Source organism: Nelumbo lutea, chromosome 6 (genome assembly GCF_056320005.1).
Source record: "Nelumbo lutea isolate HS-2025 chromosome 6, American lotus-T2T, whole genome shotgun sequence".
Lineage (NCBI taxonomy): Eukaryota > Viridiplantae > Streptophyta > Magnoliopsida > Proteales > Nelumbonaceae > Nelumbo > Nelumbo lutea.
Window position 1 is genome coordinate 31041911 of NC_142689.1, and position 144179 is coordinate 31186089.

The following is a 144179-nucleotide window of genomic DNA, read 5'->3' on the forward strand; positions in this document are numbered from 1 at the left end:
GCCACCAATTACCCTTGAAAGGCATAGGAAGATAGATGGAGCCATTGCCACCCTTAGAGGTGCAAGTTATCATATGCCTAACCTTAAGAATTGGGCCTAAAACTTGAGCTAAGGTCATGTTTGAACTATTCAGCCCAGGCATGGTATATTGTGCAACAATATCACAACCATCTAAAAACTTGGCAAAAAGTCATTGATGTTGCTCAAATTCATTAAATATTCCATAGTAATCTCTTCCTTGATGAGATCTTATTACCTTAACCTTTTTGTTAATTAATTAATAACTTCAAATTTGCAAATCCTGAAGAATTTTTTATGACTTTTGTTTTTACTTTTTGTGATTTTACCTTTAATGCACTTTACACATGTGCTAAAATATGTAGAATCCAACTCATTCAATATTCTTTCCTTTATCAATCTTTCAATTCTTTTTCTTAAGATTTGACCTAATTATTTATGACATAATATTAGCGAATTTTCATTAATCATGCAATGTTTTAAACCAACAACGTTGTATGATACATTGATAAGAGAGATGAGGAATATGCATTATCAAATTTTAATTTATATAATTGATCATATAAAGTTCTAATACCAACAACATGAAATTGAAAAATTAAACTAGAAACAACACTTTCAAAATTAAACTTAAAACCAAAGCCATCAAGTTTAGTAATTGATGAAAGGTTCCTCCTCATATTAGCTACGTACAAAAATAGCATATTCTAAATCTAAAACAAAAACCTATGTTTAATGTCAATTTATAGATATCAACTACTTCCGCTCAAGTTTTTACATCGTTTCCATCACCAAATCCTTTTATCCATTAGTTAATCTCTTGCTATTGAGAATCACATACATTGTATTTGATATATGTTGGGTTACACCAAGATTAGACTCAAAAACTATATGTACCTTTCTTATCCATGTTCTTTTTGAATTTCAAATAAACATTATTCGTATGATCTATTTTCTTGCAATAGAAATAATGTACTATAAAATTATTTCTTAAATTTTTTCATGTTTCTTTTCCCTTGCCATTGAAATATTTCTTTTTATTTGGTTCTTGATGTACTTATATTACACAATCCGTAAAAGCCATGCAATTATATTTTTGTATTGGTTAGAGGTGTTATCATCTAAAAGAGCGCTAACCAATCACCTATAGTTTCATAAACTATGTAAATGAAATTTGTGGCTTTTTATGGGACAACTAAGCAAGCCATCTAGTTATAAAACTTTATCTTAGGGCTTTGGGTCATCAGCAATATTTCCAAATTGATAAGGATTTACTATAACAATTCTATAGTTGTTTTATTCTCTAAGAATAACAAGAGTTTAGGTGCATTAAAGCAATGAGCATAAAGTTTATTGTTGTGAGAAAATTTTTAGGAACAACAGATTATTGTAGAGCATATTAACATTACAACTATGATAGTTGACTCAATGATCAAAGTTCTTAATGTAAAATCGTTTATGGAACAATAGAACATGTAACCATTCATTCAAAGCTTTAAACATTTTTTAATAAGCTTTGAATTAAAATGCTTGAAACATTTTTTTTTTTGTTTAATGACTTTGCAGAGAACAATTCTATAATGACAACCATTCATTCAAAGCCAAATTTGATCTGCCACCCTGAGAGGAAGGTATTCTTTAGGATGGCTATGAAAGGGAATGTTCCTAGCCCCATGCTCGTTATCCTTGTTGGTTTGAAAAGTTCAACCATTGAATAAAGAGAGATAGAAAAACAATGTTGAAGTGACCTCTTATAATCACAGGTTCAAGTTGTTATGGCTTTTTCAATATGTCTTGTTTCAAGTAAGTTTACTCTATTATTTTTCAAGTATAAGGTTGCAAAATCCTAATGCAATGGATATCATTTTTTTTTCTAAAATTTGATGAAATTATAAATTATAGTTTTTTTTATTAAAATTAGTTAAAACTATAAATTCACTCTTAATTTTTTAATGTTGAAAACATGCTTATCTTTTGTTGCTTTCACGTTGTGTTTCAACAGATATTTTGATTGAACAAATACTAACTCATCCTTTGTGTATTTATATTTTTGTTTTGACTTCAAACCATAATTTGTAAGAGGGTGTATAAAATATTTTGCCATATCATCCTACATACCAAATAATAAAGTAATTTTTAAAGGAAAAATCTGTGATGCCAAAAAGACATGATACAATAAGAGTTTTGACCAATCAAAATTCCTTGTGGATTTTGATGAATGTCCACCTGATTGGTTACCACTTTTATGATGCCGATTGATTGGTTACAAGTTTTCCAATATAATGTCTTTTTGGCATCATAGTAAAACTCTTTTTAAATCAAACTAAAATTTTCACTTTGTTTTGGAGAAAAATACATCCATAATGCAACTTTGCTTTTTTCTAATGTATTGTTTCTTAGAGAAAAATAAATAAAAAACATTTATGTTGGAGGAGACTCTGGAATACTGTAATTAATTATGTTAATATAAGGGCTCGCGCTATGCACACGTGCAAATAAAGGGTAAAGATATAAGTTATTGATATATCAAATTTACACCAAAACCAAGGCAAAAGTATATACTTTATATAGTATTAGTGTATGTGCACATGAGCATGTGCACAAATAAATGTAAATATATAAATTAACTAGTTATCAATGTGACTTTTTTGTCCTATACCAAAGCTAAAGCAAGTATCTAGGCTATAATAGTATAGATAGATATTTGGACTTTCGACTATGATACCACAATGACATTGTCTTGATAACTTAAAAAAATATACAATTATTAATTTATATTTAAAACAATAATTACTTGAAAGACAAAAACACCCATATCTATTGATTTTTATCATTATACACAAAAAATGTTTTTGACAAAAAATGATATTTCATTCTATTGAAGAGAAAAAGTTGGAAATTTCCCAATAGATTTTTCTATCATTGTCCATAACAATGTATGAATGTAATACTATCATCATCATCATCAAAGCCTTGCCTCATTGTCCGAACTATATTGCGATTGGCTACATGAATTATGTTTGGCTATTCCATTTTAAATTGCAATTAAACTTATGTGGTATGTTTACACCAATGAAATAAAGTAGGTGAAGTTGGAATTATCGTACTCAAGTGCATCATCATCTAAGCATTGCTTGAACCATATGGGATTGGTTACATGGATATTGTTTTATTTAGGCTCTATTCGTTTTTCATAAAGTTATTTACTTGGGTAAGTTAAGTATTATTTGAAATGGAAAATACTTGCCCGAAAAGTGAACTTACATGTGTTCGTTTGGTTCTTGGGTACATTATACAACGACTTTTTTATTCATAAAAAGTCATTGTTATAATAAACAAAATTATTTCAATATATATGAATATGAGAAAACGATTAAGGTAAACCACAATCTCATTGATAGATTTTCCATTCTCCATAATCCCAAAAAAAGAAAAAAAATAAAGAGGGCTATTTACACCAAGAAAATAAAGTAGGTGAATCTGAAATCATCCAACTATTTATAAAAAAAAGAAATAATCAAACTCTATGTACATATTGTGATAAAACTTTGGAGGTAACATATAAACCATCACAATGTGCCGAAATTTACTGATTTTTGTTTACCAAAAATAATTGGGTGAGAACAATTTGATCTATACCAAGAATTCTCAAATCGACCTAATCACAAGGCTCTTATGAACCTTTATTTGCATCAATTACAAGTAATATAACCACTTGACTGGTCTAGAGTCTTGACCGCGACCCAAAATTATTCTCAGCAATAACACACATGATACACCTCTAGAGTTTCAAAATCACAGGTCATCTACAGGACTAAATCCAAATTCCCTTTGAGAGGGCATGAGAATGAAAGTGTTGATTCTGTTGAATTGAATTGATGGGTTTTGGGCAGATGAAACCTAAAATGGACCATCAGCTCCCCAGCCTCTCTTCGTATAATTCCATTCCTGCTTGTGTTGCCAGCAATCTCCATAGGGAGAGCATTACAGAGAAGGGGGAGGGGACAGATAAATGCTTTCAGGGTTTGGCTTTGCTTCTCTCCTGACCGCTCTGACCTGAATTCTCTCTTCTCTCCTCCCTTTTCCTTGGCTTCGTCTGTCCTCTCCCTCCTCTTTATTATCAACCCCATAAAACCCCACGTCAGGATTCCTCAAACTACTCCTTGCTTCCCCACAAATGGCAGAAATTGTTTATTGCTTTAGCTCGAAAAGTTAGGGTTTTACGCAGACATCAACGAAGCTTGAGGTACCAGAGAAATCTGCTGTTGCAACTACCCGCCATTTATTTTCTTCCCACTTAAGAACATTAGAAGCTAAAAGACAAGTTTTTTTAATGGATTTCGAATAAATATATGACTGGTTTCGTTATTCTACGACGTATGGGTCCATACAAATTGTAAATTATTCTATCTCTGCAATTCAATTAGTTTTTTGAGGGTTAGGGTTTTGGATGTGCTGGTGGTTTCTTTTCTTTCTGGGTCAAATTGTTCTGGTAGGCTTGTGAATTCATAGTTTGTTTGGTTGAGAGATGAGTCGAAGAGTTAGGAGGAAAGGGGCGCAATCGAAGGACAAGGGGAAGGCAAATTTGCATAGTTACTCGGAAATCTGTCATGTGAGTTCCAGTTCAGATAAAGTGGAGGTTGATTGGACTAGCTTGCCTGATGATACCGTTGTTCAGTTGTTTTCTTGTCTGAATTTTCGAGACCGAGCAAGCTTGTCTTCGACTTGTCGAACATGGAGGGCTTTGGGTTCTTCTCCTTGTTTATGGAATTCCTTGGATCTTCGTGCTCACAAGTGTGATGCTGCCACTGCGGCTTCCCTTGCTCCTCGTTGTGCTAAGCTTCAGAAACTCCGGTTCCGAGGGGCAGAGTCTGCCAATGCGATAATGCATCTCCAGGCGAGGGGTCTTCGTGAAATCAGCGGTGATTTCTGCCGTGAGATTACTGACGCCACTCTCTCAGTGATGGCAGCAAAGCATGAGGCACTTGAGAGCGTCCAGCTTGGTCCAGATTTCTGTGATAGGATCAGTAGTGATGCTATAAAAGCAGTTGCTCTCTGTTGTCCCATGTTGAAGAGACTGCGGCTTTCAGGAGTTAGGGATATTGATGCAGACGCCATTAATGCGTTGGCAAGGCATTGTAGGCAGTTGGCGGAGATAGGTTTCGTGGATTGTGTAAGTGTCGATGAGTTAGCATTAGGGAATGTAGTGTCTGTTCGTTTCCTTTCTGTTGCGGGGATAAGAAACATAAAATGGAGCTCAGCTTCCCAAGTTTGGAATAAACTGCCTAATTTGACGGGGTTAGATGTTTCAAGAACCGATGTGAGCTCAAGTGCTGTTTCAAGATTGTTGTCATCATCTCAAAACTTGAAGGTCTTGTGTGCCCTCAACTGTCCACTTATTGAAGAAGAAGGTAATTATACAGCATGTAATCATAAAGGTAAGTTGTTGCTTACCCTTTTTAATGATATTTTCAAAGGAGTAGCTTCATTATTTGCTGATATCACAAACAAAGAAAGAACCCTGTTTTCGGATTGGAGGAATTTAAAAAATGGGGATAAAAGCTTGAATGAGATTATGCCATGGCTTGAATGGATTCTCTCACATGCGCTTCTACGTATTGCGGAGACCAACCCTCAGGGGTTGGATAGCTTCTGGCTAAGGCAAGGGGCTGCATTGTTGCTCCGTTTAATTCAGAGCTCACAAGAGGATGTTCAAGAAAGAGCGGCTACGGCACTTGCAAATTTTGTTGTAATTGACGATGAGAATGCTACTGTTGATTGTGGAAGGGCTGAGGCAGTCATGCAGGATGGTGGAATACGTTTGCTTTTAGACCTAGCAAGATCTTGTCGGGAGGGCCTTCAGTCTGAAGCAGCAAAGGTAATATTGCTGCCTGATTTTCAACCAGTTTTAACCTCAATTTTCTGCATGTAATCTTGAGAATATGTTTTAATTGTTTTGTACTGTTGGGAGATACAGGCCATAGCAAACTTGTCTGTGAATGCCAAAGTAGCAAAAGCTGTAGCAGAAGAGGGAGGAATCAATATACTAGCTGATTTGGCAAGATCCAGGAATAGGTTAGTTGCTGAAGAGGCTGCTGGTGGGCTTTGGAATCTGTCTGTGGGAGAAGAGCACAAGGTTGTCTGTGGTGCAGCTTATTTTGTCAATGTCCTTACCTTAAGTTTATATTTGTAATTTATCCGAGTTTCTTTTTAGGGTGCCATTGCTGAGGCAGGTGGTGTAAAAGCTTTAGTGGATCTCATTTTCAAATGGCCCTCTGGTGGGGATGGTGTTCTTGTATGTCCCTTGCATATGATCATTACTTACCAAAAAAGCTTGATGTTTTATATAGAGATGGTACTTTAGTGTTACGGTGTAAGTTGAATTCATGCTTTCTTTCATGATGCCAGGAGCGTGCTGCTGGTGCATTGGCAAATTTAGCAGCTGATGATAAATGTAGCATGGAGGTTGCACTGGCAGGTGGTGTCCATGCTCTGGTGATGCTTGCCCGATCATGCAAGTTTGAGGGAGTACAAGAGCAGGTAGAGCTAATATGATTATGTTTGAGAAGTTGATATTTCTTTATTTGCTATACTTTTGACTATTCATTAGTTCTTATATCCAAATGCTTTCATTTGCTTCCACTTGAGTAGTTGTTATTTATTGGCCTAAGATTTCTGGTATTGTCTCATTGATACTTGTTGCTTGCGTTATTGATACTTGTTTTATGCACACAGCACACCTGATATCTTACAATGTTTGATGGTGCCGTTCTTTGTTGACTTTATTTAAAAGTGCTTAGAGATAAGATAGGTTCTCTTTTCATGCTTGAGTAGGATCAGAAAAACTGTCCACTGTTTCCATATAATTTGTTACTCCAATGAAATGCTAGAAGTTCAAGAACAGGATCCAGTATCATACTATTGTTATATGTTAGTGTCATACATGTCATACTTATATTTGTTAATGGAAATGAACTGATCTTTTATTTATCATAAAAAAAGAGCTGGTTTTTCTCTGATGATCGTGCAGGCTGCTCGTGCCTTAGCTAATTTGGCTGCTCATGGAGATAGCAACAGTAATAATGCTGCAGTTGGACAAGAGGCAGGTGCTCTGGAAGCATTGGTACAGCTTACATGCTCTCACCATGAAGGTGTCAGGTAATTTATTTTGTTTATGGTATTAAAAACTCCCAGGCATATAATACTGCAAGCTATGCTTTGATATTGTGGCCAGTTATGTTAATCACTCCATCTGTGATTCTTGTTCCAGCATGATTGGTATGGCTATCTCCATCTTGGAGTAATTGGGATTACTCCAAGAACCTCAAGGTCCTCTTTTACTGATGCTCCTTTTCTAGTCTTGCTACTCATCCATCTCAGATTTTCTGAAAATTGAACCATGTGGTAAATCATAGAAGAGATTAAATCAGGTTGTAAACTACATTGCAAATCTCTTAAGTTTATTCCTGTTTTTTTTTTCCTGGAAATTTGTCAAACAAAAGTAAATACATGTACTACAAACTTAAATAGAATACTGATTTTACCCCATTTTGAGATTTTTGTAATCTTCTTTCTCCTAGCTGTTTGATTGGTACCCAAAAAAAACCATATGAAAATTAACTTGCCCTAGAGAAGTAAAACATTTAGGTTCTAGATTCAGTTTGGTTAGTGCATGCTTTCAATAAGGTTCTTGATCTGAGAATGAAAAACAGCAGTCTATGATTGAAAGTTGATCTAATTTATATCCAATTTATTGAATTAGGATTTTGCAAACAAGAGTAGAAGACCCTATCCAGGCTGGTGTGTAGAATCAGATTGGAACTCATCTCATGAGATAAAGCCAATGGTACAAACTTAAGCTTGAATGTCAAGATCTGACCACATTGAACTGGTTCAATGTGGTTATAGACATGACTTTTCATTTATAAGTCAATTTGGATCAAATCCCACAGTGGAGATAGACCGCAAGTCAATGAAAAATTTGACAACAGAGAGGGATGATATTTTTATGGAGAAAGTGAGGAGCATATGATCATGTTGGCGGGCAGGCTGGGAGTTTTTATCTTTCAAAAATAAAAAATGGGGATTGGGGATTTTTGAGTGATTGTTGCATAAAATGCTCTTTGGAGGAAGGCTGAGTAAGAGGATGATGGAGTGTTTTACTTTGATTAATTTCTCCATTCTTATTAATGGGTCATCCAAAGGATTCTTCAAGGATACTTGGGGGTTTAGACAAGGGGATCCTTTATTTCTAGCTCTTTTTATTTATTAGTAGAAGTTTTAAGCAGGTTGTTAAAAAGAGCTAATGAGCATGTGTGGGGGAGGGCTGAAGGGTTTTAAGGTAGGTTGATATTGGCAAGTAGAATCCTAGTTGCTGTTCGTGGATGATACAATTATTTTAGGAAAACTCCATGGACTGGATGACATTTAGAATCTTAAAATATTTCTGGTAACAGTGGAGATAGTTTCAGGCATAAAGGCCAACCTTTCAAGATGCTACTTAGCTGGATTACATATGGAAGAAAGAGAGGTATTAGACCGTGCAAACTCTTTAGGGTGTGAGGTGATGGAATGACCTCTCAAGTGTTTGGGACTGGCTCTTGTTACTTGGAAGCAGAGATATATTTTCTTTAGTGGTAGGATTACTTCAATCAAGTCCTCTTTTTGTTAATTTGCCCATATATTTTATTTCAGTTTTCAAAGTTCCTGTTAAAGTGGCAAATAAAATTGGAAATGTCATTAGTCTTTCTTTGGGACCTAGGAGTATCCAAGAAAGTGCATCAGCTAAATTGAAAAGGGGTTTGTAGAAGGAAATCTAATGGAGGATTGGGACTTGGTAGGATCAGAGACAAGAACACTGCTTTGTTAGGAAGGTGGATATGGAGGTTATCTATTAAACCTAATTCCCTTTGGCATTCGGTATCAAGAGTAAATGTGGCCTTCATCAAAATGGTTAGGATACAAGATCAACAAAGCCATATTTCAGTATCCATTGAAAGCTATCCCATTTTTCTGAAATACATCATGTATGACCCCAGTGCAGGCCAGCAACAAAGTTCTGGGAGGACCTTTAGTAGGGGAATGTTTTGTTTTATTCTCAATTACCATGGTTATACTCCATATCTAGCTCTAAGAACACTCTTAGATCAAAGGCGGTCTAATGTTTCTCAGAAGGTATTTCGGTTTTAAGAGGCGCTTTAAGGATTTTTAATGTGAAGAGATAGCTTCTACTTGACTCCGTAAAAGGGGTATTCCTGGTGACTGAGGTGATGGTCAGAGAATCTATCTCGACTTTAAATCACTGAGGACACCTTTCTTGCTCTTTCTTCTTCTAGGCCCTTGGCATCCCCCCTCCTCTACCCTTGATGCAAATAAGCCACTTTTGTTTGGTAATCAAAGCTTTAGAAAGCTTCCCTGCAGATTATAAATACTGATGAGATACTAAACTATCTTAATTGAAATGTATAAGTTTTATAAGATTCCTTTCTATCTACTTTATGCCATTTGGGAAAACTTGTTCTATAAAATTATTATATTGTAGAATTTCAGTGGTTTAGTATAGACTGAATGTGCTTTTACAGTTTTACTTGGTCTCCATGGACCCGGCAATAGTTTTCTGGTTTTCTCTGATTTGACACCATTGCATTTTCACACAAAACAGGCAGGAAGCTGCAGGTGCTTTGTGGAATTTATCATTTGATGACAGAAATCGTGAAGCAATTGCTGCAGCTGGTGGTGTTGAGGCCTTGGTATATCTCTGTGCCCTTCTCTGATCCACACTATATATTTTATACTATAAAGGCGTTGTAATTTCTTATGCATTCTTTATCTGCTTATTTTATATGTCATCTTCCTGAAACCTAGTAAACATCTTGCTTTAGTTGATCTTAGTGTTTGTCACATTTTCTGGCTTGTAAAACTTGACATTCCCTTCTGAAGAAAATTTGCAGTGGTAACTCAGCTAAAGATACACAATTCCTAGTGCAAGACAATTTTTAGCAACAGAATCAACATAACAACTCATTGGCCAATTGGTCGACCCAAGCGAAAATATTCAACATGGAAGCTGTGCAACTGGTTCTGGAAATATAATGAAAGTCTCTCTTGATATTTATCTCTTCTAATGATTGAATATAATGCACTCCTTGAATCTCCTTCAATGATGATTTTAGGAAGGACAGGGGACTTTGAGATCTTAAACCTTTGAGGGAAAGAATTTTGTCCTTGTTTTGACTGATCACCATAGCTTATCAGACTTGAAAAAGATAGTGATAATATTTTGCCTCCCCACCCTCAAAATGCTGCTAATGTCAGATGGGATCTGGTTCCCCTGAAAAAAAACCATCTGTATTAAATCCAAATTCCAAAATATATTGATAATATGTGCCTCTTCATCCCTCCGAATGCTGCCAATCCCTAACGGGCTTGGGTTGCCCTAACAAAACAACTGTAGTAAAAGTTTAACTAGGCTGAACTTTTAGGAAAGAAGACCAGGTGCTGACCAATGTTTCCTCTTCATGTAGAAGGGGGTACAACTTACTACCTTCTCTCACTTGTTAGGTCAACTGCTGTTAGCACTAAAACAGCCTAAAGGTAGACAAAGTGTTCCTTATAAATATTAGATGCAATGTTTATGCTTCTTTGTTGTAGCTTTTCTGGAAATTGTTGATGGAGAACTTGGTCAATACAGAACAGCCTGGCTCAGTCATGGTTCTATAATGACGATATATTTGGGACCTATAGTTATAGGCTATGGGGACTCTACAAGGGCTGAGTTGCTAGTGGGACTGAAGGTTTATGGTTTGTAAGACCACTGAATGTTAGAAACATTATGGTAAAAGGGGATTTTAGAGTGGTTGTTGGTTGGCTAAAGAACAAATTCAAGGTGTATGGCAATACTAAAACATTATGAAGGAGATGATAGCATTGGAAAGGGAAATGGGAACCAACTTTTGGGTTCATAGACCGACAAACTGTTTGTCTGATGTTATGGACAAACAAGGGTATTTAGGGTCCAGCTTCTTTGGAGGAATATCCTTAGAAATTGTTATCTAAAAATCAGCTGTACTGATTTTAGAAGATGTTTGAGAGACTCTGAAATGGGGGGCTTTTTAATCTATTGGAAAGCCTTAAAAATGCCTTTATCATGCCTGCAGGGTTCAACAAAGAATTTGGTGCCCTGATTCTAAAGGGTGTTTTTCTTGCTCCTACCTCAACCCCTTACAATGAGAGGGCAGTTTGGGATGGTCCCTTTCCCTAAGGTCAAGGCTTTCTGCTGGGTAGTTTCTCTTAAGAGTTAAGATTATAAATACTTGTGAGTTGCTTCCAAGAAGGAAGCCCTGGTGTTTATCCTCTCATGCATGTGTCCTTTTCTTAAAGATGTGGAAAAATATAAACCACCCTTTTCTGCATTTCTAATTTGCAATCAGCGTATAGAATCACGTTGTCACTCTGTTTGGAGCCTCATGAACAGTTATTTGGGAGCTCTTTCCTTCACGGTTGGTACCTTGTAAAACAAAGAAACAACAAATTATGTGGCAGAACTGGACCTAACAGAGATCACAATGGTGGGGATTGCTAATTGGATTTTGTCATGTGAGCTCTTCCATGGAACTATGGACAAATTAATTTGAGGTTGGCAGATTATAGCAGGATAGACTAAGGCAGCAAGGGATGGTGGAATGGGAGGCACCAAAGGTCAACAGGAAGAATATTGAATTTCAATTGTTGCAATTTGGGAAATTCAGGGACATCGGGTATAGGAGGGGTGGTCAGAGATGATAGAGAAAACATCATTTTTAGTTACTTGGGACTGACCGGAAGCGAAAGATCTTTGAGAGCAGAATTCATGGATTTTGTCACAAGGATTAAAATTTCTTTCTTAAGTTGGAGGGGCATCTGTGTAAATAGGAGATTGTTAAGTTGTGATTAATTGAATGAAATCTGACCCAGATGTACCTTGGGTGCTAAGATTTCTGTTAAAGGAACAAAGGCATGTGCCTGGTACACCATGTGCCTCAACCCAGATGTGCACCTGAGTTTAATTTTGTGCTTTTTTCCTAACCCTATTTTTTGCTTATATTGTTTTTTTATTCTTTAATACGATATATTTTTCAAATGATAAGAAATTACAGTTAAAATTAGAAAACAAACATTTTATGTATGGGTTAAGAATTTAAGGTTGTATCATGGACTTGTTTGGGTTTGCTGCAAGGGTTTTCATACAAAGCAGCTCATAGAATTAGGAATTTGAGATATTTAAAATCGCAATAGCTATTTAAAGTAATGCTATTGGAAAAGAAATGAACTAGATTGAAAGTTAATTTTACATGTTTGAAAATGTTTTATATGTCATATTTGATTTTATTTTTCACATTTTCACTTAGAATATTTTTTTTGATATCTTCTGAAGGGCTACATAATAGGGGTAGCCCATCCCCCAACCCATAACCCCCCCCCCCCCCTAGGCCCAGGTGCAGGTGAGATTTGATCCCAAGTCTCCGACTCCGCTATAACCAACAGGAGACCTTACCAACCAGCTGGTTGGCACCTTGCTGTTAAGTTTATGTATTTTAATTTGAGCCAATAAGCTTTTTAAAACATTTACCTTAAAGTTTAAGTTTGCATTTTTCTTAATTAATACTATTTTAATGTTTTTTAATTTTTTTTGCGTTTTGTTTTTTTGCAGTATTTGATTTTTTTTTTTTTTTTTTAAATCATGGGTTGTTAGGGTCTCAGGTGTTGATGGTTGTTCGAACCATAGTTGGAGAGTTTTTAGATCTGATGAAGTGGAGAGGTTTAAGTTTGAGACTTTGATGAAGGATGGAGGTGGTGATATTGATAGTGGATGCAAGAAGAGGGCTATGAGGTTTGAGGTGACCAAGATGGGTAATTGGTAGAAGAGTTGGAGGTTCAGTTGAGCGATTGAAGTGATTTGGTGAAGGAAATGCTTGCAAAGAAAATAAACTTTTTACATGTTTTGGTAAAGTGTTGTTTGAGAATGGGGTGAACAATGTTGGCGACGATGTCAACTACATTCTGTCAGAGGTAGGATCTCAATTAGGTTTGATGGTGGTGGGGGTAAAAATGAAGGGTTTTAGGGTGGCTTGATGAAGGAGGGTTCTGAAGTAGGTGGCGTGAAGGATAAGTTCAAAATAGGGTTGAAGAACTTGCATCGTTTGAGACTTCATGGAGTAGTAATGATGGGTTTCAAGATCTTATGGGAGGTGAGGGGGTAAGGAAGGTGGAGAATGGGTTGGCTTAGTTGTGGGTGACCAAGGTTGTTTTGGTAGAGAATGTGGGGAATATTTCTTTGGAGATAAATAAAAAAGAAAATTTATTCACATTGAAAGTAGCTTACAACTCTAGGTGGTGAGAAATCACCCCAAGATAAAATTATTATGATTCAGCCTACCCTTGAGTTCTATTAGTCTGATAACAACCAAGAAGAGAGAAGAAGAAAGAAGAAAGAAAGAGAGAGAGACAAGAAGAGAAAAGGAGAGAAGAAAAGTCTGGTTCAAATGAGAGAAAAATTACCTCTCCCATTCGGCCAGACATGTTTTATATTATTAACATAATGGAAAAGACACATGTGCCCTTACTTAAGTGAGGGACACTAGTTCTAATATAATAATACAGATCAACAACCTCAACATAAGCATAAAGACAGAAATACCCCTACATACTCAACACTAACATTCCCCCTCAAGCTGGTGAGTATATATCATATAATCCTAACTTGTTACATATGTAGTCCACTCTTCCCTGACTCAACCCTTTAATAAATAAGCCTGCCCACTAGTACCCTGTGTTAACATATGCATTGTCTATCACTCCATTTAGCACCTTCTTTCTCACAAAGTGAAAGTCAACCTCTATGTGCTTGGTTTTTTCATGAAACACCGGATTATAAGAAATATGAACTGCAGCCTGATTGTCACATTAGAGCTTGATTGGAGTGTTTACATTGTATCCCATCTCCTGTAGAAGGTTCCTCAACCACACTAATTCACAAGTAGTATGTGCCATAGTTCTATATTCTACCTCTGCACTGCTTCTTGCCATGACTGTCTGCTTCTTACTTTTCCATGTCACTAGATTACCCCCAAGAAAAGTGCAATAGCCTGTGGTAGACCTCCTACCAGACATAGAACCGGCCCAGTCAGCATCAATATATCCTTCTATTTCAAGTTTTCCACCACTTTTGTATATCAAACCACAACAAGGAGCCCCTTTTGAATACCTCACAATTCTTAGAACCGCATCCCAATGAGGAACCAGGGGTTTCTGCATGAACTGACTTACCACACTAATCGCAAATAAAATATCTAGCCGAGTAATGGTTAGGTAGTTCAGTTTACCTACAAGTCGCCGGTATCTGCCAGGGTCTTCAAACACTTCACCCATATCATTGCTCAGCTTAGTATTTGTTTCCATAGGTGTTTCAGCTGGTTTAGTACCTAACAAACCTATTTCCTCCAACAAATCAAGCACATATTTCCTTTGACACAATTTAATACCATGCTTAGACCTTGCTACTTCTATCCCCAAGAAATATTTCAATTTACCAAGGTCCTTTGTTTGAAAATGTTCCTGTAGAAAAGTCTTCAACCCGTCAATGTCCATTTTATCATTCCCGGTAATAATAATATCATCCACATACACCACCAATAGGGTTTTTCCTGCTTGAGAGTCACGACCGAAGACTGAATGATCAACTTGGCACTGTTTCATACCAAACTTCTTTACCACCTCACTAAACCTACCAAACCATGCTCGAGGAGACTGTTTAAGCCCATAAATAGTCTTGTTTAGTCTGCATACCTTACCATCCTCCCCCTGAGCAACAAACCCTGATGGTTGCTCCATATAGACCTCCTCGAGCAAATCACCATTCAAGAAAGCATTCTTGATATCAAGCTGATAGAGGGGCCAATCATACATAGCAGCAATTGAGATCACAACACGAACTGAACCTATCTTTGCAACTAGGGAGAAGGTCTCTGTGTAGTCAATACCATAGGTTTGGGAGTACCTTTTTGCAACCAATCTAGCTTTCAGGCGCTCTACACTACCATCAGGTAAATACTTAACAGTATAAACCCACTTACAACCGACAACTTGCTTCCCAGGAGGAAGAGTGGTGAGGTCCCAAGTATGATTATGAGTTAGAGTTGAGAGTTCTTCTTCCATTGCTCGACACCACCCTAGAGAGGCAAGGGCTTCCTGGACAACAACTGAGGATACCAAAGAGATAAACTAGCGATGGGAAGCGGAAAGGTGAGTGTGTGAAACATAATTAGAAATAGGATGAAGGGTACAAGTGCGTTTACCTTTTCACAAGGCAATGGGAAGATCAAGATCAGATACTGGGTTTGGGGTTGGTGTGGAGACAACTGCTGGATTTGTCGATGTTGATGAAGCTGGAGGAGTAGCAGACGGTACATGTGGGCAATGTTTATAAACTTGACGAATGGGTGGCCGTTCAATAGGTGGTGGCACTGGAGGCAAGGACTTGGTCACAGCTAGAACAAGGGGAACATAATCCACATCTGGAAGTGGAAGAGGAGGAGGTGATGAGGAGGAAGATAATCCATAACACTTATACCCTTTCTGGGTCCGGGAATAGCCAAGGAAGATGCACTTAATGGTCGTGCATCTAACTTGTCCTTCCCGGGGCCCAGATTATGGATGAAGAAGACACACCCAAAAACCCGAGGAGAAAGAGGAAATGGAGACAAGGTAGTGAATGGGGAATGACCATCAAGGATAGACATGGGTATCCGATTAATCAAGAAGCAAGAAGTTAGCACCACATCACTTCAAAAGGGTTTGGGAACATTCATGTGATGCATGAGGGATTGAGCTGTTTCCAAAAGATGACGATTCTTTCTCTTAGCCACCCCATTTTGTTGTGGGGTATAGGTATACGAGGTCTGATGTATAATGCCATATTGATCCAAGTATTCGTGAAATGATGAAGAGAAATATTCACGACCATTATTGGAACGAAAAATTTTAATGTGAACACCAAATTGGTTGCGAATCTCAGCATAAAATTTTTGGAAGATGGTAAACAATTCACTTCTTTCTTTCATTAAATAGAGCCACATCATCCTTGAATAATCATCAACAAAAATGACAAAATATCTATATCCATTGTATGACATCACTTTATAAGGACCCCAAACATTTGAATGAACCAAAGAAAAAGGACTCGGCACACGGTTATCAACCTTAGGACTAAAGGGAACACGATGATGTTTTCCCAACTGACACGACTCACAATCTAAAACAGAAAGTTGACTCAACGAAGGAACCAAAGGCTTCAAAACTTTCAGCGAAGGATGACCAAATCGATAGTGCCACTGGAGAGGAGAGAGAGATGACTGGATAGCTGTTGATGTTCTTCCACCACCATCAAGATAATACAATCCACCAACTTCATGCCCTCCACCAATCTTCACCATCGTCTTGAGATCCTGAAAAACACACGAAGAAGGGTAAAAAGTAATAGAGCAATTGAGTGACTTGGCCAACTTACTAACAAACATAAGGTTAAACGGAAATTTAGGGACATAGAAAACTGAGGATAAAGACAAGGGGGTCATGTTAACATTTCCAACACCACAAATGGAGGATGTGGCACCATTAGTAAGGGTAACAGATTGTGATGTTGAGCAATGAGAAAGTGAAGAAAACACACCTGGAGTTCCAGTCATGTGATCGGAGGCTCTAGAGTCAATAATCCAGGGATTGTGTGTGAATGCCAAACAAGCCGTACCTGAGTGTACAAAAGTACAAACCTCTCATACTCATCACGGGGAACACTCACCATCTCCTTCCCGGGAACATCTATGGATGTAGGAGGCATCTGATCAGCTGAACGGCTGAGTGCACAGAAAACAGAAATTTGGGCAGATCCGAGTTGCTTAGTTGTGCTCTGATACTATATTATGATTCGGCCTGCCCTTGAGTTTTGTTAGTCTGATATTAACCAAGAAGAGAGAAGAAAGAAGAAAGAAAGGGAGAGAGAAAAGAGGAGAAGAGGAGAGAAGAAAAATCTGGTTCGAATGAGAGAAAAAATTACCTCTCCCATTCGGCCAGACATGTTTTATATTACTAACATAATGGAAAAGACACATGTGTCTTTACTTAAGTGAGAGACACTAGTTCTAATATAATATTACAGATCAACAACCTCAACATAAGCATAAAGACAGAAATACCCCTACATACTCGACACTAACAAAAATACAAAAAAACACAAAACAACTAAGTTTAGAGGGTGAAAGGAATTAAAGGAGGAAGGTTTACAAGAAATGGAAATTATAGAAATAAAGTGTTGGGGGGGGGGTGAAGAGTTTGCAACGGAGGCGTTTAAAGTGTTGGAGAAGGGATGAGAGAAAGATAATCAGGTTCTTGAAGAGGAGGGTTTTAATTTTGGTGGAGGTGGCCCTAGAGAGAATGAGATCAGTTGGAGGCATTGTTGTATGTGGATAGAGAGGGTGGTGGTGCCATGGTGGGGTTGAGTTTAACACCTTTGAGAAAATGCAGTTTTGGAGTTGGAGAGGATTAAGTATAGTTGTAAAGATTTGAAGGACTTTTAAGAAGATTCCTAATGTAGTAAGATGCTTCAGAAGACACAAAAACCATTGAGCAATTCAGGTGTCTAATATTTTTGCCAGGTTGAAAGGTGGCTTATATGTCATTGGGCTCAATAAAAAGAAGAAAAAAATGTGAGAAAGATTTCAAGAGAAGTGGTGAGGCTCTTGCTCTAGCCTCTGAAGAAGCTGAGTAAGTGTAGTGTCAAGTGGTTTTGATGGAATCCAGAATTGTTCTATTGTGTGTGTGTGGTTGGTGTGTTTAGTCTTTCTCTTGGTTTGGTGAGTATGTGTTTTGGAGGGATTTGATTGGTTTGAACTGTGATGGGTTGGTGTTAGTGAAATTTGAGTGTAGAGCTATTCTTTCTTCTCTAGGGTGATTTCTTGTCACCTTTCTTGTAACCTTCTTTTTCTTTGAATAGCATTTTCTTTTTTTTTTTTTTTATTTTAGTCAAGAAAAAAAGGCTTGGATCTCACCCCCTCCCAATGTAATCAAGATGAATTTTGATGTATGCAGTCTTGGTGCTCTAGGAGAATTGTTGGTGGTGTTTTTAGGAACTATGGACACATCTTGGCAGTGTCCATACTCCATCAGGCATGACAACACTACAAGGGCCGAACTTTTGGCAGTTCAACATTGATTAATGCTAGCTAAAATCCTAAGTTCCAGAAATTTATTGGTGGAAGGTGATTCTCATGTGGTAATTTGATGGCTTGCAAAGAACAATGGGGCTCTTGACAACATATTATGAAATCCGAGATATTAGAAATATGGTCAGGGAGCTGGGAATTTCAAGTGTAAGATCAGCCAATAGTTTGGCTGATACACATGCAAGATAAGGAGTGGGTAGGAAAGGATGGGTTCCCTGAACTGGTGCATTCTTTGTAAACCAGATGGTAGATCTTGTTACCACTTACTAGTTACTAATATCCTATTCCTTTTCTGCAGATATTTGGGATTGGCTTTTCTCTGTTAGGGTGTAAGTGGAACCTGCTAATGGAGATTAAGTTGTTGTTTGATCCATCTACTTTTGTTTGGCCGAATAGAAGGGGAAAGATAATTTGGAGGTGCACTAGAGCAGCAGTGATTTGGACATTATGGAAAGAAAGAAATGCTAGAATCTTCCAAGAGAAGGAAAGAAGCAGGCAACAATACAAGGATTGTGTAATGACCTATACATTGGCTATTAACTTTGGATTTATTTTGCCAATTGTCCTTTGATGATATATGGAGAAATTGGTATTTGGTGGCTTCTAGTTCAGTGTGGAAGGATGGGATACACATGATATGGATACCTTCTCTTGAAGGTTTTTTGAAATTAAATTTTGATGGAAGTAGCCAAGGTAACCTAAGCCCTTCTGGAATTGGAGGGTTCATAAGAGATAAGGAAGTGTAGTGGCACTCTACTTAGGGCCGGTGGAAATTGGGGACTATTATAAGGGCTGAACTATATGCTGTTTTACAAGGTGCTCAGATTACAAAAGAGTTGAACCTGGAGAATTTGGTGGTTGATGGGGATTCAAAGGTGGTAGTGAGTTGGCTGAAGGAACTGGGTTCAGTAATATAGTGTTATAGGGATAAAATGAAGAAGTTCAAATGGTTAACATGAAATATGAATCTGTTCACACAATGGGTGGGAGAGAGGCCAATGCATTAGCTGATTGTTTAGCTAAGTAGGGGCTACATAGGGATCAGTTGTACTGGGCTCAGTTGTAATTGTTTGATGTAGTTTTCTTTTAGGGTGAGGCAGCACCTCGTGCCTCTCCCTGGGATGCTTGTAGTGCTGTTTATCTATATTGATTTCAATGAATTTTTACTTATAAAAAAAAACAAAAAAGAAAGGAAAGGAAGGGTGGTAGCTGGTGCTGGCGCAATGATAGGAGAGCTTTGGCTTTCTTGTACATCATTTTTCACATTATAACTAATGAATCCTTGTAAATCATAATTAGTAAATTCGACTGTTACTGATAAAAAAATTTACAGTTCCCACCAATAGGGGGTCTGGGGAGGGACAGATGTACGCAGCCTTACCCCTGTACATACAGAGAGGCTGTTTCCAAGATTTGAACCCTGGTCACCTAGGTTGCAATAGAGCAACCCAACCGCTGTGCCAAGGCCCACCCTCGAACCTGGTCAACGGGTAACATTATTATATTATTTTCTATCAATTGAATATTGACTTTCAATTTGGTTATTTAGGTTTCTCTTGCACAAACATGTTCAAATGCTTCCCAAGGTCTACAAGAAAGGGCTGCAGGTGCTCTGTGGGGATTGTCAGTATCAGAGGCTAATAGGTATGCAGAGGCATTGTTTATGTTTATGTTATTTTTTTTTTAATTTTTTATTTATTATAGATTTGTAACTGAAGAGCTGGTTTTCTGTCTGCATTGGGATTAAGTTGTTTTGGTTGAGGACATGCACCATTTCAAACTAGGCCCATGGTCCATGAAGTCCAGTCTTTTTACTGTTATCTTGCTTGAGCTTTGTGGTTCATCCACTCACTATGTTGGTTTGATGTTTGAGGCTCTGTGGCAATTTCACCTCATTCATGCAGCAGTAAAATTTCTTTTAGTTGTATTAAGTTGTTCCATCTGTTTTGAGCTCCAAATTGGTGCTTTGGCCTTTATTTTAATCTTCTTTGTTGTATCCAAAATGGTTAATGTTGACTACCCGATCCTTTTCTGTCATTCCACTCTATTTAAGGCCTAATCTTGAACCCTTTCTGTTGCAATTCTGGTCCTTGACCGAATTAAGCATCATGGTCACTAGCCTCCTAACTATTTGGGGTGCTAGATGCATCATATCCTTTGTCTGTGCATGTGTTTGTCCTTTCTCACCTTTTTTCGCCATGTCTTGCTTTTCTTGACCTTTCCCATTTAGCTTTCCACCTGCACTGGTATGCCCCAAGTTGGTGCTAATCACAGCCTTTGTTGTGCCTGAGCAGATCATATCAACTAATGCTCCTATTATTTGATCACTTCTTGGAGCCACTGTGCATTTGCTCAGAATCTGTCAGTAACATTGCATATTAGATATGTTTAATAATGCATCATTTCATGTGGTTGAGGTTGGCATATTTTGTTAGGGTGAGTTAGATTCTTATTGGGTTCTTTGATTGAGGGTTCTTAGGGACGTTTCTGGAGCTATTTTACCAGGTTGATGCTCTTAGTCTTCCTTTAATCCTTGTATATCATTAATAGAATCATGAACATTAGGTGCCATGGAGTTCAAAATATGTTATTCCTTCTCAGAGCTGTTAGGGTGTTGCAAGATTAAACATGTCACGTATAATTGCACAAATACATTCAAGGTAATGACATCTTCTTAATGAAATATGGTAATTTGAATCTTAAATTTCAGCCTTTTGCATCATTTTTGTTTAATTTTTTTGGTGTCAGACTCAATTGTATTGAGATGAAAGTACATACAGATTTGCAATCATTATACAGATGATAATTTTTGAGCAAAACAAAAACCTAGGGGGAATCACAAAATAGTCATCATGGCAAATAAGGAAGCTGTGAAGTGAACCAAATCATACAAACAATCAAAATGGGGCATTACAAAATGGAAAATCCAGAGCCTAGAGGCCCTAGGCAAAGTCATTTAGCCTATTCTAAATGGAAACTCTTGGTTATTAGAGCTTCCTTGGGGAGAAGTCAAGATGCAAGTAATTGCGACAAGTGAAGTTGGACTCAGGCTGAGAATCACAAGCAAATTTGCAAGAGCATGAGATCCAGTGGATGATCTATGTTATCCGTTACTGCATTGTTCTGGATTGTTGTTGAACACGGTATGTTCTAACGAAAGACAAGAGAGAACGGAATGTTGATTTTCTGCTAACTGAAGGCAGAAACTGGTAACAGAGTAGCACCATGGAATGGAGATTTGTGGTTGTTGGTTCAAAATCCTTTGAAATTAAACGAAGCCTCAATCAAAAAGATGATTTCGTATTAACGGAAAGGGGCAAGGGAGCTTGGGCACAGATAATCCTGTCCCGAGAGGACATTCTATGGACTAGAACCTACATCCAGGAAGCTCTGGAAATTGAACGAAGACTTTTAGCAGATCATAAGAGAGTGTTCAAGGGAAGAATCCTATGTTTACAACTTAAATCAAATACCTGGGGCAGATTCATCTGTCTGAGCAGATGGGAAAAATCAGACAAGGAAAGACACATTTGCATCCTAGAAGAACTAGCTTCTGGTGGATGGAGCTCTTTCATCCAATTTTTGGACTGGGCTTGTCCTAGAGTGAAACCCCGCCATGTTAATCTCACGCAAGAAGCCTTTCCTTCGCTCGAAATCAAAAGTAGAATCATAAAATCCTGAGGGTCTGCGTTTCTATCTATTGCACATCAGGGAAAGCCATTTGGAAACTAGAGATTGGCTTTTGTTTGTATGAAAACATGCGTTAAATTGGGATGAAGTTGAAGCTGGATTGTCTGCAAATTTGCATTCTGAGTCCCTGTTGAAACTGCGCCTTTTTGAACAAAATAAAGCAGTGGGCTTTGCTCCTTTGGAAGACCTGATTATTTCTTGGACCAAGCTCAAATCAATCTTTGTTTTTGGTGACTGGGTTCAAATTGAATGTTGGTGGCCAAAGATTAACGCAGTCCCTAATCAATTGACATTCAACGGATGACTCGAGTTAAGAGGGCTACCATTCCACCTCTGGACAAAGGAAAAATTTTCTCTGATAGGAGACACCTGTGGAGGTCTTGAAGAAATAGATCCCTGATCCTTGAATCTTTCTGAGTCAAGTTTTGCCAGAATCAAAGTGAAAAACCGTGGTATTAATGCCCTCCCTCGATCAATCCCAGTTTTGGATAGAAATGTATGGTTCTAGATCTCTGTGGAGGTGGAGAAGATGAACGAGTCACCTTCCGGTCTCTCTGAGCCAACTCGCTCAAATGACTCATCTCCACGTGGCACTTCCACCTTCGTTGTTAAGAGATCTGGTTGTAATAGAGGCATGCACAGGGAAGGCGGAAAGTCGGCGGTGGTTCCCCGTGCTTCTGCATGGGAGCACTCTTCCCTCCTCAAGTCAAAAGGCCTTGAGGAGCTCAAAAGACGCAAAGAAGATGGACAGCCGCAACCTCCTATTAAAAAGTTTCAAACTTCACCCAATTCCAATTTTGACCTTACACCCAGTCGGTTTGAAAACTTCGGCCGCTATTCTCAAACCAAAGGCCCACTAAAGTCTTCCAGCCCAACTAGCACCCCAAGCCCACCAGCAACCCCCACCTTCAGTCAGGCAGATCCCAAAACTCCTTCCAGCTCGGGCCAGCACCTTAGTAAAGTTTTCAAGGCTCCAACTCCGTCTGTGAGTTCTGGCCTGCCATCCGTCAGTGAAGAAGAAGATACAGAGGATGACCTCAACTCGTACGCTACTGAAGCAGATCCAGATCCTCGTGAGTTTGCTCTTGGACAAGTAAAAGACCTTTTCGCAGACAAAGAGAGTTGGGGTTGTGTGGAGATTCTCGAGCAGACCCAGTTGATCGATCTTGGCTGTGGAATGTCTTCAGAATCATACGCTCCTGTTCGCAGACAAGGGAGAGATTCATCAACCTCCATTCTTGATCAAAACCATAAATCACTCTCAGGGAGATCCCCCGCCCCTCATTCGGTTCTGTCTTCTCTTCATTCTCCTCTTTCTTGCCCTGTTTCTGCACCTCACTGTCTTTTCTCCCCTTCCACTTTTTCAGGTTCAAATGAGTTGCCATCCCACCCAATGCAGATTGTTCCAATTCAAACAGATGTTCCATTAAGCATTGGCAGGAAGGAGACAGATAATTTGGGAATTGAGAGAAGAGACAAAGAAGATGAAAAGGAGAGAATCTTTAAAAAAGAGGAGACTAAATCTGGAAAGGCTCAGGAGAAGAACAGAAAAAAGGTCCTAAAAAGGAGCTAAAAAGGCTTCAGTGGGGTCTAATGCGGGTCTAATGGATTGCATCTATAAGGGAAATAGGATGAATAAAGGGAACTCAGTTAAAGTGATTCAATGAAGATACTAAGTTGGAATGTCAGGGGTTTGGGAGGTCAGCTCAAAAGAAGCTTAGTGAAAGAAACATTGAAGAGAGAAAATCCAGACATAATTGCCCTTCAGGAATAAAAAAGAAGAAGTCATTGACAGAAAACTTATGAAAGTCATATGGGGAATAAGGGGTAGAAAATGGACTGCTGTACCAGCTGAGGGTTCCGCTGGAGGTATCATCCTAGCATGGAAGGAAGATGAAATTTCAGGCTTGGAGATTGACAGAGGTGAGTTCTCAATCTCGGTTCTGTTCACTAATACTAAAGATGAGTTCAACTGGATCCTCACTGGTGTCTATGGCCCTAACTCTCCCTCTGTTCGAGAGAGGTTTTGGGCTGAGCTGGAGTCCCTGCATTAGGAGGAGGACATACCATGGTGTTTAGTGGGTGATTTCAATGTCACCAGGTTCAGTTCGGAACATTCTAATGGTAGAATCCCAACCAGAAGGATGAGAATTTTCTCTATTTTTATTGACAGACACAATCTGTGCAGTCTCCCTCTTACCAATGGACTATTCACCTGGTCAAACATGCAAGAAAATGCCATAAGCTGTAGACTTGACAGATTTCTGCTATCTCAGGATTGGTTGGAGAGATTCCCAAACCTGTGTCAAGAACTTCGTCCAAGATGCACCTCAGACCACTGGCCCATATTGCTGAACACCAAAAGAATCATCAAAAGAAAGACCCCATTCAGATTGGAAAAATTCTGCCTACAACACAAAGACTTCAGTAAGAAGGTTTCAACATGGTGGGAAGACTGCAAAGTAGAGGGTTGGGCTGGGTTCAGACTTATTCAGAAATTAAAAGCTTTGAAGAAAAATCTTAAAGCTTGGGGGAGAGAAGAATTTAAAGCTGTTGAAGAAGAGAAAAAAAGAATTCTTTCAGAATTAGAGAACTTAGATAATAGAGAGCAAAATGGGACCCTTATGCCTTAAACAGAAATAAAAAAGCAGAATTAAGAAAGGAATGGGAACAACTAGATAGAAGGGAAGAGATCTGTTGGGGACAAAGATCAAGAGTGAGATGGTTGAAAGAAGGAGACAATAATTCCAGATTTTTTCACACCTATGCCTTGGGAAGAAGTAGGAAGAACTTTATTCCTAAGATCAATCTTAATCAGAGAGAAGTGGAGAATCTTGAGGAAATTTCTGAAGCTTTCCTCTCCTTTAAAAACCTCTACTCCAAGGATAGTGATAACCAGATTACGTTATATAATTGGGATGGCACTACCCTATCAACTGAAAAGAGGGATTGGTTGGAAAGAAGCTTTGAAGAGGAAGAAGTCAAGAAGACTATTTTCAGCATGGACGGAGACAGGGCTCCAGGGCCGGACGGCTTCCCTATTCTTTTCTTCCAAAAGTGTTGGGAAATTGTAAAGTCAGATCTCATGCAGTTTTTCAGGGATTTCCGTTCATCTGCCATTGTTAATAAGGGCCTTAACTCTACCTTTCTCTGTCTCATCCCTAAGAAAGGGGGAGTTTTGGAAGTAAAAGACTTTAGACCTATAAGTTTGGTTGGGAGCATATACAAAATTTTGGCGAAGGTTCTGGCCAACAGACTGAAAGAAGCCCTTGAAGATCTAATTTCCCCAAATCAGTTTGCTTTTGTATAAGGAAGACAAATTGTGGACAACATTCTTATTGCAAATGAGTGTATGGAAGACAGAAAATCCTCTGGGATCCCAGGGGCCCTTGTGAAACTTGATCTAGAGAAGGTGTACGACAAAGTGGTTTGGGACTGCATTCTTGATTGCTTAAGGCTAAGAGGTTTTGGGAGAAAATGGGTCAAGTGGATTAAAGGTTGTATTGGCACTCCTTGGTTTTGAATATTGATAAATGGTGAAGCGAAAGTTATTTCAAGGCTAGTAGGGGTCCAAGACAAGGTTGCCCTCTTTCCCCATTACTTTTCACCTTGGTAATGGATATATTTAACTCTCTTTGACAAGTCATTTATTCTCAACTTGGTGACAGGATTTGAAGTGGGTAGGGATAAAATTCACATCTCTCACTTATAGTTCGCCGACGACATAATCCTATTTTTGGATGCTTCCACAACCAACATCACAAACACTAAACGGGTAATCGAATGTTTCGAGATTCTCACAGGTTTGAGAGTTAACTTTTGCAAAAGTAGTATTGTTGCTATTAACTCAGTGGAAGTGGAACTTCTAGAAAATTTCAAATCCTTGTTGGGATGCAAAGAGGAGAATCTCTCCATTACCTACCTTGGGATGCCTCTTGGAGGGAATCCAAAATCCCTCAATTTCTGGAGACTAGTGATGGAGAAATGCGAGAAGAAACTATTGACTTGGAAAAAGTGTTATCTCTCAAAAGGGGGTAGGCTTACTCTCTTAAAGGCCTCCTTATCAAATCTGCCATTCTACTTTCTTTCTGTTTTCTAGATTCCGACTAAAGTCAGAAATCAGATTGAGAAGCTTCAAAGGAACTTTCTTTGGGAAGGTGGTGGAGATAAGAGAAACCGTTTAGTCAGCTGTAAACAAGTATGCAGACCTAAAGAGGAAGGCGGTTTGGGTATTGGACAGCTTAAAGAGAAAAATTCTTCTCTCCTAGGCAAATGGCCCAGGAGATTTCCGAAGGAACCCAATGCTCTTTGGACAGCTGTCATCTCAAGTAAATATGGACAAAATACTAACGGGTGGGATTGCAATCTCCATTTGAACAGGATAAAGGCCACAAATCCTTGGAAAGGTATATGTTCCATTTATACTTCTTTCTTTCCTTTTATAAGGTATAAAGTGGGAAATGGTTCCAAAATTAAATTCTGGAAAGATCTTTGGTGGGGGGAATCTACCCTGGAAACCTCTTTCCCTAGGCTGTTTAACCTTTCCCTTGACCAAGAAGCATCTATTTCTTCTTGCCCCCCAAACCAGACCGCCGAGAAATCTTTAATCCTCCACCTCAGAAGACCCCTAAGGGACTTGGAGATTTCTGATTTAATAGCCTTAATCCAAACCCTAAAAAATGCCTACATATCCCCCTCTCGTTCTGACACCCGAATATGGACCCTTCACCCAAATGGCGAATTCTCTTCTAAGTCTATATTCAGGGCTTTGACTGCTGATGATCAGCATTCCTCTTTTCCTTACAAGAAAATCTGGTGTAGCCACATCCCCTCAAGAATTTGCTTCTTTGTTTGGGACGCCTGTCTCCAGAAAGTTAATACTTGTGACCTCCTACAGAAAAAACTCTTGGGAAGATGCTCCATATCTCCTCATGTTTGTATTTTATGTCTCAGCAAGGGTGAATCTGCAGATCACATTCTTCTTCACTGCAGTTTCACTCAAAGGATATGGTCCCACTTCTTGAATATGGCAGGTTATAGCTGGGCTTTTCCAAAACACATCATGGACATCTTGAATCAATGGCAAGGAACAAGGCTAAGCAAAAGGGGTAAAGTCTTTTGGCAATCAGTGCTACATGCAGTGATGTGGGGTGTTTGGGATGAAAGAAACAACCACATCTTCGACAATAAAAGCAGAACCTTGGAGGAGTTGATCTCAGACGTTACCTCTCTTTGCATCGTTTGGACGGTGAATTCAGCTCTGTTCAAAGGACTTTCAATCAATGATCTTATCAGAGATATTCACCCCTTTCTGTTTCTCCCTCATCCCCAGCAAACATCCTTGAGGTACCCCATATCGATCAGTGAAAGAGTGATAACCCTTAATTTTGACGGTTGTGCCTTAGGTAATCCGGGCCTTGCAGGTATTGGTGGTACAGTTAGGGACAAAAGGAGCAATATTTGCTGGACTTTTAGTGGTCCAATCAGCTGGGCTGACTCCACAAAGGCTGAAATATTGGCTGCTCTCACCGGAATCAGGATAATAAAGAATTTGGGAATTCAGAATTTGATCAATGTAGGTGATTCAGCAAATACGATAAAATGGTTAAGAGACAAAGAGGGGGGGCCCTTGGAGACTGTATCATTATCTGACTGAAGCTTGGGATTCTTTGGATGGTTTGAAAGTTAATTTAGTTTGGATTCTTAGGGAACACAATCATACTCCAGATGGCCTAAATTTGGTGTGTATTTGGAGCATTTGTATAGCGACAAGCTTCCTCCTTTGTAACTTGTAGGGGTTCCCCCCTGCTTTGTATATCTCCCCTTTAAATTTTCTCAAAAAAATTAGAGCTTCCTTGGACTATCATTATTGGAATGTCCCATGCAGCAATGGTATGTTGTCACATGCACTAATGAAGGGTAAACAACAACAGAAATCTTGAGATAGTACAGATATGGGGTCCACCACATGAGGGCATGGTCAACCTGAATATTGATTAATTCTCTGAGAATCCATGTCTCTCAAAAATTGGTGGTATATACAGATATGGTAATTACATAGTAATTTATCCTGTTCAGAGCTGGCAGGTCTTGGGATTCAGTGAGACTGAGCTTCTGTCTTTATTGCTAGGTCTCTGGTAATCATTAGTGAAGAAAAGTTTACCTGCATATCATCTGTCATGGGTTTAGAGAGACTCATAATTGGGGATAATCCTAGATGTTAATTAATTGGGTGAAAACATGGTCTTGGGTGCATGGTGGCTCTGCTATCAGTTAAGAGAGGTATGGTCTTTGGCAGCCAGATTGAACCTCTTGTTCAATTGGTTACAGAAATCAGCCAATTAAACTGCTGACAGCCTATCCTTGCGAGCTGTAATGACTGAGTTATGTTGGATTTTCTTTCATAATCTAGACATTATTTATTTTTTCTTTTAACTTAGTATGTCATACATAGAGGACCTTATCTTTATGGGTTGAGGCCGTCTTTGGTACCTTTTGTGTTAGTCCTAGGGGCTTGTATGTGCTTATTTACACTTATTCTAAATGCTTTTTTTGGAAGATATTCTTAGTTGTTCAACTTATTATTTTCTATGATATTTGGCATGGTTAATCGTACTGTTTTACTCGTTAGGGAAGGGTTCATTTCCTATGTTCTGATGTTGTTCTTAGTGCATTTTTCCTTCTAATTAGCATTGCTATTGGACGAGAAGGAGGTGTTGCACCTCTTATAGCGCTGGCACGCTCAGATGCTGAAGTAAGTATTGAGCATTGATTGATAACCTACTTTCTATTTTACTTTTCTGTAAGGTTCCATTATTTGCAAGTAAGAGCAAAACGATTTGCACAGAACTGGAGTACAAGTCATTTTCCAGGAAATATACATTCTCTTTCAAGAAGTGTATTCACTTCCTACTTATTTACATGCAGCCAAACACATAGGATGTATTTTCCTAGTATGGTGGCTATCTTCTGGAAAATGACTTTATACTTCAACTTTATATTAATTATTTTCTGCTCATTTGTGTGTGAATAAACATAGTTTTAGAATCTCTTGACTTTCTGTATGGTAATGCCAATTGCAATGTGGATGTCAAGGATTTTTTCTTTTGTTTCATTTTTTCTGGAGTATGTGCATCATTGTTCTTTGAAATCCAAAGTCTATGTTCTGGCATGTGGCCATGTTTAATGATTTGCTCACATCAAGAGAAGCTGTGTTTCCTCTTTTTTAGCTTGAGATGAATGCTAATTATTTTATCACATGATTGGCAATGCAAAGGTAAATTTGTGGATTGGTCTAGTCTATATTGATTTTTTGGTTGTGCTAGAAGAGTTGGTTATATGTGTCAAGTTGTTTCTTAGCTCAATATGTAAATGGAGAGTTGGTTATATATGTTAAATTATTGTTTATCAATTTAATTTGTAAAATGCATAGTTGATTCTGGCAACAACTATTCTAGCAATCAATAACAGCTTTACAGTGACAGGGTGATCGGCAATCGCTGATGTAAGTAGGCAAGAAAACCTAATATGATGTAGGTCAGTCCAATTTAAAGTTCTTGATCTAACTTTCGTATTATAGCAGCTAGGATTTGATTAATGAATCACAAAGAAGTGAATATCAAAATAGGAGTAAGAGCAAACTAAGGATTTGAGCAAGGAAACTCTAACTGGAATTAGGGTGTAAGATTCAAGATAAGGGAGTTGAGGGATTTCACATCTACTCAAACAAGAATGATAGCCAGACCTTGAATAAGTTAGAGGGCATACCACCACAACTGTGCTATGCCTTAAATTGGAGCTGAAAGGTGCCAAAATTTACTTATGAAAAAAAGGTGCCAAAATTTCAATACGATGCTAAAATGACGTGACTTGTCTTCCATTATAATGTCGACCCATATCTTTCATTCTTTTGTAGGCTAATAATAAACTGGATGGCCTCCTCCTAGGAGGCTTTGTTGATTCTTGTGACTGCTGAAAACAGATTAGAAAGCACCTAGATTACTATTACAACTACGACTACCTGAGACTCTGATTACACTGAAAATTGATAAGGCAAAAATTAGAAGTACTCAAACAATTTTAGATTTCCATAAATGAAATCAAGTAAACTTGCACTGTTACTCATTATCATCATCATTGTCGTCGTTGTTGTCCTTGTCTTATCCCAACTATATGGGGTCTGCTACATGAATCCTGTTTCACCAATCCATTTTATTTAAGGCCATATCCTCTGTTAAATTATTAGTGCTTAAATCATTTCTTTCTACTTGTACCCATGTCCTTTTTGGTCTACCCCTAGCACTTCTAGCCCCTTCAACATGTAGTAAATCACTTCCAACTGGTGCTGTTGATGGTCTTCTATGCATGCGACTAAACCATCTTAGTCTACTGTCTCCCATTTTATCACCTATTGGGGCTACTCCTACGTTCCTACAGATGACTTTGTTTGTGATCCTATCCTTTCTAGTTTTTCTGCTCATCCATCTTAGCATTCATATTTCTGCCACATTTATTTTCTGGACATGTTGTTTCTTGACTGCCCAACACTCTGCTCCATACAACATAGCTGGCCTTGCAACTGTTTTTTATAAATTTCCTACTTGAACTGTTACTCTGAAATGCTAAAGAACAAAAAAGAAATATACTCTGTGAGTGCTGAGCATATTTTTTTATCCATCATAAGAGGGCCTTAAATATGTGGAAATACATTTTTTTCTCGTCTCTTCAGGAACTAACCCTTATGAGATTTTTTGATTGTGGCCATCTTTCTTTGGTGGCACCAAGGCCAAAATGTTTTGGAATGCATTCCTTTTGCTGTTTGTCAGGGGATTTAGAGAAAACGAAATAGATGGATTTTCATGACAAGGTGTGGGCAAAAACCTATTTGGGAGGATTTTTTTTTTGTGGAATTCTATGGATCTTATGGTTAATGATCTGTGGACACTTGTCTCTGTTATAGTACTTATTTGAGATTTTTTTTCCCTTTTTGATGTTCTCTGGACTTTGTAATCTCTTCTTGTATACGTATCCGAAGTTCCAAACAAAAAACACAAAGAAAAGAAAAAAAGGTTCAGCATAGTATTCAGGATTTAAATTCTGCTATAGCTACAAGCCCATGTGCTATTCTGATTTTGGTTATAACTCTTGGATGACATCCAAAAAAATGTGACATTATTTAAATGCGGTGTTTTTTACGTGGCAAGAAAAATCACTTAACAGAGTGAAGAAAATGACTATTGTAGTGGTTATGCATTGGGTTTTAATAATCCAGGAGATTGTAACAGAACAAGTTCCTCCTAGTTGAACCTCCAACTAACTTAACATTGATTAGTGTCCCTTAGATAACCAGGTCTGTCAGTTATCTGGGTCTAATGGGTACATTGGGCAGTATTGTCAATGTGGTGAGGTGATGACTTGTTGTTTTGGCTTCCCTAGTTGATGCAATAACTAGTCTAGGCCTAGGTGCTGACTGTTTTAACACAAAAAAGATAAAGGGCCATCCTGGGAAAGATAAAGGGCCATCCAGGGTCTTGGGAGGGTAGACTTGTTATGGACCTAGCCTTTGGCATTGTTTTTTGGGCTCTAAGTGGCTGCTCTCATACACAAATCTGTGTTCAGCCCCAGATTTTACCGTTGCACCAAGCAGTGGCCTGAAGGTGCTGACAACTCCAAAATAAAGATATGTTCTAAATTTAAGATATTGATGCAATCTTGTATACAAGTTAATATATATTGCAAACATGCAATAAATGAATGAGGGGGGTCAAGGTTGTATTGCAGTTATATATATTGCAAACATGCAATACAGGTTAATATATATTGCAATCTTGTATACAATTAATGGAAGGCTGGATAGCCAAGCTAGGTAACTTTTTGTAAAGCAGGGTGGGTGGTCAAGGTTAGAGGGAACAGGTTTTTAGGGTCCCTGAGTATAGCATCTTGCTGTATTTTTATTCATATTAATACATTTATACTTTACCTTCTCTCTCTCTCTCAAAAAAAAAAGATAGGTAACCATAGTCTTTATTTATTTATTTATTTTTAAAAGATTGCCACCTTGACTATTTGATGTGACCCCTTTGTGTCAATATTGTAAAGGGGGGTTTCAATATTTTAGCTCTAAGGTTCAAAATATTCCCTCCTTCATGAAAGATAGCATCAACTTATCTACTTGGCACCTTTGGACATGTTTGTTTCGTGTTCTCTCAGTATGTTATTTGGTTGTTTCATATAATAACTTTAATCTTGTTATCTACTTGTGCTTATGGTTTCAACATCACTTTGTGAATATCTTAGAGATTGGAAGTGAATAAAATAATTCATGGATTTTTGTTTATATGTTTCTTGTGTTCAGACACCTAAATAATTGCCATTGCTTTACTTTTGTTATCTAAAAGGTCTTCATGTTGCCAGACAGGAGGCCTTTTGGATATTATGTAAATTAAATTTTGGGTGTTCATTCTTTTACAGGATGTCCATGAGACTGCTGCAGGGGCATTGTGGAATCTTGCTTTCAATCCGGGTAATGCTCTACGTATAGTTGAGGAAGGGGGAGTTCCAGCCCTTGTTAACCTTTGTTCATCATCAGCATCAAAAATGGCACGCTTCATGGCAGCACTGGCATTGGCTTATATGTTTGATGGAAGGTACATGATCATCTTGGTTATCATGCAAAAAATATTGAAATATCTTGCATCTGAATGCTTGGACAGAAGAATTTTTGGAGAGACATAAGAAAAGAAAGTTCTTTAAGAACCAGGTTTTGACAGTACCTCATGTATATCATGGTTCATTTCTAAGACCACAAATGAACATGGTTTAATGGATTAGGCCTGCCATATCTCTTGACTTCTGTTTGGCTATAAGACCAGATATGGCAAAGAGACAACATAGATAACATGTTGGCACAAGAGTCTTACACAAGCATGCACCTGTTTACATGTTATTGGTTTTCTTTTTTCCTCGTTTTTTTTTTGGGGGGGGGGAGGGGGGTGTTATTACAATGTCAGGTGCTACTCTTCTGTATGTGTGCCATATTGTCAACATTAATCTTTGCGCATGTCCACATATGTCTTTGTTCTGGAGGCTGTCCTAACTCAAAGTGCTAGGTTTCCCATGGATATATTCTTTACAAATATGAGAACTATTTGACATGACAACAGTCAACACCATACGGTAGAAAGATTTCATACCTGTCATCCTGTCTAGGTATGGATAGAGCAAACTTTCGTCACAAATAGGTGCCTAGGAGAAACGAATTGAGTAAAATTAGAAACCATTGTTAGGCTGATTGCTAGGGGTGGTCAATATGCCAAGAGGTTACAGCATCTATGGCTTATGCCTGTTGGATACGAGGTTCAGTTAACGTTATGTTTCATTATGCTGGAATATTTCCTATAGTGACTGTATTTTTTATTGGTGAATTTTGCATTTGTAAAGTTTGTATTTATTTTATAAATTGGTATAATGGTCTTGATATTATATAAACCATGTTGATATTGTGTACAGAATGGATGAAGTTGCCTTGATAGGGTCATCATCTGAAGGTAGTTCAAAGAGTGTAAGTTTAGATGGTGCCAGAAGGATGGCCTTGAAGAATATTGAAACTTTTGTGCGTACATTTTCGGATCAACAAACCTTCTATGCTGCGGCTGCTTCATCAGCACCTGCATCCTTGGCGCAAGTAGCTGAGGCAGCACGTATCCAAGAAGCAGGACATCTAAGATGCAGGTTTTTACTTTGTTGTATGTTTTTTCCCAGAATTTCAAGTCATTGCTCATTTGCCATGTTTGTGTTTCTTTCCTGCGTGACTTACCAACTATTGTAACTTTGACCTTGCTAAATTGTCATTTGCCAATTGCCTTCATGTGCTTGCTATAATGTTGACTAATCATCAACTGGCTCATATTTTAGTCTCCGTCTCTTAAAGAGCCAATAGAAAAATTGAAGGTCATATTAGTCAATTCTATGTCAAGTTTTACTTTCTTGACTTTGATATTTCACCTTTATCTCTGCATTTTATGTCAGTCTTATGCAATTCTGTCCTCCTTCCCCCCTTCCCTGCAGTGGTGCTGAGATTGGAAGGTTTGTTGCCATGCTTCGGAATTCTTCCTCTATCCTTAAATCATGTGCTTCTTTTGCTCTTCTCCAGGTAAGCAAAGAATGGCCTTCCAGGCAAGCTTGCATTAGATTAACTTCTCTGGAGTTATTTCATCACTACCTTTAGAAGTTGAAATAATACAATTTTGATGAGATGATCAAACTTTTCTGGCTTGAAAAATTAGTTTGTGAACGTACCAAAAAAATAATTTGTGCATGTTACCCTTTAATTGCAGTTTACCATCCCAGGTGGCCGACATGCAATGCACCATGCGTGCCTATTGCAGAAGGCCGGTGCAGCTCGGGTCCTTCGTGCTGCTGCTGCATCAGCAACAGCTCCCATTGAAGCGAAAATCTTTGCAAAGATTGTACTTCGAAATCTTGAACACCACCATGTGGAGGCTTCCATTTGAAGCTTGACTGTACAGCGGAGAATGTTTCAATCTACACTCAGCAACGGAGGTCAATCTCTGCCTTGAATTCTCTTAGCATTCTTCTCCTAGCTATCCTATACAGTGCTATAGAATATTTTTACTCATGTAACTACAATTCTCAATGATTACCAAAGAAAAACTAGAATCGTCAAGAGCTGAAGCATGGCTTGCTCTCAGTTGGATTTCTCTCTAGACGGCAGTTGTGCTTGCTAGTGTAGGGGCTCTTTTGAATTAGGAAAGAGAGAAAGTTATTAGGTCTTTTCCTCTTTCTCTTTTCCTTTTTATTTATTTTTTAATTTTTTGTTTCATCAGTATTTATGGTGTGTTATGAATGTGGTTTTTTTTTTCTTTGTTTTTCTTTTTTATTGTACTGGGTACTGGGGGCACTAAAGGACCGGTATCTATCATTTTTGCATTTCTGTATTCTTTGCGAGAATTCGTCTTATTATAATTAAGTATAAGTAACTTGAGACCTAATATGTTTCATGTTCATTTTTCGCTTGACTACTTTGCCGTTTGCTATTTCTGGCCTTATGTATGGTGCAATGCCTCCACTAAAGACCAATAACGAATCCTGATATCTTGGGATTCATTGTTGAATCATGGATGACTGATTTCAAGGATGGTTAGGGGGGTGTAATGTCCAGGGAACCGATTGGGCGAGGGGACTAAGAGGAGTAGAGCAGAATAGGAGCAGAGGTCTGTGCAATAATGGGCGAAGGCTCACTCTTGATGGTGGCTCAAGGAGCAAATAATAATGTACAACAAAGTATGTTGATAAATCTAGTGAAATGGGGGCAGAATAAGACCCAGATTGGTGCTGAATTGGAATAGGGTGGCATCCATGACCATGACTATGAACAGGATGGTGAGGCCTTAATCTGAGGTTAGAGTGTATTGGCAAGTGATAAATTCAAGGGGTCAGCATAATGCAAATGTGTCTCCTATTCCCATATGAGCAAATGCCAAGGTCCAACCACGTGATCAACCATTTGGTTTGAAGGATAATATGGAAACCACTACAAAATTCTAGACATCCAGAAAGAAACTGTATTTGATTATGGCAATTTCATTTTTGTAAACCAAAGCCAGATGGGTAAGTGATGGAAACAGCATGGGCCAAAATGGCAGAATTTTAAGATAACAAGGAATTGTGCTCTCTTTTATGATGTGGACCGATTCAGTATCGAGGTGATAACCCAAAATCTTTCTTCATAAGACCCGTATAGCCTGTGAAGATTTCTAACCTTATATGTGAAATATTATATCAATTATTTCCTATTTTACTATTTTTAGTTTTTAACATTAACAAAACAGTCAAGTAAAATTAATTTTCAAATTTTTTGTAAACAATATTTTTATTTTTATAAACAATAAACATGTTATTATAAAATTAATTAAAATTTCAATTAATAATTTATAAAAATAAATATTTTTATTTTGTAAACAATATTTTTATTTATATAAATTTTATGAAATAAAAACTCTTTTTGATGTGAAAGTAAATTAGCGGATTTGACAAATTCAATTTATATTATATTCTTAAGTATTTTATAAATAAAAAAATGTTGCTATTTAATGTAAATTAAAATATTAATTAATAATTTATAAAATTTTAAGATAAATATCATGTTCAAATTTACATATTTTAAGTAGTAAAATAATTATTCTATAACTAATATTTTTATTTATATAAATTTATTGACATTAAAACAACTTTTTGTTATAAATGTGGATACGAGAAATCATTTATTCTATTATTTTATTAAATAATAATTTTGAATAATATTTTTCATCTTTGGTTGATGTTGATGTTAAACATAAGTATAATTTATTTGTTGGGATAACATTTAGATGTTTGAATGGATAAAGGTTATTTTATTTCATTAATTATCACAAGATCAAATGTGGCCCAATGGCTGAAGATTGTATATAAAGTTTGCGTAATGAGTGATTTGGGTTTTAATCATTCCATGCACATGTTTTAGATGCCCGGATACCGATACAATACGCCTCATCATTTCAATATTTAAAAAATTTCTTCTTTTATAATTATTTTAATGGATAATTTTTTTTTGGGAAAAATACGAAAACACACGATGCAGAATTTTGAATTCCAACCCTTGTTCCCCTTACAAATCACATATGCCCGTGAATTTGGCATCAATTCACGGTCATTCCCCCCTATACTTAATTCTCAGCTGGGCTGATTTGTAATTCTCCCTTTTTTTATTTTTTTTGTTGAAAGTTAATATTTCTCTTTTAGGGAGTTGTACTGTTTCTTACACATTCACACAAAGGTCAAAGGGCCATATTCTTCAGTGATACAGATCCATCCTGAAGGACCTGATCCTATATCGGCAATTGGGCATGGATGGACTTAGATTCCGATCTAACGCTAAAGATACACATGTTCCTTGGACCAATTTCCAAAATCCTGTGCAACACGTTGCAACGTCACGTCCATTCTCCCAACTTGCATCATTTATTTATTATCACACCAGGCCAACTAACTGCAGGGGCACGAACGGATAAAGTCTTACCTTTAATTATTTTTATTATTTTATTTTAATGGAATGAAAATAAATAGATACGAGACTTTCTCTCCTTGGCCAGTGGCCACCGGGACAGATTCGAGACTTGAGGGGTCAGACGGAGAAAATACTGGATCAGGTTGAGGTTGATACCACTACTACTACTACCGATCTTCTGCCTTCTTTTGCTACATCTCCTTCACATTCACAATTCACAAATTCACAAATTCACACACGCTTTTGCCTTTCCATACTCCTTTTGCTTCTTTGATTTCGAGTCCCAAGCACTCTGGCACCTTTCTCTTTCGCTGAGTTTTTCTTTTTTTTTGTTTATTTATTTATTTCTTTTTTTTTTTTTTGTGGGGGGGGGGGGGTTGGACGTGGAAACTGGAAACGAATCGATCTCTGGTCTGCTTAATTTCTCTTCCCGTTATATTCTTGTTCGAATTCTTCTTCTTCTGTCTGCTTTCGTTGTTTTTGTTCCCCCTCGAGTCAGAGTTCAGATATGGGGAAGAGTACGGATTTGGACATGGAAGAGAATGGTGTTTGTTCGAAGCCGGTTACTGGCGGTCGAGATGTTTGGAGTTCCAAGGATGCTGCTTCTTCAGCTGATCATCTTGTTATCATGGTCAATGGAATTCTTGGAAGGTGAAGCCTTTTTTGGTCATATATTCAACTGATTGTCTTTTTGTGGAGTTTTTTTTATTAATTTTATTTTTTTTGGAAGGGGAATTTGGATATTGTGAACTGTTTTCTTGGCGTGTTAGGTTTTGGGATTTGTATTGGGAAAGGAGGGTAAACGTTTTTTTTTTTTTAATCTTTAGCCTGCACTTGGACTCCTTTACTGTACACGTTTTTGACTGAAAGCAATAGAGTTTCCCCTTTTTGCATTACGACCAAGAGAGTGAGTTCCGGCCACTTTTGTTTTGACTTCACCTATGGTTCTATGTTCGTGCGGTTTCGTCATTTGTTCTGCTCTAGATTTAGATACCGAGTCGTCTTCGGTTGTACATTTTCTACTTCTGTCAAGTGTTTATTTTTGGGGAAATTTTGCTTTTTTCCATGCAGTTCGACCGACTGGAAGTTTGCAGCTGAGCAGTTTGTTAAAATGCTCCCTGACAAAGTCATTGTTCATTGTAAGTTTGTATGTTTTAATTTCATTAATTTTTTGTTTGAAGTTCCATGTTTTCAGTACTGAGGATTGATCTACTTCTGTGATTGGATTTCTTTGAATGCCATTCATCAAGATTACAGATTATGCTACCGTTGAAAGGAAAAAAAATCACCCTTTTTATCGCTCTCAGTTTGTTTTTCTTGCATTTTATCATCTTCGGTCCATTGTAGACTATTTTGATTTATATGTAGCACCAATATGTTCTTCTGATTCAAGAATAGCATGGGAGAAATCAATCAATGAACAGCCATCATAGGTCTCTGAAAGGATAAGAGGGCTTCAGAATTATTACAGGAAGGAAATTGAACTTCAGGTGATGGTATTGAACTCTCTATGGAATTAAACAACCTCAGATAATATAATTAAGGATATTGAACTTCAGGTGAAAATATCCTTTTTCATCTGGGGACTCTAATAAAAACCTACTTGATTAATTAACATAGGAAGCTGAAGGAAGTCTTCATTCTTATAATGGACTCTAGTAGGGCCTATAAATACTTAATTCTGGATCTTCACTGGAACTGTTACTGCATTAAACTTGTAATGTTGCTTATCTATATTGATTTCAATGAAGCTCTTTTCTGAAACATAAATAAATGGACTCACAAGCTGGTAGGGGTTGCATCACCCTGTGGTGAACTAAACTAAAAAATTTTGCCTACCTCATTGGGGGATATCTACCTCTCCTAGAAGGCCTGATTCCCACTTCCCTATCAACTGAGGGATGGAATGTCTATCTTGTATGAATTCTAGGACAGGATTAGAGGATCTGCAACAGGGTTCTTTGGATACCCTAAAGGGAGACACCTTTGAAATCCTTGGTTTCCATCATCCATGATCTGACAGGAAAGAGAATGATCCCCCCACCCCTGCCTTACCCCCAAAGGAAAGAGCCATAGGGTTGTTTTTCTTATTTTTGGGTCTTTAATTATTGATCTCTTCTAAAGTCCTAAACACAACATCATGGATAGCCCTTTTTCAAAAAGAAATAATATCATGGACAATCCCTTGACTGCCCACATGCCTACTAGATTCACTTTTCTATTTTGCACACTGATCTATAGACCAAAATGAATCATTTGATCATTTTATATTTGAATAATAAGTTGCAGTCTAATCGGTTGAGTGGTTATTAGTTTTCCCTACCTGGATCATTCTGTTGTGTTATGTTTTACCTTGCATTTGAGAAATTTTTGTATGGCAATGTCATCTCTCTTGGTGTTTCATTGGACAAACATTTGCTTCATCTTACTTTAAGACTTTCACATGTTATGTAGGTAGCGAAAGAAATGTATCTAAGCTGACATTAGATGGCATAGATATCATGGGTGAGAGATTAGCTGAGGAGGTTTGTTTTACTTCAAGATTATAGGTTACATTATGGTTATTGTCAGTTGTGGTTGACATTTTATTTATATGAAGCGTCTGTTTGCAATATTTGGTGATTTTGTTCATGCTGTTTTAATTTTAGTATCTGATACTACATGTAAATTCAGGTCATTGAAGTAACTAAACAAAACCCAGGTTTGCAGAAGATTTCTTTTGTTGCACATTCTCTTGGAGGGTTGGTAGCAAGATATGCTATTGGAAGATTGTATAGACCTTCTAAAAGAGAAAGTACAGAAGTTGGATCTACTGATGCATGTGATGAAAATTCAAAAGGCACGATGTGTGGTCTGGAAGCAATGAATTTTATTACTGTTGCAACACCTCATCTTGGTTCAAGGGGTAACAAACAGGTGCTCTTTGTTGCTTAATGTTTATGCATGGGAGTAGAGTTATGAATTTGTTATAAACCTTTCTAATGCATGATGGATATTGTCGAAGCCTAGAAGGTGGAAAACACAAGATGGCTTACAAGGCGCCAAGGCAAGGCTAGGAGACAGGGGGACGACAAGACCCCCTCCTTTGAACTAATGTTATCATTTTTATTCTTCTTAATATAAAAGGTTTTTATTAAAAATAAAGAAAAAATGATATCCCCCCTTCCTCTTCATCCTCCTCCTAACCCCCGGGCTTACGCCTCCTTGTGTTCAGGAGGCTTACGCCTCTTGCGTTCTGAACTATGCCTCATGTCATGCCTCCGCGTTTTAAAACATTGATTTGGACTTTGGGGTTATTTTATTGAAACTTCATTGATTATTAGCTGTTTGACGAAACTATCTTATTTTTGAGCTTTGGTAATTTTCTCTTTCTGCAGGTTCCATTTCTATTTGGAGTGACTGTCTTTGAAAAAGCTGCATGCCATGTTATTCATTGGATATTTGGCAAAACAGGCATACATCTATTTCTTACTGATTCTGAGGAAGGGAAGCCTCCATTGCTACGGCGCATGGTGGAGGATTGTGGTGATCTCTATTTCATGTAATTCTTATTTCTTTGCCTTTTGTAAATCGCTTTAGTGGATGGTAAGTTACTATAGGTTCTTTTTTCTCTATGAAAGTTGCATACATTATCATGGTGGCAGTTCTGATTAATGTAGGTCTGCCCTTCGGACATTCAAACGGCGTGTAGCATATTCAAATGTGGGCTATGATCGTATCCTGTTTGATCAGCATTATGACTCTTGGTTATGTAACCTTTGGGAAGATTCTGCTATTATTTTTTATTGCTAGGAACTGCTATCATTGCCCTGTTTTCCATAACTAAATGGTATTAAGATATTGTGGGTTGGAGAACATCATCAATCAGACGTAACAGTGAACTTCCAAAGGTATCATTTTCAGCTTAAATTAATGCATCTACTGATTTAAGTCTAGTCTCAGTGCCATAACTAACATTACTTCTTGGTTACTAGTGGGAGGATTCTCTAAGTGATAAATACCCACATATTGTATATGAAGAGTACTCCAAGGCAAATTATAGTGAGGGACCCATTTCAAAGGAGGAAGGTTCTGATATTCTAGAAGGTTAGTACCTTTGGTAATTAGTGACATTCTCTATGTAACCCTAACAATTTTCAATCAGTTTTCCAGAATCTGCAACCCTAACAATTTTTGTTGCTGTATAAGACTTTTCAATCAGTTTTTGGGGGATAGGCTAGCTGTACACTCTCATTGGGATGCATGACACATTCTCTATGTAATTCATTCTTTTGATAAATTCAAGTAAAATGTTACAGTTACTTATAAAAATAAGGAATATATGTTTGCTGTTGTTCCCTTTATGAGATGTCTGTTTTTCAAATTTCAGTTTTATTGTTGTCATGATTTTATTTCCCTGCTTCATATGTATTTTTTAGCGATTTATTTTGTTGGAAAGATTTACCTAGGTTAGCATAGATGTCTATTCTTTTTCAGCTATTCAGCATCGCTATGGTTTTCAGTTTTCTTATATATTGTGGCTGTCACAGTAGATGTCAAGGCATAAGCACCTCAACAGTGACAGTCGTATGTATGACAAAATGTGAGGGATAAAGGAAATTCTTAATGCAAAAATTGAACCATGTTGTTCTAGCCGGTCAGCTTGTAGGCAAAGCCAGGGATTTTGATGTTGAAACTAATGAGGGTAAGTAAGCAGTCTTTGCAATCAGAACCATGAAGGCCTTGGCTTTTCCCAGGTAAATGGTTAGGGTGTATATGTAAAACAAAAACAGATCAAGTGGTAATATTCTATTTAATTTCATTAACTTATTCAGTTGGTCTGTCTATCCATTGAGCATGTATGGCACAACCAGGAGATGGAACTAATCATATGTTGAATGTGAGAGTGCTACCTCCATTTCATTTTAATACAACCTCATCATCTATTTTGGTCCTTCTCATGCTTCGAATTCAAGGCTGTTTTTGGTCTGATATAAAATCAGAGAGAAACCGAAAGTTGAATGAAAGTTCTTAAGGCTGTGTTTGGTTCCAGTGCAAATTTATTTGCACTAGTACAGCATGGGAGTGCAAATGAAAATAATGCAAATTCTAATTTAATTTTGTTTTGGATTTTACTTTGTTCCACTCCATGTCTTAATTTATTTCATTTGTACTGCAATCAAACAAAATAAACTAAAATTTGAAACAAAAATAGGTCAGAATTTACACTCAAATCATTTGCACTGCCATAGTTTTGCAGCAGTGCAAATTTATTTGCATTGCAACCAAACACAGCCTAAGGAATTTTGCGAAACTTAAGAACTTTCCATTGACTTTCTGTTTTTCTCTTTATGTTCTATCAAACCAAAAATAGCAGCAGTTCTTTTTCTTCCTTTTTTTTTGTAGAACATAGCATGAGTTTTACCCCCAATGTATTTATTTTCTGAAATTTTATAGTTTTCTAGTGGTTGGTTTGAGGTTGTAGTACATCCAGATTGGGCTGCTGTTCATTGCAAATTTGCAATCACCTGGAAAGATTATAGGATGGAGGAGATAAGCTAAAACAAACCCTATCCACCTTTATCTCTCTCTCTCTCTCTCTGGATCAGTATGAACTGCAATTCAATTTTTACTTCTTTTTTTTTTCTGATGTAACTATTAAATGGTTTTAGCAAGGCCTATGTAGTTCTATCAATCAATCAATAAGGCCTTGAAACCAACTCTGACAGTCGTACAAGATCTATGCATAGTTCCCCTGATATCTTTTTTATTTTCTGATAAACTGTTAATGTCAACGAAATTGGTTTTAAGTTCATTCATTTTTATTGCGCTATGCAGAGGAGCTGGTGACTGGTCTCTCGCGTGTCTCATGGGAAAAGGTAGATGTTAGCTTTCACAGTAGCAGACAGAGGTTTGCTGCACACAGTGTCATTCAGGTCTCTTTCTTATTCTCTCTCTTACTCAAAATTGCTGCACTGTCGTTTGAGGTGCATATATGAAGTCTGAAGTCTTTGGTTTAGTTGGTCTGGATGATTTGTTTTACAGTAGAATATTAATTCATCTTACCGCGAGTCATCTGATGGAGCAAATACTTTATTCCGATAAAATGTTTTTGCAGGTGAAAGATCACTTCATGCATTCGGAAGGTGTAGATGTCATACTACACATAATTGATCACTTTCTCACTTAGATATGCAGGAATTGCCAAGAAATTACTCAAGTCTTAAAATGGAAGAGAATCATGTCTTCAGCTTGGATGGTTTGCCAGGTAAACCATGATGGGCTCTTGGCTCCAGGGCCCAAGTTTGAAGATGGTTGTTGTATATAGGCCCTTTCTCCAATTGAAGACCATTGCAATCATCGACTTAATGGCGCTCTAAGTGGGGGAAGAAAAAGAAAATAGATGAGAAAGATTTTGCTCATTCATTATGTAACACATGTATGTCAAAATATACATATTTATCGATAAATGTGAATTGCATTTAACCTTTTACATTCATAATTGCCTTTTTACCCATAGCTGGCCAAAGGGTCCTCGAAACAGTAATTCCATTTGGAGCCTGGATCTGGATCTGCTAACTACAAAACGTGTACACATCTATAGCCGCACAATGGGAACATCTCTTTTACCATGTAGATGTTCCTAAGGTGCGGCTGTGGTTTTACGTGCATATGGATATGTGACCATTTCTTTTGGTCAGCAGATTCGTGCTTGTTCTATTTGTAGGGCTGTCAACGGGTTGGGTCGATCCGACAAGAAATATAAAGGACTCGAAACTGAATTGGACCTGATAAGGTCTGTAATTTAAGACTTAGAATCGAATTAATCGGTTTTCAGAACAATAGGGTCTGATTCAATGGACCCAATTATAATGAATTAAGATTATTATATATAATATTAATTTATTTAATATATTAAATCGGTTAGGTCCGAATTGATTTGAGACTGGGTGGAACCGGTTCCAAATCGCTAAGAATTAGAACAATATATCAGAAACCAGAATCAATCCAATTGGTTTGGATCCGTTGGGTCAACCCGAGCCATTGACAGTCCTATATATTTGATATATAGCTGTGCTGAAATTATTGTGGTTGTGATATTTTGAGCCATTGTGATTTTCTAATGTATTTGGGCTAGCTTGAGTCGGTGAGAGTTATTGTTTTGTTTTTTTATTTTCTTTTTTTTGGGTTGGGGGTAAGTCCGTCATCCGCTGTATCAAGGCGGCCTCCCCTCTATCTAAAGTTCGGGGGTTAATAAGGAAAAAACACAAACCTTTAGGTGGTATTCAACCAATCCAGAGGGAGTGCTGTAAGTTTCTCTCCATTTCCCGGATGTTAAATGATGCTTGAACTTAGTTGTCACGCTTTAGCTTCTCCAATCCATCAGTAAGGAATCTTGCCCATCTGTTGTAGAAACGCTTGGAATTTTCCCCTTCATCTGGTCAAGGGTGCAGTTCTTAGAAAGTCTAATGATTTATTAGGCAGGATTTAAAAGCAGATGGAAGCTGATATGAGGCATTGGACTAATGGACTTCAAAAATGTATTTATTAGGCAGGATTTATAGCACTGCATAAGAATACCAGAAAAAGAAAGACAATGGCATACCTTACTGATGGATTAGAATTTCACAGTGTAGGGCGACCCAGTTGTGAAGCTCATCTCTAGATTCCGATGGTGTAGCAGTAAGGTTGCAAAGGGATCTAAGATCAACTTGAATAGAGCTAGATACAAAGTTGATCCATTTGAAACAAATGTTATCCATTGAATTCAGATTGGACTCGGTTGAATTTAGATATTGAGTAATAACAATGATCTAGTATATTTATTATTTATTATTAATAAAAGGTGAGAATAACTTTGACATCGTATATCATGAATGAAGTTAAATGGTTTAAGAACAACTTTATGAGACTTGAACCCATACTTTTCAATGATGTCAGTCCAATGCCAGCCTTTAAAAAGTCACTTGTATGATGGGATTTGAATGGGCTTTCTAATCACTGTACATGTATAGAGAAGCCCCCTGAATTCAAAACACGCATTCTCTATACAATTCACGTGTAAGATATGGCCCCGAACTATATGCAAGTGGATCATGTGCGTAGAAATGGCCAATTTTTAGTGTCTCCAACTAATTCCCTGATGTAAGTCCAGATTGACAAGGGCCATCTGTGAGACGACGATCCCCTGATTCCTGTATCTGTTGTTGAATTTCGGTCTCTCAAGTATGGCACGATATACTTCTTCATATTAGCATTAGAGATTTGTAGATGTTGTCCTGGCACACTAATATATTTAACCCTACCAGCATCATCCAAGGTTTTCAGGCCAATCCAATCTTCAATGTAGAGTTTTGTCTGCAAACATCGACATATGGCGTCAAATTACATAATGTCAGTGAAATGATGGAAGAAAAAAGGATGATTGAGTAATTTAATGATTTCATGTTACATAATGCCATTGGAATGAAAAATGACCAAAAAAAAAAAAGAACAATGGTCTCAAGTTGTTGCTTCTACTCATGCAACAATGAAATATTTGACAAACCTTCATGGTTACCTGATGCAATACTCGTATTTCAGATGTTTCTGAATTGGGTCTGACGAACCGGCATCTAGTATGGCACAAGGTCCAGGGACCTCATTTATCAAACTAAAAAGAAAAAAGAACAATGGTCTCAAGTTGTTGCATCTACTCATGCAACAATGAAATATTTGACAAACCTTCATGGTTACCTGATGCAATACTCGTATTTCAGATGTTTTTGAATTGGGTCTGACGAACCAGGCATCTGGTATGGCACAAGGTCCAGGGACCTCATTTATCAAACTAAATACTCTTTTCTGTTGGGTAGAAAACGTTTTCGTACCCGTAAGAGATGAGAATCTTGACAACATAATGGGCCACTACCAAGTGATGGTCCCAGCTACCCGGGTCTAGCGAGGGGTGGACTGGATATGGACTTAAAAGATTGCCTTTTTTTGGTACAAAGTAGCTATTCTTAGACTCAAACACATGCTCTCACACTTGTCAACCTTAGATTTTACCAGTGTGACAAGCAATGACCTCTAGAATGACAACATCTTTAACTCCTTGTGACAGACAAGTTCCTGAAGGATCTCTAAATTTATTACACTTTTGGGCCAGGTCTAGTTTGAGACTAGGAACTCCACCTTCTCCAAATGACAGGGGGATAACCAGATATATCATTTAAAAGCCAAGTGTTTCTTAATGAGGAACAGCATGATGGTCATGGACAGTCTACAGTGTGTACAACTTATGTGCTTCGACAATTGAATGGGTGGAATATCTATGATTTTTTTATGCAAAATGAGGAACCACAAAAAATGTCAGGGATATATCAGCTGTCCCCTTACATATACAGGAGTTAAGCTACTTAGATAGCGGGAAAGTCTTCTAAAAGAGATGGAATTCCTTAGTCTAGCTTTCCTAGCTAGGACATGCGCTAAAGCTGTATTAAATCTGCTTACATAAACTAAAGTTATGCAGCTTATGCTATAAAAAAAAGTCAAAAGGATCTTGATGTGTTCTGTGAGGTGCTGTTCATTCCATGTGGATGCTCCTAACTGCCTGATGGGTTGACTAGTGATTCCATAAATAGTCCCTGCAAAATGCTCCATGTGAAACTTCACTGATTGGATAGGAACCAACCACCCATCAGCACAATTTTAGTTGGAGGAAGTCAGTGGGATGATCCAGAGAAAAGAAAATGCTTTTTCAAATAACCTCCACTTCTAATGCATTGAAAGAACACAAGATATCTTATGCTTTCACCAAGAAAATTGAAATATCCCTTCTATGTGCATGAACTGAATCTTAGCTAAAATTAATTATGTGGCTACTGGAAAAGCAAATTCCCCCCTCTCCTGTTACAGATGCCCTCCAAATTTAAACTTAGATTCAGGATGCAAGTTACCTGCTGTGGAGGTAAAATTGGAATAAACCCTCCATCTGGATAATATCCAAACCAGGACGTCTCACGAGGTATCAAAATTGTATCATGCTCAAACTGATAGCAAAACACAGATGAGAAGCAAAAGATCAGCAAGCTAAGATATCCAATTTAATAACTGCAGCATATGAAGATCAATTAAAAAAATACACTATTTCAAATGGGCTATGGCACACTGCATAAATAATATAAAGTTTTTAACTTACCATAATAAGTACCAAATTTTCTAAGCTACAGAACCGCTCCTTGTAAGTGGAGTTCCTCGCAGTAGGAAGTTCATTGTTTAGCTTAGGGAGAAACTTGCATCCTTCTAAGTAGGCAGGAATTTCCTATAAAAGAAGTAATTTTTGCCAATCATAGGACTTAAAAAATATAATGGTAATTAACATGTTATACTTAAAAGTCACTTGAGGGTAACAATGAGATTATATTATGTAGTCAGAATGAGAATCTTTTGTATTGGCTGAGAAGTTTATGCATGATGCCATGACAAATAAATAGTTTATGCCATGATTTTGGAAAATAATCCATTGAAATATCCAGAATGAGACATTTTGCAGATGTATTATGTTTATATAATGAAGATGGAACATAATACAAAGATACATGAAAACAAAGTATAACAGTTTATAGGGTGTGGACTGCTTCTGCTTTGGGAATGTTTTATGTGTGCTTCCTTCTATGATTCACTTATTTCTAACCTGTCTGTTACCCATGATTTTCCTGCAGGTGCAATCTGGAGAGGCCCTATTTCTCTGGAGATAAAAGCGTTCTGTTGGGAATGGTACATGAGAAAATTAACACATGTAATTGTCATTCAAAGAAAAAGGGCAACCTGGTGCTTATATGTCCTAACATGTGTTTTCTTTTCAGGAATAGTTTTTTTCTGCTATTTGGTTTTATTTCTTCCTCTTTTGGCTATAGGGTGAGCCTTCAATCAGTTCTGGAGAGTATTTTTATGCCCTCTCGTCTCCAAATCGAAAGAGTAATTTTATGGAGATGTACAAGGGCGGCTATCCTATGGATGGCTTGGGAGGATATAAATAGGAGGATCTTTCTTGACAAATCTCAATCCTTGGAAGCACTGGTTGAAACTACTTTGGTAAGTAGTAAATTGGGCTATTTGATGGCTGCAGCATTAGGAATCCAGGATCCTCAAGAATTGATGGGGTATTTAGACAGGCAGATGGATGATGGATCAGTAATGGTTTTGTTCTCGGGACCTATTGGTTTTGGTGACACAATGATGGCAGTATTAGCAGTTTTGCATGGCCTGAAACTAGGGAAAGAACTAAGCTACAGTGTAATTATGGAAGGAGACTCAGAATGCACAAGCAACATGGAAGTACAGATATGTCTTAAGGGGAATCAAATCACTAACAGAGGAATTGATTGTTACTGTCCGTGGGTTCCTAGATCTGCTAACAGTATGGCTGATGGCTTACCAAGTCAAGGGTAAATCGAACTGAATTGAGACTTGATGTAAGAGATTTGGGGTGGACTTTATGTAATATTCTACTTTTGTCCTTCGTAAATTTGTATATTCTATTTTTATATTAATAAAATTTGATCGTTTCCAATAAAAAAAAAGTATAACAGTTTATAGTGCGGGCTGATGAGTTAATTATTTACATCCATAACCAATGGGGGCGAAGTTGACATCTAATCCTGCCGATTTACGACTATAAACCCTGTCACAAAATCTAATAACTAGAGATCAAAATGTTAAAACAAATTGCCATGTATAACAATTTATGCATTGAGTGCCATAAATTATAAAACCTGCCACACACAAAAAAAAAAAAAGAGATCAAAATGTCAAAACGAATTGCCATGTGGTAGACAAACTTGACTACATATCTTAGTTTATTAAAGTGTTGTACTCAACTCAACTCAACTAAGCCTTGTCCAAACCATACTAAAGTGTTCTACTCACCGTTGGAATTTTAAGATAACCACTGGGAGCCAAATGAGCCTGTAAATCCATCAAACTAAAGTTAGGCAGGTCCATTAATTTTAAGGCTTGTCACAGTAAACCAAATGAGAAAAAAACTTAGACAGCAATATAATATGTAACAATAGTGCGAGTCATATCAAGGTGATAGAGATATAGACCTGGACATAGTCAGAATAAATCTCTAATCTGATTAGGCTGTCCACGAGAACACATATGACACCAGTCTGCAAATTAGGAAATCCCTTTAACAGACAAGCTAGAATTGGAAGTTAATTCTACTTGCATTTTATTTAATTTGTTAAGGCTATCAATTGCAAATTAAATAAATTGTTAGGAAATCCCTATCATTGAAATGATTTTAGAAAGATACACCATGAATATATGGCTTGTTGGCAATACGCATGGGAAATTTAAGGTGCTTCTCAATAGAATACAAGTATGTATTATAACATAGCATTAAAAACACCTGATAGATAACTTGGTAACATGTAGGGGTGGAAACTAATAAATGTGGGTGCACTTAGTACCTCATATCAAAACCATATTAAAATATGAACAGAGAAAATAAGCTACTTTTCCTGTTGCATTTCTTTTTTTTTTTTTTTGGGTAATTCAGGAAGAGGTTGGGCTGCCAAGAAAAAAATCTAGACAGAAATGATGGTTAAGATTTTTCTTTCATGAAAGATAATGAGAATAATTTATTAAATAGGAAATGTAAAACTGATAATAAGATAGGACAATAATAAAGCCCTTAGAAATGCTATGACTGACCTAAAAAGGCTACACACACCAATACCTAATATATTTATTAAGTGAAGAAGAAAAGGAGAGGTACAGAATGCAACCTCCCTTTAAAATAACGGATTTTCAAAGCTTAAGCAATTACAATGTAGCCCAAAATAACTATTCCTGATTAACTCCTTGTGTATAAAAATAGTCTGCCATTACATTTTCCAATCTGCTCACCGTTGAAATATAACTGTTTTGGATGGTAGAATACTGATGTATTTCATTCTATTGCCAATCGGCATATTTATACAGTAAGCTGCTGCAATAAATAGAAAGAAGAAAAAAATAGAAAGAAAAGAAAATAGAAAGTAGAAAAATAGAAAGAAAAGAAAATAGAAAGTACAATAATAGAAAGAAAAACTTTCTAAATCAATCCTTCCACAATCCTAGGAATATATACAATTCTATTTTTACACAACTACCAAATATAGATCTACACCAGTAACCCCACGTTTTCCAACACTCCCCCTCAAGCTGGTGAATAGAGATCCTCCATTCCCAGCTTGGCTATAATTCTTCGAAAATCTGTACTATTGAGCCCTTTAGTAAGTACATTGGCCAGTTGTCCTTTTGTAGACACATAGGGAGTGCAAATCAACTTGTTGTCCAGTTTCTCTTTTATAAAGTGTCGGTCAATTTCGATGTGCTTTGTCCTGTCATGTTGAACAGGATTGTGAGCAATATTGATGGCTGACTTGTTATCACAATATAGTTTCATAGGTTCTTCTCGTGGAATCTTTAGGTCTTCTAAAATTATCTTCAACCAGAGTAATTCACACATTCCTTGTGCCATAGCCCTGAATTCTGCCTCTGCACTTGACCGAGCCACTACATTTTGCTTCTTACTCCTCCAAGTGACTAAGTTTCCTCCCAAGAAGGTACAGTAACTGGAAGTGGACCGTCTATCTACTGGAGATCTTGCATAATCGACATCTGTATATGCTTCAAGAGCCAGTCCCCCATTTCTTCTGAATAAAATTCCTTTTCCTGGATTGGCTTTCAAATAGTGCAGAATTTGATGAGCAGCCTGCAGATGAACTTCTTTAGGATTATGCATAAACTGACTTATTACACTTACAGTGTATGCAATATTTGGTCGTGTATGTGCAAGATAAATGAGTTTTCCAACCAGTCTTTGGAACATCTCCTTGTCTACACTTGCATTCTCATTGGCTTCTCCAAGTTTATGATTGGGATCTATAGGCATGGAAGCTGGTTTACATGCCATATTTCCTGTTTCTCTCAAAAGATCAACAACATACTTTTGTTGAGAGATAAAGATGCCTTGTTTAGAATGTGCAACTTCAATTCCGAGAAAATACTTTAGTCTCCCCAAGTCTTTTGTCTCAAATTCTCTGGAAAGGCAGTTTTTCAATGCTTCCTTCTCCTTTTTATCATTCCCAATAACGATTATATCGTCCACATAGACTAATAGTGCAGTAACTCCCCCTGAGGCTGTGTGTTTGATAAACAATGTGTGGTCACCTTGACTTTGCTTGTAACCTGTACTAAGCATCACCTTTGTAAACCTTCCAAACCATGCTCTTGGAGATTGTTTGAGGTCGTATAGTGCTTTCTTCAACCTACAAACTTTGTTCCCCTTAATGCCTTCTCCAAAACTGGTGGAATGTCCATGTATATCTCCTCTTTTAGATCACCATGGAGAAATGCATTCTTTACATCAAATTGTTGCAAATCCCAATTATAGTTAGCAGCCAAAGACAACAACACCCTTACTGTATTCATTTTAGCTACTGGGGCAAAAGTTTCCTGATAATCTACCCCATAAGTCTGTGTATATCCCTTGGCTACCAGTCGTGCTTTGTACCTTTCTAATGACCCATCAGATTTGTACTTAACTGTGAACACCCATTTACAACCTACAATCTTCTTGTTTCTTGGTAGATCCACAACTTCCCATGTGTTGTTCTTTTCTAGTGCCTCCATTTCCACTCTCATGGCTTTTCTCCACTCTTTATTAGAAAGTTCCTCGGCTAGAGTATTAGGAATTGGAATGGTGTTAAGGCTGGCTAGAAAACTTTTATGGGATTTAGAGAATCTTTTGAACGACACAGATTTGGCTAAAGGGTACAATGGGCGTTTGGTACATTCTCTGGTTCCTTTTCTCAGTGCAATAGGTAGGTCATACTCAGACTGTGAAGGTGCAGGTTCAAGTTTTGCATATCCCTCAGTTCTAGGATTAGGAGTTGAATCTTGGACTTGCACAAGTTGAGGATCTGGATTTCTTCTCCTAGAGTAAACCTGCATATATCTCACATCATCATGCACATCATTGGTGGGGTTAACAGTGTCTGAATTTGGTTCAATGGTCGGGTTGTTTGACTCTTGTTGAGACTCGGGAATGTGGGGCTTAGAGGATTGTGACTCAGAGGGATGTGATTCTTGACGGTTGGATGATGTGAGGAGGGTAATACATCTAAGGAGAGTAGATCCGAGGCCTTATCTTCCATTAATGAGGGCTCCCCCTGAAGATAAGGTCGAGTGAAAAAGGATTGTCCCTCCTTAAATGTGACATCGATGGAGGTGTAGAATTTTTTGGTGGCTGGATGATAACATTTATAACCTTTCTGAGTTGGGGAATATCCCAAGAAGACACACCTGGTTGCTCGTGGATCCAATTTTCCCTTATTATGGACATGAACAAAGGCAATGCAGCCAAAAATTCTTCGTGTGAGATTATTTGAGGTTCAAATATCAGGGTAGAATTGAGAAAGGACGACTTCCCCCCAATATCAGGGTATTGGGCTTCGGTTGTCAAGAACTTTAGATGGTAGTCTGTTTATGGTGTATGCAGTAGTAAGGACGACTTCCCCCCAATATTGTTTTGGCACCTGGTTTTGAAAGAGAAAGGCTTGGGTGGTTTGCAAAAGATGGCCATTTTTCCTCTCAGCTATTCCATTCTGTTGGGGAGTGTTTAACACAGGAGGATTCATGCACAATGCCTTCTTTTTGAAAAAATGGTGACAAATTCTGATTAAAATAATCTGTAACATTATCAGATCGAAACCTTTTAATTCTTACACCAAACTGAGTTTGGACCATGTTATGAAAGTTGGGAAGAATGGTACCCACATCAGATTTAGACTTAAGAAGAAAGATCCATGTGACCCTAGTGCAATCGTCAATAAAGGTGACAAACCATCTAGAACCAGTAATGTTGGGAATTTGAGAAGGGCCCCATATATCCAAATGAATCAAATAAAAAGGAGTTGAAGATCTTTTATTGCTGATTGGGAAAGAAACCCTTTTGTGCTTAGCAAGTTCACAAACATCACAATGAAAGGTTTCAACATTAATTCCTTTAAACAAGGAATGAAACATTGTTTTTAAAATAGGAAATGAAGGATGACCGAAACGGAAGTGATGACGCCAAATTAAATCTTTATTGAAGGTAGATAAGAATGACTCGTGTGTGACATGCATAACAGTGTGAGATGGTTTGCTGGTTGCTTCAATGTAGTAGAGTCCATCCCTTTCCTTAGCAAGTCCAATCTTCTTCCCCGAAACCTGGTCCTGAAATACACAGTAAGAAGGAAAGAACACAACATTGCAGTTCACATCCTGGGTGAGTTTATGTATAGAGATAAGGCTTGTGGATAACTTAGGAACATAAAGCACATTTTTAAGCAATAGGGATGGAGTAATTTGAATATTCCCAATCCCTGCCACTGTGGTGAAAGAACCATCAACAACAAAAAATTTTCTATTACTAGGACAGGGTGTATAGGTGAGAAAATGTAGTGAAGAGGGTGTCATGTGATCAGTAGCTCCATAATCAAGAATCCATGGAAAAACACTAGCCGAGGCATATAATCCTAGAGATAAAGACTCACCTGAGAGAGCAAGAGAGATAGAACCACTTCTTGGTTTCAAGGATTTCAAGAATCTCCTTAGCCTTACAATTTCTTCATCATTAAATGGTCCCTGACTTGAGTGTTCTTACTACAGGGTTGTGGAGACATTATGGGCCTGTTGAACTCCTTTTGAAACTCCTCGTTTCCCCATTCCTTGCTGGATGTGGGAGGTTTCCCATGAAGTTTCCAGCACCGATCTTTTGTGTGTCTGGGCTTCTTGCAATAGGTGCACCAGAGGTTATTGTTAGAGTCACAGGTAGTTGTGTCACGAGGCAAGTTGTGATTGTTCTCACCCTTTGAACCACTATAGCTTCTTCCCCTTGCCACCATGGCTGAGCCTTCGGGATCTTTAGGCTCAAGCATGATTCCACGGCGGCTTTCCTCAGCTTCGACAAGGGCTATGACTTCATTCAATGGAGGCACTTCTTCTTTGCCAAGAATTTGTATTCAAACCTGATCAAATTCAGCATTCAGTCGACCAAAAAATCATACACCCTATCTCTTTCAATAAAATTCTTCAAGATCACAACATCATCAGGGCACTTTGTCTCAAGAACCCGATAATGATCAAGCTCATGCCATAAATTTTGCAGCAGATTTGCATACTCTGTAATACTTCTGCTCCCTTTTTTGGCCGCCACTGTCTTCACTTTGACCTCATAGACACGAGCAGCGTCATGGGCTTTGGAATAGGTTTGTCGGACAACATCCCAAATAGCCTTTGCAAAGGGAAGAAACATACAAGTATCACTGATCTCGGGTGTCATTGAACTCCACAACCATGACATAATCATGGAGTCCTCTTCGTCCCAAGCATCAAAGTTTGGCTCGCCCAACTTTGGTCCTGTTCCAAGAAGGTGACTAATTTTTCCTTTTCCCTTCAAATAGGTATGCACTGGTTGTGACCACTTCAAGTAGTTCTGGCCATTCAGTCTATATGTTGTCTGAATATTCTGCAAATCACCAGTGTGAGGATGAGAATTTATTGCTCCTTCATCGGTTTGGAAGGGAGCACTTGTTGCAGTCATGTCGGACATTGTTAATGGAGGAAAAATAAGGCTAGTAGGAAAGGAGAATAAAGGAACACTTCTGGTTACAGATCAACACTGAAGGCCAGAAGAGAAAAACACGAAAAACTGGCAATGAAGGCCGAAAAAAATCTCAAGGTTGACAAACCTAGAGATCTGATACCATGTTTTGGAATGGTAGAATACTGATGTATTTCATTCTATTGCCAATCGGCATATTTATACAGTAAGCTACTGCAATAAATAGAAAGAAGAAAAAAATAGAAAGAAAAGAAAATAGAAAGTACAAGAATAGAAAGAAAAACTTTCTAAATCAATCCTTCCACAATCCTAGGAATATATACAATTCTACTTTTACACAACTACCAAATATAGATCTGCATTAGTAACCCCACGTTTTCCAACAATAACTGTGATATCCCTTGTCACCAAGTAACTTTTTTTTAGAAGATCCCTATAACACCAAGTAATAGAATCTGGAGCCACCCCACAACCACCTTAGTATCTCCTTCAACTAGTAGATTCTCCATCCCAAGTTGGTCAACAATCTGGATTCCTTGTATGGCAGCTAGTAATAATGTCCTGTTTGAATCAGTGTTTTAAAAAGTGTGGGAGGAGTACGCCTGGAGGCATGCTTCCAGGTGAGGTGCCCCAAGCACCCTGAGGCATATGCCAGAGGCACTAACACCTATGAGGTGTACGACAATGTTTTAAAAGGTGTGGGAGGCATACGCTTGGAGGAGCGCCTCCAGGCAAGGCACTCCCAAAATGCCTTGAGGTGTATTCTAGAGGCGCTGACACCTTTGAGGCGTACGCCTTAGGTGCAAGAGGTGTACGCCTCATGCACTTTTTCCATGAGGCATGCTAGAGGCGCACGCCTCATGCACATCTTATATAAAAAGACAAAAAAAGAAAAAAGAAAAAAAGGAAAGGAAGGGAAAGGAAAAGAAAGGGAAGGGAAAGAAAAAGAAAGAGAAGAAAACAAGAGAAAAGGAAAGAAAAGAAAAGGAAGGGGAAGGGAAGAAATGATAATGAGAAAGAAAGTGGTTTGCCCCCTGCCCCTTTGGCTCTGCTTTGAAAAGACCCCCCTTTCAATTAATGCTATGCATCTTTATTCTTCTTAATATAAAAGATTTTTATTAAAAATAAAGAAAAAATGAGATCCCTCCTTCCTCTTCATCCTCCTAACCCCCCTCCTCTTAAGGAGGCTTACACCTCCTTGTGTTCGGGAGGCTTACGCCTCTTGCATTCTGAACTATGCCTCGTGCCTCTAGGTAGTGGAACGCCTCGTGTCACGCCTCCATGTTTTAAAACATTGGTGTACGCCTCAGGTGCAAGAGGCCTCCGCCTCATATGCTTTTTTCATGAGGCATGCTAGAGGTGTATGCTTCATGCAAACTTCATATAAAAAGACAAAAGAAAGGAAAAAAGAAAAAAAAAGAAAAAAAAGGAAGGGAAAAGAAAGGAAAAGAAAGAAAAAGAAAGGGAAGGGATCCTCCTTTTTTTGAATACAAGTTATCTTTCTCTTTAAAAAATATAAAAGATTTTTATTAAAAATAAAGAAAAATGAGATCCTCCTTCCCCTTCTTCCTCCTTCCTCCTCATCCCCCTCCTCTTAAGGAGGCTTATGCCTCCTTGTGTTTGGGAGGCTTACGCCTCTTACGTTCTGAACTACGGTCTCACGCCTCTAGGTAGTAGAATGCCTCATGTCATGCCTCTGCCTTTTAAAACATTGATTTGAATCTCCTTTTCCTACTGGACCTCAAAAAGAAAGAAATGATGTTTCTGCCCTCTATGGGTAATCCAGGACCTATAGAGTTCAAATTTCACCATTTGTGGAAATGTGATTCCCATCTCAACTGAATTTTGGAAGGCCTATGAGCAGTAACTGCATTGGATGGTCCTGAAAGATTTCTTTCTCTGGAATGTTAACTAGTAATATTATTAGTAGAAGATGTTAGCTAACGGTACTAACTGCTAATTAATATTTACATATTCAGGTATCAAAACCAAGTTGTCATAGAGAAATCCTCATTTGAGTCTAGCATGTGAGTCCATGAATGTACCTCTTATGATAGCATATATGAAGTGGGAGCAAAGTGGTCAGATATGGAATTTTTTGAACTTTATATGTAATCATGTATTTTTGTAGGGGTATTTTGGTCATTTTACATGTAGTTGATTATGTACTGTGTGTGTTTGGCCCGGGGGGGGGGGGTCCAGCCTAAGAGTTTGATTTTTCTGGTCATAGTTTAGCTATGTTTAACGCTTCTTAGGCCCTGTTTGGTTCATGGGAATAGGGGTCTGGAATTGGAATCGGAATGGGCTATTCCAATTCCAACTGTTTGGTTGGATGGAATCGGAATCCCATTCCCATTCCTGCTAGAATGGCATTCCCCCATTTAAGGGAATGACCATTCCCTGCCCCTCCCTTGGGAATAAAATCCCATTCCTGCTGATTTCAATTTCCATTCCCATTCCTGTCTGAACCAAACAGACTATGGGAATGGACCATTCCGGTTCCGATTCCGGTTTTGATTCTGACTGCAACCAAATGGACCCTTAGTTTATGAGTATGATAGTGATGATTTACACACACATACTAAGAGTGGTGAGTGATTCTCACACTCAAGAGTGATTCTAGGCATCCCATTGAGTGGCTTCAGGCTTTCTCCTTTCTCTTTCTATCTTCTCTCTAATTTCTACAAGCAGTTATTAGATGTCAATGGTTTGGGTTAAACAGTAAACCCAACTTGACCCAATGGTCCCAACCCTATAGGGTCAGGTTAGGGTTTTGATCTTCAATCCAAGTCAGATTCTGGTTTTGCTGTCCTGGCCTTACAGGTCATGACTTCTAACCCCATAACCTTGAAGTTTTGGATTTATTTTCATGTTTGTTCTTTCACCATGGAGGAAGTTACACCTTTGAATCCATGAGCCAAATTCCAACTTAAATTAAGCATTCTTGGGTTTTCAAAACGTGTTATAGAAAATACAATTGACAGATTGTGTGTCAGGTCATATTCAGAAAATGCATACTATTAAATCGGGTTGGGTGGGATGATTGGAGGATTTGGTTAGGATGGAGGCAAACCTGTATCAAACCCAACCTGTTGATATCCCTATTCATCCTAAAACTTCATTTAGAAACCTAGTTTTCAATTTTTTTTTTCAAAAAATATTTTTTGTCCTTTTGTGAAAGGATAAATCTGAACCCTACCAAACTTGGTCTCCCCCTTCAAAAGTTACCTACAAAATTTAATTTGAAAATTCCAATCCTAGATCATGGAATAAACCTGCAATTTAGTAGTGAAGCTCAGAGGCCCTTCCTAGCATGACCAATCCCTACTTCTAGTCCTAAAATGGCCCATAAAACTTATTAACTAACTAATACCTTCCTTACCTCACCCTTGGGTATTAACTAACTAATACCATCCATCCCTACATCATTTGGTATCAGAACAAGCAGTCTAACATCAATATGGCTATCTGTCTATCTCAATTAGCTAGTTTTTCCTTTGGATAAAAAATCATGCAAATCACAAATGGTACTTAATAGTGAAACTGTCATCTCATTCAGGGAACAATTAAATGCTACTTTACCTGTTTACCATCAGACATTTTAATCTCAAGGCATTAGCCTATGTTACTTCATAGGTAACTTTCTATTTCTCCAGCAAATGCCATAACAAAATACAGATTGAATTAAGATTCTTAAAATTTTCTTCTACACTTATTCCAACTAAAAATTCTTATCTTTTTTCATGTCCACAATAATTTATTAGAGTGCATTGCATGTATGATGAAAACAACTGAAAACTCCTTAAGAGCACTTACACCACAAAGTGGAACAGAAGCAGTGCCAGCATGAGGACCTCCCAGTGAGATGAAATTTTTAATCTGTTTCAAAGACAGAAACCAAATCATTGTATTTAGTTTAAACCACAAATGTGAAACATAAATGAGAAAACTTATTGAGGATGACTAATAGCAGAATTGCCTTCAAAGAAATGCTACAGTACACATGAGGCAAGATATGTTGTATGAATATGTGGGTAAAATGGAAAATCAAAATATTACGTGGAAAATTCTTGGAATATACACGAAAGTGATATTGATATGCAAAGAAGGTGCCAGATAGCTAGGGGTGCCCACGGTTTGGTTAACCAAACCATGGGCAATTTTCTGAAACTGAACCAGTCCTACCGGTTTTTGTATTTCTCTGAACCAAAACCGAACCAGTACCACCAGTTGACTGGTTCAGTTCTTCGGTTTTTTGGTTTTTTATATTTATAATATAAATTATAAATAAATATATCATATATTATAAATGTGTATATTATAAATATAATATATGTATATACAATGCATATATATATATTTATATAGAATTTATTGATAATATATGACATAAAAGTGTGAGGAGAGTTCAACACTAGAACTGGAGTTGAACCCTGCCTTGATTTGAACTGATCATTTAACTTTTCTATGTAAAACTTATTGTGTAAGAAATAAAACTCATCCAATCATCTAATATAAACAACTTCAATGCTGGCCAACAATATTCCTAGATAAAGATTTTTTTTTTTTTTTTTTTTGTATATCCGTATCTTGTTCATCAACTGACCATCTCTCTGCAGTTTTTCTGATTGCCCAAGGTACTTGCAACCCATTATAACAAAGAAAACCCCAATTTAACATCTCCAGATTGATACTTAAATGGTGGTGACTGAGCAAGCAGATGGAAGTTTTCTTAGCTTTTTTTTTTTAATAATAAATTAAGAAAAGAATAAGTAGAATGAAATCAAGGGTGATGAGCTAGCACCCCACAAAACACAAGAATATTCAGAAATTAAAGAAGTACATTACATGGCCTTGCATATATCCCAACAGCTATTACCAAAACCTGATTTGTTAATCTCAGAAAATTCTGGCAAAAGCAGTACCTAATCCACAATTACGCATAATTTTCAAGGTGCCAAGACAAGGCTAGGAGACAAGGGGGGACTTTGTTACCTGGTGCCTACCTAGGAATTTTTTTTTTTTATAATAAAACCCCTAAATCATAGGGTAATTTTCTAGGTTCCACGGAAATTAGCAATCATATTTGACTAGTAGTTTCTTTTTTTTTTTCGAGAAAGATAAAGTATATTGTATTAGCTGAAAAAATATACATGTATGGTCCTCTGTACAAGTAGTTTCTATACAAAAACTTTCCTTTAAGGACCCCCAAAAAAACCTATATTCAAAAAAGAGGGAGATAAGTCATAGAACTGAAACATGTAAGAATAGGCAACCAAGCTCTCAACATGTCAACTGCACAATTGATAACCACTCCTCCGGATTAGATTTCTGCTAAAAAAAATTCTACTATATTTTACTAGTAGTTATTGTAATCTTCATTAGAAGAAAAGAATAATTAAAATAAAATTCTGAAAATATAGGGGCTGAAACCCTGTTATTGTCCTAGGAAGAGAAGAACAGAAACGGTGGAAGAAGAATGTCTTCATTGGAGAAAAAATGAAGTTCTTCCTTGCTTATTGGTTCAGGTTTTGAAGTCTTCAACGATTCAAAACAGCATATACCAATATCTGCATTGATTGAACCATAACAAAATAAGATAATAATAAAAGAAACTAGTATACAAACCCCCCAAAAATGAATAATTTAGTTAAATAATGTCTAGCTCCTGCCTTTTGGACTATCTGGATGGAGAGGATCTGCAGAGGTTTTTTTTTTTTTTTTTTTTTTTTTTTTTTTTTTTATGGCAAATCCTCTCAAATGGATTAAATGATTTGAAACATGAAAGCAATTTTTTTTTTCTTCGGCTCATGCTCCTAACCTCTCAACTGAAGCTCTTTTTTTTGTAATTATCACAATATCTGAAATACTGTGTATTCTCTCTGTTTGTACAGCTACTTACTGTACCTACTGTACTGGGGGGTTACCCTTGAATCGTTAATACAAATATACTTTACATTTTCCAAAAGAAAGTATATTTTTATTATAATATTAGAAATAAAAAATAAAAAATAAAAATACTATATAGAGCCTCGTACAAGAAAAACTGGGCACTTAGGTGAGGTGAATCTCCATGAGCATGTTGTTGCCTAGGCAATTGCCTTGACAACTATGCAATCATGTTTTATTAGCTCTTCAACTTAGGGCTGCAAATGAATCAGTTATCAATCTGATATTCTGATTCAAATTTGAATCCAATCTGCTTATGCTGCATTCAGATATCTGTTAGCAATTAAATGAATTTAATCAGATTGGTATTTGTGGTCGATTAACTTATTGGATCAAATTTGGATATTACCGTATTTGATCCACTAAAATCTGATTCTATTTGATAACATACATAATATATAATATGTATTGTTTTATAGATAATTATTAATAATAAATGTAATTCATATTTAATATTTTATATTATTTTTGTAAAACCCTTGATAAACAAAACCATTAAACAAGCATGCATTATATTATTTTTGTAGTCTTTTCTCTTTGACTTGTAGCTGGTGAGGAAGCCTCTCTCTAAATTCTCAATGAAAATTTCACCACTTTTCAAAAAAAAACATTAAAATGGCTGATCAGGACCTTGAATGGATCAATAGCATTCTCTCCTTTATTGTTTTTTGTGCTTTCCCCTGCATATAACCCTAAACCTACCTAAAACAAATGCTAATCACCATTGCTGCCACCAGCCACCTCACTGAAGTGAACATCTTATTGTCATCACCGGGCTTTCCACTCACTGCTGTTGGTCACTGGTCCCTTAAGGTTCAGATAAAAATCAGTTCAGGGGAAGTCTATTCCTTAGTCATAGAAGAGGTCTCAGTCACCAGAAAAGTGATGGTAATCTGGATGGAAAGTCTCTAGTGAGGTCAATTGAAAATCAGAGACAAAGAAGCTTTTGTGCAGACTGCAGTGAGGTCAGAGAAAGCGCTTCCTCTTGAGCTTAAGACATGAAGCTGTTCAGTTTGGTTAAGGGTTCGAAGCTGCTATGGAGATCTAGTTCTTCAAGAACAAGATGAGAAATGTGATTCTGGAACATGAAACACCATACCAGGTGCAGGGGTTAGTAGTTTGGTTCCAGCTACTAGGCCTTCTCTCTGAATTTGTCTCTTCCAGTCTGTCACAGTTTAATCTTTTCAAGTCATTTTCAGTTCTTAGGTACACCTCTTGAATCTCTTCATATGAATCGGATAGAATTTGAATTGAATATCTGTTTATATAAATGAATTGAATGCGAGTAGGGGTTGCCAACTTGCCATATATCCGTTGGATTCGGATTGAATTTGGATAGCTTGGTTTTCTTATCGAATCAAATTTGAATATACCCCTATCCAAATTCGATTTTATTCATTTACATCCTTACTTCAACTATAGATCACAATTTAAGAAATTCTTGATCCTTGGGTTACAGGTTTGCAGGGTCAACCTGATCAAGTAATTGTGGCATCCATGCACCTTTGCACACCTGAAACCTAACTTAGTAACTTTGGTTAACAGTCATCCATTGATTAAAAGAAAAAAAAATGTCTTATCTTAACATAAAACACCTTTTACTGTTCCAATCTATTGAAAATGAATTTTCTGTTCACAGTTGGTAAAAATTCAAGTTACTAAACTCAAACTTTATCTGTTTTAAAAACAACAATGCCATTGTTGAAAGCCATTTCCAATGAAGAAAATCATGATAGCTTGAATCTCATACTTTTAATAATTTATGTAATCCACTTGCTCATGTTTCAACCTTTTTCAATATAGTATTTATACTATGATGAAACCATTTACAGATTACCAAGCCATCATATTGGTGCACATAACTCAGCATTGGAAAAATTCTGCCATGCATAGACTTTTTTTCAGTCTCAAGATGCAAACAGGAAAGAATGCCCCCAAAATTTGTGGACTAATTAATAAACAAGATAAAAGAATATATCAGAATAGTACTTACAGGTGGTCCTCCTTCACAAAACTCAAGAACTCCTCGACCTATTAAGTTACCCTGTGGAAATCAAGAAATTGTTGAGATGTTAGATATCTTTGAAATACCTTAGAATTTGAATCAAGTATTAGAGGGAGGGAGAGAGGGAGAGGATATAGCTGTGGAGTATGCAGAATGACCTAATATTTAGTATATAAATTCTAGATCTTTCACTGTTATATTTAATTAAATTGTCAAGGTTTTCTTTCCAATGGGGTGTGTATGTGTGTAGGTCGATAGCAGATTGAAGAGACTATTTACGAAAAGGCAAAGAGAATAGATACAAAAATGCAAATTTAGTTGAAGGCTGGAATTTGGAAAATTACAGAAAGATGTACTGAAGCTAAAAATAGGCTGAAAGCACAATAAGAAAAGAGGAGACTACAACTTAATGCACAATGGTATATGGTACATTAAGTTAAAAGAAAATGACAACATTACAAAGGTCATGCAGAAAAAATAAAAGTTCTGTAGTACCTGGGAGAGTCCAATAATGTTGTAGCCCTGACTGAGTTCTTTCATTTCCTTCACCTATAAATCAATTTAGTGAAATTGCTAGGAGAATATGATAAACCTCAAATTCTAGAACTAGAAAAGTAAACACATTACCCAAATGGCTTTACGACCTTATCACAGACAATCTTTATCTGCATAAACGTAAGATATTTAAGTTACAACTCACAATTAGATGATACTAATAATTACATATGATAAACTGGAAAACTTGTTATAAGCATGGATGTCTAACTTGTTCCTGAAGGGGCATGATCCAAGAATCCCATGCTCCATCTCCAACTTCTCTACAGGGAGGAAAGAGAAGTCAGACTGCCACTCTTGCATATTCAAAATGCTCATCCACACAAAGAAATGGACAAATAAGAGAAAGATCATCAGAAAGCAGGGTTTTGTCCTTTATGATCATTCGGTAGCATATTACAGCAGAACATAACCAAATTAGATTTCCCAATAAAAGAAGAGATAATTTACTGAACCTTTTCCCTTCAACCTTTTTTCTTGATCAGTACAGAGTCAGTTGTAAGTGCTTGATGGTTGTACTCTTATTTTTTTCAGTAATGAAAGTTACCATTTCCAATAAAAAAAAAGATTTTAACAACATTGTACAGAACCAGTCTTCAATCTTTCTTAATTATTATGAAAGAGTGCTTGGGAGTTTGCTCTCTTAGATAACCTCCAAGAGAGATTATTATCTTAGCAAGGGAGATTGGGATGCATTTTAAATGGGTAAGGTCAGCAAATGGAATGGCTGACACTTTATCTAAGCAAGGAGTTACTAGGGAGGCTTTGTTTTGGGCTTCTTTGTAAGTTTTGTTTTTTTTTCCATCCATTTTGTGGGTGGTAATTCTGTAATCCATTTTGCTTCCATCCGTTTTTGTCCCAATTGCGATGTTCAATACAAGTTCTCTCCTTTGAGAGATCAAACCTCAATAGAATTGACTACTCTCTGCCCCTTGTCTTGCCAAAGCATCAGCTACACCATTAAGCTATGACAACATTTGTGTAACCTTTTTACTTTAATCCTTTCATTCCTGTACTGATTTTGGGTGTCTAGAAAAGAGCATCTGTTCTTCCCTAGCCCCAACAAATTGCAGATACCAGATCTTTATGTGCCTTGGGCACTGCACATTATTTCATGGCAGACGAACTTGAATACCTAGTCACATAATTTATATCTAAAAGAGCTTATCCATTTTAAATTTCTCTAGTTTTATCACAAGATGGATTAGCTGTGTGAACTATGTAGATGATGCCTTTATTTAAAATTTGATCTATAACATACTAATGGCATAACTTAACTCATCCATCTTCACAGAGATTAATCTTTACTGATGAGTCCAGATACTAATATGTAAATGGAGAAAAAGGAAGAATTAAATACACTGTGCTTTCCCTTTGAGTGCACTGATAACTAACTTCCACGTTTATCGAAGCATAGCAACAGGCATCAATGTTTTCATACAAGGTTATGTGACTACTTTGCTCATTTGACCAGAATGCATCAGTTTCACCTATGGCTGTCAATGGACTCCGAAAGCCCAAAACATGATCTGACATCCAGTCCAATTAATTTGGATTTGAATACTAAAATCTGCATCTGTTTAACAATCAGATAGGCTGTGGATTTGACACCTGATCTGATTAAAGTTCATTATGTATATTGAAGAAGGTTAAGTATTTATTCATTAAACAAAACAAAACCATACAAACACCTCATGTACACCAAGGGACTGTACAAGGAAATATACACCTTACATAACGGGATTTACGAAATAGTTCCTTTTATCCGAAAATATATCATATGATATCCTGCTTACCCTGCTATGCACACCCACCCAAGAAAATTTTCTTGCATTTAGTTTAGCTAGTGAACCCTCTTCTATCTCAAATTTGTTGTAAAAAAACCTTGAATCCCTTTCACTTCAAATAATCCAAAAACCTTCCAAAAAGAGCAATCATCAACAAAATTTTCCTTCTTTACTGAGATCCTGCATTTTCCAGCCCCTAATAAATTCTTCCACTGTTCCAGGGTTACAACCTACTCTCCCAAAGATATTTTTAACCCAGCTCCAAGCTAATATTTGATATCTTGCAATGATGAACAATTGGTTTGCACTCTTGGAAGCTTCATTGGACAAAGAGAGCAAACATCATTCAGCCCCACTCTCCTCCTAATCAGATTTTCCTTGGTTAGGCAGGAGTATAGAGCAGAAGATCAAAGCAGGAAGGAGACCGCCAACCCCCCCTAAGCAATCTGGTTATGGAATGATTTGGCAGAAAATACACTAGATTTGTCCCACCTCCAGATTCTCTTATCACTCCCAGACAGATCAATGTCAGTTCTTCTAAGACTTTGAAGTCAACAATCAAGGGCAGCTGTCAGTCATTAAAATATATATAAATTTATTATATGTATAAAAGGTGATTACTTTTTTAAAGCAATGTTTTAAAATGCAGAGGCATGATGTGAGGCATTCCACTATCTAGAGGCATGAGGCATAGTTCAGAATGTAAGAGGTGTAAGCCTCCCAAACACAAGGAGGTGTAAGCCTACTTAAAAGGGGGATCCCATTTTTCTTTATTTATAATAAAAATCTTTTATATTAAGAAGAATGATGATGCATATCACTAGTTAAAAGGGGAGGGGGGGGGGGGCCTTGTCGAAGCAGAGCAAGACCCCCCCCCCCCAACACAAAAAAACTAAATTGGGCTGATTCGAAAAGGGGGGCTTACTCCCCAGCCCACTTTCTTTCTCCATGTCTTTTCTTTCTTTTTCTCTTTTTTTTTTTCTTATATTTCTTTCTTTTACTCTTTTTTTTTTCTTATATTTCTTTCTTTTACTCTTTTTTTTTTTTTCTTATATTTCTTTCTTTTTCTTTCCCTTCCCTTCCCTTCCTTTCCTTTCCTTTTTTTTTCTGTCTTTTTTCTATTTTTTACATGAGGTGTGCATGAGGCATACGCCTCTAGCACGCCTCATGAAAAAAGCATATGAGGCGTATGCCTCTTGCACCTGAGGCGTATGCCTCAAAGGTGTCAGCGCCTCTGGCATATGCCTTGGCGTTTTGGGGGTGCCTCCTAGAGGATGCCTCCCATGCCTTTGGAAACACTGTTTTAAAGACTTCTTAATTCTATACTTTAAAGACAATAAATGGGATTTGGATTTAACGCGAATGTGATCAAAGCCCAGTATTTGGATTTCAGATTAGGTTCGGATTTGAAGTTTCAATAATCAGATCGGATTCAGATTTGACTGGATCTGGTCTGGATCTGACCTGATTATAGCCCTAATTTTACCAAAAGCCTTGCCATATCTTCACCAGCTAACTTTGTCTCCCTAAATGCATTGTAAATTTGTTTGGGTCTTTAGAGAACTAAAATGCTTTATTCATGATGTTCATTTCTTTTTCTTTTCCCCAGATAATCAACATTCAAGTGAAAAAAACAAAATCAGTTATTGATTTTTTAGTATTTTTTGTCATATATCTATAATCATATTAGAGGCTAAGAAAAATGATACCATGAATTAACTGTAAACTGTTTGGACCTCTAAGAATATGACATAAAAAAAGTTAATAACAAAATATTACCATTATAATCCAGTTTTGGAGTAATATTCACTTGACTGAGGTATTTGAAAGTATTCACATGATGGACATACTACACAAGCATCAAATTAAGTTCATAAAATTGTTTTGTAAAATGCCTTTCTCAAAGCATTGTTACTTTATCTATGTAAAGTTAACAGTTACTCCCTAATTCTAAGACAAAGTAGTAGGAGCATAGATGTAAGCCCTGATAAAAATAATTTACTTAAAAAAGTTCAGATCAGAAATACTTAAAGGAATTATTAGTGAGCAATCATTCTCATAAACAGGGTAGAATACAAAACAACCATACATAAGTAAACATAAAATATAAGAGGCCATACATGCAAAATCCTTTAGAACCGGACCAGTTACTCAGATGCTTAGTGAATTTGGAGACTCCTCGATAAGAGCAGTTACCTGCAACACCTGCCATTAAGTTGTCTGTTAGAATAGAAGTGCAGCACTAACAAAGGTCCGACACAAAATTGTCATTTGAATCCATAACGTGTACAGAGTCCTTAAAATGTAGGAAGTGTGAAATATGGTTGACAATAACCATGAGGATAGTGAAGAATGCAAACTGATAGTAGAGCAATCTAATAGTAAATTAAGAACTAACAGAAGAAACTCCAAGATATGACTTATTACAAAGCATATCTGTTGAAATGACATTTAACATGTTAATTTCTTTTTTCACCAATGCTTTACGCCTTTGTAATGTCAATTTACTTTAATCAATGAATACTTCGAGGAAACTCTTGTTTTTCTCTAACTCTTTTATTCCGTTTTAGACTTTGAAAAGAAAACAAAATTCCTATTTTTTGTTCCTAAACCAATAAGTTTATTGTATATAAGGCCTTCCTGCTACGCAGGCAGTTGAAAATTAACGTAGTCCAAAAGACAGGAAAGATGGCCGAAGAAAAACCAAAGAAAAGCTGAAACTAAAGCTTGGGGAAAATCTCCTTATCACATTGCCATTTCTAACAATAAATCAACTAAGGTACCGGTAATGTAGCACTAAAATTAAATTAAAGTTATAAAAGGGAAGAATGGGGTGATAACAAGTAACCATTTTAGTGCTATAAAAGTACACATCTGTGCAATTTAATTACGTTCTGAACTCAGCATGCGGGTCACCGATTTCCTTGACCATCAATCTAGAATTGTTCAAGCAAGCAACGTGGTGTACATACGAAAATGAGTTAGTGACTGACGACAGATATCACGGCTAAGAACATACCACGGCTTGATTGCAGAGAAAAGTAGTCTATATCGCCGTAGATATTTATCAAATAGAATTTGCAATTTCTTCTTTATGCAACTGAATGTTGGAGCTTAAACTATATCAACTAAGAACAGGGTTCCGAATAGGTGTAATAATCACTTCCAATGGCCCAAGAAAGATGCGTAATTGGGCTTACAAGTTCATAGACTTGATAAAATAAACAAAAGTTGAAATCAAGCAACTGAAATGGGAATGAGAGAGAGAGAGAGAGAGAGAGGGAGAGAGATTCTCACCGTGTAATACGATAAAGGGTATAGAGTATGAAATCGGGATGAAGAGGAGGGTGAAGATGAAGCCGGAGATGATATGCAGTTGCAGAGAAGCCATTGATGTGGGATGAGCTGGGGTTTAGTTTGTTGGATCCACGATCTTGGAGGCATTTAGCCTTTTGATGGCTTTCTCCAGTAAACTCTACTGCTCGAACTTCGAAGGAGTTTCGTGGGGTTTTCCTGAGACGCATACAGACAGGGTTTGGAAGCTAAGAACTACACTAATGCGTTATGATCCTATTAGACGTGCTCGTGCAATTTGTGAATTGTCTGTTGGTCTGTTTCTGTTAGAGGGACCAACTGACGGTTGGTTGGACCGGCCATTTTTCTCTGATAAATAACCTCGATCTATATCAATATTACGAAAGTACCTTTATAATAGATATTCGGAAAAATCGGGAAAATCTATGATGCGGGGAAGACATGGATCGGAATTGACTGATCAAAAGTAATGAGATATCCACGTCCACCACATTATTGACTATCACGTTTACGTTTATAATTCCACTTGATTGGTCAGAAGTTTCTGAGATATCCACCACATAATAACCAATTGATTACTGCTGAAAAGTCGAATTTCAATTGAGGTCAATGCCGTTGGATCTTCGGCACGTACATGAACGAATGTAGATCCAACGGTATGGATTTTAGATCTAACGTAGCTTCAGGACAAATTGGCATTGCTCTTGTCCGAAATGCAACATGAAGGGACGAAATAACGGGTTAGGATCTTCCGCTAACAAAATAAGTTCCAACACCTACCAACTTGATCTGATACCACACATCTCACCATAAAAGTGAGAGATGTGTGGTGTCAGATGATATTGATAGGGTATTAGTATGTGATCCGGACTCGTGGGTCTGTTTAAAGTCTAAACCATTGGATTCGAATCCTTCATCTCAGGGGTTCGAACAGACAGAGGCCCTATGAGCCAAAATCGTAGGTCCTGTGTCTAGGGATCAGATCCGCTAATCAGTTATTAAATTCTGATCCGGTGGTTAATGCAAGGACGAGGGCCTCTCCATCTATGGGATATGTAAGAAACAATCGGTGAGTCCGGATCTCTTCACAAAACATAATCTGTCTCCGCACATCGCAAGCATGGGAATTATAGTATCACGGTGAGATGTGCGGATGCAGATTAATTTGTGAACAGATCCCACCTCAAATCTATAAGGCTTACGGGCCCCACCCACCGTATGCATTATCAAGCTTGGAAAAGGATTGTGTACAAGACATATCTAAAAGGATTTTGGAGATGGGATTTCGTCCTCACAAATTGATTCCAACACTGTACTTGCAACACTTATATAGTCGGTTGGCTACGGACCGGATCTGCTCCTCACACTTGGCGCTTCACAAGTATATCCTATCATGCATTGGGAATATTTTCTGTACTTATTAGTTATTATTCACAGGAGATGTTCTCAATACACGGTGGATGTTCCTATGAGACGCCCATTTGTGAGTAGCAGATCTCGCTCCAGTTGATTTGAGTTCAACATACATGGATCTACTTCTCACAGAATTCTAGCCACATTTATGTGCATGTAAGTACAGGAGATGTTCTCAATGCATCGTAGGACATTCGTGTGAGGAGCAAATTTGGTCTCGCATATAACACCAATGGGACATCTCTGTACTTATATGTTTAAGTATGTTTGTTTGTTGACAAAAGAGATGGAAAATAGAATATTCCCAAAATAATTCTTCCTTTTTAGTATTTGTTTGCAGGAACATGGTGTTTTGAGATGAGAAAATTATGAGATGCGGGATCCCAAAAATGAGCAAATAGGATCACATTAAAACAATGCGACCCTAATGAGAAAAGGAAAATAATGACCCTCTTAGAAAATTTTTGGGCTTGTCAGAATGAGTCTTATTGTTTCATTCGTCTCATTGAAAAGTAAGACAAGATCCATGAGGCTGCCTTTTGATTGAGATGTAAATGTGAATTGATGTAAAATTCAACCGTCGGTTTGCATTTACACCAGTTTGTTGTCGATGTAAAAGTGGACTGATGTAAAACTCTGCACTTAGTCCATTTTTGCAACTATTTATTGTTGATGTAAAAGTTAAATTGAAAATGGATATAATCATGTTTTTTGGCCGATTTTTACAATGATAATCAATGTAAATGATACATTGATAAAATCAATGTAATTTTAGATTCATTCTCACTTAAAAATTTCAATAGTATAACAATTTTAAACTTGTAGATTTTTAAATGATGAATTTTTCCATTGTATTCAAATGCGATTTAAATGAATAATCCACTTCAAATATTATTTTTTATTGTCAATTTCTTTTTCTCGATCCATTGTTCCTTCTTCCCTATCTTCACAAATGAAATATTTTGGCATTGTGGAAACTTGACATGATTTTACCCCTCAACGGCTGGAATCAAACCCCATTCTTCCGAATGAAGTATTTTGGCATTCCATGAAATCTTTCAATCATTCTCGAAACTTGGCATGTTTCTCCCCATTGTCACAAAACTGGTTTTTCATATTGTATACTCTCTCTTGGCATCGATGCCTCCATTTTTCTTATCTCATATTTCTCCACCACCCTCGGTACCCAATGGGAAACGCCACTAACGGCGACCCTGTCAAACTTCGACGAAAGGCCAACCCAAGCCCCCCAACTAGCACCTCTAAGGCTCTAAGTATGGGGATGAGCTAGTCCTAATAACTCCATGAAAAAGCGTTGGGATGAATATATGGTAAAAAATAGCCTAGTAAATGGAAAATTAGTAAAAAATCAACTATGAATTATGAAATTATTGTTATTTTAAATCAATGTTTTAAAAAGCAACCCGGAATCGGAACTGTTCTGGCCACTGGTTTCCAGGTCGATGATTCAATCGTCCGGTCCAAATGGATAGTCCCATTCTAACAAAATAAATTAAAAAGATAAAAAATAATTAAAATTTAAAAAATGTCCAAAAACCGTTAAATGGATCAAACGAGTGGACGCTTCAACCACCCGGATCAATGGTTCATTGACCGATTCAACAGTTTTTGACTGAGATCGGGTTTGGGGTAAAACAAAACCAATTGCCTAAATGGTTTCCGATCCAAACGATCCGATCATCCGGATCAATGGCGGTTCAAAAACCATGTTCTAAACCCAATAATACGGTTGTAGTCAATGTAGACTATGCATCAAGCCACCAAAGTGCTATAACTTCAGAGAGACCACATTAGGGTCTGAAACTTCAACCTAAAAGACGCTACTCACAATACAATAATCTCTCTCTCTCTCTCTCTCTCTCTCTCTCTCTCTCTATCTATCTATCTATCTATCTATATATATATATATATAACAAAGTGGTCAAGAAATTTTCTCATTTTTTATTTTTTTATTCCATGTCATTTTCAAGACAACCAATGAGGTGCACTTTCTTAATAACCTAAATAATTTATTCTCTTAAATTTTTTCCTAAACTACCTCCCTCACTATCCCCTACTTTCTCCAAAATTATATCTAATTCCTATTTATCTTATAAATTATCTCTAATTCCTATTTATCTCCAAAGTTATATCTCTAATTTAGTAGAGAGTTTCTCTCCTAAATGATCACTAATTCCTATTTATCCTCTCCCTTACTTTTTATCTATATCTATCTAAAGAAAGTTTAGATTAAAAAAATAAAAATAGTTAAATATTTTAACAAAATATATCACAAAATTATGTACTAACAATTTAAATCATGTTTTTTCGGGCTATCAATTTAAATGTTTTTAAATATTTAATAATATGTAATAGCATTAAATAAATATAATTTAAATAACAAAATATTTTATATATTATTTAAATATTTATCATAACTATATTTTAAATAATTAAAATAATGAAATTACATAATAAATTTAAAAATTTCTTCAAAGGAGAAAAATATTTATAACATAATATTGAAATTAATTATAATTTGATATATTACAAAATTAATAATGAAATTATGTTATACTAGTATAAATTATGATTTTATGGTTTATTAAATTCAATAAATAATTCATTTTTTAAAATTAAAATATTTTACACACTATTTAAGTATTTAAATAAATAAGTATTTTAATTAATATTTAACATAACTAGATTTTAAATAGTTAAAATAATGAAGTTATGTAATAAATTTAAAAAAATCCTAAAAATTAGAAAAATAATTATAAAAAATATTGAAAATAATAATAATTTAATATTTTTACATAATATTGTAAATAACTAATTTCAATTATATAAAGTAATAATTTGAGAAAATAAATTTCAAAAAATTATATTTATTTATAATAACTTTAAATTCTTAATCTGTATTTATTATATTATTGTATATACTAAAATTAATATTTATTGTATTTCAATAATTATTTATTGCTTTTGTGATAAATGTATATATTTTCAATGATTATGTATAAATTTATTTTGTTTTGCTATTTAATAGAAAACTTTTAATAATTATTGGAGATTAAACTACTATTATTGAAAATTTTAAATTTAATTTATTATACTTATTGTATTTACTATATTTTTGTTATAACTTATTGATTAATTTTTATTAGAGGTTAAAATATTATTTGAGATTATACTATTTATTGACTAAGTAAATATATTTTTAGTACTTATTGTATTTTTTTATTATCAATATATTTTCAATAATTGTGCATTTTTGCTATAAATTTTCAATAATTATTAGAGATTAAGCTATTCTTATTTATCAGAGATAAGACTATTAATTTAGGTAAAATTATGAGTGTTCGTGAGTTGGTTCGGTTTGGCATAGGCTATTTGGCTAACCAAATTGACTTAGTTAGGTTGGGGAGTTGGTCAGCTAAAACCGATTGACCTTTTGTGAAATCTAACCCACTTAAGTTGTATTGGTTTGGGTAACTTTTTGGTTTGGTCAGTCAGTTCAAAAGATTTAAACTTAAAAATTAAATTAAATTTTAAAAATTATAGTGTAATTATTAAAAAATTAGATTTATGATATAAAACATTTTAGACTAAGAAATATGGGAAATTTTTTACTTTTCTATATTTAAAATATAAAATATTAATATATATCCATGGTTAAGTCGTTCGATTTTGGTCAGTTTACAAATGGCAAAAGTGAAACTGATCCAACTTGGTCGAATTGGGAAAATTTTGAACCAAAGCCGACCTAAAATACTAGAAATTTGAGTAATTCAAGTCGAATTGATCGGGTTGGTCGGTTTCATCAGTTGGATGAATAAACCTAACTGAAATTAATTATTGTTATTTTTGTATTATAAAAAATTTATTAAAAGTAATATATAAAATATGAATAATTATTAATTATTTAAAAAGTTAAAAATGTAAAACAATTGTATACTCTTATGTGTTTCTATTGAGGTCATTTACTAGAACACAACTTTAGGGATGACAAATTTTCCCATCCCCGATGGGGACCCGACTTCCATCGGGTCGGGAATGGGGATTGTTTTGGCAAGGAGGGAGTGGGGATTTATAGGAATCCCCTGTTGGAGTCGGGCCCCATGGGAAACCCATCCCTGTCGGGGATCGAGGGTGGGGGTTAATTTCAGAATCGAGGTTGGGGACGGGGAATATGACCCCCACCCCATTGCCATTCCTACACACCTTATATATAGTTTTACATATTTACTTAAACCTACCTTATAGTTTTCATTTTACTAAAACATCCCATATATTTTATAACTTATTTATTTTATCAACCTTTCATTAAGGAGTGTTTGTTTTGCCATTATACCCATGACTTTTTATTTCAAAAATACCCTTAACACTTTTTTGTATAGAAAACAAAATTGACCAAATATAGCCAATAGAGTGGTTGCTCGTGTCTTATTAAGGGCAAAAATGATATTTTTATTTTTATTTTATTTTGATTAAATTTATTTAAATGAATATTAGGGTCAATACTGCCATTTTCCACTATCATATAGTTGAAGATTGATTAAATCGAATGCAAATTATAAGTGGTGTTTTTGTAAAATGCTAACTATAGGATAGATTTCAGTAAATCCATAAAACTATAAGAGGTATTTTAGTAAATGACCCTATCTATTATTTAACTTTCGCTTAGGCTATGTTTGGTATGAAGGAAAAGGTAGAGAAAGGAAAGGAAAAGAAGGAAAACATGTACAAACCTTGTATTGATTTTCCTGTCTTTCCCTTCCTTTCTCTTCCTTTCCCTACCTTTTCCTTCAAACCAAACACAACCTTAATAAATCCCGTGCACCGCACGGGTCCCGCTAGTACATTAATTAAACACCACATTAAAGTCCGATCTATAATTTTCCCTCACGATCCCTAGTTTGGATTTCCTACTAACTTATATCTATTCTCCTCCCTATTAACCCAATGAATTAACACCTTACCAGATGTTAATTCTTTGGTACCCATGATAGTACGCGGTTTTTAAAAATTACTTAAATTTAATCTAAGCTTAATGTATAAACAATTATCCACAGATAATAGTTTAATTAATAACTAATTACTTAAACTTTTCTTGAAAGACAATAACTAATTAAACTTTAAGAGTTGATAAAATTTTAAATAACAGAAAATTTCATTTACGAGTGGATAAAGTGATTAATGCAACCGTAAAACTTAACCAAATTGAAAGTTAGGTAACTATAACATTTTAATAATGTAAACTACTAAACTCTATACGGAAAGTTTTAAGTAATTTGTCCATTATTTAAAAGTTTTTTAAAGCCTAACCAATATTTAAAGATAATTAAATTTAATATAAATTAAGTATAAAAATAAATTCCTGCAAATAATATTTTAATTAGTAATAAATTAAACCTAGATAATAAAGTAACTCAGTAAATAATTAATTTATTTCCTTTATCCACTAAAATGCTAAATATCTTATTTTATAAATTAAGTGAGTTGATTGAAATAGTAAAATAATTAATTTTCTTAACTAAACTACTTTACTTTTCTTTGCAGGTCTTTAAATTAGGGGTGTAAATGGATTGAATTCGAATTGGATCAGGTAATATCTGAATTCAAATCTGATTAAAAATTCAACTAATTAATTATTTTAGGTAATTAATAAATATTTTATTTATATAATGCATATAAATATATAAATTATTTATCTAATTTAATTCTTATAAATATAAATTATATAAAACATTTAAATATTTTTTATATTATATATAAGAATTAAATAATTGGTCAAACTCAGATATTTATCGAATCGAATAAGGTTATATCTGAATTCGACCGATTAAATATTCGAATTTGGAATTGGATTTTCGAATATTGTTGACATCCCTACTTTAGATGCAGTTTTTTTTTTTTTAATTTAAATAAAAAATATGTTTTTGTTCATTTAACTAAGAAAGAATTAAATTACCAAAGATCAAACTTTGATATCATCTGAGAAGTGTAGTAGGGCATGAATCAGAAAGATTTTTTTCTCTTTCTTATCTTTTTGTAACGATTTAAATGGGTTTAGATCCTTAGGATAGCTGGCAGCTGCCACATGGCAAGTTATGGGGTCCTACATCAAAACAACTTTTCTCATGGCCCCATTGCTGAAGTTCTGGGTGTATTCGTTTGGTTTGTTTTAGAACTTATGTTAATATCATGTTTACTCTGAATTCTTTCTAAATTTCTATAATAGAATTGATAGAATGTTTTTTCATATCAAAGTATGTCAATTTTTACAATCAACACAACAGCGTCATTTGGTTTTTGGAGATTGTGCACCGATGTTCATGGTGTTTGGTGGGTGTTTATTCAATAAATGCTGCTACATAGGCATTATTTCAGCAGTTCCCCTCTCTTGTTCTTCTGTATGCATCGAGAATGATAAAAGTAGACTTTGATTTTTGTGCATGCCTACTGTTGGTGGAAGTTATTTTTTAAAGTTTCCATAAAGAGTTAGGCGTTTTTCATTGTTACGCTGATATGGAGCATAATGGTGCCTATTTATCATAAATGATTGTAATTATTAATTTTCTTGATTTTGCAAACAAATAAAATACAAATATTAAGTAAAAAAATGTAAACGAAATCAAACACATACGTTACCTTCAAGATGTAGATAAATGTCTGTACAGATAGAAGAGAGAGGTATTCCATTTAACAACAAGGAGTTTTGCATTAAAAAATATATAAATAGGGACGTCAATGGAATTTAAATTCACTTTGATGTTAAATCTAAAAGATCATATGCTAGAATGTAAGTTTACTAATGGTAGAAGGAGGTGGTTCCCCCATTTGACAGCACACTCAGTTAGCATCCTATTCAATGTTAGTTGGTTTTGATTTATGGTGGGAGAGTGGGAATAACAAACCTATTAAAAATGGCAAAACTAATGCTCCCCTTGTTTGGTTTTGATCTACAATTGCAGCTTCACGTTCTTCTATTTGCAACCACAGCTTGTAAAGTTGTAAGATTAGAAGCTCGGGTGTTATGTGTGCTATTTTCTCACAATAAGAATAAATAGAAAATAACAAAAACAAAGAAACTGAGAAAAGCAAAAGGAGAAAACGTGAGGTTTGTTTTGGAGGGGAGATGTTTTCGGAGAACTTTTTAGGTAGTTGAGAAGTGGCAGGAATGGCAACGGGGTGGGGCAGGGCCGAGTTTTGCATATCCTGTACCTGATTCCGAATTGAAATTCTCCGCCTCGAATCTTAGGGGGGCTAAAAATCTTAACCCCATCCCCGTCCCCATGAGAACGGGAATCCCCGACTTTGTGCTATTTACTTTTTTATTTATTTTTTAAATCTATCTAAAACTATTTTATATTATGTAATATAATATAGTATAATATACATGAGCATATATTAACAATTTTATATGTATTATGTTATATAATATAATAGGAGCAGGGTGGACAAATACCATCCCCAACCACTAGAGTTTTGGGTAATCACGAATAAAGAATCGAAGATATCCTACTCTACTACCCTGTGATCAGGCGAATATGGTTTGGATTCAACCTATGATTGTAGCTGAATTCGACATCAAATAAATCTATTGCGCAGTGGCTGAACGAGTGGTGGGTTTCTGATGAAGCTCATGAAGAGGGACAAGTTTCATTAATTGGTGCTGTTACGATGTGGTTTATTATATGGTGGTATCCAAACAAAAATGTGTTTGAACAACCACCATTCAGCTCTATAATCGCTTATTGCAGAAGCTACAAATCTCGCCTTGCTAATGATAGACGAGAAAGCATAATTCTCGAGGTGACTCCATATTAACAAAAACTGTGTTCTCATTTCAAACATTATATATGTCAACCAGTGACACATACTTCAGCTCAAAAACAACTCTACCAAAACTGAAATCTCAACTAGAGATTAGCACTGATGAAAATTCTCCTTGTTCATCTAAACAATAGGATTAATTAAACAAAAACGAATAAACAAAAGAAAAAGGAATTTTTTTTTTTTTTATTTCTCTTTCTTTCCATTGCCTCCATTACTATTATTGACCAGTGGGTTGTCCAATTTTTTAACACAAAAGAAATTCTGAGGGTCCGTTTGGTTCATGAATCGGAATCGGAATGGGAATCCCTTGGAATCGAAATCAAAATGATCTATTCCCATACTTGTTTGAGTTTTCACCTTAAATATTCAAAAGGGTCATTTTTGAGTTTTGACCTTAAATAAAATAACAAGAAATGTTTTTTCAAATAAAACAATCTTAAAAATTATATGCAAATTCCACTTAAAACTCTAACATATTTAACCTCACATGTAACTAATAAAAAAATCTAAAAAATTACAGATGGGTCCCACTTAAAAAATCCCTTTTTTTCTCCTTTCCTTTCCTTTCGATGTATTATTGGGCCCACTTTGTCTGAAGTATGTTTCATTGACCATTGATACATAGGAATAATACCTATGAAAAGGACACACGGCACCTAAACAAAGTTTCCCTAGTGGATCTCGTCGCCCTGCTCCCTCTTTCTTTTCTTTCTCTCCTATTCAATGCAATTAAACCACCAGACCACCACCGTTGAACACCAAAGGCATCTTTCCGGGGGCAGAGCTAGGATTTTGTATTAAGAGGGGCCAAAAGGTAGAAAGCATAGAATAGAAGAGGGATTTAAATGAGTCTTATGGAGATTTTTAAGACAGAGAAGAGCCATGGCTCCCCTCTGCCACCCCAGGCTCCACCCTGCTTCCTTCTACGTATCCCAAGAAATTAATCTAGTTCTTCATTGAAATTCCTTAACATGTTCTCATAATAATCACCTTCAATTTCATATTCTTTGATATAAACTTGGTTGATTCAGTCATTGTTGCAACTGGTCATCACTATGATTTTTAAGCCTCTCGGTGCGACTTCGCATGGATAGGATATTCACTTGGCTCTATACGGCCTACAAACATTCCTTTCTCTCATTTGATAATGCATCTGTTGCATGCAGCCCAATTTAGGTCCATGCATTTTATATGTAGATCGAGATTTGTTAGCCCTATCCGAGAATTGTATTGTTTGTGTGAGTTTTCTTCGTCACCCAGAGTCTTAGCGAGTTTGGCTGGTCATCAGCCAATAATAAACTGATTTTCTGATCTTAGGTATATCATTACCGGTATCTTAATGAGCCACCAAAGCCTTCAATAAACTAGCCTCCGGTGGCTAACAATTCCCACCGCTAGCGAGAGAGTACATCATGGACCCTACCTCTCATGCTACAAACTATAAGTAGGGTTGGATGAGAGCCAAATGGAATTGAATATCTGGCTATTCAAGTTCACTTCGTTAATAAATTATGAGGATCAAGTTTAATTTGAACAAAAGATTTAAGTTCGATTAGACTTGCGAGCCTCACGAGTCTAATTTTATTAAATTTAGCTTGACTTGAAGTTCAATTTACAATGAGCTCAAGTAAGTTTTTTATGAGCTAGTCTCTCTCTCTCTCTTACACACACATGCTCATGCTTATGCTTAGCCTTGGCACAAAGAAGTCTAAAGTAACAACTCTTTGTTTTTGAATCCTAGAAAAAGAAATCTAGTGTTGACCGCATATGGCCAATAAAGATTCCCCTTGGAGAAGTGAACCAAAAGCTTATAAGGGGCCTTGCCGGGTCCGAGATGACTCACCACATTCTATGGGATCGGGATGTAGTAGGCTGACAATCAAGTTGTTGTCTAACATATCCTATCCCAACGATTTGTACCATCGTCGTATATTAAATGGGTCAGTAGTTCTTTAGACACCATCGGCTGATGAATAGTTGGACTGGGTCTCTACGATGGCGGTCTTTGTCTTCTAGGCTTATGCCCATGACCTAGGGAATGCAATTATATATGGCGACCGCTGAATCGCCGGCTCATGCCTATGTTGACAGTTTAAAAGGCTAAGCCAACAGTTCGGTTAGTGCCAGGCTAGCTCATTTTTTCTTGTAGTGATTGAGCATACAAAGGTGAGCTAAGAACCAACTTTGGCTCTTTTAGATTGGATGACAACAATATCCCCTTTTTCTTTGGTTCTTTTAGATTGAGATGCCAACAATCTCCCCTTTTGCTTTGGTTCTTTTAGATTAAGATTCCAACAATCTCCCCTTTTGCTTTGGCACAAGACTAGCCTTTCGCTTTGGTTCTTTTAGATTGAAATGCCAACAATCTCTCCTTTTGCTATGATTATTTTAGATTGAGATTAGGGTTGTCCATAGTTCGGTTAATCGAATTGTGGACAATTTTTGTAAACCGAACTGGTTCTACCGATTTTTCAATTTCTCTGAATCCAAATCGAACTGGCACCACCGGTTAACTAGTCCATTGGTTTCGGTTTTTGACCGATTTTTAGTTTTTAATATTTATAATATATATTATATAAATATATGTATAATATTATATTATAAATAATAAATGATATATAAGATATTATAAATATTATAAAAATATATAATATATAATATATTTATAAATAGATTATTATAAATATAATATAAATATACCATTGGTTTTTTTCTAAGTTAACCGAAAACCGAACCGATTCTTTGATTTTTCAAAAATTCTAAACCGAAACCAAAACCGATCGATTTGATTTTTCGGTTTTTCATGGACACCCATAATTGAGATGCCAACAATCTTCCCTTTTTACTTTTGGCATTGGCTATCCTTTCGCCTTGGTTCTTTTAGATTGAAATGCAAACAATCATATCTCCCCTTTTGCTTTGGCGCAGACTACCCTTTTGCTTTGGTTCTTTAAGATTGAAATGTCAACAATCTCCCCTTTAGATGAGGAGAGAGAGAAGTGCGGGCCTTTAAACCAGGGGCAATTTGGTCTAACAAAGACTTTTTTCTTCCCACTATGGCACTATCTGCTTTTACAATGCAAACTGAGCCTAAATTCACAAAAGCGTCATGGCTCTTGGCTTCTCCTTCCCTTACACCGGGCGGCAAATAAAAAATAAATGAGCCTCATTCGCTTTCAAACCTACTACGACTTTGATATATAGAGGGGAAATAACCTAAAACTCTTCAATGAAGAGAGGAGAAAGAGGAGAGACAGCTTGTGTCAGTTTGTACCCCTTGAAGAGAGAGAGATGGCCGAGATTCCTATGAACCTTCTGCTGGAGAAGCTCATACCATTGCTCCAATGAGAGGTGGAACTCTTGTCAGGAGTGCGTGAAGAAATAGGTTTTATCAGGGATGAGCTACAAAGCATGAACGCCTTCCTACAGGTGGTGGATGCAATGGATGATAAGAGCAACGTGGAGATGAAAGCTTGGGTGAATCAAGTAAGAGATGTGGCTTACCAAACCGAAGATGTTCTTGATAAAGTTTTCCTTAGCCTGGCTCAGCGTCATGTCCATAGATGTGGGCTTTTCGGTTGCTTGAGCAGATTTGGTGGATCAGTGAAAAAATTGTGAGTCAAGCATCAATTAGCCATGGAGATACAAGGCATAAAAACCAGGGTTCATGAAATTTTAGAAGCCAAAGGTATCGCCTTAATACGCCAAAAGTAAGTTCAAGTTTCGCTGCCGCTAATCATAATACGTGGCATGATCCTCGATAGGATTCTCTTCTACTGGAGGAGGCTGAGCTCGTGGGCACGAATAAACCCAAAAGGGAACTGATTGGATGGTTGGTGGAGGAAAATCCCAAAAAGTTTGTGGTAGTTTTGGTCATTGGCATGGGTGGTTTAGGCAAGACCACCATTGTCAAGAAAGTCTACGACGATGAGAGCGTGCAGGGATACTTCAAACATCGAGCCTGGCTCAATATCTCCCAGTCTTTCAAGGTTGGTGATCTCTTAAGGAGCATGATAGTGCAACTCTTCAAGGCAAGTGAGCAATCGATTCCTCAAGAGATGGAGAAGATGAATGACACTGATCTCAAGAAAATACTGAAGGAATTCTTGCTAGAAAAAATATATTTGATCGTCTTAGATGATATGTGGAATATCGATGCATGGGAGGCTCTTAAATTGGCGCTTCCTAGAAGGAATTTGGGTAATCAAATAACCATTACAACACGTTTCACGAACATAGCCTCCTCCTTCAAAGAATTTATCGGCCATGTTCACCACTTTAAGCCTCTTAGATTGGAGGACGCCTGGGTTCTCTTCTGCAAAAAAGCGTTTCCCCCAGAAAGTGATTGCCCCCACACTTGGAGGATCTTTCTCAGAAGATCTTGGGAAGATGCGAAGGTCTTCCGCTTGTAATTGTAGCCATTGGCAGTCTCCTGTCAAAAAGAGAAGAGAGGCTGAAAAAGAGTGGGATAGGATATATTGAAGTCTTGCTACAGAATTAGGAAGCAGTGAAGAACTTGAAAATGTGAAGAAAATACTATTGTTCAGCTACAACGATCTCCCTTGCTACGCAAAACCTTATTTCTTGTACTTTAGCTTGTTTCCTGAGGACTATCAGGTTAACTATGTAAGGTTGATACGACTATGGGTAGCAAAAGGATTCATAAAAGAAAAGGGAGGATTGACTATGGAATAGACAACACAGAACTATTTCAAGGAGATGATCAATAGATGCCTAGTTCAGATTGCAGACACACATAGCGATGGAAGTATGAAAAAGTGTAAAATCCATGATCTAATGCGTGACATCATCATTCTGAAAGCACGCGAGGCATATTTTGTTGGTTCAGTTAGCAAAGATACGAGGATGACAGGGGCAAGAGTGTTTTTGAAAACATGAACTTCTCCTCCAACCTTCGTTCTCTGGTAATTTTTAGGATAGACGAATAATCCCTTCCGCGTAAATGCTTTTTTGGCTTCCAGATTTTGAAGGTACTATAGCTGAATCTTGTTCCATTGGAGATTTTACCGGATGAAATTATAAATCTGTTGCATTTGAAGTACCTAATTATGAGGGGAACAAATATCAAAATGATTCCAGAGTCCATAGGGATGCTTAGAAATCTAGAAACACTCGATCTTAAGAAGACCTATGTGACTAAATTGCCCAAGTATATCCTCAAGCTTCAACAACTCCGTCATATTCTTATTTATCAATATCAGGTAGAATCCTATTTACCTTTTGATTCTGCCCAACTAGTCACAGTCCCAACAGGTATTGGAGGTTTAGTAGCCCTACAAAAGCTTGCATATTTAGATGCAAGCCATGGGAAAGGCAGAATTAGAGAGTGGGTAAGGTTGACCTAACTAAGGAGTTTGGGAATTAGAAGGCTTAGAAAAGAAGATGGGCCTGAACTATGTGACTCAATTGCAAAGATGGATCACCTACTTTCATTTGATGTGTCTTCACGAGATGACGATGAGATCCTTGATTTACAGTTACTACCATCTCCTTCCAAACTCTTAGAATGTCTATATTTAAAAGGGCGTTTAGAGAAGTTACCGACATGGATACCCTTGCTTGATAACCTGGTGAAAATATGTCTGAGATGGTCAAGATTAAAGAATGATCTCACTAATGCCCTTCAAGCTTTGCCCAACTTGGTGGTTCTTCGTCTTCTTAAAGCTTATGAGGGAGAAGGATTGCGGTTTTCATTAGGAGGTTTTCCGAGGCTTAAGATTCTAGAATTGGAAAAATTACAAAAGTGCATTTTCAATGCCAAAAGTGCTTTTATATAACTTTTGATATTTCATTTGGTTTGGATTGAATCCAATCTAATCCAATTCATTTACATTTTAATGGATTGGATTGGATTTGGACGGGATTGGATCTAGTCCATTTCTAATTGGACTGACATTGGATTGGATCCGGTTAGATTAAATCCAGTCCAATTGACACCTCTAATGCACCGAGTGTGGGTTGTAGACCAAGAGGGTTTGCTTTCAGGAGTTGTATCACTGATAGACAGTGATAAGGGAGTCACTATTGTCTGAATTTGGAGCGACATTAGTGTCTGTACATGCCGACTAAAGGTGATTTTGGTGTCTTTGGGTGCCTGTTCTGATGTTTCAGACCTTTGCAGTGCAGGCTAACATGTTAACATGTACATACCGACTCCTGAGTAGGTTGTGAGTTGTCTGGAATTTCATGTTCCTCGGGCAAGTCTGGAAGTAAGGAATGTGGCGCAATGAAATTTTTCAGAGTTATATTATGGGACGATGTTCAGTTGTAGTATTTTGAAGTTAAAAACAAACTCTTCATCTTCCACCTACTGCACATTCTGACATGTATGGATTTCGGTTTAAACCTTCAGCTGCTCCAAATAGAAAGCTGGTCTAATTGTCTAGCATAAGCTAGACCCAAATTCTAATTGGACAGTCTTGATTCCCACATGCATGGGATTTGGTCTTGATTTCTTATCTTGGTTCTCATGCATGGGATTTAGGCTTGATTTCTTATCTGGGTTCTCTTGATTTCAACTTTTGGACCACCCTTTGCTTGATTGTAGTCTCAAAGACAAACTACAACTACAACAGCAAGAACACAGAAATAAAGAAAGAAGTATAGAAAGGGAATTTGGACTTTGACATTTTCATGATTATAATCGGAGAATCTAATTCCATTTATTTCAGGAAAGGAGGAAAATAAAAGAAAAAAGTTGGCTGAGTGATTCCAATAAGGACGAAGACCGGCAAGCAGAGGAGAAAAGAACTCACCGACCTCTGTCGAACTTCCGCCAGACTTCTACTGTTCGGTATTTGTAGCAATCGCCGTCAGTAGCAATGGCGATGGCAGCGTCGAGCCGTCGATGAATGGTGCTCCTCTCTTCTCTTTTGATAGATGGAGTGAGTGACTGAGAGGGATTGAGTTAAGTTAAAAATAAGGATAAAAATGTAATTTCATATAGGGGTATAATAGGCACTTTACCTTTTCCGTCCATGTTTAACGGTCAAGGGTAAACTTAGTCAATTGTCAGAAACAATAAGGGTACACTTAGTCAATTTTGAAACAGTAAGGGTAGAGTTAGTTAATTAGTTAAATCATAAGGGTAGTTTAAGAAATTTACCCTTAATAATAAGGTCATTTACTGAAACACCCTCTATGGTTTCATGGGTTTACTAAAATCCACCCTATAATTTGTGTTTTACTAAATACCCACCATAGTTTGCATTCTGTTTATTTAATCGATCTTCCATTAGATGACAGTGGAAAATGATAGCTTTAACCCTAATGTCCATTTGAATAAATTCAATAAAAAAGAACATGGAAATGAAATACCAATTTTGCCCCTAATAAGATACAAACAACCACTCTTTTTGGCTCTATTTGGTCAAATTTGTTTTCCATATAAAGAAGTATTATGGGTACTTTTGGAATAAACAAGCATGGGACCATGACCCTGAACAATTTTCCACTCAACTTAAGTTATAATGTTACTGTTTTCAATGGCAAAACAAACACTTCTTCATGAAAGGTCAACTAAGGATATGTTTGATTTGAAGGAAAAGGTGGGGAAAGGAGAGGAAAGATAGGAAAACCGGTACAAGATTTGTAAAGGTTTCCTTACCTTTCCCTACTTTTTCCTTTGAACCAAACACAATCTAAGTAAATAGGTTGCAAACTAACGAAGGTGTTTTAGTAAAATAAAAACTATATGGTAGGTTTTAATAAATCCATAAAACTATAGGGGTATTCTATTAAATGACCCCTAATACTATTCGAATCAAATTCGGACTAGGGGTGTAAACGGATCCAAGTCATGACTGCAATCAGCCACAGAACCTACCAACTAAGCCTAGAGATGCAATCTGTATTGGCTCGAGTTAAACATGGATCTGTTGGTCACATAACGCTACCCACATCCATATAAACATGATACCACATGTGGCACATTGGGAACATCTCCCATAAAAATAATATAAGAGATATTCCCAATGTGCTGCTGTAGATGTGTATACACAATATTGTGGTTAGTAGATTCAGCTCAGCTTTGCTGTAGGCTTGGGCCTTTGGGCCAGGCCTATTCAAATTTTGATAAAAGTACAATCCGGACCCACCCAAGTTGCGTCCTAATTCATCCTTTCTCCTCTATTATATATCTTACCACGGGTTAAAAAATTTGAAAATTTGAAACCCTTGGACAACCATATTGGCTAATACTGTACAAGACTTGTCGTAATCATCATCTAAACTTTGTCTCATGGATCCTATTTCATCATTCTTTTTCATTAACATCCATTCTTAAATTATGAATACTTAGATTATTTTTTACTAATTCAACCTATGACTTCAAGCTTTGGGAAAAACATCTAAAGCTTTGGAAATTTTCATTATGTTCTGTTCTGTTTAAATAAAATATCGAAATTTCATGCAATGGTCACAATTCAAGTGCAAGATTCTTGGTCTTTCAGTTTCAGATAAATCTTCTAAATATCCCTTGTAGCAAAAGTATGCCTTGCATTTTGGAAAATATCATAAAATGGTTTTCTAATTAATTGGGATTTGCTTATCATAAAGTGCTCTTCATACCAGAGATATTCCTGGTGTGCAGCTGGTACATGTTGTAAGGGAGACCGGATCTGTTCCTCACACATGGCACCTCACAGGCGCCAAACATGCACATCCTACCGTGCATTGGAAACATCTCCCGTACTAATTAATTATTATCCACGGGAGATGTTCTCAGTGCACGGTGGATGTGGATGTGAAGCACCCATTTGTGAGGAACAGATCCCGTCTCATTGTAAGATCAGTATGAGGAATGCTCTGTGAGGAGCAGATCCGAACTCTTTTCTCATCAGTTCAATGATGGATTGGCTAGGCTTTAACAGTGTTTCTTTGAATCCAAGCCTGGGTCAATATGGGTAGGAAAATCTATGATGTGAAAAATACATGGTATAAAAAGAGTTTTGACCAATCAAAACCCATCTATGAATTTTGATAAATAACACTTGATTGGCTGTCATATTTATGATATTAGTTGATTGGTTAAAAATTTTTTAGATATCATATCCTTTCGATATCATAATTGAACCCCAACCTGAACCCAAAAAAAGAGAGCCATTAAGTGATAGACGCCAGGCTTTTATTTCTCGAAGGTTTGAAATGCCTTGGGCATTCATCCCCTTTTTATGTGGTTCTCGTAGCAAAAGTTCGTTGAATACTTGAATGCAAAGGAGTTATCTTTTTTTAATGCTAGGGTGTAAATGGAGTGAATTCGAATCGAATCAATCAAGATTCAAATAGGAATTCAATTCATTGTTCAAATATTATATTCAATTTAATTTCATTTTCGGAAAGGCGCATAGGCAAACCCATTCATCTTAGCTCAATACAGGTGAAAGGTCCCTTACAATGGTAGAAGAAAGAAAGTGAGGCATAGCTGAGCAAGTGCAAAGATGATTAAAGGATAATGCTTTTCAAGCAACAACATGACCTGCATAATTAGCAGTTTGAAGCAAAGTTTAAAATATCGATACATATATAGGCCCATACATATCGTATCAGGAACTTCCCAATACGTCTTTATAAAAGATGTATTAGGGTTTTGACCGATTCAGAGGAACCTTAGACCGGTTTATCTGAACTGGATTTAACAAAAACTAAAAAAAAACCACCGATACTGACTAGGCCCATTATTTCAAATTATGGGCCGTAATTGTAAAGGGGTGTGGTGACTCCGATGGTGGGGACATATACATCACAGGGGCTAGGGTGGCAGGCCACAATATGCCAGCATAATAGGTTCCATGAAGAACTTATCTTGGAATTGCCACCTGGAAATTCGGCATCTGAAGAGATTTCTTCGAACATCTGTAGGAAAACACAAGGGGTGGGGGTTAAGAGGATGAGGGATGGGTACCCCGTTGTGTAGCTCCATAAAAGGAAAAACAAAAAATAAAATACAGTGCAAGAATCAGTCATATCCAAACTTGATTCGTTTTTCCTTTTTAAATCTCGAAGATAAAACTCAGTTTTCTGAATTATACGAGACTGGATTTAGTCTTTACACTGTCCTCACAACACTTGCATTGGGGCATTTAGAGCATTTATATATTTTTTGTTCATGGGAAGATGTTCCCAATGTATGACTGCAAATGTTATTAAGTCGGTGTTAGAACAAATTTTGTGAGCACAAAATCCAGATTTCGTTTACACCTGTAATTAATCACTTGGGTTGATTGTTTTCTTTTCAAATATTTAGGATGGATTTGAGAGGTGTAGAAGACAATAATCACGAATTTGCAATTATGGCTGTAAAACCTTATCGACTGTAATTCTCGCATGAATGGCTAGTCCGTCAGGGGTCTGGTTTTTGGGTCGAACAATCTGACCGTTTGAATCGAATGGACTCCGTTCTGACAAAAAAATAAAAATAAAAAATGGTCAAAACCGTTGAATGGTTCGACCACTCGGGTCAGTGGTTTGCTGACCATATCATCAATTTTTGGCAAAATAATGGTTTTGGGGTAAAATAAAATCGATCACTTGACCAATTCCGCTGCTTTTGTGGTATATTTTTGCCATTTAGAAATTTTCAGTTCCATCATTTTTTGTGTACAATCTTCCAAGGGGTTTTATGTAAAGATAAAAAAGAATCATTATTTATAATTGAAAAAAAAAAAAAAGATTTGACCATGATGTTGGAAAAACATGATACAGAAAAAACTTATAATCAAACAATATTGGGCTTTTTGCTACCTCATTTAAACAATTCCAACAATAATGGGCAGGGGTTTTGGGCGGGCCCATTGAAAACTTAATTAATTCGGAACACAACCCAAGTTGCAGTCATGCTTTTTCATACAGGTCATCGACGTCATACAGGTATACGTCACTTCTCTAAAGTCTGAATGTACAATTAATTGGGTTGTGGTTGATTTTGGGGGCCTTCAACAGTTGAACCTCACGTTTTGAATCCAATTGATGAACAAGTTGATACCCCACTTCTATGTTTTTTATGTTGAGACGAAGCTTCCTCCAGTTTGAGGGCACACTCAAAATCACCTTTCCGAAGCTTGTCAAATTGGCTTTGTCAACATTCAACAATAATGATTCACATGCTCCCAGTGTTGAATGCTTCAAATATCAAACTTTCAAAATTCAAATATTAACGCCGCTAACAACTGATAAAGCCTTTTGAAGTCTAATATGTATATATATGTATGCTTTTCTACATGACTCTACAATTTTATGCATCGAAGGGAGATTATAAAGGGTGGAGAGAGAGTAGGGTTCAGGTTAGGTCCATTGACGACCTTACCATGTGAGCTTGCAGTTATGACTGCAGGTTTGGTATCTGTCAAACCAAACACAGCCTAAAGAATTTCATAATTTCTCAATCACTTTCTGTTTACTCTTAATCCAAACACAGCCTAAGGGAAGCACAGCCAACATGGACATCGCTGAGCTTTATCTCGAGAGTTGGAGTGGGTTGATGATACAGTTAATTTTGTGAAAGAGAGGTCCAAATCAATTAATTAATCGTGGTATATTTTGGTTAATTAAACATTGACAAATTCTTAACAAGGTAGCTAACATTCAAAAAATAATGCATGAGATATATAGTCAACAGTCATATATATCATTAATTAATCGTGGTATATTTTGGTTAATTAAACATTAGTCTTCGTAGATCGCTGGGACTTACTATTCTGAATGTATGTGAATCACGACTCATGAGACCTCAAGCTGCAATATTAATCATGCATGTATCCTACCTTCAAATAATTTCTAAGAAGCTGGTTTTGTAAGATTAAGAGAGAGAGAGAGAGAACATGTGGCCACAGCTGCTTAAAACAAAGAGTGGTCGGTGGTCGGTGGTCGTAGACTTGAAAGAGTTGTAGGAAGGGGTGCAGAGTGAAATCTATGGAGCCTTTTGGGTTGGGATTTTTATTAAAATTTGAATTGACTCGGCCCGAAAGTAGTCCAAAGTCTGTTTATTTTGTTGGCAGCAAGGTTTTTAAAACAGGATCGGACAAGAAACGGTTCTGGGTCCAGTTTCTGGGTTGAACGATCTAACCGTTCGGATCAAATGGATAGACCATTTTACCAAAGAAAAAAAGAAATAAAAAAATGAAAAAAATCATTGTCTGGGCCGATGGTTTGATGGTTTGACCACTTGGGTTAATGATTTGTTGACCAAATCAACAGTTTTGGCCAAAAAGCAATTTTTTAATGAAAAAAAACCAGTCCGGTCTGACCGACCAAACACTGGTTGGCAGGTGATCCGGACTCAGTTAAATAAGACTTTCACTTATTTAGGGTTTTAACAGTCTTATTACAATGGGTAAATGTAGATTTTGTTAGCTATTATTACTACAATATAATCAATTGATTAAATAATAAATCCATTTGTTGCTGGAGTTTTGCATGGACACAGACACAAGAATTGGAATCTAAGAGTGAGCATGATTCCATTAAAATAAAAAATTTTGGTTCTGGTTTTGATTTTAGAATTAGAAATCCGGTTAACCAAAAACTTGTATTAACCAAATTTCAATGTAATATATAATATATACATATGATATTTTATTTATATATTAATATATTGTATATAACATACATAATATATTATAATGAAATTCAATTTCTTAACATATGTATTACAATATATGCGTTATAATATATATTTTATGTATATTAATAAAATTTGGTTTTAACCAAAATAATCAAAAACTGAACCAAAAGTTTCGGTTTCTGTTATTTTGCTTTTCTTATAATTTGGTTTTGATTCAATTTTCAATTTTTTTTTTCATTTTGGTTTTTTAAATTTTGATTTATTTAATTTAGTTTTTAATAGAATAAATCGAATGCTCACCTCTACATAGATCTGCCACTGGATACAAAAATGGCTTTTATATTATAAATTTGTCATAATGTCAAGTAAATTAAAAGATTAATAAAAATATTGTAAAAAAGTGTCCTAAAAAATTCATGAATTCATTACTTTATACATATCCAAACACACATCTATAAAAGATAATCCGTAAAATATTGATTGTTGTTCAAATAGCCCCATTGTATCAATTTCTGATAGAGGATCTTGTCCTTCACGGAGGTCTCAAATTATGAGAAGATATAATAGAGGTGTTATATGATATTACTATACACTCTTTGTGTTTATTTATTTTGATGCCATCATTTCATACAATTGTGCTTCAACACAGACCCTCTATAAAAGATGAAAATTGCATTATTATTAATCTTAAAAATTTAGTATTTTTGGAGATGAGATTTTACTAAATACGTGGGAGGCAAAGCTGCAGAGGCTTTTGGGTCACTAATGTCAATGGTTGATCGGAAACATATGTTGGCGATGTCGATAACTATCACCAATGGTTGAAACGTGGGCAAAGGAATTAGGGTTCAACAAAGTACTTTTTTTTTTTTTGATTTGGTTAAATGGGGATTATTTTGGTAGGGCGGAAATGGGGAAGGGATTAATTGGGATCCCAGGGTTGGGGCCGGGGATGGGGAATGAGGTATTTCCCTCACCCCGACCCCGATAAATGTATTAAATATAAATTATTATATATGTGATATTATTTATATTATATATATAGCAAAATAGATTTAAAATATTGTTTATATTTTAAAATTTGTATTTATCTTAAGTAAATTTATTTTTCAAAAAATATTGTTAACTAAAAAATTTGGGGATTTGGGTCTTTGCTGAGAATTCATTTCCGTTGGGAATTGGGGATGGATGACAACTTTTATCCCCGACAGGGATCAAAGTTAGGGACGGGGATTTATTTTAAAATCAGGGTTGAGGACAGAGAATGTGATCCCCACCCTGAACCCACACCATTGCCATTTCTAGACTTGGTCCTTGTTGGGTATTCAATTGACATTGAGGCTTGCATTTTGATCGAGTTGCCCACTTAGGCTCATAGTGATCTTATGTCAACAGCTCCCTCTAAACACATATGGGTAGAGCTGTCAAATGGGCTGTACTGGGCTTGGGTTTTTGAGGCACACGGGTTAGTGCGGCAGAACACGATAAAGTGGGTCATCCTATGTATGTATGCATGTATATAAACATTTATTTTCAATTTTATTATACTATTTTATTTTAATTTTATTGTATTTTTTTTCAGTTACATTTATTATTTCATATATAAAAAATTATATACATCAAAATTCATATGGGAGCGGCTGAAAAGTGATTTAGGTCCAAATAAGGATGAGGCGCATTTGCAAAAGGACCAAAATTTGAGACTAGCAGCTTCTTATTCCAAGAGAGAAATGTGGTTTCAAAAATTTCATGCATTTGAGAGATTAAGGAGGACGATTCATTTAATGTGAACTTTTTATAGATGCTATGGATGAAGATAGAACGGCTATAGAACCATATAAACTGTTAAAAGCATATTGTGAGATGTACAAAGCAAACCCTTTTGCCAATAATAGTTAGAGATTAGAGATAAAAAGTTTTTTGGAAAATAGATAGATTTATTTAAAATAAAGGAAAAATTTTAGTATAAATAATATTTTAAATATATTTTCATATATAATATTATCTATATACAAACATTTAATGTAAATAATATATAAATAATCGGGGTCGGGGTGGGGCAAGGACCTCACTTCCCATCCTCGTTGTCCCTGCCCCACCAAGGCATTCTCCATCCGCAACCCTATGGGGCTATTGGGTCAGGGAGGTTGAGTACTTGGCAAGGATAGAGAATATCACCATCCCTAATTCTGGTCCCTTTTTTTACCATGGTTTTAAAATCATACCGGATCAGACGATTGGACCGATTGACCTAGAAACCGGTCAGGCAATTGGTTCTTGATGAAGGGTGATTTGGCCCGACCTAATAAGCAGTCAACATGTGAACACAACCTGATGATTGGACGTATGACTCAGCATCCTCGGGTGTCTCGGTCACCTCGGATAGCATAGAGGTTCGGGCATTTCGGATGGTCATCCTGCCGGAGTGACACGTAGCAGATTCTAAAAGCTTGTCAACTATCTCTGAGCCTTCCAGGATCACATCGCGCAACCGTAGGCCTTATCCTCATCTTGGGAATGTTTTGTGAGACCCACGGCAGCCCAACTATATAAGGGCATCAACCCCTGATACCAAGTACATGCGATCATTTGCTCTATAGCTTATTAGCACACAATTTCCAACTTGCACGCTAAGATACTGATTTAAGCATTGGAGCGACCTCGCCGGGTTAGCCACCCCGGGTTCTTTGATCTATTTGTCTTGCAGTTCGATTAGCCAGCTAAGCCATCAGGGTCCGAGCAGTCTTCCAGCTAGGAGCATCCTGATTGTGCACTATCAATTGGCGTCGTTTGTGAGAACAAAAGAAAATTTAAGTTCCTACCTTCTTTCTTCACTCAATGGTCTGTACCGGCCAGTTTACCATCCCTCTTATTGTCTCGGGGGTTCCAACTGTAAAGACTCAGCAGTCACAGTTTCACACCCAACCGTTAAACGTTTCGCTCCCCCAAGTGAGTACCACCTTTTCAATTCCTGAACACTTTGTGGTTCCTCCTGGGGTTGGAACTCAGAAGTTCGATGACATGGTGAAAGTATTAGGATGATGTAGTTTTAGGTGCAGCAGATTCGTCAATTTTAGCAATACTGGCAATATTATTTCTACCAGTAGCATCAGCAGTAGTTTCCACCATTATGGCCGAACCAAAACCAGAACCCTTAGCAAAATAGGAGTCAAAACCAACCTTAGCAAAATGTGCGTCGATCTCCTCCCCGAGGTGTGGAGAATACCTGGATCCCAACTCCTCCCCAGGACTGGACCCCACCTCAGGACAGAGTCGAAGGTTAGCGTACACCCTCGCCTTCTCAAGGGGGGAAATAGAAAGATTGGCTCGAGAATAGTCACCATACCAGGACAGACCAATAGCAGTGACCGCCAGCTCGTATTAATCTTTAGATTTGTGTTTTTCTTTTATTAAAAAAACAAAAAGTTATAAATAAAAATTTTTTTAGCATATCTTTTCTTTTGTTTATTTTATTTTTGGTTTAATTTTTTTTAGATTTGTATTTTTTTCTTTTATTTTATCTATTTCTTACATAATTTTCTTTTTGATCATTTTATTTGTAGATTAACTTTTGGGTTTGTGTTTTTCTTACATATTTTTTTTTAAAACAACAAAATAAAAAAAAATGTTTGTTCGTTCTATTTTATCTATTTCTTGCATTATTTTCTTTTTGATCATTTTATTTTCAGTTTGATTTTTAGATTAGCAATTAGTTTGTTAGAATTTATTTTTGGTAGTTGCTAATTCTATTAAGCACAATTAATTGTTGTTTTATTTAATTTCTTTTCTTTTAGTTGGTTAGTTGAATAATTAATTTCTAAATAGGAAATTGTTGAAAATTCGAATTTGTGTTTAAATTTCAAATCTGAATTTAAATTTAAATTTAGATTTGAATCTGAATTTAAAATTTTATTTGAATTTCAAATTTCAAAATTTAAATTTTTGAATTTAAAAAAATTGAAAAGAAAAAGTTAACAATTTTAATAAAATTCAAATTTAAATTTTAGGAATTTAAATTTCAAAATCTGAATTTGAATTTAAAATCCAAAAAGATTAAAATTTGAATTAAAAAAATATAGAAAAAAATAGAAAAAATTGAATATTTCTCTTGCATTTTCATTCCATTATTTAGGGTTTGACATTCTAGAGCATGCATCATATAAGTTTGTTTATTTGCTGAAATTATTATTGTTAGTTGTGAATGTGTTAGGTGCTCTTTTTATTATTTTAATTGTTCCTTTTGCTTATTTGTTTGCTTTATTCTTTTAGGTTTAATTGCTAAATTGCATCTTATAAATAATTGTTCATGCATTTTGTTGTGTTTATTTTGTTTTTCCGTTAATCCATTTTAAGGGCATCCAACTTAAATAAGATAATGGGGATTTCATCACCCTTCCTTGGCCCAAAAATCACCACCCTTCACGTGCGGTTCACCCTAAGCCTAATTTAAAATTTGGATAGTAAGATCTTTTAGGGAAGCCTCACACTTGGTTGGTGTCTAAGGAAAAAGGTTAAACGGCTACGCCTAAGCGGGTTTTGTGGTTAGTTAATTAGGCCCTTGCGAGAACAAGGGGAGCCTCCCACATCCCCACATTTTACCTGTCTAACTAAAGGAAGTTGTGTAATTCCAAGTGAACCTAAAAGGATTCACATTGTTTGAACCACTAGTTTAGGAAACCCTAGGTCAGCCCCTAGGTCGTGTGGTTGATTTGTTTGCCTTTAAAAAAATAAAAAAAGAAAAAATAGAAAAAAAATAAAAATAAAAAATAAAATTTCAAATTTGAATTTTATCTTTAGGAATTTAAATTTCAAAATCTGAATTTGAATTTAAATTTTAAAATTTTAAAATTTGAATTAAAAAAATTTAAAAATCAAAGTTGAATTTAAACTTCAAAATTTAAATTTAAAATTTCAAAAAAAAGGGTGTTAAAACAAAATGAATTCAATGGCCAGAGTTTGTGGAATGAGAAACTACTTCCAACCTGAGCCACAAATAGATTAGAACCATGTGTCTCGACAACTGGATAGGATTAATGGGATGACCCATAGAATTAACCAAGTCCTTGCATATCGTCAACAAATTGGCCCATACCCAACCTTGTCAGCCTATCCATCATGTTCCATCTGTGAAAGCCTAGCCCATCATGTTAGCCAGTGCCCTGCAGTAGGCCCATGTCAACTAGTCAGCCCAAACCAAGTACATGCGGCCAACAGATTTTTTCAACCCAATGCTAACCCACTCTTTAGTCCATATAGCCCTGGGTGGGAAAATCAACCCAACTTCACTTATAAGGACCAAGCCTAAGAAACCCCCTACCAGATGTGCACTCTCAATGGTCTGAAGGCCAGACCTACTGGGAGTACAATGATTACCTTGGGACTCAACCAGCTCAACCATGTCAAACCTACACACAGTCCCAGCAGTACCATTCATCTAACTCCATGGCCCAGCAATTTCAGAGGCCACAAGGGCAGACCCAATTCTAGCAGATTCATCCTAGGAACTAACTGGCCCAACTGTATCAGGCTTACCCTCAACCTCCTCAAACTCGTACATTAGATGGCCAATTCATGCAGCTTCAACAGCTGATCCTAAATCAGCAACAACCCATTGATAGATTAGTGAGCCAAATAGGATAGCTAGCCAAAGCCAAGGCGAGGAGAGAAGTAGGGAAAATACCGAGTCAACTGGTTGCAACTCCTAGAAATCAACCACTAGGTTTTCCTCCACAACAAATTCAGTTACCTCCTCAGAACCCTCAGTGTGAAAATACCAAGGCCATTACAACCTTAAGGAGTGTGAGGATTTTAGAGAACCTGTGTGAGAAAAAGAGAGTTAATGAAAAGGAGCATGAAGACCCTAAGTTGGGGAGGGAAGAAGAAGGAAAGAAAACTTTAGAAGTAGAGCCTATAGTGAACCAACCCATAGTTCCCTTTCCAATTGCACTCGTAGTTAGGCCGGTGCGAAAGAACAAAGAGACTCACAACGAGGAGAGCAAGGAAGTCCATATTAACTTCCCTCTCCTCAACGCGATCCAATATATCCCAGCCTATGCCAAGTTCTTGAAAGAGTAGTGTACCCAAATGATGGAGCCACGACTGGCCCCACAAAAAATGATGCTCTCGGTAGATGTTAGTGCAGCTCTCCTAAACCAACTTCCCCGAAAACCGAAAGATCCTTATTCTCCTCTCATAAGTTGTGTCATCACTGGAATCATCTTTAATTGGGCACTAGTGGATTTTAGGGATAGTATAACTCCGCTTCCATCCATTTATGATAGGTTCAGGATCGACAAGTTAAAATCAGCCCCGATAATTCTGCAACTCGCTGATTGGTCACTCAACACTCATCGAAGTGTTATTGAGGATGTCATGGTCAGGGTAGAGGGTTGTTACTTCCAATTGGATTTTATCCTAGACATGACCCTAATCGAGGAGCTGAACCATATCCCAATAATCTTAAGGTATCCGTTTCTAGCAATGGTCAATGAAAACATCAATCTTAAATAGGGAGAAATGAACATTTCATTAGGGGAGCAAAATGTCCGGTTAAACAATTTTAGTGCCTCTAAGTATCCAAACCTAGGGGAAGATGAGTGCAAGGTGGATATAGTGGATGATCTTTTTGATGCCCTGTCTGCCCCTTGGTTAGTCCAGTCTGAGCCATGTTTGTATGAAGATGAAAGTGACTCAGAGAGTGTAGATGGTAGAAGTGTGTGAATGTGTCCGACTGAAGACGCTAAACTTAGCACTGGTTGGGAGGCAACCCAACGTAATTTTTAGTTTTTCTTCTTTTAGGATTTGAGCTTTTTCTTTTCTTGATTCAAGACCAGGTGGCTACCTTGAACCCCTCAAGAAAACCCTATTCTTTGTTCCCATTGGCCCAAATCCTCTTTGCATCATTTTAGTCATGCCATTAGGGACAATGGCATTTAAGTTGGGGGGTGAGGAAAGAAAGAGAAAAATAATAAAACAAAAATTGTGAAGCTAAGCCTTTAAATATGTAGAACTAAAATTTCACTGAAATCTTTAAAATTTTCCATTAAAAGGTATTCCCAAATTGAGAAAGTTGAGGAAACTGATAAAAGAATATTGAAGTTTGTAGAAATTGGTAGCAAGTGATAGGAGTAAAAATTGGTCTTATTTGAATATTGTTGAAACCGTTTAGAAATTGGAAAATACTCCCAAGTTTGCCCCTGCCAAGATAAGAAGAGAAAAATGGAAAAAGTAGACAAAAAGTCTTCAAGTTGTTAGAAATAATGGACTACCCTAAACTTAGTAACCGGATTTCTTCACGTAAGTAATGTGTCAAGATCCATGTCAAATGGGAAAGGGAATGCTAAAGACAATCACTTAACACTTAGTAACCGGGTCTCTTCACCTAAGGCAAGTGTCGATATTCACGTTAAATGGTGGAAGGTAACAATAGAAATATGTGTACAAATCAAGTTCAAGGGTAGAAATCCACTGTAAAAAATGATAAGAAGAACATGTCTAATTTTAAAATCAATCTTAGCTTATCAAGACTATCTGCAAATGGAAGAGTAAACAAGATTTTTAAGCTAAGTTTTGGTAATATTCAAAGTAAGACAATTTTACCTCTTAAGCCAAATACCGATCTATACAGAGTTTGAGAATTCTGGAATCTGGATACTTGGCTAATTTTGCAAGGGGTGATCTTGAGATGGGAAGGATCTCTATGATCAGTTTAATTTTAAGGGTGCATTGCTAAGGGACTAGCAATGGTTAAGTTGGGGGGTGTGATAACTCTTCATTTTGATGCCTTAAGGACATCAATTCAGGGGTATTTTCAGCCTTAGAATAGTCAAAGTGCACCATTTTCCCAGTTAAAATCAATTATGTGACCTCTGAGGGTTTCTGTGCAAATTATGTAGAAAATTGAAAAGTTTTTATGGCTGAAATGCAGTTTTTGGGAAGCTGGTGTGTTGTCTAGCTGAGAGAAGGGGTGATTTTGTATAGAACTGAGAACAGGAAGGCATCTCATATCTGCTAAACCCAGTTGGCACCCATCCTATTGTATTACCATGCTCCCTCTCATTAGCAAACCCTAGGGAGCCTTTTTAACCTAATCTTTTCCTCCTTAGCTAACCCTAGCCACCCCAGATGTGAAATATCCATCATCCACTCCTTCTAATCTCCACCATCCATTTTAGGGCTCTCCTTTGTAGATTCTAAACCCTAGGGTGCCACCTATTATGCTAATCCTCACCATTAAATCTCAACCACTCCCTCCATCCTATATCCCAACCATTCAATCTAAGGCACTATATATTCTTTTAATCTTAACCCTTCAACTCTAGATGTTCTAATCTACACGGTCCATTTTTGGGCGCCCAAATCTCAACCCTACAAAATATTAGGTACTTTTTCCTTCCATTTTCAGCCATAGGATCACTCCAAAACCACTTTATCCATCCATTAGAAACCTAGGGCATCCCTAATTTTGCTAAATCCCAGCTGTTGCCCCCTATCTTTCTCCCTATTTCTAGTTGTGTCCACCCTTCTCTATAAAAAGGGTCCTAGGGGCCCTGTAGAAGGGGTTGGTCAATTCACCCAAGTAAGAAGGAATGTTGATCTTGAGAAGTTCAAAGGTAGAGGAAGAGGAGGACGCCCAGACAAGAGGAGGGGTTCCTACTTGCAGTTTGTCGACACCACTACTGCCACCTCTTGATTTGAATCCAACCATTTTTTTTCTTCAGTTTTAGAATTACTTTCTGTTCTTTAATTTCTAGTATATTTTTTTTCCTTCCTGCAAATTTATTTTTATTAGATTTAATTTGTGTTTTATTTCTTTTCTGTAGATCTGAAATTCAGCCAGGTAAGACAAATGCCTAGCTCGAGAAGTTCGAGGGTCGAAGGAGAGATCTGGAGACTGCTACCTCTGATCGGATTCTGAATCAGACATTTTTATTTTGTTCCTTTTATTTATTTGTTTATGTTATTTATTTTATGCACTTGTTGTTCTCAGTATTGTTCGAGGTTTTAAAGAATTCCATTTTTTTTCTTTTTAATTAATTAATTTTATATTTCTATAACTCCCCTTTGTGTTCTCTTGTCCGGATTTGAGTGTATATTAATTTTCTATCACTTCCCTATGGATACGACCCATTCTCACCCATTTACTATGTTTATAGTTGATGTGAGAAACGAAAAAATTTTATAAATATTCAGCCAGTGTTCCGAAGTGGTTAACGACATGCTCTGAATCACACCCGAGACCCACTCCCACCTCGCGATATTGTGTAGGAATGCGAGTGAACCAAAATCAAAGTGCAGGACAACATTGAGGTAAACAACACTAACGTAGAAGTAGCAAAGAAGCGACGATGTCGCAAGACACGCCGGTCATCCGCCAAGAACAGTTCGCCGAAGAGCAACCAGCCACTAGTACCAAGCAGGGTGAGGGAGGAAGTGAGCTTGGTAGCTGTACAATCGGCTCCTGCGTTGTTGAGATGGCCCTCCCCCTGGTGTCAGAGATTCTCATGGCCAAAAGGCCAAAAGACTTTAAGACACCCACAATGGAGACCTATGATGGAAAGTTTGTTTCCAATGACCATGTCCATGCTTTCTAGTCTCAAATGCTCATTATAGGAGCACATTCACTGCCCACTTCGTCAAGAGCTGGGCTCAGTTCACCGACATGTTCACTGCTGACTTCGTCACTAGTAATAAGTGCCCAAAATCTGCAGTAGGTCTTCTAAACGTGGTCCAGAGGGAAAATGAGTCGATTAGAAATTACATCAAGCGCTTCAACGAGGAGTGTTTGCAGATACCCGACCTCGATCCGTCCGTGCACCTCATCACGACACAAAAAGTAGTTAAGCACACTGAGTTCGCATGGCATCTCGGGGCGAACCCACCGAAAGATTCATGAGGACGGAAGAGACTCTCGGGTCCAAAGCAAAAATCCAATTGGGAGAGAAAAGGAAGAGAGAGGACGAAGGATCCAGTAGCAACAAGTATCGACAGAGGAAGAGCAAGTCGCCTAGAAGAAGTAAGTCTCCACATAAAAGAAGTAAGTTGCCACCTCGGGGTTCTAACTCGGGTTGGTGATCTTGGACCCCTCCAGTTGAAAGGACCACCTACACCCCCTCAATGCAAAATGAGGTGACATCTTTATAGCAATCAAGGATTCTGGTTATGTCAAGTGGCCGCCCAGGCTGCGAGGAGACCCGGCAACAAGAAACCCGAATGTCTATTGCCAGTTTCACCGTGAGATCGAGCACAATACAGAGAATTGCCAAAACCTCCACGACGAAATCGAAGAGTTGATTCACTGCGGGTACCTGAAGAAATTCATCTAGCATGAGAGCGGGGAGATGGCGGACTGGTAGGCCGATCAGAGAAGGGAAGTTCCGGAATCGAGTAGAAGGAATGATCAACCACCTTGGCAACAACCTCCACCAAAGGATATGCCTATCCGTGGGGTGATGAACATGATCACCGGTGGGTCCATCATTGCGGAGTGTACTACAACAGCAGGAAAGACTTCAATTCGGGAGTTAGAGCACGAAGCGGCCTAGGGTGGAGGAGCCCATCTACTTTACCGAGGACGATGCGCATGGGGTCTAGTATCCGCACAATGATGCCCTCGTTGTCAAACTTGTGATCAACAACTTCGAGGTAAAGCGGGTACTAGTAGATTCAGGAAGTTCAGCAAATATCCTCTTTTTAGAAGGATTTGTTAAGTTACAATTAAAGCGGGAGGATTTGAAGCCAGCAGACAAGCCCCTAGTCAGGTTCAATAGTGAGGTGGTTAGGTCCCTCGGCTGAGTTACAATACAAGTTGCAGCTTGAGCATGGTCCAACTCCGTGCGGTTCGAGCACACGTTTTTGGTGGTCGCGACTCTGTCCCCCTACAATGCCATCCTAGGTCAGCCCATCTTGCATGCCCTACATGCGGTGGTGTCGGCTTATTACTTGTCCATGAAGTTCCCGATGAGCTCCGGAGTGGGGGTTGTATGAGGTGACCAGCTTGAATTGCGCAAGTGCTACGTAGCTGCACTGAAGGGAAAGGAAAAGTTGGCGGAAGACATCGACTGGAGCCACTCCCCTTGCATGCAAAGGAATGAGCTACCCCAATGGAGGAAACAATCCTAGTACCGGTCTCTAAAGCCGAGCCGGTGAAGACCCTTCAGATCGGTGCCTTGCTAAGCGAACCACTTCGGTCACAACTAGTAAATTTCCTACTTGATAATTTAGATGTTTTTGCTTGGTCCGCAGAAAAAATGCTCGACATAGACCCTAGAATAATAACTCACAAACTTAATGTTGACCCCTCAGTCAGGCCAGTTAGACAAAGGAAACGAAACCTTGCCCCGAAGTGGTGGTGGGTAGTTGACGAAGAGGTCGAGAAGATCCTCGTAACAGACTTTGTTAAGGAGGTCCAATACCCGAGCTAGGTGGCCAACCCCGTGCTGGTGAAGAAGGCCAACAAAAAGTGGTGCATGTGCGTCGACTACACCGACTGAACAAAGCATGCTCAAAGGACTGCTTCACCCTTCCTAGAATAAACCACCTAGTAAACTCGACCTCGGGGCACAAGTTGCTGAGCTTCATGGACGCTTACTCCGGCTACAATCAAATTACGATGGACTTAGCCGACCAAGAGAAAACATATTTTGTAACCGAACTAGGGCTATATTGTTATAAAGTAATGCCCTTCGAACTAAAAAACACCGGAGCAACTTTCTAACAACTTGTAAACAAAGTTTTTGAACTCTTGATTGAAAATAAAGTAAAGTGTTATGTTGATGACATGGTTGTGAAGACCTAGTTTTCAAATTCCATAGTTGATGATTTAAATTGTGTTTTTCAAATTTTAAGAAAATTCAACATGAAGCTCAACCCAAGCAAATGCGTATTTGGGGCCACGTCGGGAAAATTCCTTGGCTATATAGTAAACTGACATGGCATCAAAGCCAACCCGGATAAGATAAAGGCCATACTAGATATGAGACCACCCCAAAAAATAAAGGAAGTCCAAAGGTTAATTGGTTGGGTGGCCGCCCTAAACCGATTTATGTCTAAATCAGTTGGTCAATGTTTACCCTTTTTTAAGGCACTCAAAAAGAATGAAGACTTCGAGTGGACCGAATAGTGCCAACTCGCATTTGACAAGTTGAATAAATACTTAAGCACAACACCGGTTTTAACCCGACCTGAGGAAGGAGACAAACTGAAGCTATACCTCTCTGCGAGTGATGGGATGGTCAACTCGGTACTAATCAGTGAAGTAGACTGGGTCTAGTAGCCCATCTACTATGTAAGCAAGGTTTTGCAGGCAGTAGAGACCAAATACCATGACATCGAGAAGCTATCCTATGCACTGGTAGTAGCAGCTCGGAAGTTCTGCCAGTATTTTCAAGCCCACATGATCGTCGTTCTCACCAATAAACCCTTAAAGCATGTTTTACCGAAGCCAGAGGTATCAGGTAGATTGACAAAGTGGGTCATCGAGCTGAGTGAATACGACATCCAGTTCAAGCGACACCCAGCAATCAAAGCTCGGGTCTTGGCAAATTTGTGGCAGAATGTATGTTTAGTGCGCCAGCCCCTGAGGTGGTTGAGTCAGTTGGTACGTCGGATGCATCAATCAGTGCGGCACTTGTCCCAGTCAGAGACGGCCCGACTTGGGATGAGGAGCCCAAGATCCTCCATGTAGATGGCTTGTCTAATCAGTTATGGCAGAATGTACATTCAGTGCGTCAGCCTCTGAGGTGCTTGAGCCAATTGGTACGTCGGATGTGTCAATCAATGCGACACTGGTCCCAGTCAGAGAAGGCCCGACTTGGGATGAGGAGCCCTAGATCCTCCAGGTAGATGGCTCGTCTAATCAGTGAGAAAGCGGCATTGGACTCATATTGTACAGGTCGAGCAAGGTGAAGCTGGAGTACGCTCTCTGATTCGGATTCGAGGCTTTGAACAAGGAGGTGGAGTATGGGGCACTGATAGTCGGTTGAACTTAGCGAAAGAGATCAACATGAAGCACATCATAGTATGCCACGACTCCCAGTTCGTCATGAACCAGGTGAATGACGAGTATGAAGCTCGGGATCCTATGATGATGGCTGGCCAAAGTAAAGGAACTCTTGCCAACCTTCTTCTCCTAATTTATTCGGCAATTACTGAGGTCAGAGAACGCTGAGGCCGACACATTAGCACGGTTAGCCAGCACAAGCGAAAACACCATGAGAACAGTGTACATAGAAGACCTGCCTCGGCCCCTTAGGGGGGGCAGAAGAGGTTGCTCCCATGTTGCAAGAAAAATTGAGCTAGATTGACCCGCTTGTCGATTATCTGCTCTACGGGACCCTACCAGTAGACCACAATGCAGCTTGGACGGTAAAGCGTCAGTCAGCTCGGTATGTTGTTATTAGCGGGCGGTTGTACAGGAGATCCTTTACCCTCTCCTACCTACATTGCTTGCTACATTCAGAAGCAAATTGGGTAGTTCACAACATCTATGAGCCTTTGCGGAGGACACTTGGGGGGCAGGGCGCTCACCCAAAAGGCACTAAGGCAAGGGTATTATCGGGCCCACCATGAAAGTGGATGCACTTTAGCTTATAAAAAAAATGCGACACTTGCTAGAGGCACACCAACATCCTCCATCAACCCACACCCGCTAGCAATAATCATAGCCCAGAACATGCATAACTTCTTTTGGAAGAACATAGTCTGTCAGTTCGGAATACCCAATGTGCTAATATCGGATAACGGGAAACAATTTGAAGACATAAAGTTCTAGAACTGGTGTGTCGAGATGGGGATCTAGTAGAATTTCACTTTGGTGGCACATCCACAGGCAAATGGACAAGCCGAGGTGATGAATAGGGCCATCCTCCGCGGACTGAAGGCTCGCTTGGCATGAGCTAAGGGATTGTGGGTGGACAAGCTACCCAATGTCCTTTGGGCCTATAGAACGATTATCAAGACTATAATAGACGAGACATCATTCAACTTGATGCATGGAATGGAGGCTGTGGTTCCAGCTGAAATTGAAGTGACAACTTTGTGGCTTAAAGCATATGATGAAGAGGCTAATGATGACGAATTGCAAACCAACGTAGACTTGATCGAGGAAGTACGCAACCTGGCCTATATCCGAACTGCAGCCTACCAATAACGGGTAGCTCAGAACTATAATGCCCAGGTCAAGAGATGCAAGTTCTGAGCTGACGACCTAGTAATCAAAGAGATACTATATATGAGCTCGAGGGTCAAACATCGGCAAAAAACTTTTCCAAGTCTAGAAGGCCACCAAGTTGGCTAGGGTGCCAAAAGGAGAGTGGCTATGAGTTGCTCCTAGAGCCTAAGGGCTAAGGTGTCGAGCTGATAAAAGATCTTGGCACTACATGAGACCCAATTGCCTCTTTGGCATGGGCAACATAAGACCCAGTCGCCTCTTCGGCATGGGCAACATAAGACCTATTCGCCTCTCCGACATGGGCAAAATAAAGAAGTTCACGTTCAACCTCATCGGTGTGAAGACTGGTCGGGTACATACCCTATAGTGGCGGCGCACCTCAACTTACATTGACTTTGGATTATATGCCTTGCTCACTAGCTCGACACCTCGGGAGTAATCTACACTTAGAAAAATATTGCGGGATTGAACACAGGATGAGAAACAAAATATATTTCATTACTTCATTACAAAAAAGAAGGCTTAGTACAAAAAAGAGAGAGAGAGAGAGAGAAAAGAAGAAAAGAGCTATTGTCGAGCTCGAAGTCTCGGTATACACTATATTAATTGGGTGGTCTAAGAAAAGAGGAAAATGCCAGTCTTAGTGGGAATCCTTGCCCCCTCCTTCATCCGGTCCACTTCCATAGATTTGTTTGTAGCAACAACCTCATCGGTCCCCATGACCTCACCGGCTGCCGCATTTGAGCTGCCCGACTTATCTCTAGCTTCTTCATTGACGCTGTCATCACCATCCTCCTCGGAGTCTAGGTCTTCCTCTTGTGCCTGGATCACTGTCTCCATAGAAACCTCGATGGTTATGAGCAGTTTGATGTCGAGCTAGGGGAATGCATGCCTAGCCAACTAGCGACAGACTTTGAAGCCCTTGCAAAATGCCAAGGTAGTCGTTTCATTCACAAAATCATCGAATTCCAGAGAAGCCTTGTAAGCCCATATAACAAGAGCATTGACGTCCTTTATCTCTTGAGAAAAGATGGCCTCACGACCAATGAGGAGAGCCTTGTGTTCTTCGACCACTTTTACTAGCTTGCGGATACGCTTGTCTCTCCGTTTTGCCTCGACCTCCCACTTCCTCACCAAATCCACCGCCTTTAGCATATTGGCCTGGCACTCTGTCACCTTAGACTCGGCGGACTACACTTTGTCCTCTGGAGCAAGTATCTTGGCTTCTAAACTCTTCGCCTTTGATTCGGAGACTTGCAACAATGCCATCTGACGATTAGACTACTCCACTAGCGAATGGATCATTGAGTTCGTCTGTAGAAAAATCACATCAATTAGTGAGGTAGAAAACACAAAGGGCAGAGGAGTGAGTTCGGAAACATACCATCATCAGATGAACTCAAGCTGTGGCAACGAGCATAGAGCGTGACATCCCAACATACTTGGAGACTTTGGCGGGGAAGACAGCCTCCTTGCTCTTGAGAGTGGTAATGCTCTGGCCCTCCTCGGGGATTGCACCGGAAGTAGCAACCTCGAGTTGGACGAGTCGGGGCTTGGGCTCCTGGGCCACCTCAGGCTCGCCAACTGGCGATTTGGTTCCCTAGTCATCTTCAACTAGGTTGATCACCGAGGCATCCTCTCACCTTTCCGAAGCAGCAAGAGCAGTAGATGCAATGACGGACTCGGTGGCTGGGGGATCAACGTGGGATACCTTCCTCTTCTTCTTCTTCTTCTTCTTCATGTTAGAGAAAAGCTTAGAGATCGGGATATCCGCCATAACACCTGCGAAGAAGACAAACCCCAATTGGCAAAAAAGATGGTATAAAAACAAAGCTGAGTGTGTGGATACGAAGTGGAGACCTACCTGGACTTAGCCACATGAGCTTTGCCCAAGAACGGATTTCCCTCCTTGTATCCTTATCTAGCCTGACGCCAGGGTCACTGATGGTCGTTCTCCAGTGCATCGGGAACGGCCGCCCCCCAGCCACAGTGACAACAAAGTAACGTCTCTTCCAGGCCGGGACCTTGTTGGGATATCCATGCAAGATCTTGTACCCAAGTCGGGGGGTAAGGTAATAGCTACGTTTTTAAAACAAGGTGAGGCTGGTAGGATTCTTCTTAATAGAACAAATCGAGCTGAAGATGTCTAAGGTTAGAGGTCAGCCGCAGTCGTGGAATAGGGAAATGACACCTACTACGGTGCGAACTGAATTTGGGTGGATCTAGTCGATGGTAATGTTGAAAAACTTAAGGATTTCTATAATGAAAGGATGGAGCGAGAAGCACAGCCTGGTAGATAACTACTCTTCGAAAACTGCAACCTCGTCGTGATCGTGGTCCCAAGGACACCCTTCCAGGACCAAAGCGATCTGGCCCCGGATTTTGAGACTGGCGAGTGGTTAAGGCATCCTTCCCGGAGGCCTCGTGCTCCTGTGACGAAGCACCCGCCTCGGACGGGTTAGATCTAGAGCTATGTGCCAAAGTGTCCACCTCAATAGGACCAGACTCAACAACTTGGGCCGAGGAGCCCACCTCGACCTTGGTTGACTCACTACTAGCATCTAACAAACTACTAGTGCTAACACTAGACATCGTAGCTGAAGGCAAATAGACAAGGAACGAAGAAGGCTTACCTAAGGCCGGAGAGGGTAGGAGGTGATCTCGAGGACAAGGACAGGAACACCGACCTAGAAGCAGACAAGCGAGCTCAGGCCACGAACTCACAATATACAGCGAAGAGAAAGGGACCCTAAGGCCCCTAATTATAACAATTGTAGCCAATCATGAATGGTCTAGATCAATGCAATCCGACGACTCTCGTGAAAACCGGTCACACACCTCCCGAGGTCGAAATCGGTTGAGTGCACATTTTTATGTCGACGGAGTTAAATAGCCTGTGTGACATCCACACATCCCCAACACGCGATTTGGTCTACCGATTGAGCTAGACGGGTCGACATGGTTGGACCGCCAATTCAGGCAATCAACCTAGAGAAGGAACGGGACCAAATCCATCTGAGCTCGTTGTATACTCCTCGCACCGGGTCGGGACCCCCAGCACGAGGAGTGGGGGGCAATTAATGAGGGGTGATTTGGCCCGACCTAGTAAGCAGTTGACACGTGGACACAACTTGATGACTGGATGTATGACTCAGCATCCTCAGCCACCTCGATAGGTCGAGCCACCTCGGGCATCTCGATCACCTCGGATAGCATCGAGGTCCGAGCATTTTGGATGGCCAATCCTGCTGGAGTGACACGTAGCAGATTCTAGAAGCTTGCCAACTGTCTCCAAGCCTTCCGAGATCACATCGCCCAACTATAGGCTTTATCCTCATCCCGTCCGAATCGGATGGACACGATAGGCCTTATCAGCTAGCATGTTACCCACCTTCCGGAGCGGAACGGACTCCTGCAGCTTGGGCTGAGGATGTCAGGAATGTTTTGTGAGACTCACGGCAGTCCAACTATATAAGGACATCAGCCCTTGATACCAGGAACGCGAGATCATTTGCTATATAGCTTATTAGCACACAATTTCCAGCTTGCACGTTAATATACTGAATTAAGCAGCGGAAATAACTCACTGGATTGACCACCCTGGGTTGTCTGATTAGCTAGATAAACCATCAGGTGCGAGCTGTGTTCCTGCTAGGAACATCCGAGTCGTGCACTATGAGTCCTGTTTCACCCTAAAATCAATTTTGAGCCAAAAACCATTGACTTTGTTAATAACCCGCTGACCTGTCCACTCAAATAACGGTTTTTGGCCGTAATTTTATTTTAATTATTTTATCTTTTAAATCAGAGATTCAGAATGCATCATCCATTTGAAGCAGACGGTCAAATCATTCCAAAATGGTTTCGTGACGGTCCGATTTTTAAAACCTTTGTCGTTTACTCTACAATTCATAGACGTATACATTGCCATGAATACTATTACATCACCCTCAACGTGTCATAATGTTGAGGTCTATATCAATTCATTTAAGGAGCCCAACTTGTCATAATGTTGATCGGTCGGCACGTAATGTGAAGATAGTGGATAAGCATGTGTAAATATCACTTCTTTGTCGCCTTGCTTCATCTTTCTGACTTTCTCTGCGTAATTGAATGGGATTGGTGCATGTCTTAAGCAATCTAACAAGGGCCCACTGCAATAAAGCTCCATGCCTTCGGAAAGACATCTTTTTTAGCACAGAGATCGTCACTCCCCGCCTTTTACTTTTCGACTTTTAAAGGACTGTTTGCCAAGTTGAGCTAAACACCCAGAAATTCTGGAAACTGACTTCTCTTACCGTATTGAACATCATTTTCAACTGAACGATTCATTTAATTTTCTTCCTTTTAGGTATATATAAGCAAATTTTCTTGATTTCTCGGATCCAACCCTCCAAACTATCCAACTTATATGTGCTTGAAAGCCTTGCCCTAGATTAATCCCAATATTACAATTGGAGCTTTGTAAGCTCAAGCCCGAGAAATTGTTAATGAGTTCTTCAGTGCAGTGTGAAGTTCCTGCACCACAATCCATACCAAAGCCCGAATCAAGGAAAAAACTTTGGCTATTTGGGGTATGGTTTTCAAAATCAGATTGAACAGAATGGTTATATTGGAAAAATTGGGAATCGGTTCCATTTTACCCTAAAACTATATTTTGGTGGAAGAACTATTGATTCGGTCAGTGATTCTTTGATTTGAGGGGTCGAACTGTTGATTTAATCAGTGATTTTTTGATTTGAGGGGTTAAACTGTTAAACTGTTGATCTAGACAATGGTTTTGACCTTTTTTTTTTAATTAAAATGGACCATCCATTTAAACTGAACAATCAAATCATTCCACCTGAAAACCAATGCTCAGAATAATTCTCTGTCTGATCCAATTTTAAAAACTTTGATTTTGTGCAAACAGCCTAAGCTGTTGAAAACATTTTCAGGTATAAAATATCATGCCAAAAAGTTGAATATGGGCGACAATTAAGTAAAAGCTTTACTTAGCATTTCCTTTGGTAAGACAACCCCCACAGTACTAAAAATATATAGGGATAAGCAACCTACAGCTCACTGCAGAATTCTGAATTACAATTCCCCATAGTCTACTGGTGGCCCCCTATAAACCGTACCTTGCCTATGAATTTGACATCAGTTGGTCATTCTCCCCGGTGGTCACGAGTCATTATATTCATGATGTGCGACATGAAACTAGTTATGGGATCTCACAACACACCCTTTGCCATCTATTAGGAACATCTCCCGGATGATATTATCAGAACCAGTGATGTCATCATCAGGACATGGGGGAGATGTACTATAGGACGTTGTAGGATGCCTCTTTGTGAGGCACAGATCTGAACTCAAAATTTATAGTTTGTATTCTTTTTAAAATTTTTATTGATTTTCTAAATGTATTATTTTAAAAGTATGCATGCTATAATACCTTCTTTTGTTCACTATTATAATAATTTTAATAATAAACCTCACTTGACAAACGTAGGCAGCTTAAAAAGTATTTAAATAGCATGCAGAGAGAGATAAGGGGCTGGTGCCGTAATTGAACACTTCAACAGTCCAACCAACGTCAGTTGGGACTTAAGAACCTCAATTAAGCAAACGTGACAATCACAGGGATAAGAACCCAATAACAACTGAAGCCTATACATAGGTGTCATACCGTGTGACGTAATTGCTTGAGAGAGAGAGAGAGGGAGAAGGTAGGTTATTCAGGTCTTAACAGTACTTCTGATCAACAAAGACGTCAAGAAAGAGAGGGCCACGTGTGTTGACGTGGGTGCATTAGAAGACTTATGACTGATAGAGGAAGATAGAAGGCCTTACGACCTACTGAATTAATTGTTACGACTCCTTGGGTGTAATTGTGACTTAAAAGTTTTTTTGAGTCTTAATTGCATGTTTAGTTGTTTATCACTGGTATATATGTTGGAGACATCTTACTCCAATCCCAAACGGTTGGGATTAAGGCTTTGGTCACCAATTGTTACGTTAGACCATTTTCGTTAGAGGCATCATAAAACAGACCTAATCAATTCAATAAATTAGATTTTTTTTAATAGCAATATTAGTAGAGAGAATTATTAAGGCTTTGATCATTAATGGGTACGACAAGGAATCTTCTTCTTCTTATTTGAAACATCTCCGGTTCAATAATGGAGGACTAGTTAGAGGCGCGTGCAAACGTACACGTCACAGGCATGTGTTTAACGAGAGAGATGGCAGCCTGGTCACTATACCTGTTCATGGGTTGGGTCGGGTTGGGCTGGGCTTTCGCTTTGGATTAACAGAATTTTCTAAGGCCCGAACCCGACCATCGGGCTTATAACTTGGGCCTGAGCCCGGCCCTCATAAAAAGCTCGAAGCTCGGCCTGGGCCCGAGCCCGAAATTTAACTCATACTGTTAGCGATTGAATAGAAAGAGAAAGAGAGAGATTATAAAGAAAATAATAAAAAATGTATATATTAAATTATAAATATATATTTTAATAAATATTATATTATTTATATATTTTATATAATATATAAAATACATATTATATATTTTATAAAATATATAATGCTGAATCAGGCTGGGCTGGGCTTGGGCCAGGCTTTTTTGACAAATCCCGAGCCTAGCCCGAAACACAATCGGGCTTACTATGTTAGGCCCGAGGTCAGGCCTACGGGCCTAATTACATGACCAAGCCCAACTGAGGTGCGGGCTGTGTCAGGCCATCGAGCTATCCGACCCATGAACAGGTCTGTTAATTTTTATTTAAGTTTGAGTTTGAAAGGAATATAAATGTAAATATTTAGATTACAAAACTTTATATTTATGTTATACATATTTGCATTTATACTGCTTACAAGGGGCATCAATAAAACCAAACCCATTACTCATATGTTGTTAAAACCGGACCAAGAGAGGTCACCATCAACTTAATTAGTAGTCCCCATCTTGTCCTGTTGTCTGAATACATGTAACTTGGCTAGTAGTCTGGCTGGCTGAATACATTTTCTCCTTACAGAACAGAGCAAACTCAGCAAGTGGGTTCCAAATTAATGCATGGACCGTACCTTCTTTAATGTCTTCAATTAACCAAATAAAAAAAAAAAAAACACAACTAGTTAGATGATGGACAAAGCATATGTTTATGTCTAACCAAAGCATATGACAAACAAATTTTCACCAGGCCAAAGATGGATCCTTCTCTGTTGTGGAGACATCGAAAAGAGCCATGTTTTTTACCATTTTTCTGACCCTTTGCTTATAAGAAGAGCAAATAGAAATTTCAACACGGCGGTTGTTCAGATCAGTGTTTTCAAACCGTAATTGACCCTATATGGTTGGACCATTCTACTCAGGAACTGTCTAGGCAATTAGTTCTCTTTCACCCCTAACCTGTTTTTTGGCCAAAAACTATTAAATTGGTCAGCAATCTACTGATTTGGGTGGTTGAACTTTTGATCCTCAACCTAAATAATAGTTTTTTAACCATTTTTAGTTTATTTTAACATTTTTTTAATTGGAACAAATCATCCATTTGAACCAGACAATCAAACCGCTGACCCAGAAATCGGTGGCCAAAGTAGTTCCAATTCTGGGTCAGTTTTTAAAACATTGGTTCAGATTAGACTTGTTCATGGGCCAGGCCGGGCTTTGCCTTTTTATAAACAGAAAATTACTAGGCCCGAGCCAGAACCCAACTTTGATAGGTATTTTATAACACATTACTAACATATTATATACTATATAACATTTTATACATTTAATATATGCAATACTTTTTTTTCTATTAATTTTATTATTATATAATATATATTATGCATTATTATCATATATATATATATATATATATATATATATATTATTTCTGTTAAATATTTAATACTATCGGGCCAGACTTGGGCTGAATTTATTTGGGAAAGCCCAAGCCCAGCCCAAAAAATAATCGGGCCTGATTTTTAGAGTCCAAACCCAAACCCGCAAACTGAAAATTTTGTCCAAAACTGATTTAAAATGGGCTGAGCCAACCCGCCCATGAACAGGTCTAGTTTAGATGGAATCACATGGATCATATAAAACAGACTTGGATAATCCAGTCTCTATTGGCAAGCTAGCTGCATTTCCACCCAACAAGGAGGCTAGGTTTTACACATCAAAGATTCAAAGGCAGTTAGCTAGTCTTACAGGTCCCTCATATATCAGATATATATATATATATATATAGTCTTACAGGTCCCCAGCTAGAGCTGAAAAATGAACTTTTTCATCAATAACTGAATGCAGCAAATTAAATGGTTGTGAAAATGCATGCCCACCAAACAACAAGGATTGCACACCCACAAAATAATCGGGCCTGATTTTTAGAGTCCAAACCCAAACCCGCAAAATGAAAATTTTGTCCAAAGCTGATTTAAAATGGGCTGAGCCAACCCCGCCCATGAACAGGTCTAGTTTAGATGGAATCACATGGATCATATAAAACAGACTTGGATAATCCAGTCTCTATTGGCAAGCTAGCTGCATTTCCACCCAACAAGGAGGCTAGGTTTTACACATCAAAGATTCAAAGGCAGTTAGCTAGTCTTACAGGTCCCTCATATATATATATATATAGTCTGGATTGGCTGTTGCTCCCTGACACTGTGACACACCCACCTCCACGGCCCCAGCTAGAGCTGAAAAATGAACTTTTTCATCAATAACTGAATGCAGCAAATTAAATGGTTGTGAAAATGCATGCCCACCTAACAACAAGGATTGCACACCCACAAAGGAAAAGTACATGCTCTCACAAAAACAAAACAATCCAGCTGTGTTCCATGTTTTCAGAGAGAATTGTAAATGGCACACTAAGACAACCAGGGAACCAAATCCAAACATGCTGACTACAACCCATATGGATATGGCTGTGGCCTACACACATACACTGAGCTAGCTTACCTACTGAAGCAAATTTTAGGTCTGATTCTTCGTTCATGCACTGATGCACATGCCAAGTTGCAAACCCTAAATCAGGCCTGCTATGAGATGAATTTGGTATTGACTCAGAATATGATAAAAGTTTCCTATTAAATTCCCATTAATGTATACTTCAATGTATACTTTAATTTTGCCATGTATTTTTCTTCTATCTTTTACTTTTTTGCTCCAAGGTATTGAACAAAAAAAAAGTGTATTAAAACCGGACTATCTTCCCATATACCCCTCTCTGCATCATGTCACACTTTCATTCTTCACATTTATGTTATAACCTATTTGTTTTTTTAAGGCTGTATTTGTTTGCAATTTAAATCTAAATAGGATACAAATTTTGTACCTAGTTCAGTTTTATATCCGTTTGTTTGTTATTATGTCTGCATTTGAAAACGATGCAAATAAATGTGAATGCAAATATGTAGAGTATAAAACAGTTCATATAAATTTGTAAAGTTGGGTTAGTTTTATACTGACAAATTTATCTTCTTACCAAACAACTTTTAGCTGTAATTGATGCAAACATAAATTTCAGTAAAGCATATACTTTTTTTTTAATAAAAAACCCACTTGAATGCAAATTTACTTCTTTTTATAGATGTACTTTTACATCTTATTATCAATGTAAATATACATTGGAAAATGTGTTTTCTGTCTTTTGTCAATGCACAAATATAATGTTGCCAAACACAGGCAAAAGTGAACTAGAGTGCAAATTTACCCTGAACCAGGATTTACACTCCACTTGCAACGTTTCCAAACGCAGCCTAAATTTGCACTCTTATTTGATTCAAGATTTGCACTTATTGCCTCGTTTGTATCCATTAATAGTGCAAATTTTGCATATGAAAAACTGATACAAAATTTGTATAGCTTTCTCCTACATTTATTCTCTCTTGTATGAAGTGGAGGCCACATCATCAATTTACTTCCTATCTTACTCCTCCCAAATAAATAACCTTTCTCCCCGCACACCTCATTTCTATTGACCACATCATTTTACTTCTTACAAACAAACAAACAAAAGGCAAAACTAAACTAGGATTTACACTCAATTCATTTGCACTTCCATGCATTTTAAATTAGTACAAATGATGAAATTTGCACAACAAGTTGAGCCTAATGCTCAGCTGAACTTATCTTGTTAACATCCTTTACTTGGAATTTCCTTCTCTAACAGGTTTGATTTCACATTATTTTGTACAAGTTGTAGATAAACTACCTGGGGTTTCCATTAATAATAAATACCCCCTTCAACTTATCTATTAATTTCAGATACCTTCACTTTGTTAAATAGCATGTGATGATCGCATTATAGATTTAAACTATCATGATACCCATTTTAATGTTGTCAATTATATGATGGTCAAAATCAAGCAAGTATTTTAAAATGAAAGAGTGGAGGCAGATTTGGCAATCTGCAAATTGAGGCCTACCTACTTAGTATTTGAAAATAAAATTACAGTGTATATGTGAAATGTCAAAGATGCTTTGCTTATTTTATTGCGTATATTGGTGTGATGCAGTAAAAAAAAGGAAATTAATAAGTTCTATGAAAACATGTAAGAAATAGAGAAGACGTCGCGATCTAAGTGAGTATGTCAATCCATTTATAAATATAAATGGTTTTTCTTTCTTTCTTTTCCTTTTCTTACTTTTTTTTTTCTTTCAAACCAAACGTAGCCTTATAGTACACATTTATCAATCTAGTGAAATATCAGAATTTCCAAATTTAGCTTCAATTAAGACTTTTTTTTATTTTGGTCTATGTTTAGTTGGTTTCTAATAAGGAATAAGTTGTTTTCTTTGCATATGTTTCTTTCTCTTTGGGATTAAGTTGTTTTCTTCGTGGCTTCTCTGAGCATAAATTGTTTTTGACCTGCGCTAGGGTTTCACTTCTTTTTAGTTTTTACCAAAGGGAGTAATTGTAATGTTAGACACTGCAGAAACATGGGGTGGGTATCTTTTATTGTTGGAAAGCCCAAGTAGGAGATATATGTAATTTACCATATTACTTTTGTAATTAAGAAAAAGTCAAAAAGTAGAAGCTGAATTAACGTGGTCAAATCATGCAGGCTCAACGTTAAAATCTCCAAACAGCCCCGAAAAGACATATTTAAAGGCTTCACTTTTTTAGGAATTAGGTATTAAGACAGTCCTTTGGGGTGAAATTAACCAGTCCGGATTTCCTACTAACTCAATTCTACCATCCTCTCTACTAACCCAATAAAACAATGCCACCTATACCTAAACATGCTTTAAAATCTTAACTTTTGCAAGTAGTTAACATCTGTTATTGCCCTCCGTTAGAAATCTTTTCTTAAAAAATTCTTTTTCTTGTGCACGATTTCTTTGTAATTCCTCTCACCCTCTCCTTTCTGGTGTTGCCGGAATTTATTATATTCACCGGAATGGATGCCCTCAACCATAAGTTTCACTACACAACCATTGAACTAGAATCAACTAAGATGAATGCACAGGAGGTGATGAGAAAAAGCGAGGAGTATGTAAAGCAGTTGCTTGCTTGCTTGCCAAGAAAGAGATGAAGCACAAGATCAGTTGCAGGGACTAGTTAACAATGCCTTGCCATTAGGTCCAACTGAAATCTGCACTGTTTTTCCATGTGTTCAACCTGAGAGTCGTCGTTTGCAACCAAAGATGGCAAATTCAAGCGTTACTGAGTCTTGATAGTCTCTAAGAAACATTCAATCACCACTCCCACGGTTCCTCCCCTTTTGATTCCTTCATTGAAAACATGAACATTGCTGATTCAAGTAACACAGGCGTGCAACATCATCCCTTTGTCCAAGAATGTAACAAGTTAATCCCCATGGATATGGTATCTGCTGAAAATAGTGGTATTGTGTCTAAATGTTCAACAGAGGTGGATCGGGCTTCTCTAGTAATTGATTGTCTGGTTAAGGGAAAGCAGTTTCCCCAAAAGGGGAGACTCTTGCAGGCTGTAATAGAAGCAGGACCACTGCTTCAAACACTTATCGTGGCAGGTCCTTTACCTCAGTGGCGAAATCCTCCCCCTCTTTAGCCCTTAAATATCCCACATGTTTCCATTAAAGGGTGTGATCCTGAAACAATTAATCGGACTCCAAATAACAACCCAAATTAAAATGTTCAAACTTCTTTCAATTCTTCATCGATGAATATAACAAATTCCAGCAACATCAGAAAGGAAAGGGTGAGAGGAATTACAAAGAAATCATGCACAAGAACAAGAATTTTTTAGGAAAAGATATCTAACGGAAGGGCAATAACAGCTGTTAACTATTTGCAAAAGTTAGGATTCTAACGCATGTTTAGGTATAGATGGCATTGTTTTATTGGGTTAGTAGAGAGGATCGTAGAAAATCCGGACCGGAAATTAACTAGTTTTAAGCCATGTTCTTGTGTCTTTTGGTTTGATAAAAGGGGCTTTGAATGAAAATTTTCCTATTAAAATTATCATCTTCATCACCATCCCCCTCCTCTTCATCATCGTCATTATTATCACCATCATCAACATCATTGTCATCATTAGCATTGAATAATAATATCTCGCCAGCCTAACATAAATCATGGCCATGGATGAATTCACATCTACTGCGACCATAGTCACAGCATTCCCTCAGCAATGGAAATTACAAAGTAGGCCAAGACTTGAATAGAGAGCTTCAAGCATGGACTCCCACCACAAATCCAAGAGACTGCCTTTGTTGGCTGAGTGAAAATTCTGGAGAAAGCTTAATTATGTGCATTCAACACTAAACGAATAGTATAAGGATGGATTGAGTTAAGCATTTACCTACTAAGATAATGACCGGCCTGATATATATAAATGCTCGACCCTAGATCAATTGGCTATGTTTAGTTTAGAAAAATCAAAACCTAAACCAGATCAGGCCGCTGGCCGGCCGGAGTTTTCAGGCCAGGTGATTTTTTTTTCTAAGTTTGTATGTTCAATCTTTACAAACAAGCTACGTTCTTAAATATGGATGTTCTAGACTTCTTTTACGCTGTGATAATTGATTAATTTTCTATAAGTCTTTCTTTCTATAGTCAACAACATGATTTGAGCTAGTCCACAAATTCAAAAATCCAACCAGACTAGCTTCTTTTTCAGCCAAAGAAAAAAGACGAAAATTTTCACAAAGATTTCACTCGAGGGTTCTATTAATCAGCTTCGATTCATTCACTGTTTTTCGCTTAAATCTTAAATTCATTAATTCATTCTATCTGTATAAACTTCCACCTTGAATCCTTCATATTTTTATTAACTAAAGGCCGAAAATTAGAAATTGGGATTTGAATTTTTCATGGAATGCCAAAACATACTTAAAATAATTAATCAAATCTTTCTATATATTAAACAAATAAACAAACAAGAAACGCAACGTTTCTACGTTCGACGTGCAGCTCCGTATATGTACAATATCCCAAATAACTCACAACAGAAACCTGACACAGTTCGCCGGAAAGTTTGGTCGCCAGTGACCGTGAAACCTCTTAGATAACCATAAGTTGATGGTAACCTAGTGATGGATGGGGAGATAACGGCGATAGCGGAGGGACGTTAAAGATTCCCTTAACGTCCGTCGTTTCCCAAACAGACGCCCAATTGGAAGGTGTTAAAGGGCGAGCAGTCGAAACGCTGGTCGTGGTGTTTTCTGTCTCCGGTGACCTTTCCCTTTTAACTGGCTTCATCTCTACTTGTTCTTTTACTTGTGTCTCTTCTGCTTCGATTTCTCGGCGTCTTTTCTGGGAAATGTTTGTCGGTGGGTCAGATGTTTTGCCGGCCTCGAGAGGGAAGTTGAGAATCGCTTTGCTTCCACGCATCTTGAAGGCCGCTCGGTCGTAAGCTCTTGCGGCTTCGACGGCTGTGTCGAAGGTTCCCAGCCAAACCCTAGATCCTCGGCGGTTCGGGTCCCGGATTTCGGCTGCGAATTTCCCCCATGGCCGCTGCCTTACGCCTCTGTAATGCCTTCTCTCCTCAGAATCCGACGGTTTCTGGTTCGAAACAGTCACTACCGGTTGAGCCGGTTCGTTGAAGTCGGACCATTCGAATTTCTGTACGGAAGGGAGAGAGATCTTCAGCGACGGACGTCGTTCGTTGAAACTCGAGCTGGAGCTCGAGCTCAGGGATTTCGGGGTGGTCAAGTCGGCGATTTGAGGCTTCGTTTCAAATTGAAAGAAAACGTCTTGGTTATCATTGAATGGAATACGATTAGGGGGAAGCTCCAATACACCGTTATCATCCTTCTCGTTGAGTTTCAGATAGTCAGAGATTTCAATTTCTGGTTCTGGAGCCAGTGGCCCAGACATGGACGGGTAGAGAGCACCGTTAAAAGCTCCATCTTTAAGCTCGGAAGCTGAAACATCAGAGCTTGCAGTGTAGGAGGCGAATGAATCGGATTTAGAGATCAAAACTTGTGGTTTGTCTCCAAAAGTAGCTATTCCATTGATCTTGGGGGTGAGCTCGTTCAAGAAGCTTTCGAAGGAGGCGAAGTCCTCGAGGAGGTGTTGTCTTATGAGATCCAGAGCTGAAGCTTCGTCCGCCGTCGCCATGACGGGAGAGCTCATTAAGTTCTTTGAAGCTTTGAAGAAGCGAAGACGAAGCGAAGACCAGAGGAGAGATCGATAAGATAAGAAGAAGAAGAAGAATTCGAAATTCGAATTGGGATAGAGAGCCAAGATGATTGAAAGTGGAATGAAGGGAGTGATGGAGTGGTGGTATATAAGGCGGTGAGGAATTTGTCTGGAGATGGAAATGGCGACTCTTTCATGGGAGGTTCCACGATGGGCGAACGAAGCATCCCACTTACTTTTTATGGTCTTTAGTTTTTCGACGGAGGGATGAAAGCCTTACAATTTATTATTTATTCTTCAGGATAAAGATAAAACCTATTTCCAGGGTACTTCCAAAGAACAATCAGTTTGACGAATATGCCCCTTGCATTAGAATACCAAAACCAAATAAGGCTACAGAAATTAAATTATTAAGTTTAATTTATTTCTTGGAAATGATATATTATGAAATAACGTGATTAAGGGATGGTTATTAGTAATTAATTTGTGATTTTCATCTTTGTGTTACTGCCATGCCCGTGGTGGCTCATGGTCTGTGCCTGACTTAGACTGTTAACCAATCCCCCAATTTTTCTATTAAAGCTTTGTTTTGAAGAATTACTCTTGTGAAATTCAACAAAAGCACCTGATGGCTGAACGTTTATTGTGTGCAAATGTGGTTGGCTTCTTCTTCCACATGATTTAAGCAGGATGACGGTAGGAAACATTGGATTGGATTGATTTGAGTCAAGTTGTTTAGAAGAAGAATCCTAATTAAGTATGCAAGTATAGGGCAAATAAATTAATTCGAAATAAATCATGGTTTAATCATGTCAAGAATAATATTTTTAATTCCAAAAGAATAAGGGTCCATTCAATTTTTTTTTTTTTTTTTGGTTTAGAGTGGGGAGAAAGTTGGTGAATGAGAATTTTTAATTGTTCCTATTAACCAAAAAAACCCAAGTTCTTTTTTCAGATTTATGTGGGATTCATGAAAATTTTATTTTTTATGGATATCTCCGCGGATAAATAACTTTTACATCTGGAAAAAAGTTGATAATATTTTAATGGGACAAAATTGCCCCTTATAATAATGGTTTTTTATGACTAAAACAGTCATTATTTTATTTAACTGGAAAATAAAAGAAATAGGGTAAACTTACCAGCAAAAAGAGGAGGCTGGGGGATTTTGTATTTTGCTCAATAAATTGCTTGATTTTGCTACTAATAATTAAAAAGAAAGAGACAAAAATAAATGGGTTGTTAAAAAGCCGTTTTTTTAGCAAAAATCGGCTCCAGATCATTGATTGAATAGTTCTAGCTAGCTAGAAGAATTTGTACGTCTCTGGCATCTCAAAACAGTATTCCTGGTTACAGTCACAGGCCCCATATATCATCCTATATGAGGGAAAATCAATATATATATATATATATATATCTGTATTAATTAAGGCATTATTTGCAGCCATCCACCCATTACTTTGTGCTCTGATTAATCTCCATATTATTCTTCTGTTGCATCACTTCTCTCTCAAGATTAAAGAGAGTCTTATAAATCCAATTAAGTAAAGAATATTTGATTCATCAATCTGATGGAACAAAACTAATGCATGGGATGATCTATTGATTACGAGAAAGTGAACAAATAAGGTGGGCACCTACGTAAGGTATCAAAAAGAAGACTAAGACCGCATAAAAAATGGTTGAGAATGGGATGGGTTCCACCCTTATTACATGGGCTGGTTCACTGGTTTCTTTTACTCTTTCTATTCCTTGACTCATTAATGACTCATCTTCTGCAGCTGACCGCTCGTTTCCTTCTAATATTTGGTCCAAGAGATTATGTTTGAAAGTTATTTTCTTCATTTATTTGAAATATTCAAATAGTTGTTTTGTAATTCGTATATATCAGAAGAAATACGTCAAAAATGTTCTTTTTGAAAGGAGAAACACCAAAATACTTTTAAACCAATAACGGATAAGCAACTATAGTGCATTTGATTTGCAATTAAAATTGAAATCAAAATCAAAATCTCTATGAATAGAAAACAAAATGATCTATTCCCATAGTATTTTTGGCTCAGACAGAAATGGGAATCGGAATTATTGGAATTAACTTGAATAGGATTTCATTCATGAGGGGTAGAAAAATATTATTCCACCAGAAATGAAAATAGAATGCTGATTCCACCCGACCAAACAGTACCAATTAAAATGATTTATTTCTAACCCTTATTCCTGTAAATCAAACGGGCCCTTAATTTAAATTAAAATATCAAGATTTTTTCCTAATTAAACGAGTAATTGGAATGTGTTTGGGCGTCCATTGCCCTCCAAGCCGGCTTGATCTTATCCACATAAAGTGAGAACAAACTTGCTAGAGTAGCGCTGCCATGCATGCACGTTCCTCTCGCTCAATTATATCCTCCCCCTACCCCACCAACTTGCGCAGCTTGGCCTCATTCATTGCCAACTTAGCTGTCAGTTCTGTTTGTATCCCTCCCGATTCCTAGCAGTCTGCAAGTCTAGTTTTTTTACCGAAAACCAATGTTTGAAGTTTAAACACGTGGAAAATTCTGATAAATTTACAGTGTTCCAAATCAGCATCTTCAATTCTACTCTACCGACGTACGTCGCCCACGTTCTCTGATTTTTCTTCTAGCGACTGTCTTTGATCAGTCCGGAGAAAAGTAGCAGCTATCCGTTATCAACGTACCTTGCCACGTGTCCTATATTAGGAGACAAAAGACCAAGAACTAACGTTGAAAGGTCCTATAACCCTACCAAATTAGCCTACCTGGACCAAAATAACTTCTTTATTTTTTGAAATTTCTAATCCTAATTCCTAACATCACAGTACAGCCAAATACAAGCAGCGAAAGCACACAGTTTCATACTTCCATCTAAGCTTATCTTTTGGCCCACTGAATCTCCATAGCGGGACCCAGTTGATCCCTGGCTGGTAACTTGATACTGATCTTTAAGATACGTGACAAGTGGCAAATATAGGGCCTGGACAGCTGTACAGGTTTATGCCTATTATCTTCTCCTAATTGTGAAGATGTCCTATCGTCAGAGACAAAACAGAGTGATTGAATGTTTTATTATTATTTTATATATTTTTTTGTTTGATAATTAAGATCAAATGGATAGGATCATCCAAACGCATAGGTGGGTCCAATATGTAAATTTATTTTTTTATTATTTTCGTGTTTTGTGTTGTATGATACCAAAACAAATTGCGTCACGTGGATGCATGGATAAAGTCGTCCCAGATACCATCCACGGAATATGGAACCTTTAGACTAGTCACGTATTCAATCTTTGACTCAAGGACGTCAACTGTGCTTATTATAATACTCATATAATTACATTTTTTTTTTTTTGTATTTGGTATCAATGCCGTTTTAGTTTTATGAGAAAATGCACCATAGATAAAACGGTGCTTCAAATAACTCTTTTTTCTTTGGTATCATTTTTTCTAGAAAAAATATTATTCTAAACCATGTCATAGAAATCGTAAAAGTGTGGTATGGAATAATATCAAATTTAATATTTTCTGAAAAAGTGGTGCATTGCTTCCAATGATGCAATGCCGTGGCATTATTTTTGACATTGGATAATATAGATTAATGTTGAAAACGTTGCTGCTAGCAATGGTACTGTAGTACCAAACAAAACCAGTGTTGTTTTCTCAAAAAAATGTCTATATGATAGCACAGGTTCCAAACAAAAAGAAGCATTGTTTTCTAAAATGGTGTGCTTACAACTCCACATGCCCAATACCGTTTTTTGAAAAGCGGTGTAATGTTCCCAACACTGATGCCAAACACCTACATAACTATAATAGTATTAAAGGGGATCACTACCTTTTCTTTCCTTTTCATATATTTTCTTTCAAACCAAACACAACCTTACTTTTTACTATTTGCATTTTTATCTATAGGAATAATTTAATTCCAAAATTACTTTAAAAAAGTTCTACAAAATATCATATTTGTGCTAATGATTGCTTTTTTCAAATAAAATGATCATTTTGGTTTTCTACCAACTTTGGTAGAAGAAAAAAAAAAAACTTGGGTAGAAGAGATGTTTATGTATCAAACATTGGAGGCTTTTGATAGCTTCCTTTTGCAAACAAAAACATCAAATTAAAAAATATACCAATCAATATTTCTAACTCAATACCTACTTAATTAGTGAATGATGAAATACTACGGCATTGGATCATTATTCAATTCTACAAATGTTATTGATGTAACCGTTTTCGGTCACGTACCAATGTTTTGTGATGTAAAATTTTTTGGCTAAGTACCTCGTTATTTGACCCGGTGGTCTCGTGCCTTAGTGACGAGCTACTTGGTGGCAAACTCCCTAGGGGAGAACTGCTTGGTGGCGAACTGCCCGGTGGCGAGCCCCCTGGTGGAGAGCTACTTGGTGACAAACTGCCGGGTGGCGAACTGCCTGGTGGTGCTCCCTGGTGGCGAACTGCGTAGGGGCGAACTGCTTGGTGGCGAACTCCCTGGTGGCGAACTGCCTGGTGGCGAGCTGCCTGGTGGCGAACTCCCAGGTGGCGAACTGCCTGGCAAACTCCCTGGTGGCGAACTGCCTGGTAGCGAACTACCTGGTGGCGAACTGCCTGATGGCGAATTGCTTGGTGGCGAGCTGCCTACTAGGCGGCCGATGCCTTAGAGAATGCCGGAGCTCTCTGGTGCGGCACAATCCGACTGCCCTCAGCATGGGTGGTCTTCTTTCCTTTGTAGGCTGCGGGAGATGAGGGACTTGCGAGAACTTCATCTTTTCCTCCTCTTTGTAGGTGGCGGGAGCTAAGAGACCTGCGAGAACTTCATCTTTTCCTCCTCTTTGTAGGTGGCGGGAGCTGAGAGACCTGCGAGAACTCCATCTTTTCCTCCTCTTTGTAGGTGGCGGGAGCTGAAGGACCTGCGAGAACTGAATCAGAGGTCCCGGGGGTATTTTCCCGGTGGGGGCTCTCCGACGCTTAAGTTAGCACTCTTATTGTAGAGAGCTTTGAAGATAATATGAGAGAGCTAGAGAGCAGGGGTTACTTCCCTTTTTTCCATCCCCCTCCCCTTTGGGGGGTGAGGTCTTTATATACCGGAGTCCTCGCGGGTTAGGTGGGTGAAAAGCCTCCAAACGATAAGAATCGTCGCATCCTGTCAGAACCGGGGTACGGTGGTGAACTCCTCGAGGTCGTCAAGCTGGTGCTTGTGTTAGGCGGCCAGGTCGGCGCCTGGGCCGGGTTGTCAGAGGGGTGCCTGCGTCAGTCTGCGGGTCAGTGTCTAGGCCAGGTCGTCAGGTCGGCGCCTGTGTCATTTGGCGGGTCAGTGTCTAGAACAGGTCGTCAAGCTAGCACCTGTGTCAGTTGGCGGGTCAGTGTTTAGGCTAGGTCATCAAGCTGGCACCTGTGTCAGTTGGCGGGTCAGTGTTTAGGCTAGGTCATCAAGCTGGCACCTGTGTCAGTTGGCGGGTCAGTGTCTAGGCCAGGTTCGTCGGTGGGCGCCTCGGCCGGATCATGCGCTAGGCTGGTCCAGGTCGGCCAGGTCGCGCATGCCACACGCCGCACGCAGCCGCGCAGTCGCGCAGGTCGCGCACGCGCGCCGCGCAGGTCGCGCCAGGCCGGCCAGACTGGTGCCCGGGTGGGTCACCAACTTCATAAGTTTTGTTGGCTGGGTGTTTTCCTAGTTGTCACGAGGTGCCTCGTGTCACAACTTCACTGGAGGGCCAAATCTGCCCTCATCAGTTATCATCTTTCAACAATAACTTCCATTTTAGTCATTTTAAAGTTTGCAGACTTTATTCACGTTAAGGCTCGATTTAGAAAGTGTAAAAATACAAATATGTACAATTCAAATACATACAAAATAATATAAATTATAGGGTTTTACACTATATATTTGTAGTTGTAATCCTCCATATTCCAACAGAGCCCAAGGCACTATTTATTTGCAATGCAAATGTGAACTGGATGTAAATTGTTGTTACTTGAAACATCAAATTTGATGCTTCAGCTCTAAACATCAATGATCGATCAATCCCACATGCATTTCAGCTGAAGTGACTCTCTTATGTAATGTGACAATTCATCTTTTTCATCAATTTCTATTGATCAACCTCAGAATATTTCATGAGGAAACTGCAATGGTACCAAATATAATCTAAGTTAATTATGCGGTTGTTTGGCATCGTTGCCATTTCATGGAGAAACGACGCCACACCAGTGCCACGTAGGAAAAAATGGTGCTCTAGAAAACAACCATCTGTTTAGAATCATTTTTCCGTAGAAAACAGTGATCCAAGCCATGCCTTGGAAATTGGGACGGCATGGCTTGGAGCAATGCCAAATTTTGCGTTTTCTGGAGCTGCAGCTCGTTGCTGCCAATAGGGCAATGATGTGACAGTAATGTAGCACTGGATAATGGGTAGAAGTACAAAAAAGTTTCCTAAAGCATTTGTACCAAACAGAAAAAGTTGTTGTTGCTCCAGAAAACGTCCTACATAGAAACAACGATTCCAAACGAAAAAAAGGCACCCGTTAACGATGCTTCCAACCCACACATCAGAAAAGGGTGTTGCAATTGCAGCATCTATGCCAAACATATACTACATATCAACATGCATGTATAACACATGGCAAATTTGCATATAATGCACGCATCACATGTTTATTGACTGTTAAAATCTCTAGATGCAAAATTTTTCGATGGTATGAAAAATATGAAAATAATTTAGGAAAATTTATAATATACGAACACTTTGTGTTTTGAAAAATATGGAACCAAAAATTGAAAAAAAATTTCTAGTTTATATATCTTAAGAATTTAAAGACATTTTCATCTTTCTTTTACATATGCATATATTTAATATGTTTTATATATATAATATTTACATATAAAACATACTTAAATTTTCAATGAGAACGTTTTAAACACAAAATCATATTTGATCCATGTCTCACCACATTACATTTATGCTGTGTTTGATTTGATAGATTATAAGAGCAACAAAAAGTTGACGCCTTTATGTCCCAATTTTCTATTTTTTTTTATTTTCTGTAAAACCAAACACAACCTTATTCTCTCTCTCTTCCTTTGCAGGTTTCTCTAGACATTTGATCAGGTCCATGAACCACACTGTCATCTCTGTGATATGTCTGTTGTAATAGGACGGTTTACAGGAACTACATTCAAATCAGATGGTGAAAAAAATGATATTATATTGTCAAATTGTTTATCAGATGTAAAGTTAAAAAGAAGGAAAATAGAGTACAAAAGAGATAATCCTTTATCAGATGCGTGCTTTCAACTAAAGACAAAGTAATAAGTCATTTCAGTACGGCCACTTCAGCCATTGTCAAATTGTTCACTTGCTCTTTCTTTCCTCAAGTGTAGGAAAACGGTACCACATCGTGTTCAATTTTTCAATTTTCTACTAAAGTAGACACAAAGTTATCTATTTGGTACAGCACATTGTACATCTGATTTTGGCTGTTAATTTTTAATGCATTCACATAAATAAGCTGATCATATCCATAGATCTAAGTATTCGTAGTATGTTATTCATATATGATGCTACACACTTTATTCTTCTTTATTTTATTATATACGCTAATGGTACTGTTATTTAGAATTATCGTATTATTCATTTTGAATTACTTCATTTTCTTTTCATATTTTTCTTTTATAATATGAAATTATTTAATTAATATTAAATTCTACATTGTCTCTTCTGATATAAATGATAAGTATATTTCAACCTTTTTTTATGAAAACAGCAAGAATATTTTTCAATTTTTTTTTTCTTTTATATAAGTCTTGGTTGGACAAATTTTCGATCCACACGGGTGACCCATTGACAAACAACCCAAACTCTTTTAGATCTATTTTAATCAACACATGGGCTGCATTATTACAAGATCTTTTTACATGTACAAAAGAAACCGACAGACCTTCAGTATTGCATTAGGCCCATTGGAGGTAGGGGCATAATCAAGTCAAGTCAAGCTGAACATGTCTTAGTTTGGCTCTACTACAATACTATTAGGTTTGAGTTTGAATTTGATTTTGTTTTGAACTTTATTGGTTGAATTTAATATTCAATGCACTTGAGTTCGGCTATAAAGTTTGAAAATGAATATAGTTTTATATTTTATAAATATATATGATATGTTTTTATAATATAGTACATTTTATATTATATATAAAATATAAAAGTAATTTTTTTTTTATATTTTATATAAAATATATATTAGAGTTTGGTTAATTGCACCCCTAGTAGCTATGAACAAGTTGGGCCCATTCAACTTCTAACAAATGCTCAACCCCAACCATGGAACCAACCCAAGTTGTAACCCTAGCTACAACCAATCAGTCAGAGACTAAACCTAGGGCTGCAAACAGATCAGATTGAATGGGATATAGGCATATCCGAATTTGATTTGTTAACATTCGAATCTGAATCGGATTATATCTAGCAACTATCTAGTGGATTCAAATCAAATTCAGATTATAATCAGATATTAAATAGTATAAATAAATTAGACTAGAAATAACCAAAATATTATATATTATTAATAAGATGAGTTAAAAATGACTTTAATAATATATTTTATGAACAAAATGAAAATTACTTGTATAAAACTTGAACATATGACAATTTAGTGAAAATACAAACATTAAGACCAACTTCAATGATAGATATAATATACTATTTAAGTATATATGAACATATATATTTAAATCGAATCAAATCAGATTATATCGGATTGGATAGGAGTAGATCCATATTTGATACAATTATAAATGGATCGAATTCAGGTCATGCTTAATAGGATCAAATTCAGAATCGGATAATTGGATGCCGTTTGCAGCCCTAACTAGACCTAGTCATGGGCTGGGTTGGGTCAGGTTTGGGTTAGGCTTTACCTCTTTATTAATAGGAAATGTCTTGGCTCAAACTTGAGCCCGACTTGACAATTGAGTCTAGATCTTGAACCCAACCCCAACCCTTATATAAAGCTTGAAGCCTGATTTGGACATAAAATGTCCTAACTTATGTGTAAAATATAAAACTATATATATATATATATATATATATAAGCTTAAAATTTTGTCTCAGCATGATAAAGAACACACTAGGCCGGGCTAGCCTATTGAACTACCTAGTCCATGAATAGGTCTACCAGAAACCTTACCAATTGAGTCAATTAGGAATGACAATGAGGCGGAGACTATTAAAATGCCATCCCTAGAGTCGGTTAGCATCACCCTCAATTTTCCATTTCTCTTATTTTCTATAAAAAACATAGCCTTAGGTATCTCTAGCTTCCCCACTATAAAATATCTATTTGATTCACAAGTTCAATGCTTTCGATACCAGCTTCCCCACTATAAAATATAAATTTGATTCACAAGTTCAATGCTTTCGATAATTCTATTGCTTTTTCTTAAAAGTCAAATGATCTTATCCATCCGTGAACCATGGTTGGACAACGCCTATCAACCAATTAATTAATTATTTCGAACGGAGCTTAACTTGACCACCATCTGCCAATGCTCGTATTTAAGCCTTTAAAAGGAACTCTGTCGCTCAAGATCAGTTCCAAACACCTCACAGAAGCATGGGTTGAGAGGTCTGATTTTCAATTAGAGTTAATGTGGGTTGAAAAAATGGTAATAACCAATCAATCAATATAATATAAAAGAATTATTGTGACAACTGAAAATTCTTTTTCTCTTAGTTGGTCACTCAAATCAATCAATGTCAACCCAAATCCCCTCTTAATTAATGTCTGAACATGATATGATATATATGATTGAGATTTTTGGACTGCAATGCCCTCACAAGGCAAGGCAAGGCAGATTTAATTCACCCACACCTATCTTAATTAAGGGCTTTTTATTGTTTAATCCACACTAAAAATCTACCGTATAATTAAGATAGATGTCGATTCGGAATTGATGGTAATATACAGTGGAATTCAGAATTTTGAGGTAAAACTTGCGTCATGCCCTCTTCGGTTTTCAAGGCGTCAACAGATTTCTGGCTGTTGTCAAGGCGTTTCTATTTTCAACTATGCAAAGGTCATGTTTGAAATCAATGACATTTTTTTTCCAGAAAATTGTTCTATGTCTAAGATTCAGTGCGGGGAAAATGATGTCAGTTTATTTAGGTATTTTTTCTATGAGAAATATTTTCGCAGATTATGCTTTGGAAATCGAGAAAATATCTTTTCCTCCAACTTTTTGACGTTATTTTTATTTTCATGCCATTGCTAATGTTGAAAAACGCCTAGGTGGCACCGTGGCAGCAATGGTCCCAAACAAAAGAGAAAAAAATGCCATATATATTGTTTTCTCAAAAAAACTATGTTTGAGAAGCGAGTCCGTTCCAAACATCACCGAAAGAGTGTTTCATGTTTCATGCGAATTAATTAAGCCAAGGATTTGAGCGCCATGGAAAGCTATTAATCACCACAACAAAAAACAAGAAACACTTTCGTAACCACCTATTTAGTAGTGTTTGGCATCAATGCCAATTCTTTGAAAAAAACAATGACCTATCAGCATTATCTCTAAAATCCGTTTTTCGGAAAATGCTTGATATTTGATTAGTTGTTTTTCTGAAAAAAAAAAAAAAACGTTTTTTCAGACTATGTCTCCGAAATTAGGAAATGTGTGATTTGAGAAAATACTTTTTTTGTGTTTTCTTGTTTTTCTACTAGTACTAGCAACAATATGCTGATATGGCAATGAAAGACGCCTATGTGATAGCAACAATAGCGATACCAAGTAGAAACCCCAAATAAATGTTTTATGAGAAAATAATATGCCTATGTAGCACCATTTTTTGAGTATATGTTTTGTTCTATTTATGTTTATTGACGGTGCCACATTGGTGCCCCGTCAGCAAATGCCTCATTAATTGCATTTGTGTGTATTGAAGTTTGCAAAAATAAACTTCGGTTTCTGTGCACCTTTCCTGTTTCAGGAAACTTCATTTTGGAACTTCCTAAAACGGGCATGTGTTTATTGCATTTTGCTAATGTAGTGTTTAATGGCACCTATGTGTCATAAACGCCCTAATTAAATGTATTTTTCGTTTTTGAAGTCACACGAAAAATAAAATGTTTATTGAATAATTATAAACGGAACCAAACGCCTCTCAAGAAACAGCATTGATTACAAACATTACCTTAATACCCATTGATGATGTCAGAAAGCATCGAGTCATGCTGACATGACAATTTGAAGCTTAGAGAATGAGATCGGCAGATGAAGTCTACAAGACAAACAACGTTAGAGGACCCGGGGGATGATTCAAGTAAGGGACTCTGATGGTCAAGTACCGAGTTGACAAGGCGAAAGAGAGTAATCGAACAAGAGATCAAAGCAATAAAATGTTAGCCAAATAGTGAGCACGACATCACAATCATCGTTAACCAGTTCCCTGCGAAGTGGAGGGAACTGGACTTATCGTCGCCTAGTGAGCATTATGTTTGCGTATATCTCGTGGGCGCTATTTGTTGGGTGCAAACGGATAAGGGGAAAGACGTGCCAGTTAAGTGGGAGTCATATTGAGGTCGGCTTGTTCCTTCAAGACACGGGTTTCCCAAGTCAGACAAGAAGGTCAGGTGTGCAGAACAGTCACAGTGGTCATGTACCCTAGGCTTGCAGGCCGTTCTTCCGATCTACTCTTAAGCCAAGTCAAAACTTGTTTGGAGTACAGAAATCGATCTATCAAATAGCATTTAAGCAAGGTTATGAAACGGTTTTGGCTGCTTTGTGACAGGACGTCATTGGAGGTTTAAATCACCCCTCATCACCCATAGAAATACAACCGGTGATGGCGGATTGCTGGTAGTAATTAAGTATATATTTGGCATCGATGCCAGGTAAAACGTTTCCTGGAGCATACTCTATATCTGTTTTCATCACCATATCCATTATTGGAATTTCATGTCACTGCCACATTATGTCCTCATTAATAGCAACGAGTTAATATATAAAAAAAAAAAGTCAAACTTAATATTATTCTAAATCCTACCTTCTCGATTTTAAAAAACGATTTCAAACATATTAATATATCTTGGAGTACCATTTTTTTCTGACATAAAATTGATGTTTCATTTCTGAAGCAACAACATCCATGGCCAACGGACGCTAAATGAATGGAGCAATGACAACTATAACCGTATATTAATGATGCTGTGATATTACCGAAATAATGCGACAGTCTGTGGCCTTGTACCATTAGAAACTACTAATGGCGATCATGGAGATAAACCGTACACAAGAATTCTGTTGTAGAGATGGCTAACTCAACCATATCATTGAACCCCAATAATTTGAACATTGAGGATTAGAATGATGATGCAACTGATGAAGTTTCATCAGTGTTATGACATATTTAGAAGGTTTGTTGTTAGTTTGATTATTTTTCTTCTTAATTTGCTGTTCTCTGTATATTGTGGGTAGACTTAGCAACCTTTGCCACTTGCCCGTGAGCAGTATGGAGAATAAGGAGCCATTTGATAAGTTTCAGTCAAATTGAAAAACGTATTGAACTTTTACATTAAGATCTAAGCAGTCTGAAACCCATTTGATTAAGACATTTTTTTCACACAAAAACGAATAAAAAAAACTGTCAAAGTTCTATTCGGAACTCCCTGAAAATCACCTGCTTTGTACTTCTTGCATCTTTTGATCAGCACGTTGACTTTCGACGATTAAACCTACCACAAACCAAACAAAAAAAAACTGAATCATAGTCTGTCGAGTTTGTATATAACTGACAAACCATGCAAAAATACGCTCCAAACGAGGCCTAAAACTTGAGACATGAAGTTCTATGCTAGCATGCATTGATTAATAAAACTCCAGCCACGTTATTCAAGACTTTGTTAGGAATGGTGGGTTGAGTAATTGTGTACATACCGAGGCTTTGATATTAACAATTAACAAAGGGGAGTTAGTTAATTTGCTCTTCCTGTATATCATTAAGTATAACCCTGAAGTTGCATTTGGAAACGATGCAAATAAGTGTGAACGTAAATATGTAGAATGCAAAACAGTTTATATATATTGTAAAATTAGATTAGTTTTGCACTGACAAATTTATCTTCTTACTAAATAGACTTTTAGTTGTAATAGATGTAAACATGAATTCCAATAAAGCATGTGCATTTTTTTTTATATAAAAAACCCACTTGAATGCAAATGTACTTCTATTTTTATTGATGTACTTGTATATCTTTTTATCAATGTAAATAAACATTGGTCTGTCACTTGTCAATGCATAAATGTAATATTGCCAAATACAGACAAAAGTTTGTCAAATACAGACAAAATTAAACCAGAATGCAAATTTACCCTGAACCAGGATATACACTCCATTTGCATCGTTTCCAAATACACTCTAAGGAATTACTGAATTCAAAGAAAAGTAAGGGAAAATGAAACCCAGATAAAGAAGACACTGAATTGCACCTGTCTAATAAACAAAAATTAGAATTTGGCATCTTATATCAACGGCAGAATTGCTATACATATAGCAGATGACTCAATAAGTTCAATCAACTGAAAACTAAAGGATAATAAATTATGAATTTTTTGAGGATCAAATAAGGGGATTCAACTGTTTGAATTGGTATCTTATGTCACATTCATATTGCTTCATACTTCCTAGGTTAGCGTCAGCTGAGGATATATATACCTGAGTCAGGTACCTCTGAACCCAAAATTTTGGAATACAGAGGCCCTACTTGATCATCAACCCACGACCAGGTAAGAATACATGAATTGATTGCATGAATAAATAATAAATATGCAACTTCAGCTAAGCAAGAAAGCTTTATTAAAAAAAGAAAAAAGATCTAAGTAGGTGGGTTTGAATCACGAGTCAAGGAAACATCAGCAACAGTAGTAACTTGCAAAAGTTTAACTGAAAAATGACATTTGAGACTTGAGAGCTTAAATTTTAATTCCAATTGCTGTAGATTGCAACAAATTCCGTCAATTACATGTACTTTTCTTTCGATCTTTGTCCAAATAATAAGTAATTTACGTATCCCATCATCAAAACTCTGAATCACAAATTAAATTGATAGTTGTATTACCGCCTTCCAATTGCTGATCAGTTTCTTTTTTCCGAGGTTTGTAGTTGTCCTTGTTTTGAAATAATAAAATCATTAATATTTGGGTCCGGGTCTCTTGCATTTTTCTCGGAGAGTGGGCCTTGGTGGTTGATGCAATTGGATGATTCATTGTGACATGGGTGATTAGGGTTCAAATCTTGGAAATCGATGAGGCATCTGTCCCTCTCCAAACCCTGCAGTGATGTGAGCCTCATAAATTGAATTGCCTTTTTTTGTCACTTAAACTTTTTTCTTATATTTTCTTTCAGTCGCTTACACGTCTCATGTTTTCAATATATCTTTTTTTGTTTATATTTTTAATATGATGGTTTTTAAAATCAGACCGGATTAGATGGTTGGACTGGAAAAACCAGGAATCGGTTAGGTGATCAGTTCTGTTTTACTCTAGAACAATTATTTTCCCCAAAATCATTGATTTGGTCAGTAAACCACTGACCCAGGCAGTTGAACCATTCAATGGTTTGGCCAATTTTTATTTATTTTTTATTTTTTGTCAGAATAGGCCATCCGTTCGGTTTGAACACTTGGACTGTTCGATTGGGAACTTGACCCCTGATCGATTCATTGTCCAAATCAATTTTAAAAAACTTGTTTAATACTTAAAATTGTAAATTTCATATTATTAGGAATGACAATTTTCACCCTAAAATCAGGGCCCGCCCCACCCCACCCCACCCCGAATGAAGTAGGGCTGTACTAACCACAAAAAAAAACATTAATGCATCCTTTGGCCCTATGGTCTATTTAGAGGAGGGTTGGGCTAAAACCATGAAACCACGGCCTTCGATGCATTGTTGTGACCCCACCCTGCATCACTTCATCCAATTCAAGGTGGAGCCGCATCAAAACATCATGGTTGTAGCCTTAACATGCTATTCAATCCAGAATCAAAAAATTCTGAATATACATTTAGGGGTGTTTTCAATATATATAATTTTTAAGAATAAAAACAACTACCACATCAGCAAAATTATATATATTATAAATTACGATTTCAATCGAAAGTATCTACTAGGCCCATGATCGCAACTACATTTTCTTTTTAACAAGGAATATTATCAACCCATACACATCATCACCAGCATTTTGAAATTAAAAATGGGAAAATTTCCGATTAATACCGTGTACTTTGGGTTTAGTGCCGCTTTGGTTCCCGAACCAAAAGAAGAAAGTTGGGGTTACGTCTAATTTTCTTTATCAACCATCCACATGTTGATAAAAAATGAATAATCTCAAATCATTGTCTCTTTTATTCAAGAAAGTTGGGGTTACGTCTTCATGGGCATTCTAGTGACCTGGACTTTTTTGAACAAAAGAAGAAAGAATTTGGGACTGTTCATTTTTTATCAAAATTTAGATGGTTGATAAAGAGAATTAGATAATACTTGAAGGGTTTTTATGTCTTTTCAAATGACAGTTAGTGACTGATTAACGGACTGATTAATGACAGATAATAGAATTTTTTCCTTTAAAAATTAACAAAGTGGAGGGGAAAGGGAGATGTTATATGAGCATGTGACATCACATGTTGCCATATCACCCTCTCCCCAGCCCCCTGGTAGAAATTTCCTTGTAGTTTCTTGATTTTACTTTGAATAAAAGTAGACACTTTCAATGGGTGAAGAGTCAATATACGTGGAATATAGAGTTGACTTGGACTTAAAACTAATGAACACGTGTAAATTCAAAGATCGCTATCTGATGACCAGTCTATAATTGCCACACGAGCTTTCCACGTAATTGGCAGAAAAGTGAATGCTTGGTGTTGGTGTAGAGATACAAGCAGGTTGAGACAGATAATATTGAGTTTCGATAGTCTGATACACTGGATAGGGCGTATCTGACCATGGCTTTTAAAATAGGAGACCGAACTGGTCTGGGGTCCAGTTATTGGGTTGAACCGAACGGTCAGCCCGTTTTGATAAAAAAATGAAAAAAAATACAAAAATAAATAGAAATAAAAAATAAAAACCAGTCAAAATCATTCAAACGCTTAACTGCTTGGGTCAGCAGTTTGCTGACCAAAATCAACAATATTTATGAAAAATCCGATTTTGAGGAAAACCAGAACCGGTCACCTGACCGATTCCCGGTTTTTCCAATCTGACTTTAAAATCACGCACTTGTATTTTATTTTACTTATTTTTTTAAACATGTTCAGAGGAGTTGGTATAAGGCCTTGCTACCCCTTGAAACGACCTATATTTCGCTTCACCAATATGATTCATATCATCTAATATGGACCGGTACGTTATGAAATGTTGATCCTTAATCATAATCAGAGTTTATGATTATGATTTTTTCCAAGGTCACATGGGTCTAATGTTTAAGTGTTTGTATCAATTAGACTTATTCATGGGCTGGGTAGCCCAATGGCCCGACCTGACCTGGCTCATTATAATTTAGGCTTGGCCATAATTTTAGGCTTGTGAGATCGGGCTTTCTCAAAAAAGCATGGCCCAAGCCTAACATGATATTATATATTAAATAATAAAAAATATATTTTATTTAATAAAAATATATACAATATTTTTCTATGTTATTCTTCTCTTTTTTTTCAAGTAATAGTGAGATGTTTATTATTTTTGAGTTTTGAAAGTTTTTAATATAAATAAAATACTTTTTTATTGAATAAAAAAAATTTATTCTCAAATTTCTGGCTGGGCTTTGGGCTTTATATGAGGGTTGGCCTCAAGCTCAAGAGCTACATCCAATGGTCGGGCCAGGCTCGAGCTTAGGCCTGAATTATTCTATTGATACATAGACAAAACCCGACTCGGCCCATAAACAGGTCTAATATCAATGGGTCAATTTGTTTCATCAAATTGACTAAGGTAGTCAGACCCATTTTTAATTAAGGTAGTCAGACCATTCAACTCATCACCCGATCATGATACTGGTTTAGGTTAATCACTAACATGCCTTTGATCAAACATCCATTAACTTGATCAAAGACTCAATAACCCAGGTGGTTGAACCATCAACCCACTTGACCCGAACAATGGGTCATGGGTTACGAATTATAATATACTACTGTCAGGGTACATTCCATGCATGTGTGCAATTGATGGTAAAAATATAAGTTAAAAAATATGTTATCAAATATAACTTTTATGTTATCAAATATAACTTTTATGTTATCAAATATGTTGATGTAGCACAATCCGGTCACTCCTAGCTGGCGCTCGCGTGGCTCCTGAGATGTACCTGAAACGAGAGGAAGGAGGAAGAACTCCCGGGGGGTTTCCCGGTGGGAATGCTCTGATGCTTAAGTTAGTATTGCGTACAGGAAGCAAAGGGAGAACAAAGGCTAAGAATGTTGGTTGCGCTAGTGATTTTCAGATACTTTGTTCCTTGAGGGTAAGTTCCTTATAGCAGAATTTCGTTGCTCGCGGCCCTCTGACTTCTGACAGGCAGGTATAACCGCCTTTGTCAGTCTGTCGTAGCCACTACATGCAGGGTTGAGGTGGCATGTGCGGGGCCGTCATGCAGGGTACGTGTCTGTCAGGTGTGGAACGCTTTCCTAAAGGTGGCAGGTGCGGCGAGGGGACATGCCTGCAATTCGCAGGTTTGTCAGGTACGACGGTCGAGTAGGAAGCCCTCCTATGGTATACCGAGTTGTTCTTTTGCTAATTGCCCTGAGCTAGGTCGTCCCTTAAGTGACGGGCTGCCTGCAGCCGGTTATGCCGAGCTAGCCGACCTGAGGTCTTTGTGCCTCGGGGCATCCAAAGAAGAATCGGGGTGTTCTTGCTTGGGAGTGGCATTAGTTCCATTGGGAGGAGCTCGGGTCTCAAAAGGGGTCAGGGTGCCTCGAACTCGGGCCCCCCCGAAGTCCCTTGACCCCGAGAAGGAGGTGCGGACGAGGCGGATTTCGGCAAGTAGTTTACCTGCCGAGTTGCCGTGTTGAACTCCGTGGGACTTCCCCACCGAGCTGTGCTCTTGTCCATTGTGCTGTCATGCTGAGTCACTGCTTGAGCTAGGTCACGCCTACGTGTACCTGAGCTACGAGGTCGGCCCAATTCACCCTCCATCAATTGCCCCCCACTCCCTGCGCTGGTGGCGGTGACTCAGCGTAGGGAGGTCATGACGCGCCGGGTGGATTTCGCGTCGGTGTTTGTGCTGCGTAATCGCACGTTCCGTCCAGGTGTGCCGGTCTAGTGCCTGGCTCGACTGAAAAGAGATTCGGGTCGCGTCCAGGTTACATGCGGACTTCACGCGACTTGGACTTTGCGGACGTCAAAAACGCGCTAAATCGTTTTCGCCTCGAAGAACCCGTGGTTGCGGCTATAAATAGGGGGCCCCTTGGCTATTTTCTCCACCACAAAGCCTTCATCGTTAGCGTTTGAGCTCGCACCAGGGGTTTCTTAGCTCGGGTCCTCCAGTTCACTCTGTTCTTCCAGTCCGGTTGCGTTTCTTTTGTGAGTCCTCCCAAGCTTCCTTTTCCCTTCTAGCTCGCTTCTTTTTGTTAGTCCGGTATGTCGTCTAGTGTAGACGATCTCATCGACAAGCCCGAGGTAGGTACCTCAGCTCGGGATGTCCCCTCTGCTACCCAGCCATCCGAAGTACGGGTGTCTTGGGGTCATCTGGCGTCTACCTCCCACCGAGGTCGGGAACCAGATCAGTTCGGGCCTCCATAATGACCTCGGAGAGGCTTCAGGACCTCATACAGAGGTTCCGCCTCCCTAGCGAGTACTCATATAGTCTTCCCACCGGCAACTTCCCATGGGAGCACGGTCCCAACGAGATCGTGATGTTCAGGGAGCAACTGATAGCCGGGCTCAAACTTCCACTTCACCCTTTAATCGTTGAGGTGTTGGTACACTTTAACATTACCCTGGACCAACTCCACCCGAACTCCATACGGAAAGTGGTGGGATCCCTTTCTCTTTGTTTTGACCGTTCCCTTTCCATAGATTTAGATGTTCTTAGTATGATCTTGGCTATAAAGAACAGCGCTTCGGGCGCTCTCCCCGGGCATAGGCGGTCTTACTACCTGCCCCCCCACCCGGGTTTTAAACTCATGAACAAGCTCCCGAGCAAAGTCCCAGCTTGGAAGCGGGACTACTTCCTAGTCTGAAGCAGCACGGGGTGACCCTTCCCCACCGTTTGGAGGATAGCCGTTCAAGACCTTGGTGTCATCATGGACGGGAAGACCAAGAACGAGCTCCAATCACTAGCTAAGCTTGGGTTCCATTATAAAGACTTCACCTCTGAGGAGAAGCTCGTCCGAGCAGGCATGAGTCCGGGTAGGTTTCTCCCTCTTCGTCTTTTCTGCTCATATATTTGCTTTGAGTTACTGATGTCGTATTTCACCGCAGGTCCTATGGAGGTGGAAAAGATAAACAACCAGAGACTCTTCCACCAGATGAAGAGGAAGAAACACATGGTAAAGAAGGCGCGTGTTGGGTCCCCGCCAGCACTAGCCGAGCCTCGACTTCTGTAGACCTCCGCCTCAGGGCCCGAGGTGGCAGCCATGCCCGTCATAGACTTGGAAGAGGGGGCTGTGACGAAGGGGCCCGAGGTGGTGGTGGAGCCCGTTGCTAAGCCTACCCGACTTGCCAGGGAAAGCGTCATCGAGGCTAACGCCGCTACTACCGGGGCTTATCCTGCTGAAGATGCCGCCGAGACCTCCGAGACCTCCACTCACGATGTGGAGATGACGGCTTCCAGCCAATCCGTCCTGAACCCCAAGTGCAGCCTAAAGAAGAGTACGCTTGTTGCATACCTGGGGGAGGTCAGCGAGTGGGTCGAACTCACTCCTGGTCAGCTCGGCGCCCGAGCTGCCACTCATACTATGGTGGTGACTTCCTCTTCTTTTTTCTCTTTTTCCTTCTCATTTTTTTTGATTGGTTTCCCTTTCGCAGGTGAACACCGCCATTCGTGCCTTGACCCTCCAATCAGATCGGCACCTGAGGCGGGCTCTGGAGGTTGAGGAGTCATCTTGTGCAGCCCATACTGAGTTGAGGGCAGCCCATACTGAGTGTGACGCCTTGGCTCAAAAGAGCTTCATCAAGATGTTAATGGTAAAGAAGGGGGAGCTGGCCAGAGACAAGGACAAGTTGAGGGCCGAGGTGAACAGCCTTAAGGTTGGCCAGGATGCGTTAGGGCTCCAGGTGAGCAGCCTCAAGGCTGAGCGGGATGCCTTGAAGCTTGAGGTGCAAGGCCTCAAGGAGGCAAAGGGGAAGCTAGAGCATGAAGTGGGGTACCTCTAGAAGGACATAAGGGAGAAGACTGCAATCTTCGAAAGTGCTCTTGAGGAGGCCAAGACCCAAGCCGTCATTGACTACGTCAAGTCTTCGAGATTCGACGATGTGATGACGGAGGCCTACCATAAGGGCTTCAAGATCAGTATGTGGCTAATTAGGCACCTCTACCCCGAGCTAGACACAAGTGCCATCACTACTTTGCGGATCATTGACGACATCGTGCGTCAGTCAAAAGATGACCCCGATTCTGAGGATGAAGGTCCTGAAGATGGAGCAGAGGACGTCGGTCCTGACACTATCCCCGAGGGGGTCCCTGATAGAGGCGGTGATTCCCGAAGTAGTTTGCTCCTTCTATTTGTAACTTTTTTTTTTTCTTTTTGAACTGTGAATGTACCATCCTGAGACTTCGAGCTCGGGTAAAAACTCTTGTACCTGAACTCTTTTTTTAATGAAACATAGTTTCTTTCGAGTATCTCTGAGTGCAAAAATACTTCTAAGTGTGAGCGGACTCCAAGCTGGTCAATTTAATGTATGGGTTACCCGAGGTGTCAAGCCACCGAGTTGGCGGTAAGGGTGACTGAGTGAAGTTGTGTTACTTCGGGTTGTGCGGGTCACCGAGCTGAGTAAGAGCAGCAAGGGTATAGACACCATAGGGTTCACACTCGAGCTGTCTTTCCCTTAAGGGTTAGAGATAACCAGGTTTTTGTCAGTTTGCTATGTTGAAGTGGTAGTTGGGGTTTTCTTATGGCCCTTAGGCTTAAGAAGGGACCTGTAGTCTGTTCTTAGGTTTCACCCAGGCAAAAGTGGCGACTGGGGTCTTCTAGTGGCCCTTAGGCTTAGGGAGGGACCCGTAGTCCACTCCTAGATTTCACCCAGGCCGAAGTGGTGGCTGGGTCTTATGTGTCGAGGTCATGTTAGCTCGGTATTCTGGCCCTTAAGCTTGGGGAGTGGCTCGTGGCCTACTCGATTCTTACAAATAATAGTCTTAGGTTGACAATATTCCATGCTTGAGGTAATTGTTTCCCTTCGAGGGTTTCGAGTTCGTATGTTCCGTCCCCGAGCACTTGTTTCACTCGGTAAGGACTTTCCTAGTTGGACCCGTGCTTGCCAGCGCCGGGCTCAGGTACCATAACTTTACAAAGGACCAGGTCGCCAACGCAGAGGTTTCGCTTCTTGACCCTGGCGTTATAGTACCGAGCTACTCTCTGCTGGTAGGCTACGTTCCTAATGTACGCGAGGTCCCTTACTTCGTCGAGTCGATCGAGGTTGGTATGTAGCTCATCTCCATTTTTTTGATCACTGTATTCTTCTAGTCGTAGCGTAAGTACTTCGATCTTTGCAGGGATCACTGCTTCGGTGCCGTGGGTGAGATTGAAGGGTGTTTCTCCCGTGGCAATCTTCTCCGTGGTTCGGTAGGCCCACAGGACACTGGGTAGTTCATTTTCCAACAATCCTTTAGCTCTATCCAGTCGTGCCTTTAGTCCGTGAAGGATGGCTCTGTTCGTTACTTATGCTTGACCATTTTATTGAGGGTGCATGACTGAAGTAATGTTTTGTTGGATCCCCATGTCTCAGCATCAATCTTGAAATTTGATGTCCTTGAACTGTTTGCCATTGTTGGAAGTCAATACCCGAGGTAGTCCGAAGTGGCATACGATGTTCTTTCAAAAGAAGTTTTGGACATTTCGGGTTGTGATCATCACGAGGGGCTTGACTTCTACCCACTTGGTAAAATAGTCCACCGCCACTACTAATAACTTTCTTCCACCTATTGCTAGTGGGAATGGCCCGAGTAGATCGATGCCCCACTGCGCAAAGGGTCACGGGCTGGTGAGTTACTTGAGGTCGGCAGCGGGTTGGTGGTGAATATTGGCATGTCTCTGGCATTTGTTACATTTTTTGACGAGCTCAATAGCATTTGCCTTCATTGTTGGCTAATAGTACCCTTGTTTAAGTGCCTTTTGGGTGAGGGCCCTGCCCCCCAAGTGCCCACCGCACAGACCCTCATGGATGTCACGGAGTACGAGCTTGGCTTCGGTAGGTCGCAAGCAGCGCAAATAGGGGAGCGTGTAAGATCTCCAATATAGTTGTTCATCTATCATGACATATTTGGCTACCTGGCGCTGCACCCTTCTAGCCGCATTGCGGTTTGCAGGGAGGGTCCCGTGTAGTAAGAAGCTCGCGAGTGGATCAATCTAGCTCGGCTATGCTTGAACGACGGGAGCGACCTCCTCTGCCCCCCCTGAGAATGCTAGGCCGAGACAGGTCTTCTATGTATACGGTTCTCATGGTGATGTCGCTGGTACTGGCTAACTTGGACAAGGCGTCGGCCTCAGCGTTCTCTAACCTAGGGATTTTTCTGATAAAGTGTGACTGGAAGTTGAGCGGGGCCTTTCTGACTTTGGCTAAGTAGGCGATCATGGTTGGCTCACGAGCTTCGTACTCGTCGGTGACCTGGTTGACCATAAGCTAGGAGTCACTACAGATAACGATGCTAGAGCTAGTCCAGCTACCAATGCCTCGTATTCTGCTTCATTGTTGGATGCCTCGAATTCGAAGCATAGTGCGTACTCCAGTTTTATGCCGCTTGGGTCGTGCAGAACTATTCCAGCACCGCTGCCCTATTGGTTTGAGGAGCCATCTACGTGAAGGATCCAGGGCTCCTCATCCCAGCTCGCGGTTGGCCGAGCTAGGAGAGGTGCCACACTGGCTACTACTTCACGGGGTTCAGACTCGACCGATCCGGGAGCTTTGGGCTCACCCGAGGTGGGAGCCTCGTGCTCAACTGGATTGGGAACTTCGGAGCTGAATGTGCATTCAACTATGAAATCTGCTGAGGCTTAGGCCTTAATGGAAGTTTGCGGCTTGTACTAGAGGTCGTACTCGTTGAGCTCAATGCCCCACTTTGTCAACCAACCAGAGACCTCGGGCTTAAGCAAGACTTGCCTCAGAGGTTTATCGTTAAGGACGATAATAGTATGAGCTTCGAAGTACGGGCAGAGTTCCGAGCTGCAATTATCAATGCGTATGCTAGCTTCTCCATCTTTGGGTATCTCGTTTCTGCTCCCTGCAATACTTTACAAACATAATAGATGGGTCGTTGGACCCGATCTACTTCCTTTATTAGTACCGAACTGACCACTTCGTCGATCGCCGAGAGGTACAGTTCCAAAACGTCACTCTCCTCGGGCTAGGTTAAGATTGGCATGCTAGCGAGGTAATTCTTGAGCTCATCAAATGCGAGCTGACAGTCTTGGGTCCACTCGAACCCTTTGCTCTTGATTGCCTTAAAGAACGTTAGACAGCAGTCCACCGATTTGGACATGAAGCGGCTTAGGGCGGCTATGCGACTATTCAACCTCTGAACCTCCTTCAACTTACGGGGTGATCTCATGTCTAAGATGGCCTTAACCTTATCCGGGTTGGTTTCAATGCCGCGTCGGTTAACGATGTATCCCAGGAATTTACCTGAGGTCACACCGAACACACACTTGTTCGGATTTAATCTCATGTTAAACTTACACAAAATTTCAAAAATAGAATGCAAGTCTTTTATTAATTCATGTGAGAATTGAGTTTTGACGACCATGTCGTCTACATAGCATTCTACTTTTTTGTCGATTAACGATGCAAACAATTTATTTACAAGCCTTTGAAAGGTTGCCCCTGCATTTTTTAACCCGAAGGGCATAACCTTGTAACAGTATAAGCCGAACTCTGTGACGAAGGCAGTCTTTTCTTCGTCCACCGGGTCCATCTTGATCTAGTTATAGCTCGAATAGGCATCCAAGAAACTTAGCAACTCATGCCCTGAGGTCGCGTCCACCAAATGGTCGATTCTGGGGAGCGAGAAGCAGTCTTTCGGGCAAGCTTGGTTCAGGTCGGTGTAATTGATGCACATGCGCCACTTGCCATTGGCCTTCTTTACCAGGACAGGGTTGGCTACCCATCTCGGGTAGTGGACTTCTCGCATGAAGTCCGCTGCGAGGAGCTTCTCGATTTCCTCGTCGACCGCTTTCCACTGTTCCGGGGCTAGGTTGCGTTTCTTCTGTCTAACGGGCCTAACTACAGGATCAGTGTTCAGCTTGTGAGTTATGATTTTGGGGTCTATACCGTGCATTTCTGCCGCGGACCATGCAAAAATATCTAAATTTTGAAGTAAAAAACTTACCAATTCGGATCGTAGGGGCTCCTGGACGGAAGCGTCGATCTGAAGCGTCCAAGCTGGGTCTGCTATTGAGTTCGGGATCGCGACTGCTTCTTCTGTGGGCGCGGCTCGCTCTTCGCCTTGCTCCGTGGGTCGTTCCATTTCGAGGTCATCACCCACCTTGGTTTTCCCCTTTAGGGCGGCAACGTAGCACTTACGGGACTCGAGCTGGTCGCCCCGCGCTACTCCAACATCGAAATCTGTTGGGAACTTCATAGCCAAGTGCTAAGTGGAGACCACCGCCTGTAAGACATGGGTGATCGGTCGACCTATTATGGCATTGTAGGGAGAGGGGGTTGCTACCACCAGGAAGTTGTGTTCGAATCTGGCCACACAAGGCCATGTGCGGATCTCTACAGGTACTGTTATTTTCCCAAGGGGGCAGACTTCCTCTCCGATGAAGCCCACTAAAGGAGTGTCCGTAGGCCACAAATCGCTTCTCTAAAACTAAAGCTGATTGAATGCAGCTTTGAAGAGGATGTTGGCTGAGCTGCCTAAGTCCATGAGTACACGCCTGACCTCGAAGTCATTGATTCTTAGCTTTATTACGAGTGCGTCATCATGGGGATAGTGGACCCCTCGCGCATCGTCTTCTGTGAAGAAAATTGGATCTCCCGTCTTCAGCCGCTTTGGGGGGTTTTGTTCTTCCCGGATGGCCTCACGAACTGACATCCGAGCTGCTGCTTAGGTGCAACCCGCAATGATCGAACCTCACGAACTGACGTCCGAGCTCCTCTATCTCGTCGTAGAGAATTTTACAACTCTCCATACTGTAACCGTGGTCTTTGTGAAAACTGCCAT

At 38.1% G+C, this 144179-nt stretch overlaps 5 protein-coding genes across 17 annotated transcripts; 3 read left to right on the forward strand and 2 right to left on the reverse strand.

The window, feature by feature from the left end:
• Positions 1–3603: 3603 nt before the first annotated feature.
• On the forward strand, positions 3604–34972 carry LOC148848335 (protein ARABIDILLO 1-like). 4 transcript variants are annotated; one of them, XM_088949306.1, is made up of 12 exons: positions 3604–5896; positions 5996–6154; positions 6233–6313; positions 6427–6558; positions 7049–7176; positions 9680–9767; positions 19822–19916; positions 28632–28716; positions 32433–32608; positions 33471–33706; positions 34029–34113; positions 34298–34972. In XM_088949306.1, the coding sequence occupies exons 1-12, from the start codon at positions 4547–4549 to the stop codon at positions 34479–34481; spliced, it is 2799 nt and encodes a 932-aa protein (XP_088805432.1). In that variant the 5' UTR covers positions 3604–4546; the 3' UTR covers positions 34482–34972. The 4 variants fall into 4 exon arrangements, with proteins under 4 accessions (XP_088805432.1, XP_088805434.1, XP_088805433.1 ...); XM_088949308.1 differs by having other exon boundaries at positions 33471–33692; XM_088949307.1 differs by having other exon boundaries at positions 28653–28716.
• Positions 34973–37045: 2073 nt separating this feature from the next.
• Positions 37046–43504, forward strand: LOC148848336 (lipid droplet phospholipase 1-like). Of its 10 annotated transcripts, none has more exons than XM_088949312.1 (11): positions 37046–37174; positions 37526–37677; positions 38098–38165; positions 39481–39531; positions 39728–39942; positions 40404–40567; positions 40686–40741; positions 40864–40916; positions 41001–41112; positions 42844–42941; positions 43124–43504. In XM_088949312.1, the coding sequence occupies exons 2-11, from the start codon at positions 37535–37537 to the stop codon at positions 43193–43195; spliced, it is 1032 nt and encodes a 343-aa protein (XP_088805438.1). In that variant the 5' UTR covers positions 37046–37174; positions 37526–37534; the 3' UTR covers positions 43196–43504. The 10 variants fall into 10 exon arrangements, 8 of the variants coding, with proteins under 8 accessions (XP_088805438.1, XP_088805440.1, XP_088805436.1 ...); XM_088949310.1 differs by having other exon boundaries at positions 37048–37174; positions 39481–39551; positions 39700–39942; XM_088949311.1 differs by having other exon boundaries at positions 37111–37168; positions 39481–39551; positions 39700–39942.
• A 1297-nt stretch (positions 43505–44801) lies between these two features.
• On the reverse strand, positions 44802–68511 carry LOC148848337 (uncharacterized). Its single transcript, XM_088949319.1, has 12 exons — positions 68243–68511; positions 67066–67150; positions 63370–63421; positions 63248–63268; positions 63099–63152; positions 62592–62642; positions 58466–58528; positions 49095–49160; positions 48916–48954; positions 47186–47308; positions 46944–47036; positions 44802–45363 (listed from the first exon to the last, which is right to left on the reverse strand). The coding sequence occupies exons 1-12, from the start codon at positions 68334–68336 to the stop codon at positions 45100–45102; spliced, it is 1005 nt and encodes a 334-aa protein (XP_088805445.1). The 5' UTR covers positions 68337–68511; the 3' UTR covers positions 44802–45099.
• A 12885-nt stretch (positions 68512–81396) lies between these two features.
• LOC148848338 (disease resistance protein RPM1-like) lies at positions 81397–81927 on the forward strand. Its single transcript, XM_088951314.1, has one exon. It carries the CDS (start codon positions 81397–81399, stop codon positions 81925–81927), a length of 531 nt encoding a protein of 176 aa, XP_088807440.1.
• A 35632-nt stretch (positions 81928–117559) lies between these two features.
• LOC148848339 (ethylene-responsive transcription factor 5-like) lies at positions 117560–119068 on the reverse strand. Its single transcript, XM_088951847.1, has one exon. It carries the CDS (start codon positions 118805–118807, stop codon positions 117734–117736), a length of 1074 nt encoding a protein of 357 aa, XP_088807973.1. The 5' UTR covers positions 118808–119068; the 3' UTR covers positions 117560–117733.
• Between the last annotated feature and the right edge of the window lie 25111 nt (positions 119069–144179).

What these genes read in the sequence shown, in the direction of transcription:
- LOC148848335 (XM_088949306.1), top strand. Translation starts at nt 4,547, where the DNA reads ATGAGTCGAAGAGTTAGGAGGAAAGGGGCGCAATCGAAGGACAAGGGG. An exon ending in TTGAGGGAGTACAAGAGCAG is followed by an intron (nt 6,559 to 7,048) that starts GTAGAGCTAATA and finishes ATGATCGTGCAG; the next exon opens with GCTGCTCGTGCCTTAGCTAA. An exon ending in TCTCACCATGAAGGTGTCAG is followed by an intron (nt 7,177 to 9,679) that starts GTAATTTATTTT and finishes CACACAAAACAG; the next exon opens with GCAGGAAGCTGCAGGTGCTT.
- LOC148848336 (XM_088949310.1), top strand. Translation starts at nt 37,535, where the DNA reads ATGGGGAAGAGTACGGATTTGGACATGGAAGAGAATGGTGTTTGTTCG. An exon ending in TTCAAATGTGGGCTATGATC is followed by an intron (nt 40,742 to 40,863) that starts GTATCCTGTTTG and finishes AATGGTATTAAG; the next exon opens with ATATTGTGGGTTGGAGAACA. An exon ending in CTGCACACAGTGTCATTCAG is followed by an intron (nt 42,942 to 43,123) that starts GTCTCTTTCTTA and finishes ATGTTTTTGCAG; the next exon opens with GTGAAAGATCACTTCATGCA.
- LOC148848337 (XM_088949319.1), bottom strand. Translation starts at nt 68,336, where the DNA reads ATGGCTTCTCTGCAACTGCATATCATCTCCGGCTTCATCTTCACCCTC. An exon ending in ACATTATTGGACTCTCCCAG is followed by an intron (nt 62,643 to 63,098) that starts GTACTACAGAAC and finishes TGATTTCCACAG; the next exon opens with GGTAACTTAATAGGTCGAGG. An exon ending in AAAATTTGGTACTTATTATG is followed by an intron (nt 47,037 to 47,185) that starts GTAAGTTAAAAA and finishes TTTTGCTATCAG; the next exon opens with TTTGAGCATGATACAATTTT.
- LOC148848338 (XM_088951314.1), top strand. Translation starts at nt 81,397, where the DNA reads ATGGGTGGTTTAGGCAAGACCACCATTGTCAAGAAAGTCTACGACGAT.
- LOC148848339 (XM_088951847.1), bottom strand. Translation starts at nt 118,807, where the DNA reads ATGAGCTCTCCCGTCATGGCGACGGCGGACGAAGCTTCAGCTCTGGAT.